This window comes from the organism of the source record quoted next, unplaced genomic scaffold (genome assembly GCF_019419815.1).
Source record: "Pyrus x bretschneideri cultivar Hongxiangsu unplaced genomic scaffold, Pyrus_bretschneideri_v1 Contig5, whole genome shotgun sequence".
NCBI lineage: Eukaryota > Viridiplantae > Streptophyta > Magnoliopsida > Rosales > Rosaceae > Pyrus > Pyrus x bretschneideri.
The window spans coordinates 7200056-7344234 of record NW_025999787.1 but is presented as its reverse complement, the minus strand read 5'-3'; the positions used below and the strand labels follow the sequence as shown (position 1 = coordinate 7344234).

The following is a 144179-nucleotide window of genomic DNA, read 5'->3' as shown; positions in this document are numbered from 1 at the left end:
AGATGTTATTCAACAATCAACGTGATCGAACCAGCTTAATCTGCGCAATAAAACGGAATCAATTAGATGATAGCGATTAATTTTGCGTAAATGGTGAATTGTTCTAATAGATATGACATTTTCTTTCTTCAATTTACTAAAATCTTGACTTCAATCTTATTTTTTGTAATTAAAATAAAATAAAATTTTGAAATGTGCCATAAATTCAAAATTGATTTTTACTATAAAATTACATCTTTTTAGTGAATAAGGTGGAGAATATTCCTTTTTTTGCCACCAAACGATAATGATTTTATTTTTTGAGTAAAAGTACGATATACATTGATAAGAGATGAAATGTACTATAGGAGAATAGTGGTGCATACTTGGGCCTCAATAAAAATTTTGCCGGGACTTTCAATTCAGTCGAAGAGAAAAAAAGTATCTTGCATGCAACAAACAACTAATTAAGAATTAGTTATCCTCACATAGCAAAGAAACCATTACGATTTAATTGGACGCATCATCAAATAGAGCATCCATAACTAACCCCGAAGGTTCCTCAAGCCAAGTTAACTCCTAAGTGCATCCAATACTAGCACGTACGAGCCTATGTGCCACCTGGTTTGCCTTATGTCTGACATGGCAAAGATTCGTATGAGAGAAATCTTTGAGAAAAACTTGAATATCATTAATTATGGTTTTACTAAAATGTTAACGCTAGAGCGAACTTGAAGGAGAATATTGTAAATTAAATCTGAGAGATATTTCAAACCATAAAGACTTGAAGCAAAAACATAAGGTCAATTTGGCCAATTTAGTATTGGTGATAAGCACAAGAAGCAGCAAAGGAACACATAAACCACTCCAAAGTCAAAACAGCATCAATCCTAACAAAGAATTCAATCACTTCATAACTTGTCACATGAAAGATTTTGTGCATAAAAACATAAAAAAAAAACTCGTAGTAGAACACTCTTATAATACAAATAATGCCTACTCCGAAAGAAATTGCAACATAAACAAACATTGGCCGCTATAATAAAAACTATGTGTACAAAATCACTAATGAATCTACCATTTGCATTTGATAGATAGCCTGCACCAACCCCACCATGAGACACGAAGAAGACACAACACAAAAGGGAAAATATAGCATGCGCATGCACAATGCTGTACTTAATTCGATTGTTCACTTGATACTAGATGATATCCCATGAGCTGTTCAGACTCGAGCTTATTTGTGTAAAGTTGAAGTTTCTTGTTTGTTTAGCGTTTCGCTTGGGCCTTTGCAAATAAAATAAAAGTTTGAAGGGGTTGATGATAAATTTATAATAAATAGATTCCGCCGCTCGCAAGGGTGCCTTTGTTGGCACCTAATTTTAAATAAGTACACCCAATTTTAAAATCAACTTTATGCTTTTAGTTTATCTTCTTTAAATGACGATCAAGGACATAATTGATTAAAAAATAACACAACTAACCAATTTTTTCTTTTGTCTAGAAAAAAAAAAAGTCCTAATATCTTTCTTTTTCCTTACTCTCTGATGTTTGGTTAATAACACAATTAACCAATTAACACAATAGGTGTGATGTTTAGTTTTCTAAACCTTCGAGGCTCTACACCCACTACCCAGACCAAAAATTAAAGTCCAACTGCTCAATCGTCTTTCAAAGTTGTAATGACAACAAAGTCAATTAATATCTCAATGCAGTGGTCTGCATAGGATGATGGTGATTCTATAGTATTTTCGGTGCATCAATTTCAAAAGTTTCAATGATGATAAAGAAAAGGGACAACTTCTCTACGATCTTCGCTGCTCGTCTTACATTTGAGTAGCAGGTTAGTTTTGGGTTCGGTCGAGATGGCAGTGACGATTTCCTGCTTTGCGTTTGGTGATGGTGGTGGAGGTCAATAATTTGGCTATGGTGAATCTAGTGATGGAGATGGCTGTGGTGCAAGGCCCTAAAAAATGGTAGGCACTAGTCGGACGACGGGCTGGAGTCTAGTGTCTAGACGGGTCCAGACAGATTTAAGTAAATTTATTATATATCGTATATATAAATGTGTTCTGTTATACTTAGAAAATACATAATTTCATTGGGGTATACATAAACTGCAAATATAATGACATATAGAATAATAAAGTATTATAACATAATGAAAACATTGGGAATAAGCATATAATGCACGTTCATCTAAATATTCAGCAAGTGCCTTACAATTTATTTAAAAAAATAAAATGCAAAATAAAAGTTATATATTTTCTGCCTAAGTAAGAGTCGCGACCAATGTCAATGTTTAGGCAGGTTTGCTGGGAGGGCTAGACGAGCGCCTAGGTGGTCTAGGCGGGTGCCCAAGTAGGTCTAGTGCCTTTCTTATTTTCAAACGCCTAAGAATTAATTAGGGCAGTGACCAGCCGCCTAGCCTAGGTAAGGCCTAGGCGGCGCCATGCGGGGATTTTTAGAACAGTGGGTGTAAATGGGTGCACTTAAAAATTTACCAAATAAATCATATTGGCTTTTTAGAGGTCGTTTTGGAACATTTTTATTTTAATAAAGGATATTAACTACATTAAAGGGGAAGGAGACTTGGCTAAGCCTCACAATGGGTTAGCAATAATGTGGTTTAAATTCGCCTTTGGCAAAAATCGAACCTAAAATCTCTCACTTACAAGTAAAGAGGAATACTATTAGACCGTAATACTAAATGACTTTACTCTAATGTTTTGGAACATTTTGGGTGTACGTAAAGTTTTTATGTTTTAATATAAAAGGATTGGGTAAACTTGTTAATATGGGTAAATTTTGTATTTTTTGAACAAACGATGTTATCTACAGTAAATAGTGGGGGAGTGGGCTAATTAAGTCTCATAATGGACTAGCAATAATGTGGTTTAAATTTACCTCTGGCGAGAATCGAACCTAAGACCTCTCACTTATAAGTGAGGAAGAATACCACTAGATTGTAGTACTAAATGGCAGTGCCTAATAATTAAATTGGCACAATTAAATAGCAATATTAAAGAAGAGTTTAAATCTTCTGCACCTAAAATTCTTTGTGATCTTTTTGTGACCTATTCCATTTGTTGACACCTAGTTGTTCTTTTAAATTACAGAGTGTTTTGTGGAGAAGATTTGAACTCATCAAAGAAATGCATAACTTAAAATATTACACTCATCTATCAAACAACAACTTATAAATTAGCAATAGAAATGGATCTATGATTCTATGTTTGTGCCTTTTTTTTACTGTTTAGCTAATTATAAAATACACTTGTAAGATTTAATGTCACTTCTTAAAAATGACATAACCCTTTTTGAATTTCGCTATAATACTTACATGTATTCAATACAACCATTATCTCGATGGTCAGATGGTAAAATATATAATTGTTAGCAATTCACTATTGTGTCTAACCGTTTTTGCTTCAAATTAACATACAAATACACGCAAATGATGCTTTATCGCGATATTGAAGAGCTATCATGCTTATCAATAGGAAAAGAGGCTCGTAGTCATACTATTCACATTATGGATATGGTGCTTGGGCTAAAATTGAGATTGAGATCTAACCGCCTTTATCACATGTAGTGAAGTTGCACTGTGAGAAAGAAGATCGAGTTACACATGTATCATAGCTGTACCACAGAATCTCAGCAAAGTACATTCATAGAATTTTAAAAAGTGGAGAAGGATTCGAGTGAATTAAGGTGGGGTTGGTCCAAGCCTTGGGTCTCATCTAGGGAAAATTGAATCTTTACACAAGTTTTTCTCAGAATGTTCTCACTTTTATGAGAAAAGAGGCTCTCATGTCATGGTTTAGTATTATTTTTAGAAAGGGTAGTGCTATATGCATACCTATTTTTACTTCTTACACACCTATTTTACTTCTCACACACCTCTATCAATTTTTAACAATCGAATCAAATGAATTGAAAAAGTTCAACGTTCAAAATTAACAAGGGTGTATAAGAAGTAAAAATGAATGTGTGAATAGCACTATCCTTTAGAAATTATCAATAGTAAATTACTTATCCACCCTGGTCCGTTTAGATGTAAAAAAAAAAATTCTAAAAATTACCAATTCCACAATTTGTCTAATATTTAGAAACTCTGCCTGGTAGTGTACAACAAAGTGATTATCTATTTTCATTACGTCGCTTCCCCTCTCAAAAGCTATTTTCATTTCATTGCTTCCCCTCTCAAAAGAAAACAAAATCAAACACATAATTCAAAAGAGAGCCTCCTAATTAGACTCTATCCACTTTGTTTGAATTTAGTCAGTCGAAGAGTTGATTAAAAGAAAAAGAGAACTTTAACAAAAAGCTCCTGGTACTGTTCATTTCAACGAAAATCACATTTTTACACTAAAAAGTCAATCATTGTGCTATTCACTTTACCCTTTATTTTGTCCTTATCGTTAAAACTCAAAGTTTTCAAACCATTTTCATTAGTTTTCTAAACAAAAAACAGGAGCTTATAGAATCCGGTCCATTTATTGGTAGTAATTAGTAGGAAAGTCCAAATTATGTTTGACAATTGTGGTCCATTGCATTAACACATATGCCATGTAGACTATCTTTTAGGGTATTTTGTTGTTTAAAATTTCGCCAAATCCCATTATCCCAAAAAGCAGCTTATATTGGAAAGAGATCATCTTCGGATTTCTTCCTCAAAAGCCCACGGATCAAGTGATCTGGACCATTAAAATTTGATCAAACGGCCAAAAATTATTATAACTTTTAAATTTTTTTACTAACTTCTCTGTTTTTGGTCATTGGATTAAATTTCAAGGGTCCGGATCACTTGATCCGTGGGCTTTGAAGGAAGAGATCCGGAGAGGATCTCTTTCCCTTTATATTCTTAATTTGGAATTGTTTTGAAAAATATAAACGTTTTCAGCCTAGTTAATTGGAAGCCACTGATTTTGGCCAACGCCTACTTATGGGAGTTTTAAGGTTCCACACAAATCATGAATGTTTCATGTTAATGGACATGGAGTAGGATTATTCTCATCCCCTTCATTCCCTCCTCTCACATATTACTTTTTGTCTTATTGTCTTTATTAAAAAAATCAATATAAGATGTTGACATGGCTTAACCGTAACTGTTCAAGTAGATGGAGAGAGAAAATAATAGAGATTAAGAGGGGAGAGAATCCTCTTCCACCAACCTAAAGATAGGCAGTTGGGTTTGCGAGTTTGCATTGCTAAATAGATTGGTTGTAAACTAGCAAATTCATCTTGGGTTAATAAACCCAGGTTGCAGGTTTGCTAATTAGATAAATTCATGTTGTAGATTCATTAGACATATAGGGCCATACACCCATGTTGTAGGTTCATAAGATTTGTTGACCACAAAAATGAAGTTCTAAAAATTCCTGGGTTGCAGGTTATAAGCGACGACAAGCCTTGTAACTAGGGGTTTTTTTTTTTTTTTTTTTTTTTTTTGTCTGGACCTTGTAAACCTTAAAATTAGGTTTAGTATACATACGTATGGACCATTTTTTTTTGTTTGTCAAGGGGAAGATTTTATTAAAACACCAAACACATACTTACAAAAAAACAAAGGTTCAACTTACACTAATAAACAAACAAAAAAAAACGGCCTAAAAACAAAGAAAAAACAGAAATTGTGCCCAACAATAGTGAAACCCAAAAACAACCGAACATCCGAGAAGCATCCATTGCTTTCTCCACCGCCGATCTGAGAAGCATCCAACCATCCGATTCTCTGTCCACTGCCGAGCATCACCTCCTCAAACGTCACCAGCGCACAACCATAAGCAAGAGATAGTCGGCAACCAAGAGAGAGAAGTCAACCACCCGTATGAAGCTCAGGGAAATCCCCAAGCGACATTGCCGAAAACGGCAGACAACAAGGAGAACGTGGTGGTGTTGGAAACACTTGAGCCGGTGAAAGTGCCAGGACTTTACACACGAATTCAACAGGAAACATAGTTGAAGATCGAAGCAATGAAGAGCATGGAAGAGGTATATCCCCAGGGTTGAGGAATTGGGCAGTCTGGATTGAAAAATTGGGAGAACCACCAATAGATGCAAGGAGAAAAGAAGAAAAAAGGAGAAAAGAGGACACAACAACCAACCCCAGCCGAACCTAGGGCCGGTGCCACAGGAGATGCTTAGATCTAAAAGTCTCACCGAAACAGTGAGAAGGACTAAACCATATTTATGGACCTTGTAATGAGGATTTTGCAGGCTATTAAGATAGCTACAATAACAGTTTTTTTTTAAGAAGAGAGATAAAGGAGATGAGAGAAAGTTGTATTAGTAGAAATGTTTTTCTTCATTAAGAAGCTATACGATTTACATTGTTCACTTATATAGAAGTTTTCAATGCCAAACTTGCAGAGCAAGTACTCCTCTTTAACTACCTCCTTATATCAACTAACTCCCTCTAACCAAAGCAACAGATTCTAACTAACCAACTATATGTATAACAACCTATTTAATCTTTTGACAAGTGGCGTTGTTTTGACCATTGATATCTTCCTCACTTGGATCACACTCTTGAACTTCATCCTTCTTACACAGGCATCTTTCAGGGGGCTGGTAGCTTCGGTGATTTTCCCTGCGAATAAAGTACATAATGGCTGAAGGTAATGCGGTTCTCACTCTAAACCATATTTATGGACCTTGTAATGAGGATTTTGCAGGCATCTTTCAGGGGGCTGGTGGCTTCGGTGATTTTCCTTGCGAATAAAGTACAATAATGGCTGAAGCTAATGCGGTACGGGCGGCATGCGTGGAAAAAGACTTTTTGAAGGTCTAGTTAAAAAAATCTGCGTTAAAAAAAATCAGATTCTAAATGTCTTTGCCCGTTTAGAAAGACATTTTGAAGGTCCAGTTGAAATCAGATTCTAGATATCTTGCAGGCACGATTACTAGTGCAATGCAATTTGAAGCTATGCTTGAAGGTTTCTTTACATGAAATACAGTGTTTACAACTGCAATTGAGATCAGTTAAAATTCTTTACAGACGGAAGTAGTACATCTAATAGCTTCTTTTGTTTTCACATTTGTAATACATTGGTACATCTAGTAGCATCTTTTGTTTTTGTATTCCTAGATGGTACCGTTTTGAAGTCGTTGTTTAATACTTAAGACCAAAACGTTTCCATTCTCAAAACTTCTATTTATCATCTGAAAAAAGAAAAAATCTTTTTGGGGACTTGGCTTTTAAGCCCAAACATAAAAACCGGTACAATCAATCATTCGTGACCAATTTGTGACCAGTTTGAATTCATGGATTATTCCTTATAATTTGTCGCGTTTTTGGAGTGAAACCCCAAAAAGCAAATAGGTTCACTTGTTCATAAAACCCAACACTCAAAAATTTTTCCGTCAAACTCCACATATATGATATGCGATATATTCACTTCAATACATGACATTCCAAAACCAAAAGCCCTTTCGTCCCAGTAGTTTTGAGTGTACAAGAAAAAGAAGAACAAACCCAAAAAACCACTAGCTATGTTACATTCATATTCGCTGATAATATCTAAGTCACCGGCCAAAATAGCTGCAAGCTAAGGAAGAAACCTAAATAACCCTAAGACACTAAACTAGTTTAAGATCAAGCTTGCTGTACTGGAGTCACTGCAAACAGTAGTTCGAGATCAGGCGGGTTAAAATACCCGTTCTTCGGCGGCTGCGGCGGCTTCTTGTTCTTCTTCCCAACCCAAAACGCCTTCTTCTTTGGGGCAGGAGGAGGCGCCACCGCCTCGGGAATCCGAAACTCGCTGCCTTTCGGGGTACAGCATCCCTTCTCGTAATCAACTTCCGCTTCAACTTCCATCATCATATTCACCACCATATTTACTGTCGATTAAACTCTGAAGTCTGAGAATATAAAACGGAGAGGGAAAAGAGAGAGGGTTTAATAAAGGGTGTTATCTTTTAATGGCTTGCTGTGGAAGTACAGTAATGTCTTTGGCAAAGCTTGTTCTGGAAGTCGCTACTTACTAGTTTAGGGTTGGTGCCCTTTTAATTGGATTTGTGGTTGCTATAAGGACAGCTAAGCAGGCTGTGACGTCTACGTGTCGCCAGTTTGAAGTGCTTTTCTCTTTTTAGTGCTGACACGTGACGGACTTAAGACCGTGTTTTGTGGAGTTCTTTGGGTCTGGTACAAGCGCCAAATTACGTCGGTGAAAAGCGCGGGAAACTATATTGAAAATATGGGCCAAGTTCTGTACATGAAGTGGTGCCGTGAGTAACCTAGGAGCCCAAATAATTTTAGGGTTTGTGGCATAAGTGGAAAACCATATTCCAGATGTCGAGTCTGTTCTGGAAATTTCATAAATCAACCAGAAAGTTTGCCACGTGGGCCCTGGATGAAGAAATAGCAGCAAGTATATCATTTTCCAAATTTGGAATATAGGTAGCAAAAGGATTGATCGACTAATAAAGCACCAGTGTGAGGTGTGAAGTGAATCATATCTTCAAATAATGTTACAGATGTACCATAATATGATTGAATTACGGAATATGTGCGAGCTTAAGGAAACGACACTTGTATCGATCTGTGGAAAAACAAAGTCTAAAACAAAAGTCGAGTTTGTTGTGACGTTTGCCAAACCGACCCCTAGCCAAAGAAATAACGGCAAGTATATCATTTTCCAATTTTGGATATGGTTGGCAAAATGATAGATTGAGAAATAAAGCACCAATGTCATGTCAGCCAAAAAGTTTTGAACAAAGTAATATAAGGGGTTAATTTAATTTGTTAATGAGTGAAACTTATCATATCTTGAAATAACGTTATAGATGTATCTTTATCTATCTAAACTATGGAACATATGCGAGCTTAAGGAAACAACACTTTTATCGAGCTTATCGCTTATGTGGAAAAAACAAAGTCCAAACAAAAGTCGAGTTTGTTATGACATTTGACAAGCTGACCAAAAAGTTCGTCTTCGCGACTCTCTCAAACGTTTCCACTTTTATCCCTGAAAGCAAAGAAGTTTCAAGATACCAAACGACCTAGTGAAAATAAAAAGTCCTGATCAAATCTATTAGAGAGCGTACAACCTTTCACGTAAATTACTTTAAATAGGTAAATGAATCATTTGTCTTGTGAATCCAACATTAATCCCCTCGTACCTACTACATGTGCCCTAGCCAAAGAAATAGCGCCAAGGGTATCATTTGTCAATTTTGGAATATAGGTGGGAACAAGATAAATGAAAAAAATAAGGCACCAGAATAAGCTGAGCCAACAAGTTTTGAACATGTTTAAAGTAATATAAGGATTTAATTTAAGTTTTTCATGAGTAAAACATGTCATATATCAAAATGATGTTACATGTATCTTCTTCTTGTCTTTTTTTTTTTTTTTTTTTTTTTTTGAACAAACACAGATGTATCTTAATATATTTAAGAAACATGTGTGAGCTTAGAGCAACTCAACCTGGACCATTAGCCCGATGGACCAACGACTTTCCCATCCCAATAGCTCTAGCCCATGAGGGCGTGTAGGCTGAGGGGGGCCCGAGCGAGAGGCCTGGCTCAAATTGGTGGCCCGAGAGTTTGAGGGTTGTGTGATGTGTGGCTGACATCAGGGTGATCCAATTCGAATTCGTTCGTTTTCCTTTTGTCAGAATCTGGAAAAAGAATGGGATGCATGCAGGGAATTAAGCCCTCAAATTAAACCACAAGAATTGCAACACAATAGGATTTAAAACGCAAGAACACAAGATAGGGATAGAAACATCACCTGGATTCGAAATTGAGAGTTGAAGCTCTCGGCTTCAATATTGGTAGGACCTCGCACCATGCATCGATGCCGCATGCAATTCCAAAAATATTATTTTTGAGATTAATTTGTTGAAGGTCTGAAGAGGAAGGAGGAAGAGAGCTCACGAGAATGAGCTGGAAAAGAGAGAGAAAGAAAGAAAAAGGAAGAGAGAGAGAGAGAGAGAGAGAGAGAGAGAGAGAGAGAGAGAGAGAGAGAGAGAGAGAGAGAGAGGAAGAACCGGTCAAATGAGGGGAAAAAGGTGAAGGGGTGATGGGGATGTTTGATGGATTGGGTGAGAAAAAAATACTAATATTTTATTGTTTTTTGTCATGGCTATTCAGTTTAGGGGTGGAGATGCAAAATGCAGTTACTGTTCATTAAAATCAGTTACTGTTCATTGGATGGATTCAATAGTGAGTTGCCCTAGGAGCCTTTACAACGATGAAGTTGCTCTTAAGGAATAACACTTGAGCTTATAGCATATGTGAAAATTTAGAGTCCAATCAGAGGTCGAGTTTGTTCAGACGTTTGACAAACCGACCAAAAAGTTTGTCACGTGTGCTCTAGCCAAAGAAATAACGGTAAGTATTAAAAGCTTCAAACACGTTCAATGTACAATAAGGAGCTAATTTAAGTTTTTCATGCATAAAGTATCATATCTCAGAATGACTTTACAAACGTACTTTAATATATCTGAATTACGGAAAGAGCTTAAGAAAACAACACTTGTATATATCGAACTCATGGCACGAGTGCCTTAGCCGAAGAAATAGCAGTAAGTATATCATTTCCAAATTTTGATATATGTGGAACCGTCTAAACAAGATTACAATTATTTGTTAGAACAATGCATTCAATGTGAAGAAAACTCAAGAATTCATGTGTGATGAGTGTTAAAAATTAAGAGTATCTCCAACAATACTCCGTATTTTCAAATTTATTTTTGTCTTAGTTAAAAAGACTCAAAATTTAATATGATAGAAGCTCCTTTTAATGAAGCTTATACTCTAACAATGCTTTTTATTTAGGAGTCCTAATAATAAAAGAGCTTTTGGGATTCTCTTTATCTCTACCTCATTTTATAAGTTCTTAGAGGTTTTGCTATTTTAAGAGAAAAACAAGAGTGTTTATATACAGTTGAATCTTTTAGCTATTATTTAAATTTAAATTAAAAAAAAGAAACATATATGAAATCAGGGACAACAAACCCGCGAACTTCATTTAGATAGTCAATTGAGCAGAATAGTTTGTGCTAAATTTCTTTCTTTTATTGACATCAATATCAACTCTTTACAAGTGCATTTATACATAAGCAACCATGACACACTCCAACCCGGAATGTCCACCTGGACACCAGAATCACAATGTGTTGGCCGACACCTGGAAGGTAACGAAGCCATAAAGTGTAGTGATGAAGAAAATGTGAATAAATTTAAACCTAAAAGTGACTAATTTATAGTGCACATGTGAGCGGGATTAAACCCATATCACACAAGTGATGTCAAATCATAGATAAATTGCAGTGAAAGAAGAGCAAGGACATTTATACAGAAAGGAGAAGTCACCTACATAACAACTTTTATCAACAATCCTCGTCGTCACGAAACCTCTACCACTAAAATCCTAGAGGGGCGAAAACAAGGTGAGTGAGCCTGAAAATAAGGTTTTGTAAAACCTTTTCGAAAAGTGTAACCCATCGCTGTAAAATAAGTATATGGTTTCCCAAAAATGTTATAATAATAGTATGTAATAGGCACCCTGCAACACAAGTGAGTTAAAGAATGTTGGCACAACACAAGGTATCTTAACATCAAATCTCAATTCATTATTAAAAGAAATCAATGCTCATTAATTTATGTAGGCACACAAGTTCATTGTAGAGATATTAAGACAATGGGACAGGGTGTGGGTTTTACATTCTAGTACTACATCACGTGAGCTGCACTAGTCGCATCACATACGAGTCCAAAACATCACACAAAAGGACAAGCTGACACCTAACTTTGGATCCAAAGCGAATGTAAACGGTGCATATGAACTACACGTGAAGTTGGTCCTTGGCCCAGGACAATACAAATAACTAAGAGACATCGTGCAAACATGTAATAATGAGCAGATAAAACGCAAGGATGTCATGCCACAAGTTTATGCTCACAAATAATATTAAAAACATAAAGTGTACGAAAAGTCTATTTGTAAGGCTAAACATGGCATGTCACATCATAATATATACGGATGCAAATTTCCGGCTTCTTCTTCTTGGATGAAAATGCACATGCAAAACAATTAACACCTTAGGTCAAGGCCAAAAGCCTCACACACCTATGATGAATGGGGGGGGGGTGTTTGGCCGAAGAACCTCCGATGCCAAAATTAGAATTTGAGGGAAAAATGTTTAGAGAATTTTGTAGAATTCGGCAAGAGAGTTGGAATTAGGTTTTTGGAGAAATAAGGTGGTATTTATAGGGGTGTGGCCTGTTACACCCCACCCCTAATTTTAAAGGTAGTTTTGGGTTTTTTTATTTAAAAATTGTTTTTAGGGCCTTAATAGGTATGCCCAGGGGGCCCACCTTGCTTTTGTGTCCCCGATCTCTCTCATCTCTGTTTTCTCCCAAGTTAACTTCTTCTGTCTCTCTCTCACTTTCAGTTCATAACTCCCTTTCACCCGTGTTCTCCCTCCCTGCACACCCTCATCTCCCTCATCATCAATCACCATAACAACAAAACACTATCACCATCACCCCTACGAACTAAGATTCAAGGAAAGAACACCACATACCCTCCTCTTCCTTTCAGCCGGTACTGTTCATCAACTTCTCTGTCGTGTTTCGTATTTTTCGACGTTGGTAAGCTTCTAAAAACCCTTGGTATGCGTTTTAGGGTTAGATCAAAGCTTGTTTTCTGGAGAGCATCGCCCCTTTCGAGGCAATTTCTAGCCAAACCACGGCGAGTTGGCCAGCATGCAAGGTATCAATCTCTTCTTCTCGCTGAGTACTACAACTTTCCTTTTTGTTTCACCCAATTTTCTTGAGTATCAAAGAAGTTATGGGCGTTTGAAGTTTGCCCAGAAACTGGCCAAAACCTTGGCCTGAAAATGGGTCAACCCGACCCATTAACCCAAGGTCCAACCCAATTACCCAAGCGCAAGTTTGAAATCCAAACCCAGGCCTTTGGGCCGGATCACTAAGCTTAAGCCCATTTCTTTTTAGTTTTGTTTTATTTTTATTCCTATTTAATTCTAAAGGCCCTTGGGCCGTAGTGAAGTCGGGCTTTAGGCCTGTTACCCATTAAACCCGAAACCCTTTTTATTTATTTAAATTAAAGGCCTTTGGGCCGTTTCCTTTAGAGTCTTTGGCCCGTTAACTTAAATGATCAAATTTGAGAAAATGGAGTGCGGATTTGGAATCAGAGTGTCAAAATACGCTAAGAGGGGTCTTGCGTAATTTTGTAAAAGTCAACGGTCAACCCTTAAAAAGTCGACTGAGACGCCCCGGCAGTCAACTATGTCAAAACCTAGTAATTTCACTAAATGGATGTCAAAAACGGACTCGGGATGTCGAAATTAGCCTAGTAGAGTTTCCGAGAAAATTTCAAAAAAAGTCAATAAAAGTCAACTAATGGTCAATAGTTAACTTTAACAGAGTATTCCATTCTCAAATGGAATATTCTGTTAAAGTTAACTAGGACGTTAATAGAATATTCCCTCCAAAATCTGAAATGGACCTTGGTCAGATCCGGGTTAGGGTAAACAAGTTGTGGGCTTGGGCCAGTTCCAGGTAAGGCTGGTTTGGTATAAGATAACGAACCAAAACTATTATCCCCAATCCCAAACCAAAATGTTTCGGGACAGAAAATTAAAGACCAATCCCAAACCAAATTTTCGAGAATCCCAAAATATTTTTGGGATTTCGAGACAAATCGGGATCCCTAAATTGAAATATGAAATTAAGAATTGTTCTTCAAATATATTCTACTATCAAACTATTTAAATTCAACATTCCATCTGCAATTTCTTCAAATATATTCTACTAAATTCCATCCGCAATTTCTTCAAATATATTCTACTAAATTCCATCTTCAATTTCTTCAAATATATTCTACTATCAAACTATTTAAATTCAACATTCCAGCGATAAACACTAAAGTTGCAATAGAATAAAGGGGACGTTCTGTTTATGTGAACCTAAGATCTCTAAACAGCAATGGCTAGCTAATATACAGTGGAGCTTCCGTGCTAAATCTATTGATGTTGCAGCAGCTCATTTGAGTTCCAACCGCCCATCAGAGCATCAGGGTTTATGAAACCATATCTAATAATTGGTGAATCCAATTTCAAACTACACATCGTTTATCTCACCCAAAAGAAATAAAAAAAGCTAATTATTAACCTATGCAGATCATCTTGTAACTTTGGGGTCAACCAAATTTCAGTAAAGTATCATATTGTTATCACCCTTCTATCTTTTTATTCTTTTTTCGAGAAAGAGTTCCTATGCACATCAAGCAGCATCCTTTTCATTCAAAACACTAACGTCCAGTTATAACTTGTACATAATATCCTCACTCTCGTACATACAAAGTAGGTCACTAGAAGGAAGTCTTTCAATTTAATACTGTATAATTAGAATTGTATATAATAGCCTCACTCTCATACGTATAAAATAGCTTCACTCCTAAATCAAAAAATAAAATAATAAAAAAAAATAAAAAATAAAAAAAATTCATAAACCCTAACCTAATGGTAAACATAAATATAGAAATTAAGTTAGGGCTGGAATCATGAACATCCAATCCAAAACATGAATAAATTTCACAAACCCTTATCTACAATTCGAACCCTAAATTAATTCCAAAATTTACCTGATTTGGAGGAGAATAGGTGCATAGTGCATTGGAAGAAGAAGACTCTCAGACTTTGAGAGTCTGATAGACACAATCGCGTGAGAGAGAATCATGAGAGAGAGAGAGAAAACGGTGGTCGTGGCTCAGTGTGGTGAAGGAAGGCCCCACAGTGAGGGATGAGAAGTCGAGAGAGAGAGAGAGAGGCGAGTCACTCTCACTTGTGTGATGTGGGTGTGGCTGAATTCAAAGACGGCTAAGAAGGAGGAGAGAGATCAAGAGAAATCGGCGAGGAGGGTGAGGTAAGGTAGGAAGAGAAAGTGACTAAGTGAGGGTTTTATTTGGATTCAACAATTAAGATTAAATCTCAACCAAATCCGACGGCTGTTACAATTCTAAATATATATTTAAAATTAAATAATATATTATTTTTTTATTTCGGTTTGGTTTGGGATTACTGAACGAATGAAAATGTGAGACCGATTCCCATACCTAAATTTCCAGATCGGTTCGAGATTGGGTACCGAAATTTTCGAGATTTTCGGTTTGAGATTTTTTTGGTTCGGTTTCGGGATTTTTTCGGTTCAGTTTGGAAGTTTCGGTAGTTTTTTTCCACCCCTAGTTCCAGGTTTGAGCTTTCTTCTCTTTTTTATTCTCCAATCAGGTCGACCCAGTCTTCGTTGTGGGTCCAGTCGCCGAAATTTGTGCAGCGATTCCAGAGCTCTAAACAAGCTCAAAACTCAACCATTTTTACACTCTTCCTACCAAAATGAAGATAAACGAGAGTGGTTTAGGATTATACCTTTCCCCGAGTTGGCCGTGGCCAGAGTTGGCCTAAAAAGGCCTGTAACTCGCGGTATACACCACCGAAAAAACTGGGGAAGACTCCTCGATGTATCTCTTTCAAATGTCACCAAAATCCTTAAGAAACACTAGAAACGTATAGTAAAACATGATCCACGAAGATTTGGGTTGTTTTCAAAACTTACCTTCGTCAAAAATGACGAGGAGTTGCCAAAAGACATGGCGTCAACGATGATTTTGGTGCCTCTGTGCTGTGAGCATAGAGAAAGTGAGGGAGACAGAAGATTGAGATAAAAGGAGAGTGACGGGGGGGGGGGGGGGGGGGACGTGGTGGTTGGAGATAAAGACAACGATGGTCTTGAAACAAGGCGTCGGCGATCGCCATGGCTGCTTCTGTGCAGCGAGCACAGAGTGAGTGAGAGAGGTAGGGAGTCCAATGGAGATGTAAGGGAGTCTGATCCCCTTGAATTTGAGTTTTGGAAAGGATGACAGGTAGTGCCCTTAAGGTGGCGGTTCAGTGAAGCTCGTCAGAGGTGTGGTGGTGATGGCGGGTCTATGTGTTTATAGAGAAAGAAAGAGAGTGAAAAGAGAGAGAGAGTGCGGGAATTAGAGTGTTGAGGCAAAAGAGTGATAATGACAAAGATGAGTAAGGGATAGTGCCTGATAGAGAGAAGATAATAGAAAAGATGGGGAAAGTGGAGATTAAAGAAAACAAAAGAAATGGATGTGATAGTTAAAATAACAAAAGAAATGAATATGATGGTTATAAAAACAAGAAAAGTCTTCAACATTCAGAGAAGGAAATCACGGTTTGGATTTCCAATCCCATATAAAAATTAAACGTGGGTCCCACCACTTAATTATAGCAATAGGTAGAAAAATGCATATGTCGAATTTATTTCTTCTAAAAAGAAGCGTAACTAAGACTCTGAATTCGATTTTGCTTGTGTCTACGAGTTCGTGTCATCAAGTACTGTAAGGATACGCTAAAATAATGTTTCATACATCTCACTACACACTGGTAAACGAAGGTCAACAATCTCGCCTCTAGGGGCATTTTTGTGAATTCACTTCTTTTAAAATTAATAAAATTGTAAAATTAGGGACGGTCTGTTATAAATCAAGCATTACATATTATATACCAAAAAAAACTAAAATATGTTTAAAATATCCTAAATTTCTCTTTTGATCTAATAATATTTCTCCTTTTCATAACAATGAGTTATGTAGGGCCACTCAGTACTACGGTCTTGTGGTATTCCTTTTCATTTGAAAGTAAGAGGTCTTAGGTTTGAATCTCATGGATGGCGAATTCGATACCAAATTAAGCTGCCCATTGTGTGGTTTAGCCGAACTCCCCCTTCTTTTAGTATAAAAATATCGATGTACTAAAAAAAATATTTCTCTTTAAATGTTCAATGTCCTAAATTAAATCCCTCAATCGAAACAAAAAAAAAAAAAAAAAAACTACAAGCACAACCAATGTCATCGTTTCATTAAGTTTATCTTTCAAATCATTGTAAAAGAAAAATATCCAACAGACTCTGCCAAAACTTAAAAAGAATCCATCAAACTAATTAATAATCAAAGAACATTTTACTTCCGTGTCACCACCAAACAGAATGTTTGTTTATAGGATCATAACCACATATCGCACCAATCAAGATTAGATGCATAGATAGGGAAGAGGATCGTCTCCTGAGCATAGGATGAGGATCCTCTTGATCACGAAATCAGGAATTTTAATTCAACGGTTGCAATTATTATAACTTTAAAAGACTCCTATTTTATAATCGTTGAATTAAAATTGAATGGTCAAGATTCCGTGATCAGAAAGATCCCTATCTTATGCTCAGGAGAGGATCCTCTTCCCATAGATAGCACGACCAAAATGACTAATTTTATACTCTAAACATTATCTTTGTTTTTTTAAGAGAGTTGGATAACGTACCACTTTAGGAAAGTCATGAATTTGCCTAGAAATAATCAAAACGCACGTAAAACGATTTCAAACTCTTTGTATATAAATTTAAAGGAAAATTAATGAAAAGGATTTGAAAACTTTGAGTTTTAACGATAAGAACAAAATAAAGGGTGAAGTGAATAGTACAGGTTTGACTTTTTAGTGTAAAAATGTAGTTTTTCATTAAAGTGAACAGTACCGTGGGTATTTCGTTAAAACTCTTTAAATATAAGGGTGATAATAGAGAGACCGCCTACAAAGATTTTATTTTGTAAATCACATAATGGTACGGTTGATAATTGTATTTTTTAAAATAATTTAAAGAAAAAAAATCAACTATACACCACCAATATTTTTTTTCTAAATTTAATTAGATTGCGTTACAAGATATTTACGACTCAAATATGCTCAAGGAATATCATATCAAATAATTCGTATATTATACATGTTATACAGCCATTGCTTACAGGTGGAGGAATCAGAAATACACAAGGGAAAATGTGGATGATATTTAACAACAAATGCATTAAGTCATTCTTCATTCATTCAATATGAAAGAAAAACCAGACAGCATCAACAGCAATGACTTTCATCAATACCTATCTTATCCGACATGCTAATGACTAAGCCTACGAGAAAATACAATTCCCCGCAAACAAAGTCAAATTCGATTGATATATTACATTATTTCCAAATCCAAAATGAAAAGAGAGTATGTAAACTATGTAAAGAGAAATAATATTTGTGAAGCATCAAAATCATGCTTAAAATAAATAAATAACTGATCACTGGATTTTCTTCTTGTTATATTTGTCGTTTAAGTTAAGGGCTATCCACCCGTATTTAGTATGGTGGCAGCTACTCGCATGTGTACAATCGATTATGAACTTATACTTTTATTTTGCATAACTAACTCTTGAGTCCAAATAAAACGAGGATTTGTCACACAAAACATACACATACAATTAAGTGAATTTACAAAAACTACGAATAATTACGTGTTATAGAATATCTTGTAGGGCACAGACCAACCATCTTTGTATTAATCTTTAAAAAACTATAACGATTATGTCAACTGCACGCGTGCAATCGATTACAAACTTTATATAACTTTTTATTTTGCATAACTAATTCTTGAATTCAAATAAAACAACGATTTGTCACACAGATACACGTATGATTAAGTGAATTTACAAAAACTATTAATACATGTTATAAAATATCTTATAGGGAATATACCAACCAATAAGTGGCGATCTCCCACATACACATGACGACAGATTTTAAAAAAAATTAAAATCTCCTGTCATACTCTCAAATCTTGACGATAATATAATGTGGTAAGTCAATAAGAAGCACATCATTTTAATCTTTTGAACTTTCAACTATAAGGCTAATAAACTATAATTCATGATTATGACCGATCATGGCCGTTCATTATATTGAATATTCCATCTAAAAGATATTATGGTCCCATCCAATCTCCTAGGTTATCACATGTCAATAGAGTTTTATGAATCGCCATATCCTAAAAACAAGATTACAAGACCGCATGAAATTGATGTCTCAAAACGTACATCCTAATATGATGTGATCCACTGCAGCGTGTCGTAGTATACAAACATCCTATTAAATGCAAAAGACTTTTATGACACAATTACACTGTTATTTTTATATTAAATGTTGAATACTATGATAAAAGAAAGAGAGGAACCGCAGTCCCCCTCGATCCTCAGGTTGATATCTACCTTGTTGGTTACGTAGATGTTGGATATCTGTCTGACCCACATAGGGCACGTTCTTAAACGGGCTATGTCTTTACCGTTGGAGACATTGCTATATCTTGGAGGTTTACCAAGCAAACCCTAGTTTCGACTTCTTCGAACCATGCTGAGATTCTCGCCTTGCATGAAGCCTTGCGTGAGTGCTTTTGGTTGAGAGCAATCATGGATCATATTCAAAGCACTAGTGGTCTTACTTCCGTCATTGACCTTACTATGACAATCTTTGAAGATAACGCAGCATGTATCGAGCAGTTAAAGAAGGGATACATCAAGGGAGACAACACCAAGCACATAGCGCCGAAGTTCTTTTACTCTCACCAGTAACAACATCATTAGAACGTTGAAGTCAAGCAAATCCATTCCCAGGACAACCTAGCTGATCTTTTCACCAAGTCATTGCCCAAATCTACTTTTCAGAAACTCGTCCAAGGAATCGGTATTCGTAAATTATCTGAGTTGAATTGTTTGTAGTTCTCTTATTTGGAAGTTATGTCTAGCTCAGGGGGAGTATCCAAAAGCATACTCACTTGATCTTAGTGTAATCTTTTTCCTACGATTAGGAGCATTTTTCCTACTGGCTTTTGCTACCTAACAAGGTTTTGATGAGGTACCCATTCTGGGATGATCATACTCCATTGAGTTCATTACTTTCGTCTCGTATGACGTTTGTTTTAGACATTATGCATACTTCTCACTTTTCTTCTTAGTCTATGGATTTTTACCTGCCTTAGGTTTTACCATAGCGATGTTTTGTGAGTTTTACTACCAATGCATACTTTCTTTAAATTTGAGACTCGCATTCGACTGTTGTGTCAACGATTTCTACCTCAACTGTTGAAGATCTGATGCGAAGTTTCGTTTAAGTATTTACACACTCAAGGAGGAGTATTGTAGTCATATCAAGAATAGGAATATGATTGTGTAAATCCTAGTGTATCTAGGGATATCTTGGAATATTCTTTTTAGTAGATATTATACTATTAGAGTTGTAATTCTATTAAGGTAAGGATTTAACTTATCCTACTACTATAAATAAAGGCAAAATGGCGTAAAATATAACATACCTCACAATTAAATCTCTCTCTTCTCTCTCTTGCCATGGGCCTCCTCCTCTCTATTCGCAAAGAATAATTCAGTCAATTAGACCTACAACACACTGGAGTTTCTTCTTGTTATATTTGTCATTTAAGTTAACGGAGTTGTTCACCCCTTTGCTCGTTTATATCTGGGCAACGAGTTTTTTTTTATTTTTTTATTAGAGGAACTACTTGATTTAATATCAAATTTGTTGTTTGACGTGTGAAAATTGAAGGCTATCCATGATTGGAGTTTCTTCTTGTTTTATTTGTTGTTTAAGTTAACGGAGTTGTTCACCGTTTTGATCGTTTACATCTTGGCAACGAGTGTTTTTAATTCGAGGAACTAGATTTAATATAAGTTTGTTGTTTGACGATTGGAATCACTAAAGGCTATACATCCGTATTTAGTATGGTGGTTTTTCTTTATATTAATCTTTAATTAATCTTTAAAAAGTAACGATCACGTCAGCTATGCAATCGATTACGATCTTATATTTTTATTTTGCATAACTAATTCTTAAGTCTAAATAAAACAACGATTTGTCATACAAACATACACGTACGATTAAGTGAATTTACAAAAACTAAGAATAATTACGTGTTATAGAATATCTTGTAGGGCACATACCAATCATCTTTGTATTAATCTTAAAAAAATAATGATTACGTCAGCTGCTTATATGCATGCAATCGATTACGAACTTTATATGACTTTCTATTTTGCATAACTAATTCTTGAAATAAAACAATGATTTGTCACACAAATACACGTATGATTAAATGAATTTACAAAAACTATGAATACTTACACATTATAGATTATCTTATCAGGACATACCAACCAATAAGTGTCAATATCCCACGTACACATGACGACGGATTGTTAAAAAAAATTAAAATCTCCTTTCATACTCTCGAATCTTGATGACAATATAATGTGGTAGGTCTCTCATTCAGTGAGAGACCTTCTCCTCTGTGAGAGTTTTCCTTCCCTTTTGGTGAGGATCTTCATCTTGTTCACCTTCTCAGGCACTGACTCTGGCTTTGGCTGGAGTCGGTTGCCTCTTTTCCTTTTCTTCTTTTGTTTTCTTCTCTTCTCCCCTTCTCTATTGTGTTCTTCTATTTTCCTTTTCTTCTTTTGATGCTTCTCCCTATTTTTCCCTCTGGCATGTCCTCTTCTTCATCTTCCGTCAGTATTCCTCTCCCCATCTCTTCCTCAGTCCAATCTTCAGCCATAGTCCCTTTTGAGTTCGTGTGTAGAGCTGGGGTGTTGTTCCTGGCTCGGGTGTTTCCCACACCACCACGTTCTCTTTGATGTCTGCCGTTTTCGGCAGTGTTGCTTGTGGATTTCCCCGAGCTTCTTCCCGGTAGTTGGCTAATCCCTCTTTGGTGCCAACTATCACCTATTAATGGTTGTGATCTGATTGTTGTTCGGGGTTGGCGGTAGTGTCTGAGACGGCGTTGCTCGGTGGTGGATGACGTTTCTTGTGGCTGGCCTGGATCTATGTCGGTGGAGGAGTTTTCAGTAGAAGCTTCTTGATTAGTTGTTGGGTGTTTTTCTGGGTTTCACTGTTGTGGGGTCTCTTTCTTTTTTCTGTTGGTTTCGACCCTTTTCTGTTTGTGTATAGTTGTAGTTGGGTCTTTGGTTTGCTTGTACTTTTGGGCTTGTTGTTTTAATAAAAGCTGAGGGAGTTTTTACTGTAGTTTTGCTACATTTAAACTTTTTCTAAAAAATATATATTATTGAAAATACTAGTGGGTAATGAATGCCACAGTATTGAAAACATTGCCACAGTATTGAAAACCTTGTCACAGCATTGAAAACCTTGGCAGAATATTGATATATGGAGATCATTTGTCAAAGGTGTGGTGTAAATATTCAAAATGTAATAATACGGAGTTGCTCTATAAATAGACCACTTTGACTGCTATCAATGGATATAGTAGAAAAGAACGAGAGAAAAGATCAATAACATCATATATTCCTCCGTCTTTTATTTGTTATCTTCTTGTGCTATAATTTCAGTGTGACATTTTATATCTGTCTCGCACCTACCACTAAAAGGTTATCTCTCTAACTTTGACCTATTTATAACACGTTATCAGCACGAGTCTCTAATATATAATCCTTCTCTCATTTCTCTTCGCCGAATGAAAGAAAGAAAAAAAATGTTTCCCCTAAGGTTTTTTCTGTTCATCTTCTTCCTCTGCCTCAACTGCGCGGTATACCTTCGCGACGAACTGTTTGCTCCATGTCTACTCTAAGTTCTCAACCTAACGGTTACATACATCTTTGATTTCTTATTTGGTGTAGAGATTGATTACTAACCCAGTATTTATGTTAATTTTACTGCAATCTAAGATGGTTTGGTACAATCGTCCATCTTGAACTGCAAATTTATTCCTACTGCGATCCAAGACGGTGCGGTATCATCGCCTATCTTGGACTGCACATTTAATTTTACTGCAAATTTTAGGTGGAACAGTATAATCGCCCACCCTACCCTGCATATTTAAATTTGCATGCTGCTTAATTTCACTGCAATTTTAGGTGGTGCAGTATAATCGCCTACACTGCTTTGCGTATTTAAATTTTCCAGCTACTTGAGTGGTGTGAAATAATCGTCCATTCTATGTTACATTATTTCAATGAGAATAGTGCGGTACAATCGCCCTCCTCATTCACCCTGAAAATCTCGAGCCAGAAATTTCGAGTGCTTATCATTTTGGCCTGAAGATCAAAATGAAAAATTTGTAAAAACCAAAAGTTTTAACATTATATTCCTCCAGGAATACATATTATTGCAAGATCTTACCCATCTTATTTTCTTTCAGAAAAGAAAATGGCGAACTTGGAGAAACTTGAATTTGCTGCCCTAGATATTACCAGGAAGAATTACCTGACTTAGGTACTGGATACCAAGATCCATTTAGAAGCAGGGAATCTTGGAGATACCATCAGGGAAGAGAGCAGCTCATCCTTTCAAGATCGGGCAAAGGCCATGATTTTCATTCGTCGTCATCTTGATGAGGCGCTAAAGAGCGAGTACTTAACGGTTGAAGATCCGTTAGCTCTCTGGAATGCCTTGAGAAACAGATACAATTACCAGACAACGGTGATTCTTCCAAGAGCTCATTATGAGTGGATTCATCTAAGGATCCAGGACTTCAAGTCAGTGGCAGAGTACAATTCTGTGTTGTTCAGAATTACCTCTCAGATGAAGCTGTGTGGGGATATTATTACTGAGGAACATATGCTAGAAAAAACTATCAGCACATTTTATGCCTCCAACGTGCTCCTGCAGCAGCAGTATAGAGCGCGAGGCTACACTGAGTACAACCAGCTGATATATGTGATCTTAGTAGCTGAACAGAATAATAAGCTCCTAATGAAAAACCATCATTCCCGACCTGCTGGATCTGCACCATTCCCAGAAATAAATGCTGCTTCCCTCGAAGTAAACGCCACATCCTCTGGTGGTAATAATCATAAACGAGAACGTGGCCACAAGCGAGGTCGGTAGAATAGGAAAGGCAAGAACCATGGAGTTTAGTTTCACAACCAGGTTCCAAGGCATAATTCAGGTCCGAGCTTCAAAAATGTGAATCGCCACAAAGGTAAAGCTCATATGAACAATGCTTCCAGGAACTCTGAAGGAGCCTGCCACAGGTGTGGTGGCAATGGGCATTGGGCGCGTACTTGTCGTACCCCAAAACATCTGGTGGATCTATATTAAGCCTCCCTCAAGGAGAAGAGTGTCGAGACCAATTTTCTCGACTAGGCTAAACCAATAGATATACTTGATCCAATGTTTGACTTATTAGGGCAGTTGAACACAACTCACTTAGATGGTTCAGACTTTATTGTGGAAAGGGGGAATGAAGTATACCGGTCCGACTAAATCATTTATGTTTGATGTACTTTTATTATGCTAAAAACTAGCATTTCAATTCAATAAAAGTGGCATTTCCTGTTATAAATTGTTCGTTAACTGTGATTCCATTTACTCAGAAAGCATGGATAAAAATTGTGGTTATTCTCAGAACATGAGAAATGGCGAAGATATTTGTCTTGCAGACAACGCAACCACACATACAATACTTCGTGATTGAAAGTATTTCTCAAGCTTAATATTTACAAGAGTAGGGGTAACAACAATATCAGGACCTTCAGATGTAATTGAAGGCTCAGGGAAAGCCCAGATTATGTTACCAAATGGAATAATATTGTCCATACAGAATGCATTGTATGCTACTCGATCTACTCGAAATTTGTTGAGTTTCAAAGACATACGTTTAAATGGATACCACATTGAAACGAAAAATGCAGAAAATGTGGAGTATCTATGCATTACCTCCAATGATACCCAGAAGCGTATATTGGAGAAGTTGTGTGGTCTGTCGAGTGAATTGTATTATACATACATAAGGACAATTGAATCACATACTGTTATGAACTAGAAGTTCATTGATTTAAAGGTTTACATGCTTTGGCATGACCATCTGGGTTATCCAGGATCTACTATGATGCGTAGGATCATTACTAACTCTAATGGACATCCATAGTGAGCAAACACATTGCTATCCCAAATGATAAACCTTGCAAAGCTTGTTCTCAAGAGAAGTTGGTAATTAGACCATCATAACTAAAGAATTCAAGGGGATATTTGTCGGCCTATTCAACCATCCTGTGGACCATTTCGATATTTTATGGTTTTGGTTGATGCATCTACACGATAGTCACATATTTGTCTCTTGTCTACTCGGAATATAGCATTTGCGAGACTTCTTGCTCAAATAATTAGGTTACGAGCACATTTCCCAGATTATCCCATTAAGTCAATCAGACTTGATAACGCTGGTGAATTTACATCTCAAACATTTGATGATTATTGCATGACATTGGGCATTGATGTTGAACATCCTGTTCCTCATGTCCATACTCAAAATGGTTTAGCAGAAGCATTGATCAAGCGGCTTCAGTTAATAGTTCACACTCTGCTTATGAAAACCAAATTGCCAGTCTCTGCATGGGGATATGCCATCTTACATGCTACATCATTGGTTCGATTGAGACCTATAGCCAACCATCAATACTCCTTAGTACAACTCGTGTTTGGACATCAACCAAACATTTCCCATTTACGAGTTTTTGGTTGTACTGTTTATGTGCCTATTGCACCGCCGCAATGCACTAAAATGGGACCTCAGCGTAGACTGGGAATTTACGTGGGTTTTGATTCACCATCTATCATTAGATATTTGGAACCCTTGACAGGTGATATATTTACAGCTCGTTTTGCTGATTGTCACTTTGATGAAACAGTCTTCCTGTGGTTAGGGGGAGAAAATACCGTTCCAGAAGAACGGAAATAGCTAATATGGGTTGTTCTCACCTTTTCTCATTTTGATCCTCGCAGCATTCAATGTGAAAATGAAGTGAGAAGGATCGTTCATCTTCAAAGCATTGCCAATCAAATGCCAGATGCATTTAATTATGCTATGAAAGTGACAAAATCATATACCAGCTGCAAATGCACCTGCAAGAATTGATGTCCCTGTTGGACAAAATAAAGTGGCAGCAAATGATTCATCTGGTGCACGCCTGAAGCGTGGTAGATCCCCAGGTTCAAAAGATTTAGCCCCTCGAAAGAGAAAGTCGATGGCACAACTGAATCCAAATGAAATCATTCAGGAAGAGAAAATGAATGATAAATCCATAATTCATGATTCTGGACTTCCAGAAAAAAAAAATGTCCTTGATGAGACACATGTCCCTGAAGAGACAGAAGTACATGAAAGCAAAGAAATCTCCATAAATTATGCATGTACAAATGAATTGTGGGATCAGAATGAAATAATCATCGATGATATGTTCGCATTCGCAGTAGCCACTGAAATCATCTTAAGTGATGATATTAAGCCCTGCTCTATTGATGAATGCAAACAGAGACAGGATTGGCCTAAGTGGAAAGATGCAATCCAGGCAGAATTAAATTCCTTGGAAAGACGGAATGTTTTTGGACCAGTAGTCCAAACCTCGCCTAGTGTAAACCCCGTGGGTTACAAATGGGTATTCACAAGGAAACGCAATGAGAAAAACGAGATTGCAAGATACAAAGCACGACTTGTTGCATAAGGCTTTTCTCAAAGACCAGGAATTGATTATGAGGAGACATACTCTCCTGTAATGGACGCAATTACGTTCCCTTACTTAATAAGTTTAGTGATTTCAGAAAAACTTGACATGCGACTTATAGATATCATCACCGCGTATCTATATGGAGAATTAGATACTGACATATATATGAAAGTCTCAGAAGGACTTAAGTTGCCTGAAACAAGTAACAAACCACGAGGTATGCTCTCGATCAAATTAAGGCGATCATTATATGGGCTGAAACAATCTGGACGAATGTGGTATAATCGTTTCAGTGAGTATTTGATCAAAGAAGGGTATATCAACAATGTCATTTGCCCTTGTGTGTTCATTAAGAAATCCAATTCTGAATTCACTATAGTGGCAGTATATGTTGATGATATGAACCTAGTTGGAACTCCTGAAGAGCTCACTAAAACTGCTGAATATCTGAAAAGCGAATTTGAAATGAAAGACCTTGGAAAAATAAAATTTTATCTCGGCCTGCAGATCGAGCATTGTGCTAGTGGAATTTTGGTCCACCAATCAACTTACATTGAAAAAATTCTAAAACGATTTGGTATGGACAAGGCTTATCCACTCAGCACGCCAATGATCGTTCGTTCTTTGGACATTAAGAAATATCCATTCCATCCAAAAGAAGATGATGAACTGGTCCTTGGTCCAGAAGTACCATATCTAAGTGCAGTAGGTGCTTTGTTGTATTTAGCACAATGTACTAGACTAGATATAGCTTATATGCATATGCTGGTTTTCTCTCTGATCCGCATAAAGCCCGCTCACAAACTGGATATGTGTTTAAGAATGGAGATACAACAATCTCATGACGCTCAACCAAGCAAACATTAGTTGCTACATCTTCAAATCATTCAGAAATACTTGTTTTACATGAAGCAAGTCGTGAATGTTCTTGGTTAAGATCAATGATCCATCATATCCGGAATTCTTGTGGTCTAACTTCGAAGACAGACAATCCAACTGTCATCCATGAAGATAATGCAGTCTGTGTTGCCCAAATGAAGGAAGGATTCATCAAGAGCGATAAGACTAAACACATATCTCCAAAGTTTTTCAGTGCACATGAGCTTCAGAAGGCTAAAGTTATTGCAGTCAGACAAATTCATTCAAATGAAAATCTGGCAGACTTGTTCACCAAATCTCTATGAAAGTGCACGTTTCAGAAGTTAGTGCAAAGTATCGGATTACGTCGACTTACCAAAAGCAAAATTTGGAGAATGCGGAATCAGGGGAGATACATATCAGGGGGAGCATCCATGATACATGCTTGTTGTACTCTTTTTCCTTCGATTAGGGTTTTTCCTATCAAGGTTTTAACGAGGCAACATAAGCATACTTAACACTATATCAACAATCCAGGAAAAGTTGTACTTTTTTTCCTTCGCTATGATTTTTCCATTGGGTTTTTTCAAGCAAGGTTTTAACGAGGCAATTGATGTTGATATGTGGGCATTCAAGGGGGAGTATTGAAAATACTAGTGGGTAATGAATGCCACAGTATTGAAAACCTTATCACAGCATTGAAAACCTTGGCAGAATATTGATATGTGGAGATCATTTGTCAAAGGTGTGGTGTAAATATTTAAAATGTAATAATACGGAGTTGCTCTATAAATAGAGCACTCCGACTGCTATCAATGGATATAGTAGAAGAGAATGAGAGAAAATATCAATAACATCATCTATTCATCCGTCTTTTATTTATTATTCTCTTGTGCTATAGTTTCAGTGTGACATTTTACATTTGTCTCGCACCTACCACTAAAAGATTACCTCTCTAACTTTGACCTATTTATAACATATATATATATATATATATATATATAATGTGGTAGGTCAATAAGAAGCTCATCATTTTGATCTTTTGAACTTTGAACTTTGAACTTGGAGGCTAATAAACTATAATTCAATGATTATGACCGATCATGGTCGTCCATTCCACTGAATATTTCATCTAAAAGATATTAGGTCCCAACCAATCTCCTAGGTTGACACATGTCAATAGTGGTTTATGAATCTCCATATCCTAAAAACAAGATTACAAGACCTCATGAAATTGATGTCTCAAAATGCACATCATATACCGGCACTCTATTAAATACCAAAGACTTTTATGTCACGATCATACTGTTATTCTTATTTTAAATGTTGAATGCTATGATAACACGTTTGCGAGTCATAAAAGATGTTCTTTGACCATGATTACACAGAAAGAAAGAGTGGGACCTGTGAAACCATGCTGAGACGGTCACGGTTGTTGCCGGCCACGAGTGCATTGACATCTACGGTGCAATAGATGTCAAAATCTTCGTTTCTCAAGCATGAAAACAATTAGAGCAGACCACGTATGTGTTGGAGGAAGCAGAGAATCAAGGCAAGGGAGATGATCTCAAGGAGATGGGTACGTGTGCAAATCCAAAGGGCCCAAGTGGTACAACATAGAGGTTCTTTGGATAGTCCATATTTGAGACGTGCTGGGCTTTTCTTGCGGCCGCCTGCATTTCATTTCTATGCATTTATCATGATTCATACCATGTGCAATTGACTGAGACGAACTCAACTTGTTTTGAATATGCTAATACCAGTCTCTTTCTTTGCCCCTTTATGGAATCTTGATAATGATTAGTTACAGTTCTAAACTAGTTTTTCTAATAATCAAAGATGGATAATAAGTTCAAGAAGTCTAATTAGTATTTTAGTATTCTTTATTTGTAATAAGTGAGATGTTATAAGTTTAAATCTCGTATATGACGAGTTTGATATCAGATTATTATAACTAATTCATTGTGTTACTTATGAGAAATCTCTAATCTCACAGTAGGGCTGAAAAAGTGAATGTTATATAAATACATTGAACTTGTATAGGATTCACACCTCTATAATGGGCCATAAAATTTGATTGTGATATCAATTTATTAAACTCATGAGTTCAATGTATTAGACTCATAAGTTCAATATATCAAACTCATGAGTGTGGTACACTCACACTAGTGTAGCAATAGTGTTATAGAAATTAAACTTAGGATGCCGAATTTTTATATGAATAAATATCACTCACATGAACCACTAGTAGAAAGTTTAGTGTGAATATGTCATTCTAATAAATAAATAAAGGTTAAATAAGTTGAAGAATTGTACTGCCAACAACGATTTTGTGAGAACTCTTTATTGATTTTCTCCTCATGTTTTTGACACAAAGTTTTATAATGTTAGCACGAGAACTGTGCAAAAACATAAAGGAACGGAAAACACACAAAAAATCCCATTTTTTGGGAGAGTCTCATTACTATTTATCAACTACAATAGGATCTTTCAGTTTCCAATGCCCTTAAAGATACTGAAAACACAAAATACTCCTTTATAAGATAATGGCCAAACTTTTGGATCCCAAACATAACCCCTTAACCTTATGTTTATTTAACTATTTTAGTTTTGCCCAAGCCATTTCAACCAGGCAAAAGCCCCATCAAATTCCACTAAGGCTTTTCTGCCTAGTTCCTCGGAGGAGAGTTTTGCCTACGTGGCATAGCAAACGAAGTCAAATCGTTTTCGTGAATTTATGAAATCATTCGAACATTAACTTACTATTTTGAGTTGAGTAATGCTAAAAAGACTAACTATTATTTGTAAAGTTATTAACTTAAGCATTGAGGCAGTGACAGAGCTTGCATCTTAAAACCGAATGGGTTGATCTTACATACTAACCTTAGTAAAACAAATATCGAAACCGGGCAAAGCTTTAACACCGTCGTTCGGATTTCTTGATTTTTATAGGTACTGTTAAAATAAGCTAAATAATATCTGATCCATATTTCAACAAACCCTTAAACTTCAAAGTTACAATTTGAACATATTCTTAAAATTCAAATTTCAAATTTTCAACAGTGATTCCATCTATCAGAAAAATAAAATTTGACTAGTAACTAAGGGAAAGAGAAATACGACAAACTATGGCTGATCACTGAAGAGGAGTGTACAAGCGTCTTTGTAGATTCAAAGTACGACACATGATATCTATTAACTATGAGAATGTTCATAGTTAAAGATCTTTGTCATCCTATTTCATCGAATTCACTCTTGCGACACATGATAACTATGTGAATGTTCCTAATCTCCTCAATTCATTGAATGCACGAGATTCCGGCACACCTTACCAGAGTAAGATAAAATTATGAAGCAAGGATTGATTGCGTTGGATTCTAATGCTACCAAGCAAATTCCTTCATGTGCTTAAAGATCTTTGCACACGAAGAGAGGGTTTCACTTTCTCAGGAAGTTAGTGCACGTAAATCCCAACTAAGTGCAAGGAACCATGGAGGTTCAATATTTCTTACGTCACTAGAGATCATCAGCTTGAGAAGGCCACGATGCCATCATACATGAAATAAGGCAGTCAGACACCCATCAAGACACTTCTTAGAAACCGAGAAAATATCCAATTCCGGTCATGGATAGGATTCACCATTCATCTGCTAGACATACCACATAAGCCAATAGTAGTATGAATGAGACAAATCTCTGAGAGTAAGTCATTAAGTTGATGCTTAATGGTGGATTGAAATGAATAAATCTCTTTTCATGCATTGTTCATCTTCTCCTTTCAACAAAATTTAGCAGTTGACTTTTAGTTTCTGACTCTACAATCTTATCTTGGTCATTCAAATATGACATAATTAAGAGAGTGAGATTTCAAATTTTGAGCTCGTATTGAATTGTCATATGGCCCAATATAGAAGAAAAGAAATTGACATTTGAACCATAGTAATTAAGACAGAGACTATTGATGCAACTTACATGCACGGTGGAAAAAAATGGGTTTTTGTAAATTCACTCAACCACATTTTTCTCAAATATTAATATTTGGTTTCTGTTTCTTTTCTATTTTTCTCCAAAAATAGACAGTTATGAACGTGGGAGATGTGGCATGCACGTGTGGATGGAGTTAGCTGAGGCCAGCTGTGACGTGGGATGACACGTGTGAACAGATTTCTACTATTTGATCTTCTTTAATTCAGTCGATCCGACGGCCGTAAATTAAGAGGGTGTATATGAAGTAAAAAGGGGTGTGTGGATAGCACACCCCATTTTTTAATGTGATCGAAACACATATGGTATACCACATATTACTATACAAATTGTGAGATATGTGTTAAAAAGTTAATAACTTAAAAAATACAGTTTTCCACCACTTATATAAAAACAAATGGTATATTATTCGTGTTCCAATCACAATAAAAAAAATTTCTACAAACCGTAATCCAGTCACAATCAAAGCAGATATAATCTACCTGCAAAACAAAAATAAACTACCTATTGTATTGGAAGAAAAATGCTGGCAACCTACATGGCGGAACATAAAAATATAAATATGATATAATATACCTCCATTAAAGGAACGAATTTGGAGGGAAGAACACAAAAATATCACCCATGAAAAGAAGAGACAAAAAAGAGGAGGATTGATAGAGGGAATTGTTTGGAAGAAGGAAAAAAGGAGGGATGAAACAGACTGGGGGTTGAGGTGATTATACGGCTATAACTAATCCTACAATTAAGGGATTAGTTAAACCACAAATTATCTCATAATTAAGAAATTTTGTGTATTTACTACAATTCGTAAGCCTAAGGGGTAAATATGGTACAAACCATAAATAAACATACATGGAATCTCAATTATTGGACCTATTTCAATGAAGTGGACTAATTCTACTAATGACTCACAAAATTGGATCTATATCAAGTTATCCCAAAAAAAATTCCCTGAGCAGGGAGCTAGCAGTAAGTTGGCGCCATCCACAACTGAACAGCCTCTCTCTCTCTCTCTCTCATACAGTGGTTTTACAAGGTACTTGGTTTAAGGAAGCTGTAACCCTATATCACCCAGATTGCCACCCAACCCACGTGAATTGCTTATTTGGATTAGGGTTTACTAACTCTCTTATAATCGACTTAATGAATTTTTGAGGATTACAGTAAGTTTTACATCAATCAATGACTAACAATCACTTACGAGTAGGCGGTTTAGGGATTTATTCTGGGTGAGGGATGAAAATCGTGAACTGTTTTGATCAGTTGAGGTTATAAACAAAAGTCATTGGCAATTATGTGAGCATGCCCATGTGTTGAAACCTGTGGTTGCATTGCATCATGAAATGGGGTGGTTTTGGTGTACGTGGAAAGGAAACAATGACATGTCAACCGAGAGTGAGTGCAAAGCAATTGGCTGAGAGAGAGAGAGAGAGAGAGAGAGAGAGAGAGAGAGAGAGAGAGGGGTTTTTGCCTAAAATGGCATAAGAAAAAAGAGGAGAGGAACCCAGAAAACAAGGTTCAGGAGAGGGAAAGGAGCCAAATACACGACACTCTCAGCGGCGGAGGAGAAATGTGGCCCGCAGCATGGTGCTAAATTTGTACGGAACTGATGGCTCAGTAGCGCAAACTAACCTGAGATTCTTCCACGTCTGAGGCCACGAGTTACCCAAACAAGATTTGTGGCTACACTTGTATCACCTACAGGCCTGGACTTGGCCTCACCATGTGAAATTCACATTCATAAAGTTTTGTTTGGTATCGGATATACGAACTTACAGTATTATAATTTGAGTACACCCTTAGGTATTGTACATTAGTATAGTCATCGTTGAATAATCAGATTTAGAAATTTTTTTTGCAGACGATAGAATATCTGTTTTAAACTACGGGAAAAGGGATGTGAATACGAAATCTCAGGTGGAAAGATAAATGTTTTTAACCAATTGAGCAACATGATATTTTTAGTCAGATTTTTGTATCAAAATCTCTCTAATAAAAATGTTATTCACATTATTAGTAGGCCCTATTTTTATTAAAAAGAATATACAAATAATGACACAAATATGTTGCAAGTGTAATATTATTATTATTCTTTTGTAAATGTCCCATCGATGTATATGGACGAGGTGGGGGTAAAGGAAGGTGGGGATGACCCCTATAGAAAAAGGGACCAAAGCAAGGTGTTCCCATAAAACTACCGACGCCTGTCCCAAACACCTCCTACCTACAAACCTCTCTTTCTCCATACCACTATTATAAAACCCAACCCACCACTCCATTTATTCATCCTTTCTTTCACTCACCACTAGCATAGCTACTTGTTCAAGCCACCCAACGCCACCTCTCAATCCCTCCCATCACTACTTCCACCACCATGCAACTTTTTGCTTCATCAACTTTTTTGCATTCTGATTTTGTTCTTCTTCTGATTCCAGTCCTGCTGCTCTTAGGCCTTGTCCTCCAATGGCGCCACCCCAAGCACAAACGCCTCCCCCCTGGCTCAATGGGTTGGCCTTACATAGGAGAGACCCTCAAGCTTTATACTGAAAACCCAAATTCTTTCTTCTCTACCAGGCAAAAACGGTACACAACTCATATCACAAGAACCCCATGTTGTCCTTGGAATTCTCCTCATCGTAGCTAGTTTTTCTCTCTTTTCTTTTTCTCCAAACAAGTTTCTTAATTGGTTGTATCATATTCACTAGCGCTTACAGAGTATATATACAGTTTTTGCGTACAACATGTGTATATATACATATATAACTTTTTACTTATACACGTGATAATTTATACTATATTAATCTAAACTACGAAGAGGAGATTCAAACTTGAAGGAAACTTAGCTAAGCACAAGTCCAATATATAGTCTCGCTTGGAAAACTATATATATATATATAACGAGTTAATATGAGAGAGAGATGACACACAACGGTTGTTTTTATTGATTTGTTGTAGGTATGGAAATATTTTTAAGACGCATATATTGGGGTGTCCTTGTGTGATGATTACAAGCCCAGAAGCAGCAAGAATGGTTCTTGTGAGCAGGGCACATCTGTTCAAGCCGACCTATCCAAGAAGCAAAGAGAGAATGATAGGACCGGAAGCAATATTTTTCCACCAAGGGGCCTACCATTCAAGGTTGAAGAAGATGGTTCAGGCTTCCCTTTTGCCTTGTGCAATAAAAGAGTCGGTCTCAGAGATTGAACAAATTGTTATCAATCTTCTCCCCACTTGGAAGAACAACACCATCAACACTTTGCAAGAGATGAAGAGGGTATATCTGTCAGTTCATGGACTCTTTTTTTTTTGACTTTTTTGCATGTCTCTGAGCATTGGAATCTTAAAGTTTGTTCCTTTTCTTGGCTTGGCATGTCAGTATGCTTTTGATGTGGCAATGATTTCAGCCTTCGGAAACAAAAGGGACTTTGAAATGGAAGGAATTAAACATCTGTATCAATGCCTTGAGAAAGGCTACAATTCCATGCCTCTTGATCTACCTGGAACTCCCTTTCACAAAGCCATGAAGGTATTTATGTATATGTTAGTGACTGTCTCTATTGTGGTCCACCCAATTTTCCAAATTCAGAGATTTGGCTTTTTTTTTTTTTTAGTTTCTTGCGCATTCAATTTTAATACATACATCATAAGCTTCCCTTAATTTATCTCGAAACATTTGACCTTCATTGATTTCTGACACGTGTGAAAGAAATTATTATTTTACTTTTAATGAGTTAGTCAAGTAAATGCATGTGTCAAGACCCAGTTAATTATTTATTTTTATTTTTATTTTTTTATACTTTCGGTGAGTTATATATGATCAAATATTCTGTATTTATTTTGTATGTGACCTCTTTGCGATATTTATTATTGATTAACACGTGTTAAGTTTATAACAATAAAGTTATAAAAAAATGTTAAATTTATTAACACATGTTAATTAAACAATGGAGGTCACGAAAATGCCACACAAATGGATGTAAAAAATTTGAACTCGTTATTTATGCACATGTATCAAGAAATATTGATATGCAAGAACTAATTTCTTCGTGCAAACAAATCAAAGTTTGACTTGCATAAATAAAGTTTTCTTTTTAAGATTTTTAATGATATATGTCAAGACTTTATTAATTTGCAGCTGAGGAATTACTCCTTTGAATGGTCTACTTAGTACTACTAGAGAATAGAGTATGGGGTTGCTAACTAATGTTGAACAGGCAAGGAAGCTTCTCAATGAGACATTGAAAAAAATGATAGAAGAGAGAAGGAAGAGTCATAAAGAAGATAGTGGTGGCTTGTTGAGAGTAATGCTGGGAGCAACAGACCAGAATAATAAGCTTAATTTGCAGCTTAGTGATTCTCAAATTGCTGACAATATCATTGGGGTCATCTTTGCTGCTCACGATACCACTGCAAGTGTCCTAACTTGGCTCATTAAATATCTCCACGACAATGCCGATCTCCTAGAAGCTGTTACTGTAATTTTTCTCTCCTTAGTTAATCTTCCCAAAGAAAAAAAAATACCAATATTTCGTTTTAATTAATATATACATGCATATAGACATTGACTAGTTTGATGTTTCAGAGAGAACAAGAAGGAATTCGATGCCAATTAGTCAATGAGAATCGTGGGCTTACGTGGGATGATACTAGGCGCATGCCCTTAACTACCAGGGTAAAATAATCATTTCATAAAATTCTATCCGGAATATATGTTCTATTGTCACACTATCAATTAATTAGATTTTGAAGTTGACAAGTCTTACAACAATACAATGACTTTATCCTAGTAGTAATCTCTTAGGATATTCATGTTTTAACCTAGATGCTTGTGCTGCAAGATTGTGTATTTGGACCACCCTTTTTTTTGACAAAATTAATATGATTAATAGTCCAGAATCTCATTCTGATAAGATAAGTACGTATGTTTACGATTATATGTTTTTATCAGAATGATTTAAGTGGGTGTGAAAATGAATGAAATATCTCATCAGGTGATTCAAGAAACTCTAAGAACAGCAAGTATACTGTCCTTCACATTCAGAGAAGCAGTGGAAAATGTGGAGTTCGAGGGTTATTTTATCCCTAAAGGTTGGAAGGTGCTGCCTCTATTCAGAAGCATTCATCACTGTGATGATTTCTTCCCTCAGCCCGAAAAGTTTGACCCTTCAAGATTTGAGGTAACAAAACCTTAGCCAAAGAAACAAATAAATTATATAATCTCAAGATAATGAATTTATAATATCCCTTGGATCTCTTCATCGTCTGTGTGACCAGTGCTGTGTCTCTGGGGCAATATTCAACAAGTGGGTCATATGCTCATTCAGTAGACTGTTATACTTTATCTTATTTTGGCCAGAAACATAAGGTTATCAATGGCTGGAGGATTATCCTGGTCATGTCCCTTTCATTCTTATATGAATCTTCCTCTCTATTTACAAGGATCTGGGTCTGGCTCATGAATATCTTTCTAAGTTTCAGGTCACGTGACTTTGTTTTGTTTTTGTAGGCACTTAGGAATTAAAAATTTGAATATATATTTAGTCATTATTTTTTATTACAACTTGAACGCAGAACATACAGTGAGTTGAAAAGAAATATCATATGATCATCGACACTATCCACAATTTTGTATTCATTCTTGTTTACTTGCTAGAAGTCTAAAACTATATGTGGTAAACGAAATTTGAGAATATTCAGTTAAGTTATTGTTAGAAATTGTCGTGGATTATTGGTTGAAGTGATGCTTTAATGTATTTATCTGTTTTTGGGTTTTTGTGATTGTGTGATGGTGCAGGTTCCACCAAGACCAAACACTTTCATGCCGTTTGGAAATGGCGTGCATTCTTGTCCAGGCAGTGAGCTGGCCAAGCTTGAGATGCTCATCCTCCTCCATCACCTCACCACTGCTTACAGGTAATTCTCTCTATGCCTCTCTCTGTACATCTTCTAATAGCATTGCCAACAATATTTATAACGTGACAAATCTGTGAAAAATAATGAGATGAGAATTGCTACGGAGACTCACCCCAAAAGCCATTCCCCCCAGACTCATGGGCCATCTGGAGTTTATGCCTTAATCCATATCAGTTAAGGCCCATTTCTAAAAGTAGAAAATAAAATATCAATAATGTTATTTTAACCATGTTTTTGTACCACAATTGTATACCATCTTAGGCGGCATCTGATGTGGATAGTCACATCATCTAAATTAATTAGCATTTAATTTCAAAATGTTAATCAATAATTAATAAAAAGATTGTTAATTAAATGATGATTGTGGTATATGAGAAGTCTTCTTCTGCCACCTAAGATTATCTAAGGGTTTTAATTAATAAGAAAATTGAAATTAAATGATGTAGCTTGTCCAACTCAACCTAAGATGGTAAATAAATGTGGTATAAAATTATGGTAAGAATAGCATTACTCATAAAATATACAAATTTATTCATTATATAGAGTGACACATGTATGTTATTCATACTATATTTTTGTACCACATTTTCATACCACTTTAGGTGGCATTTGATGTGGACGGCCACATCATTTGAATTAATTAGATTTTAAATTTAGTTCATTATTTAATAAACTAATAATTAAAAAAAACTAGTGAATTAAATGATGATTGTGGTATACGATAAGTTTTTCTCCTTCCTTTCCTTGGGTTTTGCAAATTTTTCAAATGATGTGGCTATCCATATTAGATGCCACCTAAGATGATATAGAAATGTGATATAAAAATATGGTATGAATAACATTACTCAATTTTTACTGGACCTTCTCTTCGGCATAAACCCCATTAGCATCGCCACCGTGCCGAAAACCGCATCATGGGATACTTTAAAATTCATCAACAACCAAAAACACAATTATAAACACTAAAAAATTCTTCATCAACGTCAAAAACACAATTATAAACACTAAAAAATTCTTCATCAACGTCATTCGATAAATCCACGGTTCTATCTGCTCTTCAGTCTGAACATTCTTTTAAACTTCAGATGGCTAGCTGAGTCTAGGCAATTCTCTGTAGCATTTCTATTTTTTTTTTTTAAGTAGTATACTAATTTTTTTTTATTACTAATGATAATAAAATAAGTTTAATTATGACGTTTATAAGATTAAATAAAACATTTTTAATTATGACATTTATACGATTAAATAAAACGAAAAAATGTTCTCGTTTTCTTTTAATTGTAAAAGTGATTTGTCCCCCTCTTAGTTGACCAGAGCCTAGAGGGCAGGGGTCGGGAGATGATTGGTGGTCCAATCCAATGGTCCTTCCTTAGGCTGTGGAAGTGGTCCTTCCTCCACTGAGGGCCAGCGGCCGGGCATTAACATTATAGACTAGGGTTTCTTAGTAGAAAACTAAATTGTAATTTAAATTTGCAAATTAAAAGATGGGTCATCAATAAAAATGAGCATGTGTATCAATCCTTAAGTAATAATTTAATCATAAACTTCTATATCTTTTAATTTCCAAAATTTTGTTTAAACATTTAATCTTTCTAACATTATCCTATGATATATGTCCATCCCAAACTAGATTCGTTCAGTTTGCATGTTTACTTCAACACGTGGCATGCATGCACCTAGCATTAACTAGTCAAACATAACTTAACTCTTACCAACTTTTGAATTTTTTTCCCTGAGATCCGTAACATGGATCTTTGTAGATGTGGCGTTTTACCGTAACGACGAAAAGTAATTAAGTTTATGTATTTTGATGTGAGTTCGATTTTCACTAATCCTCTTCTTCCAAACAACAAATAATTTAATGCACTAACACTATTATCTGTATACAAAAAAAACACAGACAAACATGAATCTAATCAAGTATCAATAAAATTTTCACACGACGAAAAGAATGAACATTCTCTCAGGTAGTTACATATCTTTTCAAGTTCTCTTTCAAATTTGAGTAATTAAAATTGAAGTAAAATTTAAAAAATTAAAACAATAACATCAATACTAAACGAATATGTACGTCTAGCCACCTTTCTTACTAATATTCGTGTACGATATATACTAGACCCATCCAACTGTTTAACCGTCCATCTTTGCCTTCTTACTAGATCCTTCCAACTGTTTAACCGTCCATCTTTGAACTCTCCTCCTCCGGCAGCTCCTTCTTTTATCGCCGGTCGAAACTCAGAGTCTTCCATTTCTCTCGTCTCTCTTTCATGTCCTTTCTCGTCCCATTTCCATTAGGGGTTGAAACATTCTCCTCTCCTTCTCCCTCCGTACATACACATAAATAGTTAGCTATTTTCCAGAAATCATATGAGCCAATAGATTTGAATAGTGATCTCTACTATGATGTACGTAGCCATCAGTTGTATCATACACCTACAGGTAGGACCTTCCTCTAACCCTAATCAACTATTAGGATAGAGACACTCTTGAGTGATATTAGATCTCACAGATCGTGAGACATCTGCCATTTCCGTTCATAAATCTCTGGTCTCATTTGAGGAGTCTAGGCCTCATAGGGTATCCTCTACGTTGTAGATTGGCGTACCACAGGTCCACATGTCAAAACAAAGTTTACTTGATATATCACCAATCAGGGGTGGAGCCACTAAGAGATGAGAGTAGTTTCGGGCTCATGCTAACTACGGTGTAAGAGATTCTCCGGTGGCCCAAAATTTGAATTCTTATGAAGAAGTTAAGTCAAACGACGTGGTTGTTTTTTTATTATAATAGTTTTGTTGTTTTTTTTTTGCGGTTTAGTGGAACAGTGAGTTTAGGGGTGGGGGTAATTTATTCCCATAGCAACATAATCATTTTTTTTTTAACCTAATCAACTATTATTTGCACACCTCTTTGCCCTCCTTTTTTTATCAAACAATTTAAACCATATTTCTTTTTATTTTCTTTAAATATTAATTTTTTTTTTTTTAGTGGTTATCTCCTCTCTATCTGCCACTTAGTTGTACTGTACAGTTATTTTGATTCACTCTATTAAATTTAATTGGTTTTTCAATTTTGTAATGATTACTTCAATAGCCCATGTTATAAGTTCAAATTTTTCTCTCCATATATGAAAGCCCTCCGTAACATAGAATGGTGACTCCACCAATAATCATTAATATTCAAGCTGATTAAAATTTGATTTCATAACATGTCATACAATTTGCCAGCTGTACTCTGTCTAGATGGAATGGCTATGATACAATTGTTGTGCCAGCTATTGACACGGGTGGCCACCATAGCTCTGTTCTGCATGTTCTACACCACAACATCATGCTCAAGTGTGTCCACATCAACTATATCACAAGAACATGCATGCAGATATGATTAGTTAGGCACATGATTTTGTTAGCATCCAAAGCTATACAGCACTTTGGCTAAACAAATGAGTTTGACGTTGTTGCTGACAATAACACTGATATTTAGCGATGTGATGGCTACCAACTAAATAGCCATATGCTTCTTACACGATGACACATTTACTAAAGTAGTGATTAGAAACATAAATAGTTTCTTCATATATATATATATATATCAAACTATGAATTGACAATACAGAAAATGCTTTGGCTAAGTTTTGTATGATTGGTATTGATCAGGTGGCAGGTGGCGGGAGATGAGGAGGGGATACAGTATGGCCCTTTCCCAGTACCCAAGCAGGGATTACCAATAAAAGTAGTCCCAAGAAACAAGAAGGCGACTTAATCAAGCTAAGCTTCTGAGTTCTCGACGGCAATCCAATATTTTCCAATGGGGCCAAAAGCAAGCATACCCCATTGAGCCTTTTTTACTTTAATTCCATGTTGTTTTTTCCTTTTTCAAATCTGTCGTTGGGAATCCTATGTTTCTTCTACCTCACTTCACTTGGGTACGTGGATTTGTCTGGTTTGCTGGCTAGCATAAGATCATGATCTGTCAGTGTCGAACTGTGAATCTAAATGTGTGATAGAAATGTGTTTCTGTGCATAAGAAAATTTCAAAGCGCAATTAAGATGTGTGCATTATTATTTGGTTTAGCGGCACAACATTTCTCATGGACGGCAATTCTCGATGAAAAAACAAAGGAGATGGATAGTAAGATATGTTGTTGAACGTGTGAATAACAAAAGGATGAGAGGGAAGATCAGATGTGTGTGGTTTTGGATTGTGGATGAAGTAACTTTCAGTTATCATTGATTTTTCCTGTGAATCTGAAGCCAACTAGGCCAAGCTGGAGGTCTGGCCCATGTGTTATTTAACCCTAACACAGTCACGAACCAACTGACCCGTCCTATTTTAATAATACCGATACTGTTTAAACCCCTGGTCAATCCGTCAGGTGTGAGATTTTCCATTGTGGGACATTTAACACTCCCCCTCACGTGTAATCTTATTTAGTAGTTTACACGTAGAGATCCACATTGGTAATTGAAACTCAAAGGTCGGCTCATGTTGGGCCCACTTGTTTTTAATGGAACTCAACGTGTCGTCTCTATATTAAGAGTTCAAACTTGTTTCCTTATGGGTGACAAGCTCATTGGTTTGCACACAAGCTCATTGGCTTGAGCGGGCCCGAAACTGTGGGCTTTGATACCCTGTTGGGATTTTGGATCGCCGGGCTCGCCCTACTCTAACGACACCGATACTGTTTCCAACTTTGCTACCTGCCAAATCTGTTAGGTGTGGGGTTTTACCACAAAAAATCTCGATATTAATTAGAGTAGGGTAATCCTATTTAAACCCATTATGGGACTTCATCCCCACCGATGTGGGACATTTAACAAAATGTGCATGGATATGGAGGGTGTGCACGCTAGAATTCCACGTCGGGCAGTGTCTCAGCACATAACATTGAAGCCTACGTGGAAGACTAAGTAATTCCAGTTGAACTACCGGTGTGCTGGGAGGAGGAAACTTGGTCAAATATAAGGCCAAAATGTTATAACTTGAGGAAAACTAGAGCTTGAGAGGGATGGTATTTGTCCAAGAAAATGATTGGGAGGGATGTTTAATTGATGATTCCAGTTGTCTTGGCTTGCTGAGCCTTTCGAGTGCACACAATAAATTTGTGCCAAAAAGATACAAATTTGACCAATAATCCCTCCAAATTGATCACATCAAATAGGTTACAATGTTTGTGATGCCAAACATGTAGACGACGGAACAATGCGATGTTTCGGATCCGATGCTTACACATGAGCATGGCTATCGTGAGTCACCCTGCGAAAAGTGCGTGGACAACTGATCATAGCATTATCCATTTTATATAGTTAAGATTAAAACAATCATATTTAGAAAACATCTTTCTGCACTACAAGAAAAACATCTATTTACTTAATTAGAGACAGATGACTGTTTTTACTAACCTATAAAGACAATGCAACTACAAATTAGTCATGTTTGTTCAATTGGTATAACTATTGAGGTTTAGGGACATTAAATAAGATATGTCTCTCAATTTTTACATGAAATTCAATTTAGTTAACGATGAAACAATACGGTGTGTTGGATCTGATAATTACGCACAAGCGAAAGCCACCCCACAAAAGTGGGTGGCTCTTAATCCATTTAAACTTGTAACTGACTGTAACATTTTCCACGTCAAGCAATGAGATTCAGTTGTGCAATTTCTAACTTGTATGTTCGGATGACCAACGATAAAGATGGCGATAGTAAGCGGTAGTAATGGTGACAATGAATGTGATGGCACCGGTGGGAGTGGTGAGTAGTTTTGACACGTAGTTATGTGGCAATGACAGCGATGCTAATAGGAAGGTGGTGGTGGTGGTGGAGCAATGACAACGACCTTAATAGGAAGGTGGTGGTGGTGGTGGTGGTCGTGATGGAATGGTGACAGTGACAATGGTGTTGGTAATTTTAATTAGAGAGCATTGTTGGAGTGGTACCGTTAAATTAGTTAGTTGTATTTAACTTTTGTATTACTTGTAAATAACTTTTGTATCATTTGACGCAAAATTTAACTAGCGTTGCTGGAGATGCTTTTATCTCGTAAAATCCCTCCATAAAGTTTAAAACAAATCAAATCACCCCAAAACATGAAGAGGACACGCGAACAACACACTTACTACGATCAAAGATGCTTAATGCACGCGTGTAACGGGATATTTTATGACTGCATCAGGCTTTCACTTAAAGTTTTGCAAAGGCAAAGCTTGTACACAGGCCGCAGCATGTCGATTTCCGACAGAAAATATATCTAAAATACGAACACAACGGGCAGATCCTAATCTGGTACACGACCTTTCAGGTATGAACAAAAGTGAGTGAGTTTTGTTTCCATATCCTAACCATGAAATTGTCTGAAGTTTCTGAAACCATAGTCGAAAACCAGAACTGATGCGATAAATAACAAGTAAAATCGGTGTAACACGAGAAACAAACTCCCCGATCACATACAGCTTGGGAGAGAGGAAACAGGTTCTTAATCTAAATGGATAAGGAAATGGCACAAGTAAAATTCACAGCATGAAACACGAGCAAACTTTACTCGTGCTAACCGGCCCCCCACAAACATACACTTACACGAAGAAAAAACAGTGGAAGAAAGAAAAGAGGAAACCGAACATCGTAGATGAAAAACATGTGAGTTTGAAAATGTCCAAACAATCTCTGTTCTCAAGTGCATGAAATTGTAAAAAACAGAAAAGACATAAACGATAGCGATCTGTTTGACTGCTGATGAAGAAAAAGACCCCACTAATTTTTCAAAGAGATAAAATGCTAGACACTCGGCAGTTTCCCAGTGCTCCTGCGAAACTCTGTGGCGCAAATCAAATATAAGTTGATAGATCTCACATCTGATGAGGAGACCCTTGTGTTCATGACGCGGAGTTTCACGTGCCAGTAAATAGACCTTGTCAAACATTCTAAGTTCGATGCACCAGAGGGAATGCTACAAAATTGGCTTGCGTACGTGCTCTTCCAGAAAGCAAGGCCACACGTTGTCAATGCCTCCTGGAGAGGTTGGGGTTTTCTAAATTATAGCAGGATAATGCTCCTAAAGTTCAGCAACTCTTGATCTAATGAAATACTAAGGTAAAATTCTTCAAATAGTTTACTATTCCTTGGAAACACAGACATTCCTAGTAATAAGAGCCACAGATAATGCTTCACTTCGATCTAAGATAACATTCTTGCTATGCTTATCTAATTATACTAGTAAGTATACAACATTTGGAAGGAATGAAACATGCCAATTCAAGCAAGAAGATGAGGATGTGTCAAGATCAAGAGACCAGCTAGTTACATGCATCTCAAACAAAGCAGTAAACCCACTTAATTAACAAGATTGTGGTTTAGGGATAACAAAATACGGATACAAAACTCGGTAAGTTCATATGCCTCAGCACAGAAACAAAAAGCATTGACGGATATTTCTTGATTCCATTACTGAGAAATACAAATAGAAAAGGTAACACCAGGTTAAAAAAAAAAAAAGAATAAATAAACAAAACACATGATTGAGTCAGACTTAATCTACCCAGAATCTAAATGCTTTCTTTCTTAGAGTTATGGCTTAAACCTGGAAAAAGGAACTATCTCAAGAGCATAGTTGGCCTTCCCTCATGCACGTTAAAACTGAATTAATCTTCAAAGTAATTTTCACGACAACCTTTCTTTATGTGCCCACCTGCTAATGATTTTTTTGTAGTTTTCACTTCACTTCTAATGACCTTTAGTTTAACATACTTCTTCAGCTTGGTACATTTTTAACACTCTTGCAAAATGCTCAGATTAGTTTCAACTTCATCTGACCTAACTTTTCAGGAAGCGTTATCTGCAATTTTCAATTAACTAAAGTGGTAACATAACTTTAGAGCTTTTATCAGTTGTTAACTTTGACTCGTAACATCAACTACCAGTTTCAGTTGGGTCAGCAACAAGCCCAAGACCAACTCAGTATAGATTATCCCCAGGCCATCTGAATACAGCATGACTCATTGCGGTCAAATCATGCCAACGTGCTTGATGGAGAATGCCAAAACCAGGATTCAGGCTGAGCAAAGTGATCGAAGTTTGTAACACCTTGTTGATCGTGTCTCTATATCATTACTTCAGCACACACAAATCTTTCATACTTACACGAAGTCATCTAAAAGTAAATGTGAAAACTTCAATCAAGTGATCTTTACGAATAACAACGAATAACTTGAGATTAACAAAGACTAGAGAACAAAGAGGTGCTGCTTTATATATCCTAGCATGCATGGTGTTCCAACAAATCATGGTGAAACAAAACCTCACGATTAAAGCCTATATAAAAAAAACCACTCAGACAAGTGAACACAAGGTGCTAGGATTTGGAGAAATTGGGGTCAAGAACCAAATATTCTTATCATACATGTGGAACTCAACTTGACCTAAAAGCTAAAACTTTTTAGGTTTCCATTCTATTGATGCATATGAATATAATAATCAACAATTCTATTTTCAGTTCCATGTAGGGATAACCAATTCACACTTTTTCTCAATGAAACTACCTGTCAAATGTGAACCTATCATATTTCTTCTCACACCTTTATCTGGAATATTAGATACTTCTCTGGTCTGGTACTCGCTTCCAAGCTCCCTTAACGGCCTCGGTACATGACTCAAGGAACTCAGATTGACTCAAACGTTTTACCATTCAGGTATGGGTCTGTATTAATCCATAATTCCATGTTCACTATCCCATGGGGAAACTAATTAACACTTTTTTTTTTTTTTTTCCAAGAGAAGACATAAAACAAATGTAACAAGGTAACCAATAAAAAGGGACCTCAAAAAAACCAACATGAAAGATAACCTAATCAGCAAATATAAATGCTCAACTTGTCTATGTAGTCTAACATTCTCATATTGATTTCAAAACTCAAGTACTTAGTACAATACATCATATCCTCCATAATACAAAATTAATAACTGCATACCTTGTGAACAACTAATAGATAAAAGGAATGAACTTGTACCTAACTTTACTTGCATAATCCGTATACCTGTCCCCAAAAGTCTCAACCATCAAAGCCTCCTCCATTTTGGCCTTCTGATCATAGTACAACGAACAAACCGCTACAATGAATAGCAAGCTCAAAGGTGCCCGAAGCGCAATGAAATACGTGGCAAACAGAAGCATTGTAGATGCATAAATTGGATGACGCACCCACCGGTAAGGCCCAAACTGCACAACAGCAGTTGGCACCACAACCTTTTCTGAATACTTTGCAAGATACAATGTTGAGTTATACTGCATTAGCAGAGTCACCAATATCAAAATCCAAATAGGAACATTGCTCCACTTGCCAGGAATGCGATGAAGCTCGGGTCCTTCAAATGCAGCCAGCCAGTGACCAGCCAGGACCCCAAGACAGAACAAAATGCGCAACCATTTCGGTGGGCTCACATCCCACTTGGGATCATGTGGGCGGGCATAGTAATCCCCATATAACCGTTTCCTCACACTAACATTGAAGAAAAAGAAATAATGGTACACAAAGAAGAATACATAAGGCCAACCTTCAAGGAAGCCATTGAAATGAGCAGGTGGGACAAGTGTGAGCCAAGAAAACACTGAAGTAACAATGGCAAGCTGCTCAAATACATTTGCTTCACCGCGCAAATGCTTCCTAAAGCAGTATAACCCGTAAACCGCAACCAATACAGCCAGAAACCAAGGCCAAAACATCCAAGTCCAGCTGAAGTACATCCAGAAAAAGGGGCTCAATAGCAAATTCAGAGTCCCTTTTGTGGCTGCAATTGCAATTGACAAAATCCCAGACCACTTAATCACATCAAATGGGGTTAATTTCAAAAGGGTAGTTTTCAATGAATCAAATGAGAGGTTACTGAAAAGCTTCAGCAATGGAGTTTGAGATTCTGGGTGGCTTGAGGTGCTGGAAAATGAGCATTTGAGTGGAGCTAACAAATGGGTGCTTCTTCCTGTTCTTGTTGGGGATGATAAGAATGATGGGTTTTGTGAAAGACATAAACTTGCTGGGGTTTTGAGGGGTTTAAGGCAATGGCGGAAGGTAGGGCTGTGGTTTATTGGATTGCACGAAAGGTGTTTGCTGAAATGCCTGAAAGAGAAATTGGGTCTGTCTGTGAAGGTGGAACAGAAGGGGATTGTTTTGGAGTGAAGGAACATTGACTTGGCTTCCATGGCTGGGTGAGGATGCACAATTTGGCTAATCCAATCCAAATTTAGTCAAGAGAGTATCCAAAGAGACAGACATGGGAAAATTAGGGCTTCTGTCATTCTTCTGTGTGTTATTGAAACATTGTGTGCAAGAGGGAGCCGAAAGGGTCTTATCCTATGAAATTAATTTAAAGATTAATTGGGCCTAGATTGCTTTTGCACTGGCCCATAACTTTTTTTCACTAATTTATGGTCCAAGATTACACTTTTTGTCATCATTTTGGTCATTATCGTTCAAAATTGATCAATGTCGTCTTGCATGTTTTGCTCTGCATATAAATGTGATCTTTTCCTTAAAATTCTTTAAATTTTGTGCTCAATTTGATCATATCTAATTTTGTCAAAACAACACTATCTTTCCTTTGTTTCACTCATTTATTTATTACCCTTTTCAATCTCTTCTTTTGTGAGTACTCGTATATTGATTTTCTTGAATTCAAGTTCTTTAGATTGCTTCTTCTCATATTCCTTATCCTTGGAATTCAATATTTAGTTACATAACTATAATTAAACTACCTTTAGCACGAATCTTGTTTTTTGATTAGATCAATCGTGTGGATTGTCCGTCAAATTCTTCATTATATGATTTGACTTTTAGCCCATATTTCTAACAATCCCACGTGTGATTAAAAATTTATCTAACATGCTCTAAAGCCAATTGCATCACAAATCGACATTGTTACCATACTACATTCAACTTAAGACTTAAAAATCATTATATTCACTATGAGACCAATAAAATTAAGGAAAAAATAATGAAAATGGCTTAAAAACTTTAAGTTTTAACGATAAGGACAAAATAAAGGGTCAAGTGAATAGTACCATGATTGATTTTTTAGTGTAAAAATATGGTTTTTCGTTAAAGTGAACAGTACCGGGAGCTTTTCGTTAAAGTTCCCTAAAATTAAAGCTTATTTGCGGTAAACATCTTATGAAACTCAAACTCGATCCAACTTAACTCAATAGAACTTAAATTTTATCACTTAGGCCCAATTTGGTATTGTTTTTTTACCAAAATTTGTTTCAGTTTAGAGTAAGCAGTAAAATAGTGATTGGTAAAAATAAAATATCCCGCTTATTTTAAAAGCAATAACTTCAAGATAACAACTTTTAAAGTACGATGTAGGTTGCATTTAAAAGCTGCTTTAATAAAAAACGAAGTTGACCCCTTAATGAGTATGTTTAATTTTTTAATACACTTATTAATTATTTTTTTTAAATGACATTATTTATCCTTCTAAACACATTTTATTGTTGAAGAACAAAGTGACCACGACCACTTACCACTAGGGGTGGAATTTTTTGCCAAATTTCCATACCAACAGTACCATACCAAAGTTGTGCCAAAAAATTTGAACCATTGGTAATGGTACGGTATTTGTACCGTACCATAAATTTTCGGTACAATAATGGTATTCAAAACCATTACCAATAGTATTGTGGTATCCCGTCCCCAAAATTATTATTTTATTTTATTCTTGACGTATTTCGAAGATTTGATTGGAACTAGTTCTTTATTTCTCCAAATTTAAGAAAACGAAGTGAGGGGGTACTTTAGTCATTTCAAATTTTCTCGACCTTTTCGGTCAACTCTTGAATTGGTTAGGTAGAGTTCGATTCCATGAGCGCGTAGGCGCAAACAGATCTTATTTCTGAGTCTGAACGGAGAAGTTAGAGTCGTTTGAAGTTGGTGGCATTTTGGTTATATTACCAAAATGCTATAAATTGGGGGGATTTCAGAAAATGGGAGGGGAAACGGCACAAAACCGTTTTAGGGGGAAATTTGACCCATAAACCCACCAAACTTGACCCGCTTGTATCTTTTTCATCCGAGCTCCATTTTGGATGATCTTGGTGTCCCTGGAAAGCTCTTGACGAGCTCTACATCTCTGTGATTTTATATTTTCCCATTTCTTCTTCCATCCGTGCAGTTCGAGGTCGCAAAGTCCATGACCTTGCCGGCGGATTTATCATCTTTCCGGCGATTCCGGCAACGATTTCCTTCGAGTGAGGTATGAAACTTCATCTACTCTTCATAATCTTCAAGTGGGTATGCTTAGTTTGTGCTTTCGTATTCATTTTAGAGTTGGGTGTTTAGAACACCTAGAAATCCGGTTTTCTCCAGTGAATTGGACTGTTTCCGGTTAGAATTTATCGCCGGCCTAGTTGTGAAAAGTGTTTCCCTTGTTGAGCTCTAGCTACCACGTAAATTTGAGCTCCTCTAGTTAAGGTTGAAATTCGGGGTTTGTAAACCCTCCATCTTGGCTTCCACCGCGTGTGGCATTGCGTGGGATCGTTCCCGAGTGTTGTCTAGATTTTAAATACCTTCTAGTGACCATGTGAACCTATGTCCAGCTTGGTTTCCAAATATTCAATTGTTGGGTGTGTAGATCAAATTTCTTGATCAAGGGTTTGGTTCAAAGGTCAATTTCTTGTTAATTTGGAGTCATGTTAGTTTTGGATGTTGTATACATGACTTCTGGACTACCGGGAAGTATTGTGGAATGTGTTATATGAATTGGAAGTGGGTTGTTACGTAAGTTGCAGAAAATTGATTTCTTTGCAAAGAAAACTCAAGTTTCGAGTAGCCTTCTTTGGCTCTTAATTTCTAGGCCTTTATGTGCTCCTTTGGAGAAAATTTTTAGTGTGTTGAAAGTACATATGCTCATGATCGTAACCCAATTGTTTTCACTCAAGTTCGTTGAGTTTTGGGTGATCAAAACCTTCTTTAAGTTTGGGTCGCGGGCTGCCAAACAGCAGCAGAAAATTGGGTTTCCAGTTTCAAGACTCCGTTTTTCCTTTTGGCGTAACTTCCAATTTAGAGCTTCGTTTTCTACAAACTTTGTATGCTTTTAAAGTACAGAACACAAGCTTCAAAACCCATATAATATCACATGATTTGGTTTAGTTTGGAATGTCCCAAAGAGAGCCTAAACTTGGTCTAATAGTGCTATTTCTGCAGATTTTGTGGAGAAGTAGAGTACTTTTTTTTGCCACACCTATTTTCTTTTCCAGTTTCCCTTCTAATCTTCTTTACTACTAATTGAGTGATATTATTTGAATGGTAGATTCCATAATCAGTTTACTTTCTTTAGATAATATTAATTTTGTTCCTTTGAAGAGCCTAATCGGAACACAAAAGTACAATCAAGAGTATAAATACAAGTAGCACACATTACTAACCAAACTAAGCTATTAAAATGTGATTTCTTTTATAATTGGCCATCGATCTATTTTATTAAATGTGGTTTGATTATGGATGGGTAATATTGTGGAAAAGTGATTCGAATTGCATATTGAAATGTGAATTTTATATATACATACGCCATAGACCCATGTTAATTAAATGTGAATTCTATTGAAGTGTTATTTTATTTGTGGCCAGTGATCTATTTTCAGTAAGTATGATTTGACTTGTGGATTGGAAATATGGTTTGTACTGTATGATTGGATTGATGTGATGAAATGCGAGAGCTAGTAGTGGACCTTTAATCCATTGTTATGGGGTTTGTTGCTTCGAAACATGTTTCAACCCTCGTGTCATTATTCATTCTCGTTTCATTGAGTCTTTGTACCTTGAGTAACTTGATCCATGTCTTGTTTTATCGATTGGTGTTACACATTCTACTCCGCGATTTCGTTGAGTGATGGTCCGAAATCGTATCCTGGTTTGGATTCCGTTGAGTGATGGTCCGGAATCTTTCCTACTCCACTCCGCGATTCCGTTGAGTGACGATCCGGAATCGTATCTTGGTTTGGGTTCCGTTGAGTGATGGTCCGGAATCCCTCTTACTCCGCGATCCCGTTGAGTGATGGTCCGGGATTGCATCCACCTTAGTTCTTGGAGTTTAGTTTGAGATGGTTGCAAAGTGTAGGTTTTGGGTGAACAGTGTCGCCTAATTCTACTTTCATTGTGTGTATGTGAATATGGGTGTGAGATGTTAGGGTCGTTTAAAATGAACTTTTGGATGTCTGGGTGCCTCCCTCGGAGTTTTCAAAAGTTTGGTATTGATTTCCTATGAAAGATTTATATTCAAGGTTTATAAATTATGATTGATGGCTGGTTTTATTATTGTATCACATGCTTATTTTATTGTCCCTCACCCGAGTCTCTCAGCTTATCTGAGTGCCTGAATTACCAGTGCACCAATTCCAGAATATGGGCATTGACTTTACATATGACAGGTTTGGGTGGATTATGAGAAACCGCTTGATATTTTGGTTCCGTTGAGTGGTCCGGAACCCAATGTTGTTGGATTCCGTTGAGTGGTCCGGAATCCTTGCTCTTGTTCATTCCGTAAGGTGATTTAGAATCCTAAATTCGAGTAGATGGGAATTACCCACAATAGATATTGTGAAAATAAATTAGAATTACCATGTTATTATTCTTAACCCAAATTGGGAATTATGTAGAGTTCTTTAATTAAATTCGTGAAATGATATGTTATCTCATTGATTGATTAACGTAATTAAATGTTAATATTGTACTTCGTGATTACCTGATATGTTACAAGCTATGTATTGAGATATAATGTTGGAAGTATAGTGATTAGTAGGATGAAGTGAAATGTGATGTAACTTGGGTATTGGAAATGGTTATGACACATGATTGTAATGCATATTGAATTGCTTGGGAGATGTGAGGTCTAGTAAATGACCGATGACCCATTGTGATGTGGATTTTACTCAAATATTGCTTCGTTTCGTTGAGTTTCGTGAATTGGGTAACTTGAATCATGTCTTGTTCCTTCGAGCCGTTGTTATGTTTCTTGGACTTCCGTTCAATTCGGTTGGGTGGATTGGAACTGAGTTCTGTTTGTATTCCGTTGAGTGATGGTTCGGAATCCCCTTTGGAGCCTTGGTCCGTTGTGCGGTCCAAAATCCCCTTTTCCAAAGATGTAGTCTTCAACTGAATTGTGTTGCTCTAGCCTTGCATTTCGACTTGTTGTATGTGTTATTGATGATGTGATGGTTGACATTATTGATTGATGTGATTGTGGAATGACGTTGGATATGAGTGGAGTTATCATGAGTATTTTAGTTGATTAATGTTTCTAGAGATTAATATGTTCTTTGTTAATTCTTAAATATGTTACTCGCTATGAAACGCGAATTTATGTGGGAAACGTGAGGAATTTATGTGAGGGTTGAAGTGGGATATGTTAATCGTCATGTGGGATTGTTATGTTGGATACCATGGTTATTGTTATGACTAGACTTGTTGATAAATGTGGCTAGAGAATGGTATTATACATCGTTGGTTCTTTGAAATGATATATGTTGTGAATTGCGGTATCATGTTGTGACATAATGGCCTATATATTGTTGGAGGGGAAATCATGATTTTCAGATGGGTTGTTATGTAACCCTGAGTCTAGTATTTTCATGCTTGTCAAGTTCTGTTGACTGATTGAGAAATGTTATACCTTTCGACTTAATCGGACTGTGTTATATGTCAATTATTGTGCATGACGAACTACGAATGGCTTGATCCCTGTCTAGGGTACGTAGGCAGTCTAACAGGGAGGTTAGATGCAGCCATAAAGCATACGAAAATAACTATGTGGGGGTTGTGCTTGGCCATATCCCGAAGGTGGGATATGATAGATACGGATTTTTGTTGACGCCACGTGTCAATTCTGGACGTATGTCGGGATTGGGGCGTGACAGGTATACTGTACCGTACCACTCCTATTAATATTATATCATTTATTTATTCATTTATACATGTAATTATGTATTATTATCATTATATATGCACTTCTATATTTTTTTTTCGTAGTCAGTTATCCAAAACCATCCTCACACCCTTTAACCTCTACTTTCCCAATAAAAAAAACCTAAGCCTTCTCTATTGCGACTTCATTTTTTCATTCATCTTGCCATAGACTTCATCTCTGTTGCTCCCGTTCTGGTGACTTTCTCTCTTTACAGTCCATCTCATCTTCTCCTTCATCAAATTGGGTTGTCTTTCTCCCTAACTTCATATATCAAGTTAATTTTTGTACAATTTTAAAGAATATAGAGATGGAATTTAGGAATCTTTGTACTATTTTTTTAGGGATGTTGAGTTCTTTCAGCAATTCTTCCATCTATTTACTTCTTTTTCTTAAATGAATCTCTATACAATTCTCATAATTAATTAAAAAAGTTTTAAAAACCCAAAGAGAGTGGCATAAACATGTTTGGGCCTTGAATTGGGTTGGAAAAAAAAAAAACCAAATTTTGCCCCAAAAGAGTGGCCCAAAACAAAGGGGTAATTACAATTACCATACCATGTCAACCGAACTATTTAACATGCTGAAATTTGGTATACCGAAAGTTTGGCACTGTAATGGTAGTAGATTTTGCCATACCAAAAGTTTGGTATGGTAATTGGTACATGAGTATTGGTATGGTAATCGTACCAATACCACCCCTACATACCACAACAAACCTTAACCTCTTACACTATCATTGTCATTACCACAACCACCATTGCCGCTACCATCCTTGCCGTCATTGCCACCATTACTGTTGTCGACGCCCTACCACCATTGTTACCTCTGCAACTCGACCCCATACTCCTTTATTAACACCACCATAATCACAACCATTGCCTTTGCCACCGTTATCGTTGTCATCACCCAAACTATCATGTCCATTTTTGTCACTACATACAATTATATTATTTTTTTACATTAAAATTTACTAAATGCTTTTACACCACTTTTTTATATTGATGATACTTTTAAAAATATAATTTATCAAACTATCAACTATTTTATTTTACAATTAATTATTGTTAACCCTAAACCCTAAATCCGCACTTAATTATTTAAAACTCAAATTAGGTTCCAAGTTCGTTAAAGGTTCCGTCAAATCACTATTTATTCTCAACAGCCAAAGCCAAACTCTGTGGCGTGTATGTCTTGTCTTGTCTGCCAAGCCGTAGGTTTTTTTTTTTTTTTTTTAGGAAGACAGCCGTAGTTTTAATAAATATAAACTAGGTAACACCCTTTTGACCACCAAATATCTCCGCAACCAATTACAAGGTGACTCAATAGTTGAGAACAAATTCTAGAATCGTATTTAATATGATACATCTTTGATTTGATTCTCAATGCTATTAAATCGTGATTGCCATAAAATGTTGAAGTGCTTTTGTAAATCTTTTCGACGTGAAAAGATAGACTTTGGTGCCAAAACTACAATCTGTATTTATTTATTTTTTTAAATGAAAATATCTATACAACCAAACACTTCCTTTTGTTTGTCTCTCTCTCCCCTCCCCCGTCCCCAATTCCCAAACGCTCACACACAGCCGAAAATACGCACAAAATAATTTGACAAAACGAAAAGAAAAAAAAAATCGGATTTTTCCAAATGGGTTCATCGAATCAGATCGAGAAGTAAGTCTCCATTGGCTCTCAACGATTCTCAGAAGCAAAATTTTGAGTCTCCCTCTCCGCCTGAGACATCAAAGTTATGATTTTTTCTCGGATTGGTCGCTCCGTTTCTCGATCTTCTCGCGCCAGGGTAAGCTCGCCATTCTCTTTTTTTTTTTTTTGTTTTTTTTAAATATATTTTTTGGTTTAAATTTATGGGTGTTTGTTTTGGTGGTAGAATTTGTTGCATGGAAGTGGGCGATCGGCGGGTCTGATTGGGAATGGAGGCATTTCTGGAGTTCCGCGTTTTGGTTCGTATCTGGGTGTGGTCGATGGGGAATTAGGGTTTTTGAGGTCATATTTTGCTGCGTCAATAGCGGCCCACAAGGCCTGCGTTTCGGATTTCAGTTGCATTCTTGCAAACCCTAAACTTAGCCGACACTTTTCGAGTGAAACCCCAAAGAAAAAGAGTAAGCAATTTGCAGTTTTTATTTGTTGGTTTGTTAGTTATTTGTTTTTCAGCTAAATGAATGTAATTATTGCTGTGATTTGTGGAGAAAGGTTGTGGTTTGATTATGTGCTTGTGTTGCAGATTATGAGAACTTCTATCCCAAGGAAAAGAAGGAAATTCCGAAAGGAGATGAGCAGAAATCGGAGTCGAAAGGTTAAGTTTCTGTCCTTCAGCTGCAACTGGGCTTATTTTCAATGCATTTTCACTGTTATTATTGTTTGAATTGAATGTTCATCATAGAAGTGGAAAAAATGTTGGATTTTTTTGTTTGTTTTAATTATGTTAGATTAGTGTTTTTACGTTATCAGAGTCTCGTGGGTGCTCAGATGTTTTGGAGTTTTGGCTGCATAACTAATGTTGTCAGGAAAAAAGATAATGTGTTTTTGAAGCATTGGAGTTCGAAGTGATACCCCTTTGACATTTTATTTGCCAGTTACAATAAGCAAGCATTTTCGTGGAGACACATGATTCTAGTTGTAAAGCACTATCCCCACACTCACAGTTAAAGTTCGACTCTCGCTGTTCCCTACCTAGGCTTAGGATACCTGAAAAACAAGATGTATTTCATCGTAAAGTGGACATTTTATTAGGTAGGTGTTTGTGACTGACACTGATAAATGGCTACAATATTCTGTCTGTAAACTTGATCATCTGTGACTCATCTGGGTCTGATAGAAAATGGTGGCAAATTTAAAAGTCGAGGTTCTGTGTTAGTATTTGATATTGAAAGCTGTTCAGTGTTTAGTATTCAGTATTTGATACTGAAGCATTTTCTCCGTTCTCTAATTCTCTTCCTCACTATTTTTTTTCTCTCCCTTTCCAAGATGATTGCTCTTTCATCACCCATACTTTTAGGAATATGTTTTAATATTTTTTCAATTTCAGATGAATCAAAGACAGATGATCAGGGGAGTTTTCAGGAAACTTTCTTGAGGCAGTTTCAAAATTTAATTACCCCGCTATTGGTCATTGGCCTATTTCTCTCCTCCTTCTCCTTTGGTTCTCCTGATCAGCAACAGGTTAGTGTGCACACAAATATGTGATCTCTTTTTTTCAATTCTCTTGCTATATATGTTTTTCCATTTTAGGTTTTCTGAATGGTGTTTATGTAACTACAGGCCCATATTGTATAATTTCTTGTTCTGTTGTGATATAAAGCGGAGTCGACTCTAAGGAAAATGTTTCAGAGTCCCAACTATTTCCACATTGGATCCCCTACATGCGAGCTGAGAATTGGGAAATTAGTTTTGTTGTTTAACATCTTCCATAAAATAATTGTTTAAAATCACAGAAGTTTGACCCATTTTGATTCAGACTAGCTTTACCATGAAAAAACTGCCCTTTATCTTTAAGATTGAGTTGAAGTTGGTCTTGAGCTAGATTCAACCTACATGTTTTGTGACTCTAATTACAGAGAAAATACCTGTTCACTTCCATAACGGTTAATTCATTGAATTTATCAGTGTATGAATATGGTGAAAATTTTGATTCCTGTTTGTAATGGCTTTTATGTTTACGGTAAATTTCCTATACCAGAAAGTTCTCTACTCACATGCTATTCAATTTTGTTTTGTTCTTTGCAGATAAGTTTCCAAGAGTTTAAAAACAAACTTCTGGAACCAGGCTTAGTGGATCATATAGTTGTCTCTAATAAATCAGTTGCAAAAGTGTATGTGCGTAGCTCGCCACGAGGTCAGACAAGTGAGGAAGTTGTCCAAGGACCTGGTACCCCTGCTCGTGCAAATGGGGGCCTGTACAAATACTATTTCAATATTGGAAGTGTTGAATCTTTTGAGGAGAAGTTGGAGGATGCCCAAGAAGCATTGGGAATAGACAGTCATGATTTTGTTCCTGTTACATATGTCTCTGAGATGGTTTGGTACCAGGAATTGATGAGATTTGCACCAACACTACTGCTTTTGGGATCCCTCTTGTTTATGGGGCGGAGAATGCAGGGTGGACTAGGTATTGGTGGTTCTGGCGGACGAAGTGGCCGTGGAATCTTCAATATAGGAAAAGCCCAAGTCACAAAAGTAGATAAAAATACAAAGAACAAGGTTGGCTTTTTGTTTCCGTAGTGTTTTCTTGTCATTAATCTGTTGTAATATATTTTCTTAAGCACTCTGTTGCACGTTTTCAGCAGTACCTGATATTTTAATTGGTACAGATCTATTTTAAAGATGTTGCTGGTTGCGATGAAGCAAAGCAGGAAATCATGGAATTTGTGCACTTTCTCAAGAATCCTAAGAAATATGAGGATTTGGGAGCCAAAATTCCCAAAGGAGCTCTATTGGTAGGCCCTCCAGGCACTGGAAAGACCCTTCTAGCAAAAGCAACTGCAGGGGAATCTGGTGTTCCGTTTCTATCTATGGCTGGATCAGACTTCATGGAGATGTTCGTTGGTGTTGGACCGTCAAGAGTCAGAAACTTGTTTCAGGAAGCAAGGCAATGTGCTCCTAGTATAATATTTATTGATGAGATTGATGCAATTGGTCGAGCAAGGGGGCGTGGGGGCTTGTCAGGTTCCAATGATGAGCGTGAGAGTACTCTAAATCAGTTGTTGGTAGAAATGGATGGCTTTGGAACAACTGCTGGAGTAGTTGTTCTTGCTGGTACCAATAGGCCTGATATTTTGGACAAAGCCTTATTAAGGCCTGGTCGATTTGATCGCCAAATCTCTATTGATAAACCCGATATTAAAGGTCGTGACCAAATATTTCAGATATACTTGAAAAAGATCAAACTTGATCATGAACCATCATATTATTCTCAAAGGCTTGCAGCCCTAACTCCAGGGTTTGCTGGGGCAGACATTGCAAATGTTTGCAATGAAGGTGCTCTAATTGCTGCAAGAAATGAGAGTGCACTGGTCACAATGCAGCATTTTGAGGCGGCTATAGACAGAATTATTGGTGGTTTGGAGAAGAAGAACAGGGTAAGTCATTTTTGACTTGTTCCTTTAGTTTTATGGCATATGATAACTATGTTTCATTCTTAGTAAATAACCATTCCCTCCCCTCTCTTCTCCTCTCCACATTGTCCAAAAATGAAAGAGCAATGCTGCATAACATGGGCTGGTACAGCATTGTGTCCTCCCTAATTAGGACTCCGGTCATTTCTATGGTGGAATTTGTGATGTGCACTTTAGCTAGAGATTTGATTGGAACATTTGGAGATAATCGTAGCATACCTTGGAAGAGGAAAATACTTGGACGGCAAACTCCTGTTATCCATCTTCCTAAACTATAGTATTGGGTTTGGATCTTATGTGTGGCCCTTATGTTGAGTTAGAACAGATTATTTCCATTGATCTGGACCTAGTAAATCCCATTTTACCTTCCATTATGCAGGTTTCAGTAGTGTTAACAAAGGTCCAGGTCAAACTTTAAGGTAGCTAAAAGGGATATTATGTCTTCAAAGAGAATGCTTTGACTTTTAACCTTCAGAGTGTTTCTTTGTCTTTGTTCTGTATAATTGGAATTTTGACATCCTTTTGCTTGTCAAACAGGTTATAAGCAAGCTTGAGCGCCGTACTGTTGCCTACCATGAGGCAGGGCATGCTGTTACCGGCTGGTTCTTAGAACATGCAGAACCGTTGTTGAAAGTGACCATTGTTCCTCGAGGTACTGCAGCACTTGGGTTTGCGCAGTATGTTCCAAATGAAAACCTCCTCATGACCAAGGAGCAGCTTTTTGATATGACCTGCATGACCCTCGGTGGTAGAGCAGCTGAACAGGTATCCATGAAACTTCATTAGTCGTATTTTTGGAAGACTTTTATTATATCATCATTCTCAAGTTCCTTGGAACTTCATTAGTCATCTAATGATGTTGTTGGTTAACATGTTCTGGGGTGCAGGTTATGCTGGGGAAAATCTCGACGGGGGCCCAAAACGATCTGGAGAAAGTGACAAAGATGACCTACGCCCAAGTTGCAGTCTATGGTTTCAGTGACAAGGTGGGTCTTCTTTCTTTCCCTCAAAGGGAAGATTCATTTGAGATGTCAAAGCCCTACAGCAGCAAGACTGGAGCCCTTATTGATGGTGAAGTGCGCGAATGGGTGGGTAAGGCGTATGCACGCACAGTTGAACTCGTAGAGGAGCATAAAGAGCAAATAGCTCAAATTGCAGAACTGTTGCTTGAAAAGGAAGTTCTTCACCAAGATGACCTGCTCAAGGTGTTGGGGGAAAGACCATATAAACCGGCTGAAGCGACCAACTATGATAGATTTAAGGACGGTTTCGAAGAGAAAAATGATGAAAAAACAGTGGAGACACCGCTGGTTGGGTCCGAGGATGACGGCTCATCACCCCTTGAGCCTCAGGTTCTGCCTACTTAGTTATTGAGAAAGTTGTGTGTAATTTGTACATTGTAATTGCTTTCCCTTGGAACTTCTGTGCTAACTATTTCACACATTTCATGTATGGTCGAAATCTGTACGATACTTTATTTGTTATTTGGTGACAACGACCACGCGTTTTCCATACAAAAATTATAGATTCAAACAGTTGGCACTAATGCTCAAGTGCTTTTTATACTAGGATGTAAATTGTTGTTTAGTTGCTCACGTTCTGGCAAGATAATTGGTTGCCTATCCCGGAAAGGTTCTGGCAAGATAATTGGTTGCCTATCCCGGAAAGCAACTGCCTTCGGCCGGAAAGCAACTGACTTCTTTGGTTGAAGTGGATACTGCTGCCATGGAGATTGGACTCAGTCTTTCGTACTCCTTTCTCCTGTGGCATCCCGCTAAATGATGTTTTAGTCAAAATGGTCTTTGAAACTTGCATAATTCATCACTTTGGTCCTTAAGATTTGAAATTAGTAGAAGTGGTCTTTGAGTTTAATCACCATCAATCATTTTTGTCATTTAGTGAAAAATTATGTTATACGAGAACCAAAATGATGCCATCAATTTAATAAACAATGGACCAACATAATTTGACAAAAAATTAACGGTATTTTTTTCATTTTGATCATTGTTTAATGAATATTTTTACAAAATAACCAAAATAATTGATGATTGACAAACTCAGGTACCATTTACATTGATTTCAAATCTCGAGGATCAAGGTGAGGGGTCATGCCAATCCCAAAAATTATTTTTAACTATAAAACCTTTTAATAACCATGTCCTCAACTCTCTTTTCTGCTCTTCCTACTTGCACACCCCATAAGTCCTTTCTGTCAGGAACATGAAAAATCAATTGAGCATCTACCTTGTTTTAGGGATGTCTAGTCAAACTCGGATTTGAGAGGTCTCGTAGGCTACTAAAAGATTTTTAGAATCCATGCAAATCCTAGTGTAGTTAACAAAAAGGATTTTAAAAGATTTTAAAATCTTAGTGTAGTCACTTGAGATTTTGATAAACATTTTTAGAGTCCATCTAAATCCATATGTATTAAAAAAATTAAAGATTTTATAGGCTTTCATTAAGTTATGGATTTTGTGGGGTTTGAGAGCAATAAGCACGTATAATTAAGACCAAATAGAATCCCAACTCACCGTCTAGGATTTCAAATCCAACGACCTCCAACTCTATCTTCCTCTCATTGTCTGCCAGCCACTTTGTTTTCTTTATCTTCTTCCTTCATCTCTGCATTTTTTTTCTTCAATTTTCGTTGATGGGTCACATTATTTCTGAAAGATGATGCTGGGTCGCATCATTTCTCATGTATAGTGTACCTGGTTCCCAATTTTCACATCTTCACTTTCTTTCCCGCACGGCGATCAACTCTTGTTCTTTATCCTTTTTCCACTAATCTTTGGGGATTTTTCGGAGTTTTTTTATTTTTATTTTTATTTTTTATTTCTAATTTCATGGAATGATGGTGTTGGGTAATGGTGAATTTCTCAAGGGCGGCGATGGCGGTTGGAGTGCAAAAGTGGTGAAGAGCAATGGTTGCTCTCGTCTGTCTGTTGGGTTACCATCTCCATTGCCTTAATGTTATAATCATGATTATCTTAATCACGGAGTTACTATTGGTTATTAGTTAAGCAAGGGATTACTTGTATTTAGGGAGAGTTTGTTAGAATATGCCAGCTGGCAGTGTGCTTTTCTAGAGATCTTATGATCGTGATTGTTCATCGTATATTGTGCGATCAGTTTTCGTTAGATATTATTTATATTTAATTTTAAATTTTAAATTTTAAATGATTTCTGATCGTACGATGTATAATAAACGATCATGATCACAGGATCCCAAGAAAAGGATCCGACGATGATCTTTTTTCGATCATAAATGGACCAATGTATAAGTGCTTTGCCTAACGGCTATATGAATAAACAAATATATTACAAAAATATACTTGGGTTTGTTCTCCTTCTCCTCTACTCATGCGTACGCCATGGTTCACCTGCATAAACAGGTCAAGGTTGAATTAGGATCTAGCACTTAAAAATCCACCAAAATCATAAACCAAATCAACAGAAATCCTTATAAATCCATCTAGAAATCCTTAAAAACCCATATGGAATTTGTAGGAGTTTTCCAATCCCATAGCCGTCGTGCATAGAACTCTCAGTTCGGTATCGGATTTTGCCAGCATTTGCCGTCCGTCCCAGGCACCTCAAAGTCCCTGTGTTAAAATTAATGGATATCATTTGACCAAAAAGGAATTACGCACAAACTAATTTAACGAAACGAAAAGAAAAAAACAAAGAAAAATCGGATTTTTCGAAATGGGTTCATCGAATCAGCTCGAGAAGTAAGTTTCCATTGGCTCTCAACGATTCTCGGAAGCAAAATTTCAGTCTCTCTCCCCGCCTGAGACATCAAAGTAATGATTTTTTCTCGGATTGGTCGCTCCGTTTCTCGATCTTCTCGCTTCAGGGTAAGCTTCCCAATCTCTTTTTTTTCGATTTTTAATTTAATTTAATTTTTGGTTTAAGTTTTTGGGTTTTTGTTTTGGTGGTAGAATTTGGTTTAAGTTTTTGTTTTGTTTTGGTGGTAGAATTCGAGTGAAACCCCAAAGAAAAAGAGTAAGCAATTTGCAGTTTTTTTTTTTTTTTTACCTTGTATTGTGGGTTTGCTAGTTATTTTTGTTTCAGCTAAATGAATATAATAATTGCTGTGATTTGTGGAGAAATATAGTGGTTTGATTGAGTATGTGCTTTTGTTGCTTTTGGTGTTGCAGGTTATGAGAACTTTCATCCCAAGGAAAAGAAGGAAATTCCGAAAGGGGATGAGCAGAAAACGAAGCCGAAAGGTTAAGTTGCTGTCCTTTCAGCTGCAACGGGGCTTATTTTCGATACATTTTCACTGTTATTATCGGTTGAATTGAATGTTTATCAAAAAACAAGACGCATTTTGTAGTAAGGTGGACATTTTATTTAGTAGGAGTTTGTCACTGACACTGCTAAATTACTGCTGTTTTTCTGTATGGAAACTTGATCATACGAGACTCGTCTGGGTCTGATAGAAAATAGTGTCAAATTTAAAAGTCTAGGTTCTATGTTAGTATTTGATTCTGCATTTATAATGTCTTAAGTTTCTATTAACTTTAATATTATTTCAATTTCAGACGAATCAAAGGCGGATAATCAGGAATTTTTCTTGAGGCAGGCTCGCAATTTCTTGATTCTGCATTGTATGATTTCTTGTTTTGTTGTGATACAAAGCCGAGTCGACTCTAAGGAAAATGTTTTGGAGTCCAACTATTTCCACGTTGAATCCCATACATGCATTGAATCCCCTACGTGAGAAGAGAGAATTGGGAAAGTCCTTTGGTTGCTTAACATCTTCCAGAAGATAATTGTTCAAAATCATAGAAGTTTGGTCCATTTTGATTCAGATTAGCTTTACTGTGGAATAAATGTCCTTTATCTTTAAGATTGAGTTGAAGTTGGTCTTGAGCTAGATTCAGCCAGCATGTTTTGTGACCCTAATTACTGAGAAAATACCCGTTCACTTCCAAATCAGTCAATTCATTAAAATGTATCTGTGTACGAATCTTGTGAAATATTTGAGTCTGTTTGTAATCGCTTTTTTGGTATCGCTCTGTTTAATATTTACGGTAGTTTCTCTTTACCAGAAAGAAGTTCGCTACTCACATGATGCAATTTTGTTCTTTGCAGATAAGTGTGCAAGAGATGCATATAAGTTTCCAAGAGTTTAAAAACCAACTTCTGGAACCGGGCTTAGTGGATAATATAGTTGTCTTTGATAAATTAATTGCATTCGTGTATGTGCGTAGCTCGCCATGCGGTCAGACAAGTGAGGAAGTTGTCCAAGGACCTGATACCAGTGTTCCTGCAAAATGGGGCCGGTGCAAATACTTAATTATTGGAAGTATTGAATCCTTTGAGAGGAGGGTTGGAGGATGCCCAGGAAGCATTGGGAATAGCTAGTCATGATTTCGTCCCTGTTACATATGGCTCTAATATGGTTTGGTTCCTAGAAGTGATGAGATTTTTACCTACACTACTGCTTTTGGGAAGTTTCTTGTTAGTGCAGTTGGGAGGAGGTATTGGTGGACGAAGTGCCCACGGAATATTCAATATAGGAAAAGCCCAAGTTATGAAAGTAGATAAAAATGCAAAGAACCAGGTTGGATTTTTGTTTCCCTAGTATTTTCTTGTCATTAATCTGTTGTAATATATTTTCTTAAGCACTCTGTTGCACGTTTTCAGCACTACCGGATATTTTTAATTGGTACAGATCTATTTTAAAGATGTTGCTGGTTGCGACGAAGCGAAGCAGGAAATCATGGAATTTGTGCACTTTCTCAAGAATCCTCAGAAATATGAGGATTTGGGAGCCAAAATTCCCAAAGGAGCTTTATTGGTAGGCCCTCCAGGCACTGGAAAGACCCTTCTAGCAGAAGTAACTGCAGGGGAATCTGGTGTTCCGTTTCTATCTATATCTGGATCAGACTTGGTGGCTTGTCAGGTTCCAATGATGAGCGTGAGAGTACTCTAAATCAGTTGTTGGTAGAAATGGATGGCTTTGGAACAACTGCTGAGTAGTTTCTTGCTGGCACCTATAGGCCTGATATTTTGGACAAAGCCTTATTAAGGCCTGGTCGATTTGATCACCTAGTCTCCATTGATAAACCTGATATTAAAGGTCGTGATCAGATATTTCGGATATACTTGAAAAAGATCAAACTTGATCATGAACCATCATATTATTCTCAAAGGCTTGCAGCCCTGACTCCAGGTTTGCTGGGGCAGACATTGCAAATGTTTGCAATGAAGGTGCTCTAATTGCTGCAAGAAATGAGAGTGAGCTGGTCACAATGCAGCATTTTGAGGCGGCTATAGACAGAATTATTGGTGGTTTGGAGACGAAGAACAGGGTGAGTCATTTTTGGCTCGTTCCTTTAGTTTCATGGAATATGATAACTTTGTTTAATTTCTTAGTAAATTACCATTCCCTCCCCTCTCCTCTCATCTCCTCATTGTCCAAAATTGAAAAGAGCAATGCTGCATAACATGGGCCGGTAGAGATTTGATTGGAACCTTTGGAGATAATCATTGCATACCTTGGAAGAAGAAAATACTTGGAAGGCAAACTCTTGTTATCCATCTTTCTAAAACTAGAGTATTGGGTTTGGATCTTATGCGGCTATAGGTGGCCCTTTATGTTGAGTTAGAACAGATTCTTTCCATTGATCTGGCCCTTGTAGATCCCACTTTACCTTCCGTTATGCAGGTTTCAGTAGTGTTAATAAAGGTCCAGATCAAGCTTTTAGGTAGCTGAAAGGGATTTTATGTCTTAGAAGAGAATGCTTTGACTTTTAACCTTAAGTGTTTTTCTTTGTCTTTGTTCTATATGATTGGAATTTTGACATCCTTTTGCTTGTCAAACAGGTTATAAGCAAGCTTGAGTGCCGTACTGTTGCCTACCATGAGTCAGGGCATGCTTTTACTGGCTGGTTCTTAGAACACGCAGAACCGTTGTTGAAAGTGACCATTGTTCCTCGAGGTACTGCAGCACTTGGGTTTGCGCAGTATGTTCCAAATGAAAACATCCTCATGACCAAGGAGCAGCTTTTTGATATGACCTGCATGACCCTCGGTGGTAGAGCAGCTGAACAGGTATCCAAGAAACTTTATTAGTCTTATTTTTTGAATACGTTAATGATGCATTATATATGTTTCTTAATTCTTCTCATTCTTCAATCGTCATTCTCAAGTTCCCTGGAACTTCATTAGTTGTCTAATGATGTTGTTTGTTTTACATATTCTGGAGTGCAGGTTATGCTGGGAAAAATATCTACGGGAGCCCAAAACGATCTGGAGAAAGTGACAAAGATGACATACGCCCAAATTGCAGTGTATGGTTTCAGTGACAAGGTGGGTCTCCTGTCTTTCCCTCAAAGGGAAGAATCATTTGAGATGTCAAAGCCCTACAGCAGCAAGACTGGAGCCCTTATTGACAGTGAAGTGCGCGAATGGGTGGGTAAGGCGTATGCACGCACAGTTGAACTCATAGAGGAACATAAAGAGCAAGTAGCTCAAATTGCAGAACTGTTGCTTGAAAAGGAAGTTCTTCACCAAGATGACCTGCTCAAGGTGTTGGGGGGAAGACCATATAAACCTGCTGAAGCGACCAACTACGATAGATTTAAGGAAGGTTTCAAAGGGAAAGGTGATGAGAAAACAGTGGAGACCGCCGGTTGGGGCCGAGGATGATGGCTCATCGCCCCTTGAACCTCATGTTCTGCCTTCTCAGGGGCTAAAAAATTGGCACTAAATGCTCAAGTTCTTTTTCTATTAGGATGTAAATTGTAGTTTAGTTGATCAAAGATTGTGACACAAACACCAGATTCTCACGTTAACCATAATGTCCCTGAGTAATTTAAAATGTTCCCATCGTTGTTAAAGTTACTTGTAACACCTCACTAAAGTTAAAATGCAAAATGCCATTGATTCTACTCTAGTTGAGTAAGTGAAAAGTTTTTAACGTGATTGTAACACAGCCTCGTAATGCTATAAATTTGTTGATATTACAACATGCATATATAATATTACACCATAAAATAAATATTGATAATATTACACCTCGTGAGGACAAATGGTAGAACTTCATCTGTGTTCGAATCCTACGAGAGTATTCCAGTAGAAAAACGTATCCTTGTGTTTGCGACGTCCGTCGTGAACTGCACCCAAAAAAGCTTTCATTGTGACATACACGCTACTTTATTCTATATGCTGATTGTTGAGGCTCCGATACGATGCTTCTTTCGCTTTCACCGTTGATATATGTACACGGAGAAACGCTTTCCCTTCTTTTTCTTTGTTCAAAAATTCTTTTCCTTCTTCTAGCTGTCAACTTTTGAATTGTGTGTGGTGGCCAGTGGCATCTATCCATATATATAGTGGAGATATTTAGCATATATGTTTCTACTTTCTGGACGTTGAGTGTCAAAGAAGGTGGCATGCTGTGACATTCCTGTGGATTTCACCATAAATATGCTTCAAGACCTTCATATTTTCTCAACTCAAACCTCTCATCTGCACCTTCTCTCTCTTTCTCTCTCTCTCTCTCTCTCTGAGGAACTTTCTCGCTTTCTTTTGAAGCTTTGATTTTAGTGATAAAATGGAATTCCAAAACCAATATCAGAAGGCTGATCAGATGAAATATGAGTGCCTTCTCTTTGGTAAGTCTTTTCCCTTTTTAGTCTCATATATCATGCCCTTTAAGTTATCAGATCTAATAGCTTGTTAACTTGGATGTAACCAAGTTGATTAGCAGTGTGGTGTCCCCCTGTGCACTCGTGTTTGAATTCCCCTCGTAGTATAAATTAGATTGTAATATGGCTCGAACAGGAAAAAGAAACAATAACAAAAAATCTGTTTTGTCGCAGACGTTGATGATACCCTTTATCCCTTGAGTTCTGGATTGTCTGATCAATGCACCAAGAATATTGAAGGTACACCATAATCCATCAATGCCTCCATCCAAACACGCACTTTTCATCAGTTAATTTCATCAGTTATTTAGTGAAATTGAATATTTATCTGATTATTCTTAATTATCTTTTTTCAGAATTCATGGTTCAAAAATTAGGCATCGAGGAAAAAAGAGTCGCTGAGTTGAATCAAGTACTGTACAAGAATTATGGAACATCAATAGCTGGTCTCAAGGCCATTGGTTATAATTTTGATAACGAGGACTATCATAGGTATCAAATTTTTTCATTACAACAAACCAAATCATATCTCACTAAGTGGGTCGTCTATATGAATCTTACAATGTCATTATGTTCGGTTTTGGGTCAAGTTTTCCGTTAGCGTACTCCATATCTTTTCTTAAAGTATCTTTCAAAGTCTTCTCAGGTCTTTCTCTACCTCTTTTACCTTAAGTCTTCGTACCAAAATTTTTCATTACCTGTTTTTAATTTTTTAATTTTCCATCATTATATGATGCAATAATCTCACAAATTCCCAAATATTACAGTTTTGTTCATGGAAGATTGCCCTATGAGAATCTAAGACCTGACCCTGTGCTAAGGGCTCTATTGCTGAGCCTGCCATATAGGAAACTTGTAAGCTACATACAAGTCACCTTTAAATAAGAAATTAATTTTAATGAATTACTAATTAGCTTTTATATGTAATATTTCTCTGATTATGTTTTTTTTTGTTTTATGCATGAAACAGATTTTCTCTAATGCGGATAACGTCCACGTGGCAAAAACCCTAAGCAAGCTTGGATTGGATGACTGCTTTGAAGGAGTTATTAGCTTTGAGACTCTGAATCCCACTAAAGATGATGAAGGATGCAGCACAAGTGTTTTTTATCGTTCTTGTTTATTTGATGCTGGAATATCAGAGCTTCCGGCGACTTCAATTGTTTGCAAACCATTTGCAAATGCATATGAACAAGCCTTTAAAAACGCCAACATTAACCCTCAAAGAACTGTAAGAAACTAACGTAAAGTCTGTTTGGTAGTGCTTTAATTTAAAGTGTCCAAAGTGTTACTAAACAATCAGAAGCTTTTTTAGTGAGTTGTGATAAAATTCTTCTTGTGCTTCTAAACAAAGTGCTTCGAACACAAGCGACTCGAGTAAAGCCTTCTAACAAAGAAATTTTTTGATTAATTTTGCAGATATTCTTTGATGATAGCCTAAGGAACATACAAACTGGAAAGAACATGGGTCTCCATACTGTATTGGTAAGTTGTAAACACAAAATAAGATTTTTCAGTTCATCTTAATTGCTAATTAATATAAAACATTTCTAACATTGTTAAACCCTATATATACACATATACATACATATATATATATATATGTATAGGTGGGCAACTCCAACAGAACAAAGGGTGTGGATTATGCAATAGAGAGCATCCACAATATCAGAGAAGCACTTCCAGAACTTTGGGAAATCGACAATAAAAATACAGACACGGCTAGAACTTTGTCAGGGGAGCTGGCAATGGAGAAATCAGTGACTGCCAGGGCTTAGCTTTTTAGCTCAATTTCAAAACTCCTTTGAGCAAATGGAAAAGCATGGAGGCTAGCACTTGACTGTATACTTTTAGAAATATGTTTATCCTAATAATTGTATGATCAAATTATCAATGATAAAAAGCAAGCTTCTTTCGTAAACTTTTTCCTTTGCTTTCTGATTTTTGCAACCACAGCTACCAAAATAAATACCACAGCCACTGAATAATAAATAATACATAAACCTACCCAAATAAATCTAAAAAAACCTGGATAACAATTGATGTGAATTTTTTTATTATCGATCCTTTGGTCCCCTTTATTTCTAACAATTAAATTTTGGGTATATTGTAAGGGTGAAATGATTTGAAAACACAAATTTGACAGTCAAATATACTAGTAAGGGCTGGTTTGGTATTGCTGTGCTTTGAAAAAAAACTGCTTCTACTGTGCTATGAGAATAAGCTCAATTTTCCTGCTTCACGTTTTCAGCTTTTTTTCATCCAAAACTGTGAAAATAAGCTGTTTTTAAGTATTTACCAAACACCTTTTTGAACTCAGTTTTTTTTATACCCACTTTTTATAAAATCACCACAGTATCAAACCAGTACTAAGACTCACGTGCAATGGTAAGGCTCGTATGTATTTACGAGTATGTCAATTTTGTGTATCCAAAGAATTTTACTAATATTATAATATACTAATACTATGGTGGTTTGGACATGTTAACCGAAGACCTACAGATGCTCCAACTAGAGGATGCAATTGTGAGACAGAGGCTTATATATGCCAAAATGGGTAGAGAAAAACCTAAGAAGACTTAGAAAGAGACTCTAAAAAAAAACATGAAGTACTTGGAGTTAACGGAGACTTCGCGTAAAAATGAGTACACTTGGGTTCTAGGATTTATACAGTCGACCCCACTTAATGAGAAACAGACTTATTTGTTGTAAATATACTAGTGGTATATTACCATATTTAAATGAAGACACCTTTTTTTTATTGGGAGTTTTAACGAAAAGCCCACGGTACTGTTCACTTTAACGAAAAACCATATTTTTACACTAAAAAGTCAATCCTGGTACTATTCAATTTACCCTTTATTTTGTCTTTATCATTAAAACTCAAAGTTTTCAAACCATTTTCATTAATTTTCTTTTTTTTATTTGTCTGTCAAAGTTAATAAGAAACTTAAAACGTACAGTTAAACAAAGTGTCCATCATGATATAATATTTAAGTAATTTGATAATGTTGGGAAGACTAAATTTGTAAACAAAATTTTATAAACTAAATAATATGGAAGTTGATAATTGAATTATTACTTAAGCGTTGATAAACGTGCTCATTTTCTATTGGTGACACATCATTTAGTTGTCTACACATCATTTTCTATTGGTGACTAAATTTTATAAACTAACTGACATGAAGTTGATGATTAGATTATTACTTAAGTGTTGATTAACGTGCTTATTTTTTATTAGTATTCATTTGCAAATTGAATCTACAAATTTAGTTTACCTAACATTATTCTTAATATATAAAATTTGTCTATAAGGCTGACCTTCACTACGTGAAAGACCGACGATGATATACACAAAATCAAAATGGTTTCACAAAAACGTAAAATGAACAAGAAGTGAATATAAATTCCGTACAAGCATAAACAACATGGGCATTAAGATCGTCATGTTATATCTATAAAGAGTAATGTTATTCATACCATGTTTTTATATCACATTTCTATACCACCTTAGGTGACATCTGATGTGGACAGCTACATTATTTGAAAAATTTGCAAAACCCAAGGAAATGAAGGAGAAAGACTCTTCGTATACCATAATCATCATTTAATTAACTAGTTTTCCTTAATTATTAGTTTATTAAATAATGAACTAAATTTAAAAATTTGATTAATTCAAATAATGTGGCTGTCTACATCAAATGTCATTTAAGGTGGTATGAAAATATGGTACACAAACATGGTATGAATAACATTACTCATCTATAAAAGTTGATGGAATACTCTCGTAGGGGTAAAGTCCCAACGTGGTAAGAATCCTTGGAAGAAAATCTTTCTATTGCTGGAGGATTTTTTTTTTAATTTTTTTAATCTTTTAATTTTATCAAATTTCGTAAGGTGTTAAGTTGTAATCTCTACTGAAAAAAGCCTTCTATTTTTTAGAGGATATTTAAGTTTCACAAGGTGTTGCAATGCCTAAACAAGAAAATATTATTTGATTCTCGATTCTTCCATAAAAAAGTGTCAAATACTTCTTAGGACGGTTCAGGATTGCTATGCTTAAAAAATAAAAAATAAAAAATAAAATAAAAAAACAAAAAATAAAAAATTTGTTGTACTTTAAGAATAATCAATTGTAAAATCAAGCAGTTAAGTGTTTGATAAACTGTATTTTTAAAAATGTTGTGAGTATGAAAAGCAGTGTCAAAGAGTTTGGTACATTTTAATGTACAAATGATATACTTGTATGTAATGAAAAAAATGTACATGGTAGTGTGGTGGTGGTAATGACAATGGTGGTGAGGATAGTGGCGGTGATCGTGGCGGCCATAGTGGGGGTGTGGTGTTAGTGCTAATAATAAGGTATGGTGATTGTGTTGTAGAGGCAACAGTGGTGGTGATTGCAGCATTCTTGACGGTGGTTTTGATGGCGGTAGTGGTACAAGGCTGGTGGCATGTAGTTGTAGATGTTGGCGACAATGATGGTGGTGATGGCAGTGGTTGTACCAATGGCCGGCCAGCAGTGGTGGCAAATTGTAAGGGTAAGGTGGTGGTGCCCATAGTGAGGTGTGGTGGTTGGGATCCAGAAATTAGAATTATGGTAAAGGCGGTGGCATTGGTGATGATTATAGCGACAATGACGACAACAATGGTAGTACTAATGACAGTTGTGTTTGTGGTGATAGTGGTGGTAGTTTGTGGTTGTGATAGTGGGTGACAACGACAATGGTGGTGGTAGTGATGACGATTGTGACGGTGGCGATGACAATGTTGGGGGTGGTGATGATTGTTGTGATGTTGATGGTAACGATGTCGGTGGTAATGACGGTGGTGATGAAAGATTAGTGGTTGAAGTGGTAAGTGATAGCAATCACTTTGTTTTTCAAGGGAGAAAATGTATGCAGGAGATTTTTAAAATTAATGAGTACGTTACAAAAACTAAAAATATTCATTAAAGACTTAACCCTATTTTTTATAAAAGCAACTTTTAAAAGTAACCTACAACTTTAAAAACAATGAGACAACTTTTAAAAAAGTCCATTCTTTAAAAATAGGTAAGATATTTTATATTTATCAACTTTAGAAGGAACCAAATGTTCAAGAAAAATAAATAAAAGTGGTTTCCTTGCTGCCCAAAAAACCTAGAAGTGAACTATGTATTTTATTTTATTTTTCTCATATTTCTCTTCTTTTTTTATGGGACGTGGCTAACATGCAACGAGAAAAAAAAAACGCATGATAAAAATTAAACAAACTAAAACGCCCATGGTGATACGCGACACTTATCCAGTTAAACGCGATTTCTGGGAGAAGCTCATGTAACATATGTACGTGTTAGGCTCCAATACGGCCACGTAATGAGGTCAGATCTTTTACTGGCTTTGGTTGAATAAATTGAATTAATATTTAAAAAACGGTTGTGTGCCTGTTTAAACATACTTCCACGCTTCCGAGTCTTCTTCTATTCTTTCACTTTACCCTACTTAAAGTCCCACCACCACCACCCCCACCCCCCCCCCTCCTCTCTCTCTCTCTCTCTCTCTCTCTCTCTCTGTCTGTGGCTCTGCAACGTCGGTCACTCGGATCTGGTAACGCTCATTGCTCTAGTCTACTCTTACTTTGTTAGGGTTTTCTTGCATTGGATGTTTTTCTTTTTGTATTTGCAATTAATGGTTAATGTAGGAGAAACCAAATATTGGGTTTTCTATTTTGATTCTGATGAAGCATTGTTTTCTCACTTAGAAATTTAGAATGGTTAATGTTGGAGAAATCAAATTTTGGGATTGTTTTGTCCGTTGAGATCTTGCTTAAATGGCTACACTTCCTGGGATTTTAGTCATCTGCTTTGCTTTGATTGTGTTGTTGGTAAATGGAAACTGCCTTTTGCTTTTTAATGTTTTGTTGTTATGTAATTGTTTATATGCTTAATGATTCTTTCGATTCGTCTTGTTTGAAGCCTTGTAGATAAAGATGGAAAATCAGGTTCAGTATCACCAATATGAGTGCCTTCTGTTTGGTAAGTTTATTTTTTAACACAGGTTTTTTTATGTGAAAGTTATGGTTTTCGAAGGCGGATGTAAGAACTAGTTGCTTTGATTTCCAGATCTAGATGACACCCTTTACCCTCTGAGTTCTGGAATTTCAGTGCAAATCACTACGAATATTAAAGGTGAGGTGGGCTTTATGATTCTGGATTTTAAAACTTTACTGTGAAATGTTCATTGTTTTAGTGTAAGTTTTTTAAAACTTTTTCTGTAGAATATATGATTCAAAAGCTTGGCATGGACGAAAGTGAAGTTCCGGAATTGTGTATTTCTTTGTACAAGGATTATGGAACAACAATGGCTGGTCTTAAGGTATGGTGATTGTGATCCCTTCAACGTTTATTTATAGTTTCTGAAAGTATTTAATTAAGGCAGATCTGAATGGCAATTGAACATGGTTTTTTGGTTTTTATTGCTGATTTCCAGGCGAAGGGCTATAACTTCGACTATGATGACTTTCATAGGTAACGAATGCCTCACCTTAGTTTGTGCTCCTGTCATTTACGACAATCGCTTGATCTTAATTTTTTCCAATATATACTTTTTGCAGTTTTGTTCATGGGAGGTTGCCATATGAGTTGCTTCATCCTGATCCTGTTCTGAGGGGTCTTTTACTTAGTCTGCCTGTCCGGAAAGTCGTAAGTTTTATTAATCCAGAAATGCACTCAGATGTTCTCTTTGAGGAAAAAAAAAAGCGAAATTTCATTACATTAATGCTTGCTTCTCATGTTATGTTGGTAATTCTGTGTAGATTTTCACGAATTCGGATAAGGCACATGCGGCTACTGTGCTCAAAAGGCTTGGAATTGAGGACTGCTTTGAGTCGGTTATATGCTTTGAGACACTGAATCCCACCAACAGTGCTGATGATTCTGTGACTGCAGGTGTAGCTGAACACATTGAACAACCAAATACTGGTGCGGTAATTCCAAAGACCCCAGTTGTCTCCAAACCATTTGAACAGGCATATGAAGAAGCTTTTAAGATAGCAAACATCGACCCTCAAAGAACGGTAAGATCTTTTACCTATTTACCAAGGGAAATTGACTGATCCATATGCCTCATAAGTTGGCAGGTTACACTTTAACATAATGTGGGGTAATTCTGTTTCTTATCGCCATTTATTCTAGCTTTACTTATTAAGTAGTTTTCTAAATGTCTACAGTTACTTGTTTTCCGCACTGTATTGATTTTATGATTTCGGTTTCCTTTCCAGTTATTCTTCGACGATAGCATTCGGAATTTACAAACTGCAAAGCAGTGTGGCCTTCACACAGTATTGGTAAGCTGCAAATATGAAATTGGCGCAATTGTAATATCGCAGTTATTGAAAAATGATCTTGGAATATCATCCTCACAAATATCGTTTATCAAAATGGTTGTAGGTTGGCACCTCTCACCGAACTAAAGGCGTGGACCATGCACTTGAGAGCATCCATAATATGAAGGAAGCACTGCCAGAACTCTGGGAAACCAGCACCGAGGAGTCTGAAAATGTCCGGAATTCACGAGAGATTGCAATTGAGCAACTGGTAGAAGCTTAGCCTACCTATAAGTCATCTGAACGGTTGATTACCAACACACAGCTTCTTACGTTCTACCATATCAAGCATAGAAAAGGAAATAGCTTGTAGTGGAGCGCCGGAAACACCAAACGGCTGATGAGTTGTCGATATTATCATGTAATTTTTACCTTAAAATTGTAGAAGTGTCTGAGATGGTAAGCTTGATATAGCACTACTTAGCATTGTTCTGTCTAAATCATGCTGGAAAGACCCTTCTTTATATTATAATAAGATTATACTTATAGGCCCCGTTTGTTAAAAAATCAATCAACTTGTAGATTGCTAATTCATCCATATGTATGTATTAAATGCATGATTTTGGTAACAACTAACATAAAGATGAACTGTCCATCTACTTAAAAGACTAAATGATCTACAATTTGGTTGATTTTTTGGTACAAACGTTTTTTTTTTTTTTTTTTTTTTTTGAGTACATCAATATTTTTACACTAAGAGGAAGGGGAGTTCGGCTAAGCCACATAATGGACAATCTAATTAGGTATCGAATTCGCCATCCTACGATCTTCGAACCTAAGAAATGATAACTAAGAAAATGAACGGTTTTGAAAATAAACTTTACAAATGGATGAACACAGCGGTGCACCCATTGGGCGGGCACAATTGTTACTGTCAAATGTATGCCGCTTTCTTTCCTTTTTTTTGTTTCTTTCCATCCCATCTTTGTGCAGCTTAAACCTTCGTGCATAAAGTTTCCTAATCAATTAAGGTTAATATTATCGCAACTAAATTTATGTTTTCCTAGGCAGTTAAGGTAATTTTATGCTTTATTACTATTTAAGCACTTGTTCGAGTTGTTTTAGGACCATCCAAAGTTTAAGTCGATCAAATTAACTCGATCGACAGTTGTTACTTATAAAATTACAACAACGAAGATCTTAACTAGCCAGCTTAACAAGCTTCAGAGACATCATCATCCATGGCAGTGGCAGCCATGATCACCACCTGTCTTTCCTTTATTTTTGGTCTGGACTCATGTTTCTCCTTCGTGCTATCAGCTCTACTCACGTACGAGACATTATCGACGTTCGACGAAAATCCCTACGTTGAGTGCCCGTGGCCCTGGCCGGGAGAGGTTCCACCCGCCGGTTTTGATAACTATTACTAGTGTTCCACGCTTCCACGCTTCCACGCTTCCAGCTGCATGTTCTAGTTCAACTAGCTAGTAAACTACGTAAATTCTGTGTACTGCATAAGACATTACTTGATGTTTATGTGATAAAATAGCTTAAGCAGTGTCTTAGATTTCTTTGTATGAAATATAGAGTTTTCTCGTTTATGAAAAGAGAAAGACTTGCTTCTCAAAGGATACTTCGGGGGCTATTCACAGAATTTTATTTTCTTGATCAAAACCATTTATATTATAAGTCAATTTGTAAAGATCATTTCTACAAAAAAAATTAATTAAAACTAAGATTGTTTAGTCATCGAACTATATGAAAGCAAATGAAGCATATAACCGAAGCAAATATGATTACCTCGATAAGATATTCCTTGCATTCTTCCTTTGTGTTGTTTATGGAATCTAGTTCTTTTGGGGTTATAGTTGACAACTTCAATATCTCTTTTTGAGTTCCTACCCATGGTTTTTTGTGAATCTGTACGACTTTTGTTCTTCTCTTACTTATTAATGAATATTCGATTGATTGGTATGAGGTTATTGATAAAAAAGATTTGTCTAAGTCACTTCCTTTCTTTTTTCTAAGTTTCTTCTCGAAATATGGTCTAGCTTATTAATATGTTCCAGAAAACCCTACTTGAATACATTTGACTACGAATTTAGTAAAGGATAAAGATTCTCTCCCCTCCTCTTTCTATCCCCTTCCATCCACTCCTCTCATATTCTCTATTTTGTCTTTCTTTTTCTATAAAAAATTAATATAAGATGTTGACGTGGCTTAATCGTGACCGTTCAAATAGGAAGAGAGAGTAGGGGAGGGAAAAAAAGAGGGGAGAGAATCCTACTAAAAAGCATTACAAAACATCTATTTGTTTGCTACAATTAATTGACTAACTGATCTTTGTTTTAATTGATTTTTTACAGTGATGATCTTTACAGAGTAATTTATAATATAAACAGTTCCGATTATAAGCACGAAATTCTGTGAATAGATCAATAAGTATTTTGAGAAGGAACTCCTCCAAACTAGCTAAGCTCTTCTCATATGAAAGTTTATGATATTATACATGGAATTTCGACAAAAAAAAAAAAAATGCATGGAAATGTGAATTTTGAATGCATATAATACACTTCATGTCACTTTTGAAAAATTTCCAATCATTTTTATCCTTGCAAACATTGACTTGTTTTTTTTTCTTAATATTACAACAAATTTGAGTTTAAATCTCTGCACCTCCCTCCTTTTAATTAAACGTAAGGATTATTCAAATTAAGCAACTACTAGTTACTACGAGCTTGGCTGATCTCCAAAGCATAAAAAAGCAATAAAGAACGGTTGAGATTTAACTGAATAAAATTTTGTTAAATCTCAACCATTCGTTGACGTGTGTAGGAGAATCATGTCAACTACTACACCTTAATTATGAGAAATTAATCAATGTTGCGGTCACATAATCACGTAGTGTCGTGCCATTAAAATGCACATTAATCAACTTAATAATATTGCCTTTAATTAATTTCATGGGTAAATTATATTTTACCACCTCAACTTTGGGTTACATAACAAACTCATATATCATATTTTTGAACATTGTAATGTCATACAACTTACGAATTTGTTACAATATCAGACCTCTGTTAAACAAGCTGTCAAATTGATCCGTTACATGATGACATGACAAACGTAGGCCCATATTTTTGTTGATGTGGATGCCAACTTTGCATTATGCGAATAAAAAACAAATAAAATCAATTTAAATATAAAACTAATCTAAAATAAATTTAAAAATAAATCTCCATTCCTTCGGTTCCAGAATCCAATTGCGATCGAATTTGCAAAATGGCAGGGCCGCAGGGAGATGAACTTTATATCAAGCAAATGACATCATTTGAGATTTGGTACAGAAATATGGTTTGTATCCATCACGATGAAATCAACAAAATGAAGGACCAAACTTCGATGTCACACAATGAGAAAAGCGAATTTGGCGCATAATCTATTGAAAGAGATGCTAAGTTTAAATTTCATGAACGATATTAAATACAAAGTATAATGAAAAATAATATTGCTATACAGCAACAAACTAACATTCAACCGCGCATTCGCAACCGTGTTAAGAGTTGAATACTTGTGTTAGTACAGTAAAAGACCTGTATGTTATTGCCACTGGTTCACCATTTAGTTCTCCCACTGCTTTCTATGGGAGGTTCTTTTCACTTGGATGCCTTCCTGAAGAAGCACTTCAGATATTATCAAACACTCTAATTTACCGAACCCTAAGGACCCGAGGTAGGTTGCATAATTTACTCTAGGTAACGATTTCCGAAGAACGAAGAGAAGCAAGGCACAATGGCCTAACAACAATCAACAAAATTCAAGAAATATTTTAAATTATAAATATATGAACATAGTTCCATTTGATCTGTATGACATGGAAGTTGCCACTTTATACCAACCTTTGGTTCATGTGCCTATTTACATATGACAGAAAAACATCATTCAAGTGCAGGGCGCTTTCTGGGGTTGGACCTTCCATTGCCAAAACAACTTGAATGTTTCATCTCTCAAAACAGAATTGATAGAAGAAATGCCTTCTTTTCTTTCCTTGTTTTCGATGAAGTTACGCCCTTAAGTTCACCCTTTCAGTGAATACTTCTTCCCGGTGAATGCTTGGAACTTCGGCTCTTCTGCCTTCTGAGGTGTATGTTCTACCTTCTTAGATGGCTCTGGCTTGCTGTTCTTTGCGGCAACCTGGGATTACAAGTACAGATACAACAGATAAGCATGGTGTTATACTTATATTGTTTAAAATCACAAACAATGAGGGACGTACTTTCGGGGTTTCTTTCGTGGGTTGGTTACCATTTGAACCAAACACAAGCTTTCCAGATTTACGTGCAGCACAAGTCGATGACTTTGAATCCTTGGTTCCATTTTCACTCTCCTGTTGGTGCTGCTTTATAGGAGCTGAAACTGGTGCAACTGATTCTGTCATTGGTTTTCCATCCAATCGTCTTGCTGAACCAGTGAAGGGATTGAATTTTGGTATCTTTTCAGGTTGTACTTCTTCAGCTGAAAGATACCCATTAAAAACGGAAAATCCACGTCAGTTGATAGAAAGGAATTCTACAGTCTTGTAGGCAGAAGATGAATATGCATTTAAGGCCAATGATTAGAACTTCAATCCATTTATCAAATTATTTATATATATAAAAAAAAAAAAAAAAAAAAAGCACAAGCACCTTCTTGTGGTCTCTTCTTAGACAAAGTAGGTGCTGCAGGTTTTACAGGTTCCACATAATCAAGAGGAGGGGCGAAATCAACCTCACAGTCCGTCTCAATTATACTGATTGCAGGGGAGGGTTTTGTTTCAACTATGTTAATGTAATACTGCTTATTGTTATAAGGAACCATGATAGTATCACCAGTGGTTAAACACGAGTAGCTCCTCAATGTAGTTTCCAAACTGCGACAGCAAGAGCAGTTAGGATTAAAAATAATTTCACAGTTATATCAAACTGCAATCCAACTAGCCAAATGAAAATTCAAAGTGATTAACTAACATGGCTTTGGGGTTTGAGATATCAAGGAAGTCCGTAGTGTGAGGCTGCAACTTCACATATGTTCCCTTTACTAGGCTTTTGTTTTTTACTTGACAAATGTCTCCCTCTTGAAGGAGCATGTTCTGCATCATCTACAAGGAACAAAAAAACATAAATGAGTTAGAAGCATGACCGTATCTGGAATGCTGCTGCTACAACTTGCAAGGGAAAGATGTGTACCCAGTATGGTAAATATATTAGACCTCATCAGCAACAAATTCCAAAACCCCACAATGAGTAACTCGTCCAACAGTAGGATTGTTAAGTTCAAACAACATAGGGTAGTCGATCTGCAAAGATGCTGGAAAAGAAAAGTTCTCATTTAGTTGATATCGTCATATATTAAGACAGGTTTAGATAAATTGAAATTCAATTTGCAACAGCAGGACAAAGAAGAGACAGAATGATCAATTACCGAGGCGGTCAAGAGCTGACGGAGGCATTAAAACTGGAGGGACAAATATAAAAAAAGTATAATTAGACAAGCATTCAGTACTACCATGTTCTATCGAAAAGAAAGCATCACACAGATAGTATAAACGAACTAGTCAAGCAGATAAACATACTTTTATCACCCTTCTCCAGATGTGGCTGCAAAGCCGAGATTAAAGGGTAATCAGTACAAACAGGAAGCTGAATGAATAAATTCAATTATGACTAATACATCACTCTGACTATTCACAAAACTCAAATACTGGAAGATGCATTCCCACTCCAGCATAGGTTCCATTGATAGATTTCAGAGTGTTGCCCTCATTTATGGAGCACACTTCATTAGTGAAATTTAACTTTCGGGTTTCAGAATTCAAACCTTCTCAATAAACGAGACAGGGTAACAACGGTAACTTTGCTCAAACGCTGAAGTGCGAAAGTCTTCATAAGCCTGTTACATAAAAATAATCAGATCATTTAACAAAATTCTTCAGTCAAAGTAACTCCAAACATTTAGATCATGGATAAAATGTGAAACAGAAGCATCCAAGCTCATTAACTGAGACCCGAAACCGTTCAAATCTAAAACCTCCTATTTTTGGTCAAATCTTAAACCTCCTTCATCCTACAAACATGCATCAACATCACCATTCAAGGTTTCTATAATCAACAGAATTAGAAACTAAACCACCAACACAATCAAGTCAACAACTTTATTCTCATATTCCAATTTTAGAAAGCACAAACTAAAGGGAACAGAACAATGGGTCATTCAACTTACCATATTCACTGGGTCCAACAAGCTGCCACTGGCCAAAATACCGATATCCTGCCAAATAAGCAAAAACAGTGAGAAAAGAACCCAATTCTCAATAAAAAAAATTTCAGAATACCCATCAAAACATACAGATTTCAGATATACAGTTATAAACAAAGATACCCATTTCTGTTCACAGAAAAAGGGAACAAAGATAAGAAGAAGAATAAGAAACCCACTATTTGATTTCAAGCAAAACGATTGAAAACCGAATACCCAGAAGAAATTAGAACCAAAAGTTGCTGAATTGTTAATGGTGTTAAAACAGAAAGTGTGAATTTTGTTTGGCACCTTTGCGATTGTAATGGATGATGGATTGGAAGTGCTGCGTTTCTTTCTTGCTAGCTGGGTCAGGGCAGAGAGTGATTTATGTGAGAAGGGCGCTTTCCGAGTTTTTATAGGCATAGACTTCAGAGAGTCTTCTATTTGAACTCAAAAGTCAAACGACTCATTTATTTGAATTATATTTTTATAAATTATATAATATGATTATTGATGAGTGAATTATTATTTAAGTATGAATTAGCGTGTTTATTTTTTATCACATGATTTATAAATAAAGTTTAAAAGTTGGTTAGTGTTTTTTTTTTTTTCACTCTCGGGTTCAAAAGCTATATCTCATCTTTAATGTAGAATAGCTTGTGTTAAAAAATCTTCTCTTTTAGTTTAACGGACGAGGAATTTCAGTGGATGATATTCAAAGTTTCCAGAAACAAATTCATGTGACTGTATAGAACTAATGATTATGATCGTTATATTATTACTCCATCTGCTTCCATTTTATTTTATTTTCTCCACTTTAACCGATCTCTATCTTGTCCTACTCAAAATGAACTACAATTCTCTTGCAAATTTATCATATTAAATAGAAGTTCAAAAGTCAAGCGACCAACCGGATACAAAAAATTTAGAGATCAAAGGATTAACAACCTCAAAAACCTAGGGTGCTAATTTGGAATTGACGTGGACTTGGTGACCTAGTTGGCCCAAACCCTGGCCCAAAATAAGCCCATCGCTAGAGAGCGTCAAATTTGTCTTTTCGTTCGGTGCTCGTCCCCGAAAGAACCCTTGCTTGCTTCCTCCCTCTTCGTCTTCTCTTCCCGCAGCTGCAGAACAAATACAGGAAAGCTTTTTCATTCACGGCGGAGCCTCCGCAGAGAAATTACCGCTTAAAGTTAACGACTTCAATTCTCAATTGGATTCCAGAGTGAAAACCCAGAAGGCTAATATGGCGAAGCGAGAGCTTTCCAGCACTCTCAGGAACTTAAAGGTAAAAAGAAACGAAGAAATTTCAATTCTTTTTGGGGTTTTCGATTTATTTTCAGTGTTAATGTCAGATTAATTATTATTATTTTTTATAATTCCGCTTAGAATGTGATCTGGGTTTTGCTTAAATTTATCTTGAGGTTTTTAAATTTTGAGTTTTATAATTTTCTGGTGCACCTGTAATTAGTTTTTCAGATTAATTTAACGTATGGGTTAATTTTTCTTAATTACTGTAGTTTATGCAAAGAGCAACTCAGAGAGAAGTGAAGAAAGAAGAAGATGTCAAACCTGCTGTGGATTTTGCTTTCCCTTCCCACCAAATACGAAAGTGGTAGATTTTTTTTTCATCTTTGTTTCTTGTTCTACTGTTTATCTAAAGCATTTGAGCTGTTTCGCCTTTTGGATTAAATTACTGAAATGAATATATTTGAAGGTTTACTGTGGATCTTCGCTTCGTAATTGTTTGTTGCATGATAGTTTTCAATGGGAAAGATTTTTTTGTGACCTAAAGTAGGTGTAGTATCTGAGGAATTGGAGCAATTCTGGATTTATTGGTATCGAAAAATTGGATATGGGTTGTGAATGATGATTCCTAGAGAACCAGTTTGTAGAACCTAACTATAAGCTATAACTTCCAAGAGAGAGTTTTACTTAATTGGCATTAATAGGGTTTTAACCCATTTTGGGATCCCTTAGTATGCAAAGGCATTAATGTCCCAACGTGGATGCCCTAAGGCCTAAGTTAAAATAACTCCGTGCATTGAACCAGAGATGACTGCGACTACCTGCTATAGTTATTCATTAGTTACATTGCTCCTCCTCCTGTTGTTCAAATTTTACTTGCTTCATGTGGACGGCTGGGCAGTGTGGTCATAATGGAAGGTGACCCTCAACCTGAAGCAGTTAGAGGGCGGATGTCGTTTCAAAGTTTCAATCCATCGATTGATGTGAGTATAAGGTTCATGGATCTTAAGATTTCTAATGGCTATTGACATCTTGTGTACTTCTTGATTGGCTTTATTTCACCTCACATAAAAGTGTTTCCATGATAGAAACTGAATCAAGTATCGGAAAACCCTGGTCAGCCTGCTGCCACATCTTCTAGCATCCAAAGTGAAAAGGTGTCATTTAGGTGGGTGATTTGACATTTCAATACTTAATTTTTGTTCTTTTGTCTCTTTAAATGGAAATTTTTGGTCTGTTGGATGACTAAGAAATATATGCCGGCAAAAATTGATTCCGAAGTTTTACTTCTGCTCTCCTATCTTTTTTCTCCTATTTGCATTTCAACAGAGAAAATGGATCCTCGATGGATGAAGCAGAGTGCTCAAATACTGATAAGTCGAACGGTGATCCTAATGGAGACCATAAAAGAAAACAGTCCGAAGTTGGTTCTGGGAAACAACTCCCGAACAAGTCACCCAAACTTAATCAAGTTGGTCAGCAGTCGTCACCAAATACAAGTAAGGGCTCCTTCAGGAAACCAAAGGGTGAAAACCTGAACTGGAATGTTCTTAGACCATCAAAGGGTCAAAACAAAAGAGGCTAAGCATAACTAGGTGATTCACTTATAGTTGCGTGTACTTTACTTTTTAACTGCTTTCAAGCCCTATCATTTATATCTGTAATCTTCTTGTCAAATATTTAATGCTCGCTTCTCATAACAGCCATTCAAATTTGTTAGATTTTCTGGTGAACTGGTTTCTCTCTTTTCCACACACAAATTTGTATTATACTCGGGAGTTTTAAGTATAATAAAGAAGTTCATGCTCCAATCTATGGTTTGTAACATTGCGTTTTTGTTAGTTCTTGTTTATGGTTCAACGATTAGGTTACCGGAGTTATGAGAGAATTACTTTGGAATCTTGATAATTGTGGTGAAGATACTATGGCTCCTAGGTTTATCAGCAGGTTTTGCACCCAGGAGAATACTTATGGTTGACGGCCTTAATATCGGCTTTCAGGGTTCTCCGATGCATTCATCGACCGGTCTTCAAAACATAACGGTAAACTTTCATTAAACTGAACTATTAGTACACCCAAATCAGATTGTAAGAGGGTACATAACTACAAATCATGCTTACAAGTTCTAAGCAGTACTAGCTAATCGAAGTCCCGTAAAATTACTCTCCCGAAGTCCGAAAACCAGCAGAATATGAGCCAGACTGCTAGCACACACTTTTCGGGCATTGCCTTGGTGCCTTTTGTAACTCAAACAGGTTTCCAGTACGAAATAGCATGGAATATCCTGCCTTTCCATCCCTGCAACATCCACATTCCATCTTCGTCGATGGAGAAATCCTTGTGGTAATCTCTCTTCACCATACTCCTGACTTCCTTCAAGATCTCCTGGTCTGACGGTACCTGCCGGAACCCAGCTCTCATGTTTCTAGTCTGCCACTGCTTGTATGTCTCCGGCCTTTCGACTCTTCTTGGACCCTCACATGCTATCACATTGATAACATCTCTGCCAAATACTTCTTGCTCGTAGAGCAACCTCTGTGGATCTTCTCGTGGCACAGTCTCCTCAAACATGTTGAACAGGGAAGAAAAATGGAAGAGTGCCTCTCGGAAGCGTATGTCAAAGAAGGGTGCATTGTAGGATCCATTGACTACCCCATGGATGAACAAATCTGGGCTAATTCTTCGGATCAACTTCAAAACTGTATCCCTAGGACAGTCTGTCACTGTATCATCCTGTAGGTTTTTTAGCCGGTACAAGCAGTTGACTACAGTTAACTCATCTCTGTCGATTTTGATATCCTCAGACCGAATTGTTTCCCAATTTGTTGCTATGACGTTGTACTTGAAGGGGACGTTAAACCTCTTGCAGTAATTCGCTAGGCGCCGCCCTGTCTGTTCGACCCTTTCTGAAGACCGGAAACCTGGCTGGGGAAACTCTACTCCGGTTATGCGAAGCATGGGAGGTCCGCCGTTTCTCTTGGAGAGGTCTTGGATGAGGGAAGGCCATTGGTAGCCATAGAGGACACCGAAATCAATGATGTGAAGCCTTGTCGCTTTCTCTGCTTGTTTCAGAATCGTTTGGTTAGCATAGATATTCGACATCTTCTGGAAAGGGCATGCCGTGATGTAAGTCTGGTAAGCTTTCAAGATATCAGCAGCTGACATCTCACTGCTGGGAAGGGAAGCGTTCGAGGGAACATCCGCACCCAAGCGCAATTCGAGGCCATTTGCCACGTAATGAGCTAATCTCTGCGTGTCATCGCCATAGGGAGAAGAGTTCAGCCTTATCTGCTTGAGTTGTTCATTTGCCTTCCTTTTGTCATAGCTTGCAACAGATTGTGCACATATAGTCAGCAGCGTCCATAGATCAACCATCCCCGCATTGTCATCCAGCTTTTTCTTGCGTGTTTTCTTGCCCTTCGATACTTTTGACTTCCGGTTGAGCTGCAACTTCTCGCTTTCCTTGGGAGAACATGAGTTGGACTCTTGTTTCTCACCCTGACAGAGCAGTACCTCATCAAACAGCTGCGGTAGCTCAAATTCGTCAGCATAAACCGCTGGATCCTTGTTTCTCCTCCAGTCATCTAGAGAATCCTCGTCCTCCCTCTGATGACTCCTCTTACTCCTTGATCCATTTGATGAGTCGCTGCCATCCTTGTCCAAATTGAAACTCACATCGTTTCCCTGCTGCTCCCTCAGCTCCACAACAGACGATGAATTGTGTTTTAGATGCGTGATTTCACCCTCACCGCTCAAAACCAAAGGGTTTGGAATTTGGGCACGAGAGGACTCGAAAACATCTTGAACAGAACCCCAATCCAAGCCAACCCTGTTTCCAGCAGCTATAGAGCCAGTACTGCTGTGATTACTGCCCTCGTTCGGGGCCTCAACATTTCGATGTATGAAATTAAGTGGATCACTTGAAGAGGGATTTTGGTCCTGAACAATCACATCATGCAATGACTTTTCGGCAGCTTGGAGTGCCAAACATTCCTGCAGCATGCAGGGCTTGTTCACCAAGTATTCCTCCTCCTCCATAAGCATCTCACTTATGTACTTGAGAATTGCATTGGATGCTTCACTGCGTTCCGGAAAATTCACCTCCGTGCTCACGCCCGGCAACGAGGGTAAATTATCAGAAGGGTCTGAATTGACAGGGAAGAAATTGTGATCAGTGAAATCATGGCTGGCTCCAAACTCATGAACAGGATTCGCATTCGAGTCGTCGACTTGCTCGATTACGGATTTGTTCATGGGACTGGGAAGTTCATCCTCAAGGGTATCCATAATCTAACGGGATTCAGAAGCAAATGAGAAATCTGAGCGGATGAAGAAAGTAGGAAGTGTATGAACACTTCTAGTTTTATATACTTGTAGGCTTATCTGTAGCAATAGTTCAGTGAACTCTCATATTAGTTTCTTTTGTCTCTGAATTTAACAATGTATGGCACAATTGGCCATGTTCACTAACATCAGTCTTTCTTTCCGTTAAATCCAGGATATATTAGAAACTTCAACATAAACTTCGTAAAACAATAGAAGAAACTAAAACAGAAACGAAAATTTATAAATTAATATTTAAAACTTAAAACAAAATGAAATTAAATTATACAAATACAAAATGAAAATGGTTGGACTTTAGCACTCATAAATCTTAGGCAATGCGACTTCAAGGTTGGAACAAGATCAAATTAAGCCTGCACTTCTATTACAATAGCAGCCAACTTAAAATATTTCAGGGCTTCAACCAATCATGTTGGATGAAGTTCTCAAAAATCCTAAAACTACTAAAAGAGGAATGATGATAAATCTTATGAACAAAGAATCTTGATCTGCTACCAAAAGTCTATCTGATCACACCTTCCTGGAAATGGGAAATTGATTAATATATGTCATCAGAATGGATCGATTTTGTTGGAGGGAAATTACCGGGCCTGCATGGAAGTTATTTTAAAGTAACTAAAAGCGTTTTTGAATTACCAAAGTGTTCTTAGTAGCGTTTGGCGGGAAAAAAATTGTGTTGGATTTAAAAAATACATTTGAAGTGTTTTCTAGAAGAAGCACTTTTTAACTTAATTACAAACATTTAATAGAAACTAGAACTTGGAAGGTCACTAAACAGGTAATAACCTGTACCTAAATCACGAATTAGTATCATTTATTGTTTGTGCTTCGGTCATTGTTAGTGCTGTTCATTTTTTATTTTATGTGCTATTCTATATTTGATTAAAAATTTATAATCGATTCTGGTGTATGTCCTATCAAAATGTAAAAGCATTATATTTTCTTAACACTGTTGAATAATTCTTTATTAAATATGAGTATAGTAGCAGTTCATGATCAGATTATGTGAACCTGACTCAGAACTCAGCTTGACTTATTTGGTGCCAAATCTACCCCTATGAGGGATTAGCGGTTACTAATGAGTGATAATCCTACAATTATTGGATTAGTTTAGTAAACAAAATTGATTTCCTTGTTTTTATATTAAGAGTGGAATATTATTCCATTTCCTTTTTGCTTTTGCTTTCACTACTTTATTATATTAAGTTTTGATTGCCATCACCAGAGGCAAAAGGTTACACTTGATTGGAGAAACCTTTCATTGTTTAGTACTAAATGGACCGATAATGTTGTGTATTATGATGATTGATTAAAAAGAAGCTTCTTGGACTAACTGATGCAAGTGCTGAATTGTCGTGGTGGTTAGTTCTTCTTTAACTTATTGCGTTCTAAGTTTGAATTTTCTTTTTCTTTCTCATATGATAAATTTAGTGTTGAATATCGTTTGTAGTTAAAAACAATTTTGAACTAGTTGTTTGGTTTGGACAACCAGATACATCGGGATGCAATGTGTGAAGTGTAAAAGTGGGGAACCAAAGATTATTGCACGAGAAGAATTGATTTTGTTTTGTTTTCTTCTGTGTTTTTTCTTTTTTGTTTCTATTGGAAGAAACAGTGTTTTAACATGAAGAAGGTTTGTTTGTCTATTTATTTCAAACGTGGTATAAACAATCGTTTTTTAACTAGAAGTATTTCCAAACACGCTTTGACTATAGGGGTAAATACTTCAACGCCACATTATGAGACTATGGACACACTACATAACACAATTTGGAGTATCATTATTAAGGTATTGTTTTCTTGTTAAACTTACGTTCTCATACAAATGTTTATATTGTTGTACTGTGAGTTCCTTTTTTTTTTTTTTGGTGAAATCGTACTGTGAGTTTAAATTCGGTGTCATGTTGTGTATTTATGTCAAATATGATATAAGCAACTGTATTTGGTTAAATGTTCTTCCAAACATGCCCTAAAATCTGGTGAAGAGACGGACATTGTATGAGGTTTTTTTTTTTTGCACTAGCCACGAGGTTATGAGACACATGACACAACTTGGAGAACCAATATATAAGGTAAAGCTCTCTTTTTACACCTGTAGTGGATGCTTATGATATCATATTATGAATGCAGATGACATATTCAAACAAGAATCAACCTAATTAATATATCAAATTCATAGTCTAGTAACATAAGTATTTTCTGATGCCAAACAGTCTAGCAAGACTGTTTCTAGTTTCATATAATCATGCATAAACTATGTGCTTTACTAAACCAAAGATGGTTTTTTCTAGGATGGTGTTATCCATACACTCGTTTTTACTTTTCACAATTCATCTATTTATTTTTATTATTTGATTTTCTTCAATTCATTTGATTCGACGGTTGAAAATTAAAAAGTGTATGTAAAAGATAAAAAAAAGATGTGTAGATAGTACCAAACTTTTCTAAACTTTGGTGCATTATCCATGATATGGTGCAGTGGGGCGGCTACCTTTAACTACAGCAACAAGGACGCCAATCAATTCAAACCCTTGATTCATAAGATGAGAGAGAAAAGTAATATTAAAGGGATTTCAATTTGTCCTTGCATTTTAATAAACTGGCTCAGATTCATCCAAAATGTGGATCTCAACCGAAACACAGAAGATGTGGTGGGGTATTTTTTTTCAACCAGAACAGTCTCTTGAACCTTTGACTTTTTTTTTTTTTTTTTGAGGTGGGTTCAGATTCATCCAATTTAATGTGATGTGGACCAGAACAATCTCTTGAATTTTTCAGAGAAAAGCCTTGATTTTCATTTTTTTTTTTTTGCCTATTTGGTTTGACTCAATGCATGGAGATTTTTTTTTGTGGCATTTGACTCAATAAGGCAACAGTAGAAGGAACAATAAGGCAACAGTAGAAGGAACAAAATAGCAGCAGCAACACCAGATAAGAATCTTGAAGCTCGACTGAGTCCACTCCTTGTTCCTCAAGCGTTGTTTAGTCCAAATTCTCTCTCTCTCTCTCTCTCTCTCTCTCACTTGAATTGCATGCATTGTATATTAGGTTTACTGTCAATGATGCATAGCAGTCCAAAATGGCCTGGTACTTGTTCAGCGGTTAAATGAGTTCTTCGTGACAGTCCTCTTCGGCTAGCTTCTTGAAGGTTACAAGTCGAATGTGTGTCTGAAGTAAATTCATGATTTTCACTGCATAATTTTAAGTTTTGAGTTCATCATTTCACGCTTTGATTCGTTAATTCAAGTTCTTAAATCTGTTAAGCCATATTAAATTTTTTCAAGTTTAATCCCTGCTTCCTATGTAACTAACGAGTTAGAAGTTACATCGCGCGCATAATCTGCAATGAGGCTGCCGCAGCCAAGTGACCGCGCTTAGAGGGTTTTCCGGACTAAAGAGAGCTGTTTGTCAAGAAGCTGAAATGAATAAAGGAAACTTAATAAATGAAATCATAAACCATGACTACATATAGTGTATGAGATTCTACAAGACGCTAGGCGCTAGTTTGGTACTGGGCAAGACGTTCCCGCCTAGGCTGTTTATTTAATTTTAATTAAATTTAGTTATCCAAAATTGAATGACATACAGATTATAAAGTATTAAAATATATTGAAAACATGGAGAACGAGTGTTCATCTAATTAATCAACAAGTTTCTAACAATTTATTGAAAAAATAAAATGCAAAATGATAGTTAATTATTTTTTGTCTATTTAAGAGTTGCGACCTAAATGGGCGCCTAGGTGGGTCTAGATGGAATCCTAGGCGCTCTTCCTTAATTTTTAAATGTATAGGGATTAATTGAAACGGTGGCTAGTCGCCAAGCGCTTAGGTAGGGCCTAAGTGACACTAAACGAGAATTTTTAGAACAGTATAGTAAAAACAACTTGAAAACTAGAGAACAAAAAGATTGCATATTGTAATAGTCATCCATGACTCTTAAAAACTCTAGCCTAGATAACATGAGATCCAGCACCTAAGCAGGTTTCCAGAAAGCAAGACCGAAGATGATTCTGCCTTTCCATCCCTGAAGCATCCACTCGCCATCTTCATCTATTAGAAAATCATCATGATAATCCATTGCCTTCAGCATAATCTTCACTCTCTTCAAGAGTTCCTGGTCTAAAGGCACCTGCTTGAACCCAGCCCGATGATACCTAACCTGCCACTGCTTGTATGTCTCAGGCCTTTCAACTCGTTCCAGTCCTTCACACGCAACGACATTCATTATGTCTTTACCATATACTGCCTTTTCAAACATCAGCCGCTGCTCATCTTCGCGAGGAATAGTGGCCTCGAACATATCAAACATTGCAGAGAAGTGGTAGAGCGCCTCTTTGAACCGTGTGACAAAGAAGGGTGAATTGTATGCCCCGTTGACGACTCCGTGAATAAATAGGTCTGGATTAATTTTTCTGATCAACTTTAGGACAATGTCCCTAGGACTGGTCACCACCACGGTTTCATCAGGTATGTGCTTTAACCGATGCATGCAGTTAACCACAGTTAGCTCATTTCTGTCAATTTTAAGATCCTCAAGTTGGATAGTCTCCCATTTCTGTGCAATGACCTTGTACTCAAACTGGACATTAAATCTTGCAGCATATTTTTTCAAGCGACGCCCCGTCTCTTCAACCCTTTCTGTAGGAAGAAAACCTGGTTGGGGAAGCTCAATTGCTGTCAAACGAATATTAGGAGGTCCACCATTTCTCTCCGAGAGGCGTTGGATAAGGCAGGGCCATTGGAAACCATACGAAATACCAAAATCAACAATGTGAAGCCTTGTTGCCTTTTCAGCTAGTTTAATAATTGTCCTGTTGGAAAGGAAATGTAACATGTGCTTGAAAGGGCAATACTTAACATACATCTGGTAGGCTTTTAAGATTTCAGCAACTGGTGTCTGTATACTCAAAAGAGGCGAATATAATGGGGTTCTGGTTCCTGCCAAGCGCGCCTCAAGGCCATCAGCAAAGTAATGAGATAATCTCTCGGTTGCATCACCATAGGGAGAAGAGTGCTTCCTTATCTGCTTCAGTAGTTCACTCGCAGTTCGTTGGTCATAACTTGCCACGGCCTGTGCACATTGAGTTAGCAGGTTGGTAAGATCCACAACTTCCCTGTTGTTGTTCTGTTTCTTTGAGCGGGTTGTTTTAGACCCTTTTGACTGCTTGGTAGGCTGCAACTTCTCACATACCTCACTGCCCAAAGGTTTGTCGCGAATACAAGATTCATGCGTATGATTCACATGACAGAGTAATACCCTATCAAACATTTCTTGTGGCTCAGCGTCGTCACCTAAAGCAGCTGATTGCTTGCTGCTTCTCCCTTCATCTGCATAATCACCATCCTCCCTTTGACGATTCTTCTTTCCCTTCAATCTGTTTGCTGAGATGTAGCCATCATTCTCTGGCTCGGGTGCGAAATTCCTCCTCAGTGTATTACCTCCCGGGGGGACTGATTGGTACCTCTCCACGTCAATGATTCCATATCTCCCATTTGGAATGAGAGTTCTTGCTTCCCCAACTCCTCCAAAATTCCCAGAAATTGAGTCTGAAGCCAACAGGGTTTCTGAAGAATCGAAAACCGAGTCTGTCCTAGCAGATCTAGAATCATTACTGCTATGGCAACTCTGTGAGGAATCATCATCTGAGTGCTCAAAGCTATGGTACACCTGAAGAGGCGGTTGATCAGGCGAAGGAGGATCCTTCGCATTAAGAACATCATAGAAAGATTTCTCAGCAGCATGGAGGGCCAAACAGTTCTGCAACATGCAGGGCTTATCCTCCAAGTCCTCTTCCAAAAGAATATCACTTATGTACTTGAGCACAGGGCGACTGTCACTAATGTCAAAACAATCTCCATCTGATCCCGAGCTCGAAAGCCCGGAATCAGTTGGATGGTCTGTGGTAGTTGGAAGGAAAAGTGGATTGGTAGGTTCATGATTCACTTGGAATCCATTGACAAGATTCTGAGTCGAAACAAACTGAAAGTTTTTCATGGAAATTTATAATCTTTCATAAAGGGTACACATAAAAACAACCAATTTAGCAGAAACTGGTAAGAGTTTTCTGGTTTTTCCAGAAAACCCAACTGAGATATTGGAATTTTGGAACTGATGGCCAAGAAAAATTGGGCAAAACAAGAAAGTGATATAATTTCAATCTTATTTTATGCAATTCACACACCAAATAAGAAATCAAGCCAAATGGGTAAATCAGAAATACTCACAAACATACAGATTTGTGGTTGTGGAATTCAAGCAGGTTATGAACAGAATCAAGATTTGAACTTACAAATATTGAATATTTTCAGAGTACCTCTTGATCTTTTGTGTTGCAGAATACTTCACACCTGAAAAAGATAGAAACATAAGTGGGTCAGAAGATATGATTGCAAGTATATCCAAATATATATATGTGTGTTTAGTGATAGGATTTTTTGTTTCTTTATACATACATACATACATACATACATGAACCTTAACCTTCTGGGAAGGTCTTAAGTCTTAATCTCATCTTCAAGTTGGACAAAGTCACCAGCCACCTTGTGCACCATCAGCGCGTATGTGTGTGTGTATAAGTGAATAAGGACCACAAACATAACGATCATACCGACATGGGCTACCCAAACAACTTTTCCGAGTCCATGCGTGGGCTACTATAACAACTTTTCTAAGTCCATGCGTGATTACTGTATATTGTTGTCTGTTTTGTAGGTTAATCATGTGTTCTACTCAAAGTTAGCCTGTGATCCCACATAACCTAGTACATGTTGTTCACGTGTTTAATTTTTGTGGTACTAACGTCAAGAGTTGTGTTGAGAATATTTAACTCACGTTGGAAAATGAATTTTTTTGCATGGATAAGTTAAATCCCAAATTCATGAGAAATTTCTCTCGTTTCTGAATCTAATACCGTTAAATTATTAATTTATGTCAGATTGCTAAGTGAGAAATAAGCCAAAAGGAATGGAAGATTTTGTTAACGTTAGATGTAATCTCACAGGAGAATGAACGGACTCATTCTTTTATGATGAGCCACATTTTTTCTATTATGTCGTATTGCTTGTCGACAAATTACAATTCTTAAGATAAGTCATAGTTCTTATCATACTTTTTTTTTACTATGTGTATGCTAGTACGCCAGTGTTATGGTGTAATTTGCACATCAAATACACACGTAGTAAATCCGACATCATCATGATCATATTCCCAAACTAAAAAATTGCAGAAGATATTTGATCAAGCTCCATAGACAGAGATGGATAAGAGAAAATTAAGATTGAAAAAAGAAAAGCTACAAGAGATATTGATAATTCAAAGAGAGTACAAATTTTAGGCATCACATCGTGAAACTCCTAAGCAGGCTTCAAAGCAGAAAGAGCAATGACGATTCTTCCTTTCCATCCTTGCAGCATCCAGTGGCCATCTTCATCTATTTGAAAATCGTTATGATAACGCATCAACTTCAGCATGGTTTTCACTTTCTTCAAGAGCTCCTGGTCCAGGGGCACCTGCTTGAACCCCGCTCGGTGATACCTAACCTGCCAATGCTTGTATGTCTCCGGCCTTTCAACTCGATTCTAGTCCCTCGCACGCTATGACATTCACTATATCTCTACCATATGTTGCTTTTTCGAACATTAGGCGATGTTCATCTTCACAAGGAATAGTAGCCTCAAACATATCAAACAACGCAGAGTAGTGGAAGGGCGCCGCTCTGAACCGCGTGACAAAGAAGGGGGAATTGTATGTCCCACTGACAACTCCGTGAATGAAAAGGTCTGGATTTATTTTCTTGATCAAGTTTAGGACAGTGTCTCTTGGACTGCTCACCACGACTGTTTCATCGGGTATGTGCCTTAATCGGCGCATACAGTTAACAACAATCATCTCATATTTGTCAACTTTAAGATCCTCAAATCGGATAGTTTCCCATTTCTGAGCAATGACATTATACTCAAATGGGACATCAAATCTCTTAGCATATTTTTCTAGGCGACACATTGTCTCTTCAACCCTTTCAGTAGGTCGAAAACCTGGTTGCGGGAGCTCAATTGCTGTGATACGAAGATTAGGAGGTCCACCAGGTCTCTTAGAGAGGCGTTGGATACAGCACAGCCATTGGAAACCATAAGAAATACCAAAATGGATAATGTGAACCCTCGTAGCATTTTCTGCTAGTTTCATAATTATTCTATTGGCGAAGAAGTACAACATCTTCTTGAAGGGCATGAAGTAACATACACCTGGTGAGCTTTTAAGATTTCGGTAGCTGGTGTCTGCGTACTTAAAAGAGGAGAATATGAGGGGGTTCTGGATCCAGCCAAGCGCGCCTCTAGGGCGTTAGCAAAGTAATAAGCTAATCTCTCGGTTGCATCACCATTGGGAGAAGAGTGCTGCCCTATCTTCTTGATTAGTTCACTCGCAGTTCGCTGGTCATGGCTTGCCACAGCTTGTGCGCATTGAGTCAGTATTGTGCACAAATCTACTACTTCCCTGTTCTTATTCTTTGTCTTTGAGCGTGCTGTTTTAGAAACTTTTGGTTGCTTGTTGCTCTGCAACTTCCCACTTCCATCAGTTTTGACAGATTGATCATGAAAACAAGGCTCAAACTCGTGATTCGCATCCGGACAGAGCAAAACCTCATCAAACATTTCTTGTGGCTCAGGGCCATCAGTAGAAGCAGCTGACTGCTTGTTTTTTTCTCCCTTCTTCTGTATAATCGCTATCCTCCCTCAGGTGATTTTTCTTTCCCTTCTATCTATACGTTGAGTTGTATGCATCCGATGGAGACTCAACCGGACAAGATTGAACACGAGAGGCTTCTGAACTCGATACCAAGTCTGTCCTAGCAGCAACACGGCCATTACTACTATGACAACACTGTGAAATCATCATCTGAGTTTTCAAAGCTTTGGTGCACCGGAAGAGGGGATTGAATGAACGAAGGAGGGCCCTTTGGATTGAGAACATCATAGAAAGATTTCTCAGCAGCTTTGAGGGTCAAGTAGTCCTGCAACATGCAGGGCTTACCCTCCAAATCTTCTTCCAAAAGAATATCACTTATGTACTTGAGCACAGGATGATTGCAATCACTAATGTCAATAGTATCTCCATCCGAACCAGGGCTCGAAAACAAAGAATCACTTGGATGGTCTGAGATGGGTGGAAGGAAAAGTGGAATGGTATGTTCATGGTTTACTTGGAATCCATTTACATGATTTTGGGATTAGCTTGAATCATGATTTACTAGATTTCGAGCAGAACAATGGCGAAAAGGGAATCTTTCCGTGGGAACAGAAAATTTTTCAAAAGAAGGGTATCCCTAAACAACCAATCTAGCAGGAACAGGTTTGTTTTCTTAGTTTCCAAGAAACTCAACTGTGATATTGGAATTAGAGAGAGAGAGAGAGAGAGAGAGAGAGAGAGAGAGAGAGAGTATCAGAAAACAGGTTATGAGCAGAAACAAGATTGAGTAAGAAAAAAAAGATTGAATGAAAGCTGAAACTCTTTGCAGACCTGAACTTAGATAAGTTGGTTGATGCAGTGTGCTCCCTCCTTGCACCGAAGTTTGAATCCACTTCTCTGTAGTTTAAATTAAATTAGTTAGAATGTCGCTCGAAAGAAAAATAAAACCTGAAACTCTTTAAAGAAGGTAACAAATATAGCAGAGGACCCCTTCACTCTTGGTCTGTATGTCTAAAATCAAAATGAATCAGAAAGTGATGAAGGTATATATCAAATTATAAATCTACTTGTTCATAGTAATGAACCTTCCTTCTGGGGAGGTCCTTGATAGATGTAATCCTAACTCTTGAAGTGGGACAAAATCAGCCCCCACCTTCTAATCAACATGGGAAAATATATATACGCGCGCGCGCGCACACACACACACACCCACTCACACATAGCCAATTAGGTTTGATATCAGTGTCGTATTGTGTAGGTAAAAAGAATGAGAGATTCTCTTTTGCAACTAAGATATTGTTTCAGTGGCGTTACCTGAATGTTTGCCAAGTGTTTAAAAAGTAAACTACTAGTTCAATAAATGTTTGCCAAGTGTTTAAAAAACTACACTACTCATTCGATAAATGTTTGGCATGCGATGTCTTTAGTTACATGAGAGTATCTCTTGTGAAGACGACCTTGCATAAAGATGAACTGCACTTGGGCTAATCAACAAAATTTGTAAGCCATGTGTTTATTATTTTCTTGATTGTGATTGTGACGTTGAACATTGATCATGCTAATTTGTTTTCTTTTATACAAGCGATATTTGGAGAGCAGAGAACCGAATAAAACACAACACATTAGGGTGAATTCTCTCATCCATTTTAGCTACAAACCTCTTGCAATATGTTAACATTTACAGTAAACCAGAGAACCAAAGTTCGAATATATTTAATACCAAAAAAGTAAACAACAATAGCAGCCTCCGTACTTACTAGGTAGCAGGTAAACGTAAAGCATCTCCATCAACTTGGCCAAGATTTGGAAGTTCACATCCGTTTCTTCATCCAACGTGTACATTGAATCTAGTGAGTTATCCAGTCTAGTACAATCTCAGATACCAAATGAGGCAGTATAGTTAGGAACGAAAACAAGACTGAAAAAGGGTTACAGGAAATATTGAAGATACAAGAAAATAGATTTTAGGCATCATAGAGTGAAACTCCTATGCAGGCTTCAAAGCAGTAAGAGCTATGACGATTCTTCCTTTCCATCCCTGCAGCATCCACTGGCCATCATCTTCAATTCGGAAATCATGATGATACCCCATCACCTTCGACATGGTCTTCACTTTCTTCAAGAGCTCCCGGTCTAACGGGAGCTGCTTGAACCCAATCCTCGCATACCTAGCCTGCCACTGCTTGTATGTCTCAGGCCTTTCAACTCTCTCCAGTCCCTCACACGCTATGACATTCATTATGTCCCTCCCAAATATTGCTCTTTCGAAGAGCATTCTTTGTTCATCTTCGTGCGGAACAGTGGCCTCATACATATCAAAGAACGTATAGAAGTGGAACAGTGCCTGTTTGAACCGTGGGACAAAGGCGGGTGCATTGTATGTTCCATTGACAACTCCATGCACGAAAAGGTCTGGATTGAGACTCTTGATCAAATTTAAGACAGCATCTCTTGGATTGTTCGCCATCACTGTTTCATCAGGCATGTGCTTCAACCGGTGCATACAGTTAACCACAGTCACCTCATTTCTGTCCATACGAAAATCCTCCAGTCTGATTGTTTCCCATTTCTTAGCAAGGACGTTGTACTCAAATGGGACATTATACCTCTCACAGTATTTAGTCAAGCGACGCGCCGTCTCTTCAATTCTTTCTGCAGGTCGAAAACCTGGTTGGGGAAGCTCAATTAATGTGATACGGAGATTCGGAGGCCCGCCAGTTTTCTCTGAGAGACTCTGGATAAGGCAGGGCCATTGCAAACCATAAGAAATACCAAAATCAATAATGTGAAGCCTTGTCGCCTTCTCTGCTGTTTTCATAATTGTTCTGTTTGCAAAGAAGTGCACCATCTTCTTGAAAGGGCATGCAGTAACATACACCTGGTAAGCCTTTAAGATTTCAGTAGCTGGTGAGTGCATCATAAGAGGGCAATATGACGGGGTTCTGGCACCAGCCAACCGTGCCTCTAAGCCATCAGCAAAGTAATGAGCTAGTCGCTGGGTTGAATCACCATAGGGCGAAGAGTGCTGCCTTATCTGCTTGAGTAGTTCACTTGCAGCTTGTTGGTCATAGCTTGCCACAGCTTCTGCGCATTCAGTTAGCAGTTTGCACAAGTCTACTACTTTCCGGTTGCTGTTTTGTTTCTTTGCACGTGATGATTTAGATCCTTTTGACTGCTCCTTATGCTGCAACATCCTATTTCCCTTAGTTTTTGAAGATTCATCATGTAAACACGAGTCAGGTTCATGGTTCACACTCTGTAGTACCGTATCATATATTTCTTGCAGATCAGAATTGTCAGAAGCAGTAGCTGACTGCTTGTTTCTTCTTCCTTCTTCTGCGTCATAGCCATCCTCCCTTCGATGATTCTTCTTTCCCTTTGGTCCATTTATTGAGTTGTAGCCATCATTCTCCGATGCCAAATTCCCGATCAGCGTGTAAGGACCTGGAGGCCACTGATCGGAACATGGAGGCACTAACTGGTCCCTCTCAAGGTCAATGGTTTCACAACTTTCATTTGGAAGGAACTTGATTCCATGCGAGGGTTGTGACAAATCCCAGACCCAGCCTCTATTAGCAGAAATAGAGCCATTACTGCTAGGAAAACTGGCAATAGATCCATCACTGCTATGACAACCGACATCCAAGTTCTCAAAGCTTTGGCACACAGAAAAAGAGGGTTGGTTGAGTAAAGGAGGGTCCTCCGGATTAAGGGCATCATAAAAATATTTTTCAGCAACTTGGAGGGCCAAAGATTCCTGCAACATGCAGGGCTTACCCTCCAAATCTTCCTCCAGAAGAATATCACTTATGTACTTGAGCACAGGTTGATTGCAGTCATTAGTGTCGATAGTAACAGCATCCGAACCCGGGATCAAAGAAGTGCTTAAATCACTAGGATGATCTAAGTTAGATGGAAAGTAATTTGGGTTGGTGGATTCATGATTCTCTCTGAACCCATCTGCAAGATTCTCATCAGAATACACTAAATTTGAGCCGTCGCCGAATTCAAATCCTTCCATGGGGGCATATAATCTTTCAACAAAAGGGTTATCCATAAAAATAACCAATCTAGCAGGATTTGCTCAGAATTCTTATTTTTCAACACTCAAAAGTGATGTAATTGGAACTGGTGAAAACCAAAATTTGGAACTGATAACCAAAAATGAAATTAATGAAGGAAAAACTGAGAAATATTGCAGAGTACCTGAGAACTTGTGGAACAGCACAATGATCAGACAGATGCTATTTTACTCGTTTGCAATAAAATCTGCAGAAACATCTTCACACTGCATTTAATGGACTTCTGGGCAGGTCTGAACTCAAATAGTATGACAAAGTCAGTTGCCAAATTTTACCAAAACATCAGCTTTAACTTCAACGGTGGGTGGAAGTCAAGAGAATCAGCAAAGATCAGTAGTCCATGCTTTGACTATATAAACCTTTCCTGGGTTCCCACCATAATTTAATTTTCTATACAAAGTTTTTGCAGTGAAGGCTGACCATGTTAATTATAAAATATATAAAAAGATTAAAATTAAATTAATAATCAATAAAGAACGACTAAATAAAAATAAGAACATAAAAAGTAAAACTTGAAAAAAATTCTAATTAGTCACAGTTTACTAAAGCTAAGACAGATTGACCAGATGAGTTCACCAGCAACCTCATAGTACAACACTTTTTAGATTTTTTCCTCTTTAAGTTGCAATTTTCTTCATTGCTTCCATAGATTTGGGTTTCTTATGTTTTACAAATCCACGATCAAGCTCTCATTGGCAGCAATGAATTAATTGAAAAATAAACAATAAACTCACAAAACCAAGTACAAAGCAGTATAAACACCTTTGTTCCTGGATGGAAGATTACAGAAAAAACCCAACACCAAAGATAGTAAAGATTGTAATAGCTCTAGGCCGGTACCCAAATTGAAATCGCCAAGAGAATTTTTCCTTTCCATCCCTGCAGCATCCAGTTCCCATCTTCGTCAATCCAAAAATCATCATGATAACATTTTGACATTCTCCGCACTTGCTTCAAAAGCTCTTGGTCTAGTGGAAGCTGCTTGAACCCAGCCCTCACATTCCGAAACTGCCACTGCTTGTATGTCTCAGGCCTTTCTACTCTTTCCAGTCCCTCACAAGCTATGACATTCACTATGTCTCTACCATAAACTGCTTTTTCAAACAACAGCCGCATTTCATCTTCGCGTGGAACAGTGGCCTCAAATATATCAAACAATGCAGAGTAGTGGAAGAGTGCCTCTCTGAACCGTGCGGCAAAGAAGGGTGCAGTGTATGTACCATTGACAATCCCATGAATGAAAACATCTGGATTAATTTTCCTGATCAACTTTAGCACAATGTCTCTTGGACTGGCACTGCTCAACATCTCCGTCTCATCAGGTATATTCTTTAAACGGAACATACAATTGACGACAGTCGGCTCATTTCTGTCAATTTTAAGATCCTCAAACTTGATTGTCTCCCATTTTTGTGCAATGACATTGCACTCGAATGGAACATTAAATCTCTCAGCATATTTTTTCAAACGGCGTGCAGTCTCCTCAACTCTTTCTGTAGGCCTAAAACCTGGTTGGGGAAGCTCAATCGCTGTGATACGAAGCTTAGGAGGCCCACCAGGTCTCTCCGAGAGATGTTGGATAAAGCAAGGCCATTGGAAACCATAATCAATACCAAAATCAACAATGTGAAGCCTTGTTGCGTTTTCAGAGAGTTTCATAATCGTTCTGTTGGCCACGAAATGTGATGTGTGCTTGAAAGGGGATGAGGAAACAGATACCTGAAAGGCTTTTAATATTTCAGCAGCTGATGACTGCGTACCAACAAGAAAAGAGTATGACGGGGTTGTGGCGCCAGCCAAGCGTGCCTCTAGGCCATCAGCAAAGTAATGAGCTAATCTCTGCTTTGCATCACCACGGGGGGAAGAGTAGTGCCTTATCTTCTGGAGTCGTTCACGTGCAGTTTGTTGGTCATAGCTTGCCACGGCTTGTGCACATTGAGTTAGCAATGTGCTCAAATCTACTATTTCTGCGTTGCTATTCTGTTTCTTTGAACGTGTTGTTTTGGACCCTTTTGACTGCTTGTTACCGAAATGATGACGCCCATGACTGAGTAACACTTCATCAAACATTTCTTGCGGCTCCGAGTCATCAGCAAAAGCAACTGGCTGCTTGCTGCTCCTCCCTTCTTCTGGATAATCACCATCCTCCCTTTGATGATGCTTTTTTCCCTTCAATATATTTGTTGAGTTGTGCCCATCATTCTCCGGCCTCCTCATCAGTGTGCGAATGCCCGGAGGGCACGGACCAGGACCTGGAGACATTAAGTGGCACCTCTCCAGGTCAATAGTTCCAAAACTTTCATTTTGGAGGAACTTACATGCTTCCCCTACACCTCCAAAATGCCCAAAACTTTGCATCTCAGAAAGAGGATCCGAAACCAAAACGTTATCCGATTGAGACTCAGCAAGATAAGATTGGAAATGGGAGGTTTCTGAAGGAATAGAGGTGCCATTACAGCTATGAGAACTCGGGGTGGAATCATCATCCGGATTCTCAAGGCTATGGGACAAAGGGGGTTGGTTTGGCGAAGGAGGACCCCTTGGATTAAGGACATCAAAGAAAGACTTTTCAGCAGCTTGGAGGGCCAAACAGTCCTGCAACATGCAGGGCTTACCCTCCAAATCTTCTTCCAGAAGAATATCGCTTATGTGCTTAAGCACAGGATGATTGAAATCTCCAGGGTCAGTAGAATCTCCATCTGAACCAGTGTTCAAAGGAGGACTTGAATCACTAGAATTATGGTCCACATTTGTTGGAAGGAAAATTGAATAGGTGGACTCATGATCCATTTTGAACCCATTTACAAGATTTTGATGAGGATGGACCCCAAAATTGAATCTTTCCATGGAAACATCACATCTTTCAAGAAGGGTATCCATAAAAGTTTCAACTTTCCAACAATCCCAAGTCAGATTTTTCAAATTTCAAGAAACCCAACTGGCCTGGGATATAAAATTTTAGAACAGATAACCAAGAATTTATGGACAACTTAGAAAATGAAATGAAAAATGGAGTGTTGGCTCATGAAACTCACCAGATAAGAACTTGACCCAATTGGACAAGTGGGAAAAATACCCAGAAACAGATAGCAAGATTCAGACTTTGCACAAATCAGTAAACAGGTATTTTTGATCCAGACAAATCAGCAAACACGCCAACAGGACAATTATAACTTTTATTATTTTATTCATTTTAATGAGTATTTACACGTTTCTTAAGACTGTATTTTCAACTTTTGAAGACTATAACAGTACCCCATTTTTTTCACTTTTTAGAAAGCTTTGGTGACATTCGTGTACAATTGTAAAAGTTTATTGATTTTTCTCGTCAATAGGTAAGTTTCTGACTACTTTATTCTTAATTCTTGATGAGTTTATTTGTGTTGAATTTTAAGAGTTTGTACTTGAAAAGTTCAGATTCAAATTTTGCTATATATTTTTTTTGGATAGATTTCTTAGAAATATAATTTATTATACAAACTTGTTTATTGTTTTTCAATTTGTTAGGTCAACGTTTGTTCAATAAAGAGGTTAAGAACTATTGATTCATTATTTAGAAAAAGAGATGATGGTGATAAATTAGAGAGTGATATACATTTTGCATCTAATGATATCGCACTAGTATCAACTGAGTAGCCTTATGATCCTCACCAGACATCTAATATAATTTCTTACTTCAAATTATTGCTTTTAGGCTTATTATTGTGTAACTTTATGTAAGTAACAATAAAAATTTAACCACTTGATTTTGTAGTAATAATTTTAGTTTAACCTACCCAACAAATAATTCCTGGCTACACCAATGGCTGGAGATCCATCGATCTTTATAGCAATGACTCATTTAGGAAAGGGCTTAGTAAAGTTGGACAAAGTCAGCCACCGACAACCACAACAACCCAGCCTCATCCCTCTAACTTCGGTTAGGATATGTATGAATATTAGAACACCACCTTACTTGGTTTTGCACTAAATCCTCCATTAATTCTCTAAAAACTCCATATTTTTTCTTATGCACTGTTTTAAAAATGCTCACTTAACGCCGCTTAAGCCCCACCTAAGAGCAACTCCAGTGTAAGAGCCCTCCCCCCAAGCTATTCACCATTTAATCCACTTGGTGAATAGTTACTACCCTTAATGAACAGTAATCGTCTTTTGCATCTCCATCATTACATTTCAATAGCCCTGGCAATAGGCAATAAAATATTAGTATTTTATTTATTTATAAAATAATACAAAATAATTTTAATTGTAATTTTGGATAAGATTTTTAATCGTTCTCGTTACGCCATGTGTCATTAACCGAAGTATTATTAAATAATACAAAATAATTTTAATTGTAATTTCAAATAAGATTTTTAATCGTTCTCATTGCGCCACGTGTCATTATCTGAAGTATTATTAAATAATACAAAATAATTTTATTTGTAAGTTTGGATAAGATTTTTAATCGTTCTCGTTGCACCACTTGTCATAAAATCCGAAAAGACAATTATTGGGGATGGATTTCCAATAAGATTTTTAATCGTACTCGTTACGCCACGTGTCATTATCCGAAAATACAATTATTGGTGATGGATTTTTGATAAGATTATTAACCAATCACGTCGCGCCACGTGTCATAATCTGTTTACAATCTTTGAGGATAAATTTCCATCAGATTTTTAACGAATGTCGACATGCCATGTGTCATTATCCGAAAATACAATTATGGGTGATGGATTTCTGATAAGATTATTAACCAATCACGTCGCACTATGTGTCATAATCTGTTTACAATCTTTGAGGATAGATTTCCATTAGATTTTTAACGAATGACGGCATGCCACGTGGCATTATCTACAACCTAATCATTTTTGAATCCTCTATATAATCCACCATCCATCCTCACAAATCTCACATCAATTTTCTTAAGATCTTTATCATTAGTCATAGTTTCTGTTTCCTTCTTCACAAAAATCTCTATCATTATTCATAATTTCTGCTTCTTTCTTACAATGTATTCTTCTTCCTCAAGGATGATGTGGGAACTCGATCAGGAAAAGTAAGAATTGTTTAACCAATCAGAAGGAATGTTCAATCTCCAGGTGGCAAAATATGAGAGGGATGAGGATGAGGAGCGTAGAAGGAGAGATGACGAAGCAAGAATAGGCAGAGCCTCACATTCCCGTCGAGTCATCCAAGATGTGGCTCGGATCTGCAGGCCCAGCCGTTCCCGAAACCTTGATAGAAGCAGGCAACAACGAGGTACGGAACTCTTGGACGATTATTTTGTCCGTAATAGTGCATTCCCTGATACATACTTTAGACGTCGTTTTAGAATGGAATAACATTTGTTCAACAAAATCATGATTGCTGTTTGCAACCATGATTTTTACTTTGTGCAAAAGAATGATGTTTTTGGTGCTATGGGTCTCCTTCCTCAGCAAAAAATTATTGCCACCTTGCGTGCATATGGAGCATCTGCAGACCAAGTGGATGAGATAACGAGGATGGGGAAATCAACCATTCTTGAGTCCCTGATGAGGTTTTGCGAAGCAATCGAATCTATCTACACCGCAGAGTACCTCCGGAAACCTACAAACATGGACTTGCAAAGCCTTCTGAAGAAGGCCGAGATGCGTGGTTTTCCTGGGATGATTGGAAGCATTGATTGTATACACTGGACATGGAAAAACTGTCCAAATGCATGGCAAGGTGCTTATGGGGACAGAAAATGAGCAAAAAGTATCATTTTGGAGACGGTGGCATCTTTTGATACATGAATTTGACACGCCTTTTTCGGGATTCCGGGAGCTCAAAATGACCTCAACGTCCTTGCCCAATCCCCAGTGTTCAACGATGTCCTGCAAGGAAAGGCACCAAAAGTCACGTATGAGGTCAACGAACGTATGTACGACGGGCCATACTACCTAGCTGACGACATTTACCCAAGGTGGTCAACATTTGTCAAAACAGTGCCACGTCCGTAAAGTGCAAAGGGAAAACACTTTGCAAGCTGTCTAGAGGGGTGCAGGAAGGATGTGGAGCGTTGTTTCGGTATCCTCCAAGCTCGCTGGGCGATCGTCAAGGGTGCTGCCAGGATTGTTTGATGTAGAGTCGCTTTGATCCATCATGATGACGTGCATCATTCTTCACAATATGATTGTGGAAGATGAGTAGGATTATGAAGCCGTTGATGAATATGAGCCAGACACGATGAACAATTCAAGAACACGTATATTTTGTGCTCATGATGCCACCTATGAGCCCGTGCAACATGAGCCATTACAAAGGGATGGACGTTACAATGAAAGGGTCATTCAACGATATATTGCATTTCAAATGCTAGACATGCGCAATGCCCGGTAAAATGACTTGATAGAGCACCAATGGACATTGAAACAAGCTGAAGATAATTAAGTTCATTTAGTGTGTTTTTTGTTATTTGGTATGTTTATGTAATTTTATTTGGTGTGTTTTATTATTTGGTATGTTTATGTTATTTTTTTTAGTTCAACTTTAGTGAGTTTTTTTATTATTCGGTATGCTTATGTAATTTTATTTGGTGTGTTTTTGTCATTTGAATAAATATTCTCTTAGTATAAATAACTTACCAAATTCATTTGAATAAACATTCAATAAATTGGAAACAACATAAAGTACTATATTCAATAAATAATAAATTACAATCCAAAGTGATTGGAAAATTATAGGCTCCGATTAAAAAAACTACTCTATTCATCATCACTTAACCAATTTGTGGTACTAGGATGATCTTCTCTTATGGTGCTAGGACCATCTTGGCTTGCTCTCGCTTCTCTTGCACGTCTCATTCGCACCACGTCCGCTTTCTCTGACTTCCAAAAAAATTTAGAATTTGGAGACTTCCTTTCTAAAGGCGTGTTCATAATCTCACAATATCGTTGAGCCTGTCTTTCTTCTCTAACATGTTCCCTTTCTTGCCTAAGTAGCTTTCTTTCTCTCTCATTAGCTTGAAATTCTCTCTCAATAGCTGCAACTTTTGCGTCCTCTCTAGCCTTATCAGCCTCATATTTCGCCATTTCCCTTGCCAAAGTCAATTCACCTTGGCGAGCAAGTTCTTCCATGAACTTTGCATAATCATTCTTGGAAGCAGTCCCTTTTCTCTTTGAAGCCTTCTTACCTTGAGGCCTAATTGGATAACGGGTCGAACCCGACACTTGTTCAGGAAAGGGCGTTTCGGGCACTTCTTCTGCATCATCTTCATGAACATGCGAACCATGATCGGGTGTAGAGTGTAGAGGGGTGATGTTCATGAAAACTTCTGGACCGATAGACACAACTCTAAATTTAGGACAATCTTTGACAATATTCCAACATTCCCACCGATTGAATGATTTATTTTTGCTTTTGGTTTTGGCACCGTACCAAGCTTGTGCTTGAATTTCCTACACAATGTGGGAGAAGAAATAATTATAATGAAAATAGGTAACAAATAAATAATACAAACAAATAATTATAATTTAAGTACGTAACAAATAAATAATACAAACAAATAATTATAATGTAAATTTGGGTATAGTACAAACAAATAAATAATATATTATTACCTGATCCGAGTAATTTTCCCTACTTTGAATATTAGTACTAGCTTGTGCCAATGCGTCTCTCCACGTACTAAACGATTGGCTAAGTAATTTCCAACGACTGGACATCGATTCTTTGGTTCTTTTCCCACCAATTTTCTCAAGATAATTGGTATGAATAAGACTTCACATTTCTCGCAACTGCATCTCATTACCTGTAAGCGAACTATGAGTAACTTCAACCCAGCTAGTACACAACGCAACATCTTCAAGAAGCGACCAATTCGTACCTACATCAGTAATCATTTTGTTGAAAAAAAATGGATTGAAACTTTGAGAGAAAGAAAGGAATGTGATTGAAAGTAGTTGAGAAGATATGAAATTGTGGTGTAAGGTAGATGATAATGAGAAGGTATTTATAGAAAAGTAAAAACAATTTTTTTAAAAAAAATTTCAGATTTTTTTTCGAATTTTTTACAATTTTTTTTAAATTTTTATTCAACTAATTAATCTCTGCCATTGGATATAAAAAAAAAAATTTGAATTCCAACACTCCAGATTGTGCCACGTGTCACAATGATAACTTTTCATAATTTTAAAACTATTTTTTCTTTTATTTATTTTATTTATAAAGAAGATTAATATCAACCGTCGATCTCAGATCGAACAGTTGATATTAAATAAATTTTTTATTATTTTTTTTACCGTTGAGATCGAACGGTCCAAATTAAAGAGTCGTTGAGATTGAACAGACCGTAGGAAGCCACATGGCTTTCAACGGTAACATTTCAGTTCTGAAAAGTGGGCTAACTTTTCTGAAATTATGTCGAGCGACGCGTCCCCACATGCGAGTAGGGTGCACGCGCCTGATGAAAAAAAATAAAAAAAGGGTTTGACACCAGGCTGACATCAGCGCTAACGTCACATCCACTTGGGCTCTCGGGCTGGCAATTCTTCACAGGCCCTGAGCTCGGGCCTCCACCTCCACTCGGACTCCTTCACGCTGGAGCAAATCCACAGGGCCTCGGGCCCTTTTCTCTAGCCTGTCCCCCGAGCAATCCACCACGGTGGAGTTGCTCTAAACGCTAGCATTTGAAAATTAAGAAAAGACGTATAAATCTACCTACGGATCTGCCTAACTCACCTAGACCCTCGATCGCAACTCTCAATTAGATATAAAATAGATAACATTTATTATATATATATTATTCTATTTTGTAATTTTTATATCGTAGGTTTGGGTTAACCATACACTGGCAATACAAAAAAATAGAAGATTGACTAAGTAAACTTTTTAAGGTAACAATATATTGATTATGTTGTCACTAATCCTACTGTGTAGGCATACTTTTCATTTTTTTCCTCTCACCTATAGTAGTATTTTGTTTTATTTGAGTGTAAGATTTGATTCAGTTCAATCGAATATGCAATCTCCATAAAGTAAACTCAAAAAATTAATATATGAAGTGTGAGAGAAGAGAGAAAAGCTGAATGATAAAGCTCCCTCAACCTCATGTTAGGGTTTTGTAGCATGAGCTTGTTTGCGCAAACATAATAACTACGGAAAATGGAGCCCTTTAGTATTTACTAAAAATTGGTACCTATGCATTGTTACGGGATCAAAAATTATATGAAAGATTGTCTGAAAAATATAAAAGATTAATATTATTTATTTTGAAAACATTAAGAAGATTTTTACATGGAAAAAAGATTGCAGATTTGTTTTTTTACGAATGCCAAAAAGATTAGATGTGAGTTTATTTAAGTAGTTTCTGCCAGACAACAATTTTCCTATGACAGATAGTCCAATAATATAAATGTCCACTAATGTTTATGAATCAAATAAATTGAATAGGCAACAATAATTGGAAAATGATGCCTGCAATGTAAAACACAAAGACTAATACACGCAAAAACATAAAAAGAAGGAAGGAGGATTCTCTATTTTTTTATTCTTATCCCCTTCTATCTCTTCATTTCACATATTACTTTTTATTTTATTATCTTTATAAAAAAATTAATATAAGATGTTGACATAACTTAACTATGATCGTTCAAATAAAAAACATGAAAAAAATAAAAAAATTAAGAATATAAAGAATCATCCTCCCTTCAACTTTTGACAATTTCACACAACTTTACTTTTGTATGCTCACACACACACACAGAGCCTTCGGCTAGGAAGAGGCTGTCACGGCTGTCACACTGTGCCTTCTGTCACACTCTGCTTTCTGCCACTTTTGAAAACATTGACATCTATAAGAAAAGTTTTTTACCACTTTTAAAAGAATAATGTTATTCGTTTCGTATTTTTATATCATAATTATATATTAATTTAAATAATATCTGTTGTTCATTTGAAAAATTTACAAAATTCAAGAAAAAGAAAAATTCTTAGTATACCACAATTATTATTTAAGTAACTACTTTTTATTAATTATTAGTTTATTAAATAATGAATTCAATTTAAACATTTGATTAATTCAAATAATATAATTGTCTACATCAAGTACTAGCTACGATAGTATGAAAATGTGTACAAAAACATATGAATAGTAGCATTACGCCTTTTGAAAACATTGACATCTAGCAGAAAAGTGAGAAAGAGAGCTGAGTGAGATAATCGATAAACAAAACCCTCCAAAATCACAAAAGGAAATTTGAACAGAAACCAAATTTGCAAATCCAAAATCACATAAACGAAATTGAAACACCCACACTGAGAAAGCTATAAAACTCACCAGGAAACGTTAGCGTTTCTGGGTAAAAAAAATTATTCGAATTGAATTGAAGAACCGAGGAAAGTTCTACTGGTTCAGTAGTTTTTCCAGCAACAAAGCACCTTTCTCCCTCATTTTTCGCCATTCTGATTTCTGACCATTTCCAGGTTGGAGAATAAATGGATAATCACCTAACCATTCGTTAAAGAAAAACAGTTGCATTAGAATACCCTCTTGTACTCATAAAACAATGATAATATTACATCAGAAATACCAGAATTCTTACCAGCATTGGGTTTTTAGCTGAGAGCCTATAGGTGTAAAATTCTCACCAGAACTACGTACCAAGATTTTTCCTGAAACTTTTCTTTATCTTCGTGAGAATCAGAAGACGAACTCGAGCATCCTCCTCCAATTAGATGCCTGCATAAAGTCCCCAACAAATTCAATTAGTGTTTAAAAAGTAAAACATTCAAAAGCAATATTTGTGATACTTTTTACTACTTGTTTGAAAAAAGCAATGCTCAAGAATCCTCTAGCCTCTCAGAAGAGGTCATCAAACCATATAGAACCACAAACACAAAGCACATAAGAAATGCAAAGATGCAGATTTTCAAGGAAGCTTAACAACCTCCAGTAGCAAGAAAAAAATTATTGGAATCAAACCAAAAAAGCAGAGAAATTAACAACCCTTACATCTAATCGAAGAACAACTAAGGAAAACGGTCAATATTTTCAACAACGACGCAAGACGATGAAGAAAACAGAAGTCAAGGCGGAGAAAAACGGACGGCGAAAAACAAAGGAATTGGAGATATGTGAGAGAGAATAGCCGAAACCAAACGAAAGATCCAGAACAACTAGAGCCAAAACATCCTCCGATGATGGAGGAATCGAAGGGCAAGACTGCACTTTCACTGTACAGAAGCCGAGATAAAGAGATACGAAACAATTATTTTGAATTGCTACTAGAGCCACCCTAATGTTTTATTTCTCCGTCTACATTATAATTTCACCTACCACAAATTGTTAAAAATTTGAAATGTTATCTTCCCACCAACTATTATTCCTAGAATAACCTGTATATTGAAATTCTTTTTATTTTTAATTTTATTGAATAAAACAAAATCTACAAAGACACGATTCAATTGATCAAGATGCACAACGAGGATCACATCTATACAATACATTTTACACCATTCCTGGTGTCTTCTCCATCCTCCAGCATGCCACCTGCCCCGAGAACACCGTGTTCCACTTCATCTGGGCCTCCCACAATAATCGGTATGTGGATTGTGGACAGACAAGCCTTTATCCTAGTTTTCAAGGCTATTTGCTGGTACTAACAACAAAAACAAATAGATCAAATTAAAATGGCCAAAGGTATTGGGGACTTTATTTTTTGAACATTTACAGAGGTGGGTTGTTCTAGAAGATAGGGAGGAACAAACCTGTCAACCTAGAGAGCATGAGTTTTTCTTTTCTTTGGTCTTAGATTTCATTTTACAAGAGAATAAATTTGGTATTAAATTTTTTTATTAAAAGTTGGGTAGAGAAATAAGACCGTGAGGTGAGGTGGGTTTATCATCACTCTTATTTTGAGGGTATTTTCGTCACTTTACTGTTAATGAACAGTAACACTTGAGTTTGGGTTTTAGTATATATAAATTTTATTTGAACTGGCAACATGATGGATACCCAAATCCTCTTTTTATTTGAATTAGTTCTCTACTGAAATGGATATACAGTTCACTGTGTTTCGTTCTTTTGTGAAAAATATGGTTGGAAACAAGAGCAAATGTATAAATGTTGTCACTCCAAAGCAATGGAAGCTTATCAAGATAAACACTATCACAGAGTAATTGTCTAAGCCAATACGTTGTTTACACATGCTTACGTGGACGAACGATTGATGTATATTCAACTTCGGTTAATGAATGAGAAACAGCGAACTGTAATATGTGAAAAACACATTAATAATAGTCACCAATTGTTACCCTAGCTTATCGATGTAGCACATAGCGCTAGTTTGATATTGTTGTGCTTTAATAAAAAACTTCTTCTGATATGCTGTGAGAATAAGCAGCTGTGAAATAGAGCAGCATAGTGTTTGGTAAAATTTTTTGTAAAAGTTTTTTTGGAAAAAAAAAAAGAAAAAAAAAGCAATATTATAGTGTTTGGTAAACTTTTATGTGAAATAGCTGTGACTGTGTGAAATGATGAAAATGATATAATACTAGATATGTCATTAATTTAATTTTCTTAACAAATAAAAGTAAATTACTAAATATACTTTATTTTTAAAAGAAAATTATTTATAAACTTTATCTTAAACATATAATCTAATGTTTAACATGAAATCATAATCTAACGTTTAACAAGAAATCATAATCCAACATTCAACATATAATCCAATATTTATGCTGCTTAACGTTTTCAGCTTTTTTTTTCAAAGCTCATTTTTGCTGCTTCACCTCTTCAGTTTTTTTTCATCCAAAATTATGAAAATAAGTTATTTTTAAATGTTTACCAAACATATTTTTTAGTTCAATTTTTTTATATTTATTTTTTATAAAATCATCTCAGTACCATACGTCTATTGATGCTGTTACCATGTGAGACACCAGTCATAGAACAGTTGAGATCTAAAATGCTATGATAACTACTTAACAAAGAGGATCCTGTTGACAATTTAGTTACTGAAAAGTAAACATCACATGTTTGGACCTTTGACTTTCTTTTGTTTTAAAAAACTTTTGTCATGGTATACAGTATACACTGACGAATTTTCTTCCATATGACAAGTCCATTTGACCCGATTCTATGTACCTAAACATTCTGGTTAACTATTATTGTTAAAGTGGAACTGAATCCCCTTCAGACCCAAATAAAATAAACCCCTTGAGCAAAGAATTCGGACCGTTGAAATTTGATCAAACGGTTACAAACAAGAACCCTCTACAAATTATAATAATTATAACCGTTGAATCAAATTTTAAAGGGCCAATCTTTTGATTCTTAGGCTCAGTTTATTTGAGTTAGGAGGGGATCCGATTATGTCAAAGTGAAGGTCATCATTATCTCAATACATGCCTTTTTTAGAAAGGATTTCCATTTCTTAAAAAATGAAATTAGTCGTGAGACTCATTTTATATCGAATTTCAACAATTTCAACCATCTATTCTTGTAAGTGTCGATTCATATATTATCTATATAAAAATTCAAATCAATCCGAAACAATTTGCCCATTTAATTGACACGATAAAATTTTAATATTTTTTCGAACATAGTATTTGTCAATTTCTTTGAGTTCAATTAAATGACTCAAATATTTCCAATAGTTGATATTTTGCAATGATAATCTATGAGGTGCAATTTGAAAAATAAATGATTTGAAGTTCGATGTGATGTGAATCCACAACTAATCATCATTTAAAAAAAAATGAAGATTCCTTTTCTTAGAGAACCTGATCTAAATATATATAGATGTGTCTTGTCTTGGAAAACATCGGCTCCATCTGTAATACACAAATTTTCTGGTAGGAGGTCGAAAAAACATAAAACCATGATTTTTACAGGGAAAAAATATATTTCTTATTCGGAGAATATCTTTTCTAATTTCTTCCTCATCACGTACTCAGTCATCATGCGTAGTGAGTGAGAAAAAGAGAGAGAAATATATCTTGAAATATTTATCGACAGTACCCAACTTTATAATAATGTACAAGAGGATGATCATTACAATTCTCAAAGGGCAATAGCACCAGTTTCTTCACTTGTACACAGCGAAGTATAACCATTACAATTCTAAATGCATAAAGACAAAAGCAGAAGCAGTTCTCTAATCATAATTAAGATACTATCCAAATCAAAATTTAACAAATTAATTCTCAAATAAGGATAGGAATTGATCTTTGGATCAATCGTGTCTGGACAGGGACTGGTGGCTTCAAGTAGTTAAAAAGTGACCGACATAAATAGAACTATAAAGCTAATTAATTAAAACAAGTTTTTATTATAAATGATCTTTGAAATTGACTAACACTATTAAATGAACCCTGAAATTGATAATCGATAAATGTCCTGAAAATAGGTGTCACAAATCAATGTGGTCATTCCGTTACAATTCGGTCAAAATTTCTGACTGATACCTATTTTTATGGAGTACATTGATCGATTTTCAATTTTAAGGATCATCTTGAAGGTGTAGGTCAATTTCCAGGACCAACAATTTGTGATAAAAAAAACCTAATTAGGGAGAGTGCTATTAACACACATTTTTTTTACCTCTCACACACCTTTGTTAAGTGTTTACCGTTGATTTTCTTCAACTCATTCGATCAGATAGTTAAAAATTGAGTGTGAATAGTACTACCCATAATTAAAACGTTATGGTACTTCAACATCAAGGAAATAGAAATCATATAAAGAATGGAATTTAACGAAAAGCTTATCGTACTGTTTATTTTAACGAAAAATCATATTTTTACACTAAAAAGTCAATCCTGATACTATTCACTTTACCCTTTATTTTGTCTTTATTGTTAAAACTCAAAGTTTTCAAACCTTTTTCATTAATTTTTCTTATAAAGAATACCAAAAGAATTACTTATGCGGAGCCTTGTTTCTTTCTCGGCTAGTTCAAAATTGTTTGAGCAATGAGAAATAGTTCTTCATTATGCAGAATAATATTTTCTAAAGATCTTTTATCAAACTCTACTATTTCAAAATTTCTCAACCAAACTATCGTGATATTATTTTTATTTCTAGTCTTAATAAATCAGAAACTTATAACAAACTCAGAAATCGGACGAATTTCAACTTGAACAGCCCTAAAACTCAGCAAGCAAAGGACGCAATTCCTTGAGCAGGTTTTTTTTTTTTTTCTCCCTAAAGGATGGGTCAGCGATCATCCCCTATGTTATTAATATAAAAACAAAATATAGACAAGGGGAACACAAAGCCAAACGTCGTTGAGACAAACAATAATCCAACAACACGAAATCACAAATTAAGGTAGCTACCCAGCTCAAATCATCCAATGTTTAATGCACAATTTTATGGGCTTATTAAATAGAATTACCCTTATCAAACTGTTACACACTCAAGCATCATGCAGACTGTTCTTACAAGTTTATTTGCTTCGTTATATCAGTCATGATTTATTGATCTTGGGTTGTACTAAACGCCTTTGGACTGCAGCGGAGCATGCATGCAGTATTCTGCAAGAGCCATCAAGGGGAAAGTATTACAATATGCTGCGTAGTGTAACATGCCACCCTTAAAGAAAGTACCTGTCATTTCCTGCGAACATGAAAATCGAAGTTAAATAAAAGGTTAATTATGTGTTCTGTAGGGATGATATTGTTCTTCTTCTCCCATTAATTTCCGATTGCATACAAAGGAAGCCATTTTCTGAAAAAATTAATGGAAGCTATATTAAGCATCACTATTCAATATTAGTGTATTTTATTTATTTATTTAACTTTCTTCTGAAAACTAGGTGTAGAAAGCGGTACGCAACCTGCTGAGGGAATCCACCATCCTCCATCTGAGAATTGATTAACAGCTTTGCAGCACGGTGGAGAGGAGTAGGATCTCTTTCTGCCTACAAGATTTTTTTGTTTTTAAAGAAGTTAGAATCCTGGATGAATGAAATGTTAATAACAAATCAAAGGATGAGGGAAAAGAAACTGATTACAAACTCTGATTCTTAATCCATTGACAAAAATGAATAAGGAGACTCCAAATTGTTAAGATGACTACCTAAGAAAAGAACTACATTTTGTCAAGAATTAATGGTCTTCTACTACGCTACGGCTTCAAATCTTCTGTTCCAAAACCATGCCTACCTCTAATATTAGATAAAACGTTAAGTTTTGGGATTAAGGCCTAGTTTGGCAGTTCAGACTGTACTGACTACTTTTGTCGGATATGATAAATAGCCACCGGATAGTACTGACTAAATGAGTCGGGCATTTGGTGCAGTATCGAACTAATGACCGTATTATTTATAATGTGTTTGGTACTGAACCAGATAGGACAAGGGAAAAAAATTTGACAAATCTTCGTATTCAAAATATTTTCCAATAACATAAAAGAAGGTTCACAAAATACAACTACAGTCATTACATTATATAGATTAATCCAACCACATATCCAAGTTCATAAAATATATAAATGCAAGTTGGTTTCAGTAAGTAAGAGTTTGTCTAGATAGCCAAAATATATGCATGCTGCTGCTTTGCAAACTCTTCCCTTTGCTTTGCTTTCTCCTTAAACACCAACAAACACAGGGAGCATCAACAAAACAAATATTTCCTGCAATCATAAAGGCCAGATGCATTAATGTTGCAAACACTAAGTCCAAACAACCAATAAGAGAAATTTAACCAACAAAATCAAGACAACCCCACTAAAAATCTGATAATGCAATGAATAAAATAACTAAAAAAGCAAGGAACAAGATTTGAATGCCTAACAAGACAAACAACAAAATGAAGACAAAGCTTTAGTTACAAACCACTGAAGTAAGTGCCATGGAAGGATCAACACACCACTGAAGTGAAACTAGCTAGCGTTTCCTTCACAGAAGCTTATAGCTTCTGTTACAACAGAAAAATGAACCAAGACAGTGTGTTATTCTCAGTTAACATATAAAACTTATGAGAAAATACTACCACAAAAAACACAACAATTTTGTACAAGCATCAAAGACAAGATATTCCATATAACATACTAAGTCCCCAACATATGCAGCCTAACGACTCTAACATGTAAATGGATACCATTTAACACAGTTTAATCACTTCCTTTTGGCCCACATTATCTCTTCTTCTATTTAACCGCTCTTGACAATCTTGCAGCTTGCCCATCAAGTACAGAGTAACCTTTAGAGTTAATAATCTGCACAAATTTTATATAATATCCCATTTGCCCATTACTAATCTTGTTCACCTGAGCATTTCAGTTCAAATTTTTTTACCATTAACGTTTGACCACTCCTTTAATTACTCAATTATTTTAACATCATATCAACAATAAATACATAATAGCTAAATCAAAGCAAACTTTCACCATGCATCAGTCACTCAACAAAAAATCGAAAGACAAAATTTTGAAAATTCAACGAAATCCCACTAACCAAATCTCAAATCAAAGAAAACCCACATAAGAATTTGCAGAATAATGATATGGAAGCAGCTTATTTTTTTAGCACAATTCTCGTGCCAAAATTCGACCCCAACAACAAACCCTAAAATTCGAAAATTCTAATTAAAACACAAAATTACATAATCAATTGCATAATTACAGAGAAAACAATAACTAGATTCAAACAATTGAAAGAAAATTGCAAGAAAAGTAGAAGGAGGGGGAAGAACAGAGGGAGGGGTGGAACCTAGGAAGTGAAAGAAGAATGAGAAGACAAACCTAGGAGTGGTGCGTCTGGAGAGGAAGGAAAGACCGAGAGATTTTCTTGTACCGTCTGGAGAGGAAGAGAGAGCGAGAGTGCATTCTCAAGAGGAGAGGAGAGAGTGTGTTCCGACTAAATTGTACTGTGCTTTTAGAGGGGATAAGGAAACGGGTGTTTACCGTATAAAGGAGATGGGCCCGGATTATTTAATCCGGTGGCTATTTAATACAAATGGACACCAAACACTGTACTCTATATTATTAGTCACTATCCGATGTGTTATCCGACATACCAAACAAAGCCTAAGTGGGTGTTGAGTAAGCATACACATGTAGAAGTATTAGAGGTGGGCATTTTTTTTGGACAAATAATGGGTACAGAAAGCGATGATACATATCTAATTCTGAAAAGATAAAAAAAACATGAAAGCAATGATAAACCTTGAGGAATCTTAGGTGTATTTGCTGCGCTACATCAGTCGTCTATCGAGGCACTTATAATTTGACACATGTTTTTTTGGAATTCTTTTAACAATTTTACAACTAGATTATCATTCCACCTTAAAATAAGGTCTGCTATGAGACCTGTTTATTTTTATTTAAGCAAAATTCGCACTATTTCAACCTATCAACTTCAAAGTCTAAAATTGGGGCTCGACGGCTACCTTATTTGACTTTAACCCGTCCGAGGGCTCGGACATGTTCCTTCCCAAAGCGCATGTGCCTCGTAGGCAACCAGAGCCCAAAAATATCTTGCCCCTTAAATGCCTACGTACACGTCAGCCGACACATTGATATTACTATCGCGATCATGCTAACCGCCTCAAGCACAATTGAAGGTCACCCACCACGAATTACAATTCCTGTCACCGTCAAATAACCGATATACATTGATCTATCTCAGTAATATGATCGAGGTTACTCTTCTCCCCTGCCTATAAATAGAGACAGAGGCATTCAAGCTCTGGACCTTCGTCAAATACAATCTCTATGGTTAAATGAGTGATTCTTCAATTAATCAACCCAACTTCTTTTCAACATAAACTCAATTGCTCTTCAACAAAAACTCTCTTAGTTCTTCAACTACAATCTCAAAGCCTTTCTTCAAAGTAAACACTGCCTATGATCCCTAAGATCTAAAACTTTCATAGCTCTGCCAATCCGTGGTATGATTTGGTGGATGTACAATTCCAACCACCCTGATTTCCTCTTTGAGATGCATATTTTGTACTAAATCCAATCCAACACTAGTGATCTCGGTGGACTCCTCTAGCATTATCTTGTCCCTCATAACCTGAATTTTGCTAAGTTTTACTACTTTCTTTACATTTCCAGTTAATTTACATTTCAAATTATGAAGCTCAGCCCATCAACCTAGATTTTACTTTTGTGAATGTTTGTAACTTCATCATAAAATAATTACATTTTGTTTCTAGTTTTAGTTTTCATTCCGTTTTCATTTGCTATTTAGGCAAGCATACTGAAGTTACACTAAATTTTAAGTCATCTTCTACTCAATGCACATTACAGAACTTAATTGAACCAATAATGTTCCACTTGGTACAAAATCATTTAGTTAGAAGTCAGATTAACCCGCAACTTTCACAAACACTCAAACATAAACATTGTTTGTTGACAGCCTTAAGCAGGGGCATGTCTATTCTCTTTTTCTCCCAAGCTATATAATGGGATTGAGACTGAAAGCTACACTTGGGTAAAATACATATAGAACCTAGTCCAGACTCTGTCCAATTTTTGACACCAACAAGGGGAACGACAATCATTGGCAGATACATACAGTTTAGGTTGACAGGGAAAGGGGAGAGAATGGGTTATTTAATATTTTTATTTTATTATTTTACTAATTTTATGCAAGGTTCTAAAAAACGCTAGGCGCTAGTCGGGCGGCGAGCTAGCGCCTATCGCCTAGGTGGGCGCCTAGGCGGATTTAGGTAAATTTCTTATATATTTTATGAATTAATTAAATTTACTATATCAAATGTAAATAATTATTGACTAATATGCTATTTCTTATAGAAGAACATACATGTGAATGTTTTATGTACATATATGATATGCTTGCCTAGGAAAAAAAACAAAATATTATCTAAATAATTTATAATTTATATAAGATCTACACACACACACAAAATATATATCCCAAACTTTTAAAAATATAAAAAGCCCACATAGTGGGTGGTTTTCATAATTAAAATCATCATAGTCCATGGTTTTCATAATTAAAACCATTAACTTTTGACCTTGGATCTGAGATCCTAGTCCTCAACTTTTGACCTTGGATTTAGATTTAAGTCTCTCTCTCTCTCTCTCTCTCTCTCTCTCTTCGCACTTTCTCTTCTCTCATCTTCACAGACAAGCTGCAAAAATTCGTCGGCATCACTTTTTCTTCACTCATCATCATAGAGACGAGTTGCAAAAATTCACCGGTAGTCTCTCTATCTCTCTCTCTTTCACACTCTCTCTTCCCTCATCTTCACAGAGACAAGTTACATAAATTTTCTACAACGTTACTACTACGTACGAGATCGGAAATTGTAGATCATTTGCGAAAATTGCAGCAAGTTTGGGATTTGCAATGAGATTCGAACCGCCTAGATTGCCGTCTAGCCCGCCTCAGGTGCCTAGCGAGTGCCTAGGCGGCCGCCTATGTCCTCCCTGCCTAACTGAACGTTTTGGTCTAAATTGGGTCGAAGCCACCTAGGTCATTTTTTAGAACACTGATTTTATGTCAAAGGATACAATTGAAATACTATTTCCAACTGTAAGAGAGAAATAAATTATCTTTAAAAAATATAAACATGGCAAATTTTTATTAAGTTGATATACCAAGTCATATTTGTATCGGATAACAAGTCAAATACAATATCTATGGTTAAATGAGTGATTCTTCAATTAATCAACCCAACTGCTTTTCAACATAAACTCAATTGCTCTTCAGCAAAAACTCTCTTAGTTCTTCAACTACAATCTCAAAGCCTTTCTTCGAAGTAAACACTGCCTATGATCCCTAAGATCTAAAACTTTTATAGCTTTGCCAATCCGTGGTATGATTCGGTGGATGTGCAATTCCAACCACCCTGATTTCCTCTTTGAGACACATATTTTGTACTAAATCGAATCCAACACTAATGATCTTGGTGGACTCCTCTAGCATTATCTTATCCCTCATGACCTGAATTTTGCTAAGTTTTACTGCTTTCTTTACATTTCTAGTCAATTTACATATCAAATTATGCAGCTCAGCCCATCAGCCTAGATTTTACTTTTGTGAATTTTTGTAACTTCTTCATAAAATAATTACATTTTCTTTCTAGTTTTAGCTTTCATTCCGCTTTCGTTTGCTATTTAGGCAAGCATACTGAAGTTATATTAAATTTTAAGTCCTCTTCTGCTCGATGCACATAACAGAACTTAACTGAACCAGTAGTGTTCCACTTGATACAAAATCATTTAGTTAGAAGTTAGATTAACCTGCAATTTTCACAAACACTCAAACATAAACATTGTTTGTTGGCAGCCTTAAGCAGTGGCATGTCTATTCTCTTTTTCTCCCAAGCTATATAATGGCATTGAGATTGAAACCTACACTTGGGTCAAATACATATAGAACCTAGTCCGGACTCCATCCAATTTTTGACACCAACAAGGGGAACGACAATCATTGGTAGATACATACAGTTTAGGTTGACAAGGAAAGGGGAGAGAATTGGTTATTTAATTTTTAATTTTTTAATTTTACTAATTTTATGTCAAGGGGTACAATTGGAATACTATTTCCAACTGTAAGAGAGAAATAAATTATCTTTAAAAAATATAAACGTGGCAAATTTTTATTAAGTTGATATACCAAGTCATATTTGTATCGGATACACACAAGAATTTCTTAGTAAATTAGTAAATAAAAGTAAAGCGATCATAATATTTAACCTACTGCAAAACTCTAAGACATGAAAACACCAAAAATATATACCCCAACATAAAATTAATGCAAATTACTAACTTGTAAAAATTTCCAGCATGTATTTAGTTATTAAAAGAGTATTTTATGAGTTCTATTTTACATTATTAACTTACCTGATGAGCATGAATTAAACCCATCAAAGCCCATGCAGTTTGTACTAAGTTTGATCTTCTTCCTTCAAGTGGTATAATTTTCTGCATATAAAACCCACAATTTGCTTCTTAGAGAGTATAAATAGCTTTTCGTGGTTTTTTACACTATGGCAAGGGTCTCTTTACACTAGCTAGGGCAGTTCAGCGTAGAGGTTTGTATATATCAATGAATGACTTACAGAGATTTAGTAAACCTCCCTGATTAGAAGATAAAGAATTTACATTGCGTAGACATGAAAGGTAACTCTCTCCCCATCCACCGTCATCTCCTTGGGTTGCCAGTAGAAAATTAACCCCGTTGCGCATAGCCGGACAATTGTAATAAGTTTTTCCAGTAGTAGCTAAACCTTTAAGCGCAAACCATGTACCATATGTGAAGCAGACTCCCCAACTTCCATACCTGTACATGTATTGATTGCCAATGTATAGTTAACGCATTAATCATTACTCTAAATATATAGTATCATAAATACAAATTTCAAAGAAATGCTTGGAATATTTTTTTTTCAAAACCACGGAGAGCCTACCCTGAGCCATCGGGGTTGTAGAAATTTTCAGGTCGACGGGCCGAGGGCCCACTCCAACAACACCGATACTATCCCCACTTAACCACCTGCACAATCCTCAGGTGTGAGGTTTTATCACAAAAGGCCTCGATATTAGTTAGAGAGGGGTATTTCTATTTAAAGCACTCTTCTCTTCTTCCTCTGTCCGATGTGGGACTGGGGGTTCCAACAGGGGTTTTGTGCGTCTTCAAGAAATTGTACGGCACTAACAATGAACTTTTCTATCTCTTCCTTCCGATACTCAGGATGTAACTTCTTAAACAAAACTAGAGTTTGTAATGCAGAGGAGGTGCACTCAACATGCCTAGATCAGTTTAGTTTATTCAGGACCCGAGAATATGAAGGGAAAAAAAATTTGATGAAGAAAACGTCAGGATCTTACTCATGCTCAACGACCACGCCCTCGAGAAATTCCACTGGATTAAGCAACTAGATGGGAACAAAAGAGAGAATCTCTTTATATATGCAACACAAAATTTAATTAATTGTGTATGTAGTAGTTATTGAGATAGCTGAAATCTGTTTTAAGAAGAGAGGTAGAAGAGATGAGATAGAATTGTATCAGTAGAGAATGATTTTCTTCATTAATTTCTCATATGATTTACATAGGTCACTTATATAGAAGGTTTCCAAACTTGTAGGCCAAGTACTCTTCTTTAACTACCTCCTTATACCAGCTAATTCACTCCAACAATATTCTAACTAACCAACTATATGTATAACCACCTATTTAATCTTTTGACAAGTGGCTTTGTTTTGACCATGGATAACTTCCTCACATGGATCACTTTTATCCTTCTTACAGTAGTTACATATACCTCCATCCATGATGGAGATCCTGCTGGCTCCCATACTGATACCCCGCCATTTTTACTAACCACTTCCTTTTGTTCTTGAAGTTTTGAAATTAATGGAACTCAATAAAGCCAAAGTTCCAGAAAATAGGAGACTTTAATACAACATTCTCATCCTATTATCTTAGCATATGAAAGATAATGTAAATATATATTTGAAGTATCATTACCTGCATAGAGAGTACGAGATTGACACCATCATGTCAGAATAGCCATACAAGTAACAATATATATTTGAAGTCTCATACATGCTTGAACCAAAATAGCCATACAAGTAACACTGTACACGCCATTTGCTTAACAAATGTTACCAAAATATGTATGACTTACTTTCATGTATAAGAAATACATTAAATTCACTAACAAGCATGTATAAAGTGATATGCGAATAACCTAACATATGCATCCTTGAAACGCAACTTTAATACATGTTATCATAATCATATATATAGGCACAATCTATATACCAACAATAGTATTGAGACAATTTAAAAGTGAACCAATTCCATCTCCTGCATTTAGAAAGATGTCAACCAGCATTCGAAATCTCATGTCCATCTCTTAATTGTAATAATTAGGTAATTGGAGTTCAACTTTATTCAATTTACCTTTCAAACGCGAATCCATAGGCTACATATATGCTCTTGCTCGCTCCAATCAAGTAAAACTGCTGGAATTGGAAGTGCCAAATGGAGAAGAATGAAGAATTAAAAATTTGTGAAAGTCAGAAAATTAAGTACTTGTATGGCCTCGTAGAGCTTGAATTTTTCGATGAAGTAGGAGTTAGGGTCCAACGTCGAAGTCGATGGATGGGTGGACTTTTATGGTGGAACAAACGCATTTGGAATGATAATGCTAGGAAGACCAAATATCTAATCCAAATTTTAAACCAAATTTAGTAAATCAAATGATGTGGACGTTGATAATTGAAATTAAGGATGGCAAGGTGACACGCCCCAACCCCGATATCCCCATATACTAGGGTAGGCACATGCTGACCGACATCCCAGGGTGATGAAGCCATTTTAAACATGCATACAAATAAAATACGTAATTAGAAAGAAATACGCAAATGCAGAACTGTGTTCAGAGCATACAACTAATCAAGAATAATGAGAAAGAATTATTATAGAAAGGTACGAACAAGGAATAAGTCCTACACTAAGAAGATTCGAAGGTACCTAAGTGGAAGTGTCCTGACTGCCGGGATCGTGTGCCTTAATTCTAACTCCTAATGGGGCATAAAAACAAGAGGTGAATGGACCATATTTTATACTAATACTAATAATAAGAAAACTGATTTCTTTTTAAACATACTAACCCCCTACTTTGAAAACATATATATAATACTACATAGTAGGTTTTCTGAAAACTCTAGCATGTCATGAAAACGTTCGTAAAACCAGCATGTATAAACCAGTGCTCAGAAATGGTAATATAGCTGCTCGAAGGCAAATCTGTAAAACCTCCACAAATCACATAAGTGAAGTACTGAACTAGGGGTATCATAGTCGCCCAAAGGCAGTACCTATCCATCACCGAAAGGTGAAGCCGTACAACAATGGGTTACGCCAGTGAAGAAACATGGTAGGCCCTATCACCCGAAGGTGAAGCTGTACGACTCTGGGTTACGCCAGAGAATGAACATATAGCATCACACACCGACACTAGTCGTGGCTAATGAAGCTGTCCGACACTGGTTTCGCCAGTGAAGCTGGGGGTATAACATAAATATCCTCAATTGTGTCATATGGCCATAGACGTCTACATACTCGTGTTGTGTAGATGTGCTGTATGATGACCCACTAGATAAGTACCGAAAACATACCTCAAAACTCATATCAAATTCGAAGCTCAAAGCCTCAATCAATAAACCATAATAACTCATAATCGTAAATCCATAAGTTTCATATATGGAAATCCAATAATTCATAACCTTTCATAAAACGTAGATTCGATAAAATCATAAATAATGCATAAACGTAAAATCATGAAATCATGCCTTTCGTGAATGCAAGTCTAATATTTTATAAAAACATGCAATTTAAGAAGGGGTCTACTCATAGATACTCCATTCCCCGGGCGCCACTCGAACTAACGAAGATGGTGTCACTTCTTACCGACACACCTAAACACAAATAAAGATCATTTAATAAAACTCTACTAAAACATTAGAATTTGGGAAAACAAGCAACATATTCGGATTCGACATGTCGAAAAACCTTAGGAAAGACCTTGGGTTCCCCCATGTGTCGCCACAGGGCGACGGCTCGTAAAGCCACGCGCCACCGCACACACCAAGATAGGTCACCGAAAAAGTCATCGGCACCGTCGTGGATGGCGATGAAGCACAATATCTCCGGCAGAGGCACGTGTACTCCACACGCTGGCCATGATAACCCTCCATGCGCGGCCCATGAAATTGGGACTAGGTCAGGTCGGGTCGGATTTGGGCTTTGGTTGCTGGGTTGGATCTAGGTTAGGGTTAATGAGTTGGACTTGGGTTACTGGGTTGGAAGGCCCAAAGGTTTGTGCCAATTCTGGTTGTGGTCGAGTTTGACCCGTTGGGCTCGCAGGTCACCGAACCTAATGAAAAAAAAGGCCGGATCTAGGGATTTTGGCCGGGAAACTTCCCTAGCTCCGTCTTAGGGTCAAAAACTGAACCATTTCCAATGATTCAAAAACCAAAATGAACCTAGGAATACAGGGAATTGATACGTAGCCATTGGAGGCTATGAAATGGCCGGAGTTGGCTGAAAAATGGCTCGAAAGCTATTGGGTTTCTCGCCGGAAACTGGGAAATCTATCCTAGCATTTTCTATGTCCAAAGCTCACCAAAATGAGCATGCCAACTCAAAACTCGAACTAAACATCAAACATCAAAAAGAAGAAGAAAATGATGAACCCCAAAGCTTACCTAAGTTGTGGATGGCGAGATTCGCCAGAGATGATGGTGGTCACGATGCCACTGCACAATGAGGTGAATGAGGAGTTTTGGAAGCGTTTCCTTCGTTTCTGGGTTCGTAGAACTCACAGAGGTAGTGAGGTGAAGGTGATTTGGTCATAAGACTCGCCGGAGTACGACGAGGGTGTATCGGGTTTCGGCGAGGGGAAGAGTGTAGAGATGGGGGAAAAGACAAAGAGAGAGAGAGGGAAAAAGAGAAAGAATGAGAGTTATAGAGAGAGACAATTAGGAAGGGAGGACACGGAGCAGAAGAAGAAGTGGGGTGTGGGCCCCATGGCTCACAAAACCCACAAAAATATCTTTTGAGATGTAAAATTACTATAATGCCCCTACGTTTCAAATTCCGTAAAATCTTCGTTTTAGCTCCAATTTTGATTCCACTTGCACCCACACATTCGTCGCAAAGTGTGCTACAAGGATAAGCCAAGGAAATGAATCTCATGTGACACGGCAAGGCGGTCAACAAAAGTCAACTTTTTTACCTTGAAGGGCATTTTCGTAAATTCACGCTTTATAATTATAAAAACCGAAATATTTGGGGACGGGTCGTTACACAAGGGTTCTATTTGGAGACGGAAATGCTATATTCATCCTCATAACCATGAAAATTAACCATATTCATAACTATAAATTAACCAGCATGTATTATCTATAACCATACCCACCGGGTAACGAATTCTCTATCGGTTAACTGTTATATCCATCTTTGTCAATACAAAAAATATATTCATTCAGTTGACGCATTATAATTTAGTAAATACTAATTTCGTCATTAAATCTTTGATGTATAAAATGATTCAATGAATAAATCTTGTGGAGTATAAAAATTAAAGCGGAACATTGATAATGTTGTATCTCCCATAAGTAACATAGAACTCTGATTGATTTTGATTTATATCAAAACTTTTGAACTTTCCCACAAATGCAACTCACACAATGCAACTTTTTTATTCTCAAGATAATAGAATCGGTGAATAATGAAAAATATGAATAAGATTTTTTAATTTTTTTTAATAATATGAAGTTGATCCCTGTTATAGTTAAACTTGTTGAGTGAGTAAATAACAAACTTAACCATAACAGGGATCAACTTCATATTATTAAAAAAAAAAAATATAATAATATATTAAAAAAAAAAAAAGCCGACGTTCAGCCATAAAGCCAACTATAGTGTATGCATGTATATTTGTGTACGACACGGAAGAAAAGAATGTTCAAATACAAAATGAAATAATACCTCTGCCCAGTTTGTCGATCATCCTTTCTATCGCAATTCTCAAAGAAGATCAATCAAGCATACTCAACAAGATTCCTAAGCTGGCACCCAACAAGAAGAAGCATACACAATTCGGCCCTTCAATCCTTGGAGCATGCAAGCACTGTCTTGATCAATTACATAGTCTTTGTGGTACCATGCCTTGACCTTATCCTTAAAAATCTTCACTAGATCTTGGTCCAATGGCAGCAGCTGCAAACCAGCCCTCATGCATCGAACCTGCCACTGCTTGTATGTCTCCGGCCTCTCCACCCTCTCTACGCCCTCACATGCTATTACATTCATAGCTTCCCTACCATAGAACTCACTCTCAAACATCAACCTCTCTTCGTTGTCACGGGGTATATTAATATCAAACGCATCATACAAGGTAGAGTAGTGGAAGAGAGCCTCCCGAAATCGAGTGATAAAGAAACGGGCATTGTAGGAACCATTGATAATAGAAAGGGGCTTCATCAGGTTTCGACTTCATCTAGCCCTTTTGCCCTATGTCTCCCTCTCATAGTCGTATCTTCTAACCAGAGTATCTGTATATCTTTGGTTCACATGTTCAAACCACCTTGAACGATGTTTCTCTCATCTTATCTTCAATTGTAGCTACTCCTACTTTACTTTGGATACCCTAGTTCTTAATCTATCATTTCTCATGTGCCCACACATCCAACAGCTGCATTCTCATCTCTACTGCACACATGTTTTTGCTTTTTGACTGCCTAACAATTCGTACCATAAAACATTGTTGACCTTGTTGACAGTTTTATAAAAAATTCCTTGTGCTTTAGTGGCATACAACAATCGTACAATAACCCAATGTACTATTCCACTTCATCCATTCAACTTGTATGAAGTGAGAGAGAAGAAGAGAGAAAAGCTGAATGATGAAACTCCCTCAACCTCATGCTAGGGTTTTGTAGCATTAGCTTGTTTGCGCGAACACATTAACTAGGGAAAACGGAGCCCTTTCGTATTGATTATATTTGCTATCTTATTTGGACCGGCAACATGATGGATAACCAAATCCTTTTTGCTTTGAACACGTTCTCTAATGAAATGGATACACGATTCGATGTGTTCTGTTCTTTCGTGAAAAATATGGTCGTAAACAAGAGCAAATGTTGTCACGCTAAAGCAATGGAAGTTTATCAAGATAGACACTACCACATAGTAATTGTATAAGCCAACACGTTATTTACGTAGGAGTTTGAGACCCTCTTGTCCTAAATTGGGCAACAGTATTTTTTTACTAGCCTTTATATAGGCTTATTCATTCTTCTTTGTAATTAGAAGTTGGACCATTTGGAAATGGATTGAAGGATGAAGCCTTATGGTTGTGTGGATTAGGTTTGAATATAATATAGCCTAAATACAATTAATATTAATTAATCAATACAAGGGCCTTGGGCCTTGGAATTTAAAATTAATTAGATTTAAGTGAGATCATCTTTTCTTCCTCCTTGTCTTCCGTACAAAATTTCCAGAGAGTAAGCACACAAAGCAATTCGCTAGAGTTCTATAATCTAGTGTAGGTTGTAGAATTAGGTAGTTGTATCCTGGTCGAGCAGACGTTGTAGAACTCATTCAAGTTAGTATCATTTTAATTTTTTGTAATTATTGTGTAATTGCATTCTATATTGCAAATATTTTTGAATAATAAAATATAAGTATTTCGGTTCTATATTTCTGTTGTTTTATTATTTCTAAATTGTTCTCCAACAATTTACACATGCTTGTGTAGACGAACAATCAATACATATTCAGCTACGAAGAAACAGTGGATTGTAACATGTTAAAAACACATTAATAATAGAGTCACCAACTATCATCCGAACTTATCGATGTAGCACATATACGTCCATTGATACTTTGTGAGACACAAGTCACACAAAACTTGAGATCTAAAAAGCTATGATAACTACTTAGTCCTTACTTAAGGCCAGCTCTGAAGGTACGCAATGCTATTGAGAAATGATTTATCATTTTATTGAATAATGATAAGTTACACAGAAATATTTATACGTACACTTACATGAAAGTCACCGAAGGAAAGTAAAATAATTACAGTGGTAGCATTCCTAACAAACTAACTAGCTTTGGATAGCTGGTTACTATTACTAGATTCTTTTACATCAATAACTTGCTCTTTAAACGCAAGTGGTGCACGTGGCCTCGATTCCTAGGACGGCCCTGTCCCATACTGATAACTACTATTTAGGTACTAAAAGTACGAGAGGATCCTATTCGAATTCTTTCCTCCTAATCCTAGAGATCCACCAATCTAGACCATTGAAATTGATCCAACAACTAAAGTTATTATAACTTTTAGGGTAAATTACACATAACTATCTCAACTATTGGTCATTAACAGTTTCATACCTCGCCTTTAAAAAGTTTCAATGTCATACCTCATCTACGAATTTGTTACAATTTCATACCTTCCGTCAGTTGTCTGTCAATTCCTCCATTAAAATGCTGACGTGGCAAGTGACGGAACCCATTTTATATTAAAAAATTAATTAATTAAATATTAAAAATTTGAAAAAAATAAAATCATTTTTTTTGGCATGGGGACCCACCGCTTCCCTCACCCTTTCTTACCCCGCCACCCTTATCCCACCCAAAGCCCAAATCCCTTCCCTGCAAACCTCGACCCCTTCTCCACCCACGCCAACATCTCCCCCCCCCCAAAGGCCCACCACCTCCTTCTCCTCTTCTTCTGTTCTTCCCCATCCAATTGTGTCCCCCTCTATACCCCTAACCTTCCTTCACCACCTCATCGTTGCCCTCTCTTCCTCCATCTCTACCTCCTTCCATCTTACCCATAGATCCTCCTTCCCTCCATCAATCTGCATCCAGACGCGTGAAACGGCGACGTCGACCTAAACCCAGACGAGCTGTTTATGGGGTCGAGCATGTTCAAAAGCGGCGACCTGGCGAAGCGAGCAAAGGCGATTGTGCAGGCGGTGACGCATTCTCGGGACCCAGGTGTGCTGGTGGAGGTGAGCTGCAGGTTAAGGGAGGCGATGGTGTGGTTTAAGGGATTGTTTGGATGGATTAGTGGGTTTAAGGGACTATTTGGGTGGATTGTTGATGTGGTGTTCCTTGTCGGCATGGATATGGGGAAGAGAAGACGACAATGGGGTGGTGAAGGAAGGTTGTTTGGGGGCGGGGGAGGACACGGGTGGATTGGTGGGTCCCCCATTTAAAAAAAAATTATTTTATTGAGAATTAAAAATAATAATTATATTTAATTTTTTTAAATTTTTTTAATAAAGAGTAGACCCTGCTTCAAGACACATCAGCATTTAACAGAGAATTAACAGACAAACTGACGAAATGTATGACATTGCAACAAATTTGTAAATACGGTATGACATTGAAACTTTTTAAAGACGAGGTATGAAACTGTTAATGATCCAATAATTAAGGTAGTTCTGTGTAATTTACCCTAACTTTTAAAGTAGACCCCTGTTTGTAGCCATTAGATCAAATTTCAATGCCCGGATTAGTAGATTCTTAGGATTTGGAGGAAGGGATCCAGAGAGGATCCCTTTCCCTAAAAGTAACATCACATGTTTGGACATTTTGACTTTCTTTTGTTGTTTCAAAACTTTCTAATTTCTAACTACAACAAGTGGCCAAGTAGTAAGGGTGTGGACTACGATTTTCTAATAAACAAAAAATATATGGAAGGTCCCGAGTTCAATGCTTCAAATTTGTGAGTCTGCTTGACTGTAGCTATAGGCATGGTGAAATTCCATATAGTTTATTCGAACTCAAAAAGAATGAATAATTGTGACTTGTCACCAATTTTCTCCCTTTTCAAAGAAGAAAAAAACAAAAATTTCTAATTATCACTCATCACGTACTGAGCTATCAGGCGTCCACGTCGTGACTGAGGAAAAGACAAGGAGATATATCCTGAGATATTTATCAATAGTACCCAAATTTATAGTAATGTACAAGAGGATGATCATTATAATTCTCAAAGGGCAATAGCATTAGCACCAGTTTCTTCACTTGTAAACAGAGAAGTATAACAATTACAATTCTAAATGGATAAAGACAAGCAGAAGCAGTTCCCTAATCATAATTAAGATACATATCCAAATCAAATTTAACAAATTAATTCTCAAATAAGGATAGGAATTGATCTTTTGGATCAAATGTGTTTGGACAGTGACCTGGCGGCTTAAAGTAGTCAAAAGTGACCAACATAAAATAGTACTATAAAACTAATTAATTAAAACAAATTGTTATTACAAATAGTCTCTGAAATTCATCGACAATATCAAGATGATCTCTAAAATTAAAAATCGATCAATATAGTCCTTGAATAGGTGTCGGTCAGAATTTTTTATGGAATTGTGATAGAAGGACCACATTGATTTGTGACACCTATTTTCAGTAGCTACATTAATCAATTTTCAATTTTAAGGACTATCTTGAAGGTGTGGGTCAATTTCCAGGACCAGTAATTTGTGATAAAAACCCTACTTAAGGAGAGTGGGTCAATTTTCACACACCCTTGTTAGTTTTTTTGTCATTGATCTTCTTCAATTCATTCGATTCGACGATTGAAAATTGAGATGGATGTGTGGACTATCCACAACCCCTAATTAAAACATTATGTTACTTCAACAGCAAGGAAATAGAAACCATATAAAGAATACCAAAGAATTAATGATGTGGAGCCCTTGTTTCTTTCTCGGCTAGTTCAAAATTGTTTGAGCAATGAGAAATAGTTCTTCATTATGCAGAAACAATAATTTCTGAAGATCTTTTATTAAACTCTACTATTTCAAAATTTCTCAACCAATTCACTATCGCGATATTATTTTTATTTCTCACTATTAGCTAGTCTTAATAAATCAGAAACTTATAACAAAGTCAGAAATCGGACGAATTTCAACTTGAATAGCCCTAAAACTCAGCAAGCAAAGGATGCAATCTTTGAGCAGTTTTTTTTATTTTTTTATTTCTAAAGGATGGACATAAAACCAAATGAAAACTAATGAAAATGACTTGAAAAACTTTGAGTTTTAACGATAAGAACAAAATAAAGGGTAAAGTGAATAATACTATGATTGACTTTTTAGTGGAAAAATGTGGTTTTTCGTTAAATTAAATAATACCAGGAGTTTTTCGTTAAAGTTCTCTAAAACCAAACCTCGTTGACAGTGCAAGACAAACAATAATCCAACAAAACGAAATCACACATTAAGGTAGCTACTCAGCTCAAATTATCCAATGTTTTTATTTTTGGGTCAAATGGTAAAATTCATTACCTACAAGAGAAGTACAACAAAGGCACAAAATCATATCAACACAGCAAAAGAAAAGAGGCCACAACACACAGAAGACAAAGGCCCAAGACCAACCTTGGAGCCTAGCACAAAACAGTCACGATTGACCACCCTCCACTATCACCTGAGATCAAACCATCAAGAAACCTAGAATTGGTGAGGACAAAGGTCACATCATCCTCCAAAGACCAGCACCGGAATAGCCGTCATGAGATCAAAGAAGCACGCAGGTAGAAAGGATTACCCTTATCAAACTGTTACACACTCAAGCATCATGCAGACTGTTTTTAACGTTTATTTGCTTCGTTATATCAGTCATGATTTATTGATTCTGGGTTGTACTAAACGCCTTCGGACGGCAGAGGAATATGCATGCAGTATTCTGCAAGAGCCATTAAGGGGAAAGTATTGCAGTATGCTGAATAGTGCAACATGCCGCCCTTAAAGAAAGTACCTGTCATTTCCTGCGAACATGAAAATCGAAGTTAATTAAAAGGTTAATTCTATGTTCTGTAGGGATGATATTGTTCCTCTTCTCCCAATTTCTGATTGCATAATGCATACAGAGGAAGTCATTTTCTGAAAAGAAATTAATGGAAGCTAAATTAAGCATCAGTATTCAATATTAGGGTTTTTTTTTTTTTTGTTTATTTAACTTTCTTCTGAAAACTAGGTGTAGAAAGCGGTACGCAACCTGTTGAGGGAATCCACCATCCTCCATCTGAGAATTGATTAACAGCTTTGCAGCACGGTGGAGAGGAGTAGGGTCTCTTTCTGCCTACAAGATTTTTTGTTTTCAAAGAAGTTAGAATCCTGGATGAATGAAATGTTATTAACAAATCAAAGTATGAGGGAAAAGAAACTTATTACAAACTCTGGTTCTTAATCCATCGGCTAAAATAAATAAGAAGAATCCAAATTGCCAAGAGGGCTACATAAAGAAAGAACTACATTTTGTCAAGAATTAATGATCTTCTACTACGCTACGGCTTCAAATCTTATGTACCAATTATTTGTACCAAAAAATGCCTACCTCTAATAGTAGATAAAAGCGTTAAGTTTTGGGGTTAAGTGGGTGTTGAGTAAGATATTAGAGGTGGGCATTTTTTGGGACAAATAGCAGTTACAGAAGATTTGAAGCCGCAAGCTACAAGGATATTTATAAATATCTAACTCTGAAAACCCTTAAGACATGAAACACCAAAATATAAACCCCAACATAAAAATTAATGCAAATTACTGTCTTGTAAACGTTTCCAGTATATATTTAGTTAATAAAATAGTATTTTATGAGGGGTAATGCTAGAGATACTAAATGTGTAGAATAAATTTTGTAAACTAAATGCATGGAAGTTGAGATTAGATTACTACTGAAGTATTGATTAACGTGCTTATTTTTTATTGGTGATACATTATTTAGTTTGCAAATTTAGTCTGCCTAGTATTATTCTTTTATGAGTTCTTATTTACATCATTAACTCACCTGCTGAGCATGAATTAAACCCATCAAAGCCCAAGCAGTTTGTACCAAGTGTGATCTTCTTCCTTCAAGTGGTATAATTTTCTGCATATATAAACCACAATTTGCTATTTAGAGAGTATAAATAGCATTTCCTGGTTTTTGACAAGAAGGCAAGGTCTCTTTGCACTAGCTAGGGCAGTTCAGCATAAGGGTTTGTATATATCAATGAATGACTTACAGAGGCTTAGTTAACCTACCTGATTCGTAGATAAAGAATTTACCTTGCGTTGACATGAAAGGTAACTCTCTCCCCATCCACCGTCATCTCCTTGGGTTGCCAGTAGAAAATTAACCCCGTTGCGCATAGCCGGACAGTTGTAATAAGTTTTTCCAGCAGCAGCTAAACCTTTAAGCGCAAACCATGTACCATATGTGAAGCAAACTCCCCAACTTCCATACCTGTACATGTATTGATTGCCAATGTATAGTTAACGCATAAATCATTACTCTAAATATATAGTTTCATAAATATAAATTTCAAAGAAATGCTTGGAACAATTTTTTTTCAAAACCACGGAGAGCCTACCATGAGCCATCGGGGTTTTGTGCGTCTTCAACAAATTGTACGGCACTAACAATAAACTTTTCTATCTCTTTCTTCCGATACTCAGGATGTAACTTTTTAAACAAAACTAGAGTTTGTATCGCAGAGGAGGTGCACTCAATATACCTAGATCATTATATAGTTAGTTTAATTGTTTTAGGACCCTAGAATATGAATAGAAAACAAATTGATGAAGAAAAATTCGGGATCTTACTCATGCTCAACGACCATGTCATCGAGAAATTCCACAGGATTAAGCAACTAGAATGGGAACAAAAGAGAGAATCTCATTATATATATGCTGCACAAAATTTAATTATATATATGTAGTAGTTACATATACCTCCAACCATGATGGAGATCCTGCTGGCTCCCATGCTGATACACCGCCATTTTTACTCTGCATATGTGATTAGTTAATCGAACCATTTATTTTTGTTCTTGAAAATTTGAAATTAATGGAACCTAATAAAGCCAAAGTTCCAGAAAAAAGGAGAGACTTTAATACAACATTTCTCATTCTATTATCTTAGCATATGAAAGATAAGGTAAATTTATATTTGGAGTATCATCACCTGCATAGAGAGTATGAGATTGACACCATCATACAAACGATCGTCTTCTATTTTATCACCAACAATTTCTGATGGCATCATTGAGAACAGTAGGCAACACTGTCAAATACAAGAGACTATCATACAGAGTAAACCACATAATCGAGTAGTAACCTGTAAAGCATGTATTTTTCAAATAGGCTTTTCAGGCTAGTCTGGTGAGATACATCAGCTAACACCGGAGTGGACGTAGGCACGATTCACCGAACCACTATAATTCTTGGGGTTTTGGCATGCGTTTGCTTTTGTGTGTGGCGTTTTGGTTGTTTGGTTGTTTGTGCGAGTTATCAAAATCCAACGTAAACAATATCCTATTATTAGAAGCATCTGTGCACCAAAATTAGCTTGCTTACCGTCATATTTTCTGAAGTGCAATCAGAAACGGACCATCCATTATCTTGATCAACAAAAGTCCATGATCCTTTGGAAATGCGGCGGAACATTTTTTTAAAGTCACCTGGAGGATTATCCCTGACCTAATTCCAAGTTGTGTGTGGGATACATGAAAGTTGGAAACAAGTAAGCAGAAGCTTACACTGAAAAGTTAGAAACATATACATATATATAATATAACATGGAAACCTGGGATTTCTTTATGAAGTCGTGTCCTTTCATAAGTGTTGGTCCAATTTCAGCAATGAGGTTGCTAGCAAGCAAAGCTTGAATGACAAAAGCAACATCCCAGGATTGACTACCCACACTCTGCATAATTGGATGGCAAATGATCCAAACTCAGAGCCGCATCTATTGGAGAGCCATACTGTACTTCAAAAATATATTTATATATATAGGTGCAAAGTTAACATCCTTTTATATTCCTTCTTTTTCTTGATAATATCAGCTTCCACTGAAGATATTTACGTTTAAGATATATGGTAATTAACATCCTCAGTTGAAACTTCTCGTACTTGCATACCTATTCAGTATCGAGTATCAATATTCAGGATGTGATATATTGTCGATATTTGTATCTTCGTTTCACCTTTATAATTGTGGCACCCGTCTGTCTTAATAAATTAATGTAGAAAATGCAAACAATAATGACGCCTGGCACAAAACTCTTTGTTATTACTACTTTGAAAATATTCCAAAATTGCTTTTTTATTTTCCCTGTTTCTTTTTGAGCATGTATAAACATACATGTGGTAATTAAAGTAGTTATAACCTGTATTTTCATTCCATCTTCTGAAACCCACAGGTAATCTGGGATCCGTGCAAGATGCTTTCTAAACGAATCGCCTTCGGGGTCTTCAATCCAACAAGCAAGCATGACCAATGCCTTTGCAAATCAAGTGGCATGATACACCAAAGAGTTAGAAGAAATATTACGCATACAAATTTTTTATGCTTGTGAATTCCATTAATTCACCTAGTATTTGTAATACCTTCGTTACACATGCAATGGTCATGTACCGACTGCTCTCGTCTTCATAATGCACGTGTTTGATACTTTTTTGAAGAGCTTTCTCTCTCAACTTGTTGAAGGGCCAGTGGGTCAGAAGAGGCTCCGTAAACATGTACATGCAATCCCACACCAGATCTTGTATCCAAGGGTTGGGATAGTGCATATCCTCCTTCATTTCATACAGATAAGATAATTTACCAATCCCATTTCAGTTCAGGGAATTCTAATACGAATGGTAAATATGAACTGTAAACAATAGAGTAATCTTCTTTATAAGTCAATCACCTGTGCACATAAATGACGCGCTTCACTCCACTTAATTTTGTGGTACGGTTGAATGTGGAGTTCTTGTCTCAACTGTAAAATGAGAGGGGTTATGGGGCCGACGAATTTTTTCCCATACAAATATGATAGAGGCATATACGTAACGCGACAGAAGCACAATAATTTCGCTGCAATATACATATATAAGGAAAGTGGTTAGGTTTTTCAAAAAAAAATAAAGTTGTTAGGGTGTAATCTAAGTAAAATTCGAGAAGACAAAAAAAAACAAGGAAGAAGCCAAATATATCTGAGCAGTAATATTTCTAGGCTTCTAGTTACATCATATGGCAGTTTGTTTTCAAAATAAAGGATTTGGATCCCATCCGGATCCAAATTGTGAGATCCTTAGGATCTTCACATCTTAGTCATTCATCGTGCATCGTGCGGTCAGAAATTACTTGACTATTTTTATTTAAAATTAAACACAAATAGTAACTGACAATAACTGACTACACGATTTACGATGAACGGTTAAGATACTAGGGATCCCCCCAAAGTGGATCCGGAAAGGATCCTCTTTCCAAAAAAATGAGGTATTTAGGCTGAATTACCAATAAATGACGAAGTATATTGTCATATCAGTTGGAATATGAAAAGTTAGTGTAACCATCGGTGTCTATTAGAATTACTTTGTCAGTCTTCCAGAAGAACATGAACGTTATTAACACAACCGTCATATCCCTTGTGCAACAATTCGTCAGTGGGACGGATATCTTCGAAAGTTGTTCATACAAATTTGTTATTTTCCAATCGAAGAAATAAGTAGAACTTAAATTTTGCAAACCTGGATGTATGGGTAGAAAAGAAGGAAGCATCCAATACTCCGGAGGTACTGGGTTGCATCCAGACCAGTCATAAACACCAAGTACCTACATAAGAAGAAATTGGCTCACTTCAAAAGTTATACAGACGCATGCATATATATCCGTGTGCTTTCGCACGGGCGCTGGAAAAAGGTCACAGTACCGAAAGCCAAGTCTTTCCCCAAGAAGGTATATTGGTTACACCCCCATGGTCAAAAATCCACTTTCTTCCGCTAGCCATGGCATTGTCTTCACCTCCATCTGGTCCTTCTCCAAGCAGCCGCAAACTCACATAGTTGTAAGCCGTACAAAACATGTTGCTGGGGCTCTCTATGTGTAATCCCCACCCACCATCTTTGTTCTACAAACACACAAACACAAAATTTTAATTAGCATAAAATCTTAATAATTATAAAAGGAGTTTAGATTGATGGGTGAACTGCCGATTTAGTCCATAAATTATCACCTCAAGTGAAAATTAGGTCCCTAAATTCATTAAAAATTGGTAATTGCATCCCTAATATTTTACTCAAAGTTATTTTATCCAATTGTTTGTCAACTTAAGTCACATGACACATTTTAAATTATATTGCCGCCATTTTCTTGCCTATAAGCCCTTAATGTTGCATATAGGTCGTGAATCTAACGTTTAATAATCTACCATTCAAAGTTAACTTCATACACTATTTCTTCGAAAATAAGTCTTTAAACTATGAAAACTACTAATCTACTCTCTAAAGTGTATCACATGCAAGTCATGCGACTTAAATTGACAAAAAATTGAATAGAATAACTTTGAATTTAATATTAGAGATGTAATTGGTGGATTTTATAAGTTTAAGGACTGATTTTTCCAAAAAAAAAAATAGTTTAATGACCTAATTTTCACTCAAGTAATAATTGTAGAGTAAATTGATAGTTCACCCTGCACTGATTAATAACATGGCATAAGTTATTCCCCACCTCTGCCAATATAAAAGGAGGGAAAACAAACACAAGCTAGTTATACAAGGCATACGTACGATGACATAATTTGTACATATTCGCACCTGATGATTGTATATGTAACGCTTAATTTCTTTGCGATGTTCCATAGAGAATACAACATTAAGATGACCAGTAATATACAGACACATGACCTATAAAATAGAAGAAAATATATTTAGTAATAGTTAGCTGTTGCATGAAATCTAAAAAATTAGAGTGATGAATTTTCACCAGAGGAAGAAGGTAAAACAATGGGCCAGAATTTTCAGCAGGCCAATGTCCGTGGCTTGATTGCAAGGCTGAAATGAAATGGACAGCCCTCTTCATTGCAGCTGTTGCAGTTTCATGTGTCATTTCCTCGCCCTCCTTGATCTTCACTGCAGGAATCGTTTGTTTGAAATTTTTCTCTTTTAAAAACTGCATTAATTTAAAAATTAGCAAGAATCTTGTTAATTTGGGACACAAGTCACAATTGTAGTGTCTATAATTTACTCTATTTCTACTCAGCTTACTAAAGCTTGCAATTAAGGTAAAGTCTTTAGATCTGCACCATTGTGTAAACATCATATTTTCGTTTGCTCGATACACAGAAAAATAAGTTTGCAACATATATATTGCAATTGGTCTGAGGTTTGAACTCAAGACGTTCTCATCCAAAATTACGAACGTAGAACAAAAAACCTATGAAAAAACTAAATTATAAAGAAATGAACCAACGAAAAATAGTAGTGTTTTCCTTTTTTCGATAAGGAGCGTTTTTTCTTTTTTTCTTTTTGTTACATTAAAAAGAATCGAGCTAAGCTTACCCTTTCACATCATGCATGATTCCAATAGTACGTCGACGTAAGTACGTACCTGCATTTTCCAGAGGAGGTCCCTACTAGGCTTGACCTGAAATCGGTTTTTGCGGTAATTTTGGCGAGCCTCTTCAACCTCAGCTCGCTCTTGAAGAGTACCTGCATGAGGATCAAACTCCCATGTCTGCCTCCCCAGAAAGTTGTTTGTGCTAAACAGATATGGGTCATCTGCACCCTCCCCAATCTTCAGCCTCCACATTATTCTTAATTTCCCAGTTATCTAATTAAGTTAGTTCATATGACGGATTAATTTATAGTTGATGATAATCTGTATTCCACCTCCTTTATTTTTTCATTGCATGCAGTTGGAACCATATGTAATAAATATGATAAACAGATACTTAATTTAATTTATTATGCCAACTAATTTAATTTATTATGCATGAATATTAAGTCAGTGTATAATTAGCTATACTACTGTAATTTGTAATAAATTTCCACTGTTGCAACTGTTATCACTACAGCTTTTATAGAAGTTAGGAAACTTAATGAGTTATTAATCTCCTAACTACCGATTGTAACAAGAGTGTGACACATGTACCCTCAAGATCATTTGATATAGTTAGCTGTTGCATGAAATCTATAAATTAGAGTGATGAATTTTCACCAGAGGAAGAAGGTAAAACAATGGGCCAGAATTTTCAGCAGGCCGATGTCCGTGGCTTGATTGCAAGGCTGAAATTCTAAGGTTATAGAGGTTTGCATTTTTATATCCCACAAAATGTGCATTTTAAACCATATAATGGGGAGTTTTAAATTTTATAATTTGTAAATTCCATATAAGAGTTATCGTGGAAATACATTTAACAAAAGTTTGGGAAAAAAAAAAAAGAATAAATACATGAAATGACTAATGGCTGAGGTGTATAAAGTCAAAGGATTTTTTTTTTTTGTTTTTGAGTACAAGGTTCAGTCAGTCAAAGGATTTTGATAAACAACTTAAAAGTAACAAGGTCCAGTCAAATGAGATTGCTTGCTAAGGGAAAAGGATCCTCGTGGGATCCTTTACTTAGGGAACAAGGATTTCGTGATCGTAACCGTTTATTATATATCGTGTGGTCAGAAATCATTTCAAATTTTAAAATTTAATATTAAATATAAATAGTACCTAACGAAAACTGACAGCACGATATACGATAAACGGTCACGATCACGGGATCCATAGGATCCCTAGGAAAAGGATCCTTGCCGAATCCTTTTCCGTCGCGAAGAACATCTTCAATGGAAGTTTTTATTTAAGGACTCCCACCACCACCTTTGAGTACTCATTTAAACACTTTAAGGGGATCTTTGTGTCCCTAAAGGAAATATTACCTTTAATGGGAGAGTCTTTATAGTACAATCCCTAAATTTGAAGTTTTTATGATTTTATCTGATAATTTGATTAGGTGCACATTTTTTGTTTATATTAACATTTTTGTTAATTAATTAAAGAGAGTTTTAACGAAACACTCATAATACTGTTCACTTTAATGAAAAATGACAATTTTACTTTAAAAAATCACTCATGGTACTATTCATTTACAACACATTTTTGTACTTTTGATTAAAACTTCAAGTTTTTAAGTCATTTTCATTAGTTTTCCTTTAATTAAAAGCACTAAAAGCATTAAATTCTTCAATCAAGATTGTAAGCCTCGCTTTCTATTCAAGGTGCACATTTTTCATTTTTGCTCGCCACCATAACTTTGGTGTATGATCACCATACACCTCATCGTCATAATCTGACACATATCATTTCAACTAACTTTCATTAATTTTAACATTAAATGTTCTTTTTCCAATTTTGAAAAAAAAAATAACTATGGTTAAGTGAAAGGACACATGTCAAATGATGAGATGTATGGTGAGGATAGACCATAGTTTATGGTGGTGAGCACAAATGCACCCATTTTTTTGTTCATGTTAACCTTTTTTTTAATTAATTAAAAGCATTAAAAGCTTCAATCAAGATTGTGGACTCGGTTTTCCACTCAAGGTCATCCCTATGACAAATCCTTTTTGTGAGGATCCTTTCCAGATCCTCTTTGTGAGGATCCTGAGGATCCTTCAATCATGTCCGTTTATTGTACACCGTGGGATCAGTTTTCGTCAGGTACTGTTTATATTCAATTTTAAATAAAAAAATCTTACAATGATTTATGAACGCACAATGTACGATAAACGGACACGATTGGAAGATTCCCAGGATCCTCACAAGGAGGATCCAGAGAGGATCATCACAAAGAGGATCCAGAGAGGATCCTCATTCATACAATCCTTATATGTGAGGACATACACTATGTATCTAGTGAGTCCCTACACTTTAGGGACTCACTTTCCGATCTAGTAGAGATTCATTTGTCCTTATATTTGTTTTATACCCATTTTATACGGTGGTTGTCCCTATTTAAAGACTCCACTGGAGATGCTCTAAGGACCGCATTCAAAGTCTCCCTTAATTTAATAACTTGTGAGAATCTTCTTAATTTTGGACACAAGTCACAATTGTAGTTTATAATTAGCTCAATTTCTACTTAGCTTACTAAAGCTTGCAATTAAAGCAGTTCCAGCATTGCTAAGGTCCCCTGGGCTATTCACTATTTAATCCACCCAGTGAACAGTAACTGCCTTTTGCATCTTCATCCCTACATTGAATAGCCCTGGTAATAGACAATAAAATATTGGTATTTTTTTATTTATAAAATAATACAAAATAATTTAATTTGTAATTTCAGATAAGATTTTTAATCGTTCTCTTTGCGCCACGTGTCATTATCCGAAAAGACAATTATTGGTGATGGATTTCGATAAGATTTTTATCCAATGACGTCGTGCCACGTGTTGTTACCTTTTCAGAATCGTTAAGGATAGATTTCCAATAAGATTTTTAACTAATCACGTCGCGTCACGTGTCACAATCTGTTTACAATCTTTGATGATAGATTTCAATCAGATTTTTAACGAATGACGACATGCCACATGACATTATCTACAACCTAATCCTTTCTTAATCCTTCATATAATCCACCATCCATCCTCAGAAATCTCACACCAATTTCTTAAGATCTCTATCATTATTTATAGTTTCTGCTTCCTTCTTCACCAAAATCAAAATCTGTATCATTATTCATAGTTTCTGCTTCCTTCTTACAATGTCTTCTTCTTCAAGGATGATGTGGGAAATCGATCAGTAAGAGGAAAAATTGTTTACCAATCAGAAGGAATGTTCAATCTCCATTTGGCCCAAAATGAGATGAAAGATGATGAGGAGGGTAGAATGAGAGATAAAGAAGCAATAATGGCCAGAGCCTCACATTCCCTTCGAGTTATCCAAGTTGTGGCTTAGATCTGCATGCCTAGTCGTTCCGCAAACCTAGATAGAAGCAGGCAACGACAAGGTACGGAACTCTTGGACGATTATTTTGTCTGTAACAGTGCATTACCTGATACGTACTTTAGACGTCATTATAGAATGAAACGACATTTGTTCAACAAAATCATGATTGCTATTTGCAACCATGATTCTTACTTTGTACATAATAATGATGTTTTTGGTGTTATGAGTCTCATTCTTGAGCAAAAAATTATTGTTGCCTTGCATATGCTTGCATATGAAGCATCTGCAGACCAAGTGGATGAGATAGCTAGGATGGGGAAATCAACCATTCTTGAGTCCCTGATGAAGTTTTGCGAAGCAATCGAATCTATCTACATCGCAGAGTACCTCCGAAGACTTACTGAGATGGACTTGCAAAGGCTTCTGAAGAAGGGCCAGATGCGAGGTTTTCCTAAGATGATTGGAAGCATCGACTGTATACATTGGACCTGGAAAAATTGTCCAAGTGCATGGCAAGGCGTTTATAGGGACAGAAAATGAGCAAAAAGTATCATTTTAGAGGCGGTGGCATCTTTTGATATATGGATTTGGTACGCCTTTTTCGGGGTTCCTGGAGCTCAAAATGACCTCAATGTCCTTACCTAATCCCTAGTGTTCAATGATGTCCTGCAAGGAAAAACACCAAAAGTCACGTACTGGGTCAACGGACATAAGTACGACAGGCCATATTACCTAGCAGACGACATTTACCCAAGGTGGTCATCGTTTGTCAAAACAGTGCCACGTCAGCGAAGTGCAAAGGAAAAACACTTTGCAAGCTGTCAAGAAAGGTGCATGAAGGATGTGGAGCATTATTTTGGTATCTTCCAAGCTTGCTGGGCGATTGTCAGGGGTGTTGCTAGAATGTTTGATTTAGAGTCGCTTCGATCCATCATGATGACGTGCATCATTCTTCACAACATGATTGTGGAAGATGAGTATGATTATGATGCCGTTGATGAATATGAGCCAGACACGATGAACAATTCCAGAACACAAATATATTGTGCTCATGACACCACCGAAGAACCCGTGCAACACTAGCCATTAGAAAAGGGATGGACGTTACAATGAAAGACTCATTCAACGATATACTGCACTTCAAAGGCCATATATGCACAATGCCCGACAAATTGACTTGATAGAGCACCAGTAGCAATTGAAACAAGCTCAAGATACTTAAGTTCATTTACTGTGTTTGTTTTTATTTGGTGTGTTTATTTAATTTTATTTGGTGTGTTTTTTTTAGTTCATTTAGTGAGTTTTTTTTATTATTTGGTATGTTTATGTAGTTTCATTTGGTGTGTTTATGTCCTTTGAAAAAAGATTCTCTTAGTATAAATAAATTACCAAATTAAATAAACTTACCCTGACTTTAAATAAAGTACTAAATTCAATAAATTGGAAACAACATAAAGTACCATATTCAATAAATAATAAATTGCAACCCAAAGTGATTGGAAAATTATAGGCTCCGATTACAAACAAAGTGATTGGAAAATTATGGGCTTGTGAATGGATCATCATCACCTAACCAATTTGTGGTGCTAGGATGATCTTCTCTTGTCATGCTAGGACCATCTCCACTTGCTCTCATGAATGGATCATCATCACCTAATAAATTCGCACCACATCCGCTTTCTCCAACTTCCAAAAATATTTAGAATTTGGAGACCTCCCTTCTAAAAACGTGTTCATAATGTCACGATCTCGTTGAGCCATTCTTTCTTCTCTAATTTTTTCCCTTTCTTGCCTAAGTGACTTTCTCTCTCATTAGCTTGAAATTCTCTTTCAACAGCCGCAGCTTTTGCCTCCTCTCTAACCTTATCAGCCTTAAATTTAGCCATTTCTCGCGCCAAACTCAATTCACCTTGGCGAGCAAGTTCTTCCATATACTTTGCATAATCATTCTTGGAAGCACCCCCTTTTCTCTTTGAAGCGGCCGACCCCGACGCCTTTTTAGGAGGGGCGTTTCGGGCACTTCTTCTGCGTCATCTTCATGAAAAAATGCGAGGAATGATCAGGTGTAGAGTGTAGAGGGATGTTGTTCATGAAAACTTCGGGACCAACAGGCACAACTCTAAATTTAGGACAATCTTTGACAATATTCCAACATTCCCACCGAGTGAATGATTGCTTTTGGTTTTTGGATTTGGCATTATACCAAGATTGTGCTTGAAGCGTCTACATAATGCA

General features: G+C 36.6%; 12 protein-coding genes, 2 long non-coding RNA genes and 2 pseudogenes across 20 annotated transcripts; 6 read left to right on the top strand and 10 right to left on the bottom strand.

The window, feature by feature from the left end:
* Positions 1-33394: 33394 nt before the first annotated feature.
* On the top strand, positions 33395-41152 carry LOC103954279 (abscisic acid 8'-hydroxylase 2). Its single transcript, XM_009366089.3, has 8 exons — positions 33395-33778; positions 34151-34469; positions 34572-34721; positions 35410-35670; positions 35778-35867; positions 36187-36372; positions 36990-37108; positions 40765-41152. The coding sequence occupies exons 1-8, from the start codon at positions 33570-33572 to the stop codon at positions 40868-40870; spliced, it is 1440 nt and encodes a 479-aa protein (XP_009364364.1). The 5' UTR covers positions 33395-33569; the 3' UTR covers positions 40871-41152.
* Positions 41153-45976: 4824 nt separating this feature from the next.
* LOC103954280 lies at positions 45977-47441 on the bottom strand. The gene has a single exon (XM_009366090.2). The coding sequence runs from the start codon at positions 47298-47300 to the stop codon at positions 46086-46088; it is 1215 nt and encodes a 404-aa protein (XP_009364365.2). The 5' UTR covers positions 47301-47441; the 3' UTR covers positions 45977-46085.
* Positions 47442-54676: 7235 nt separating this feature from the next.
* On the top strand, positions 54677-59669 carry LOC103954282 (ATP-dependent zinc metalloprotease FTSH 10, mitochondrial). The gene is made up of 8 exons (XM_048569132.1): positions 54677-54854; positions 54942-55173; positions 55296-55367; positions 56100-56233; positions 56798-57271; positions 57382-58149; positions 58723-58950; positions 59073-59669. Exons 1-8 carry the CDS (start codon positions 54804-54806, stop codon positions 59550-59552), a joined length of 2439 nt encoding a protein of 812 aa, XP_048425089.1. The 5' UTR covers positions 54677-54803; the 3' UTR covers positions 59553-59669.
* Positions 59670-60690: 1021 nt separating this feature from the next.
* On the top strand, positions 60691-65911 carry LOC103954335 (annotated as a pseudogene).
* Positions 65912-66621: 710 nt separating this feature from the next.
* Positions 66622-68772, top strand: LOC108867721 (uncharacterized protein C24B11.05). The gene is made up of 7 exons (XM_018649171.2): positions 66622-66818; positions 67026-67091; positions 67208-67343; positions 67619-67706; positions 67822-68082; positions 68271-68336; positions 68462-68772. The coding sequence occupies exons 1-7, from the start codon at positions 66758-66760 to the stop codon at positions 68627-68629; spliced, it is 846 nt and encodes a 281-aa protein (XP_018504687.2). The 5' UTR covers positions 66622-66757; the 3' UTR covers positions 68630-68772.
* Positions 68773-72343: 3571 nt separating this feature from the next.
* On the top strand, positions 72344-74702 carry LOC103954336. 4 transcript variants are annotated; one of them, XM_048569388.1, is made up of 10 exons: positions 72396-72439; positions 72594-72716; positions 72816-72867; positions 72955-73020; positions 73110-73207; positions 73322-73359; positions 73446-73533; positions 73647-73907; positions 74112-74177; positions 74281-74702. In XM_048569388.1, exons 2-10 carry the CDS (start codon positions 72663-72665, stop codon positions 74437-74439), a joined length of 882 nt encoding a protein of 293 aa, XP_048425345.1. In that variant the 5' UTR covers positions 72396-72439; positions 72594-72662; the 3' UTR covers positions 74440-74702. The 4 variants fall into 4 exon arrangements, with proteins under 4 accessions (XP_018504676.2, XP_048425345.1, XP_048425347.1 ...); XM_018649160.2 differs by lacking the exon at positions 72594-72716 and having other exon boundaries at positions 72344-72439; positions 72808-72867; XM_048569390.1 differs by lacking the exon at positions 72594-72716 and having other exon boundaries at positions 72414-72439.
* Positions 74703-77972: 3270 nt separating this feature from the next.
* Positions 77973-80854, bottom strand: LOC103954283 (ubiquitin fusion degradation protein 1 homolog). The gene is given in 11 exon segments (XM_009366092.3): positions 77973-78350; positions 78433-78671; positions 78842-79065; positions 79163-79293; positions 79382-79407; positions 79410-79502; positions 79617-79649; positions 79768-79792; positions 80013-80084; positions 80415-80462; positions 80742-80854. Coding segments are annotated over 10 exon segments (963 nt in total). The 5' UTR covers positions 80418-80462; positions 80742-80854; the 3' UTR covers positions 77973-78233.
* Positions 80855-81495: 641 nt separating this feature from the next.
* LOC103954284 lies at positions 81496-83491 on the top strand. The gene is made up of 5 exons (XM_009366095.3): positions 81496-81720; positions 81953-82047; positions 82582-82663; positions 82769-82848; positions 83010-83491. The coding sequence occupies exons 1-5, from the start codon at positions 81679-81681 to the stop codon at positions 83263-83265; spliced, it is 555 nt and encodes a 184-aa protein (XP_009364370.1). The 5' UTR covers positions 81496-81678; the 3' UTR covers positions 83266-83491.
* Positions 83492-83708: 217 nt separating this feature from the next.
* On the bottom strand, positions 83709-86148 carry LOC103954287 (scarecrow-like protein 11). The gene has a single exon (XM_009366098.3). It carries the CDS (start codon positions 85965-85967, stop codon positions 83928-83930), a length of 2040 nt encoding a protein of 679 aa, XP_009364373.2. The 5' UTR covers positions 85968-86148; the 3' UTR covers positions 83709-83927.
* A 3770-nt stretch (positions 86149-89918) lies between these two features.
* On the bottom strand, positions 89919-92514 carry LOC103954286 (scarecrow-like protein 14). Its single transcript, XM_009366097.3, is given in 2 exon segments — positions 89919-92374; positions 92496-92514. A coding segment is annotated over 1 exon segment (2055 nt). The 5' UTR covers positions 92055-92374; positions 92496-92514; the 3' UTR covers positions 89919-89999.
* A 725-nt stretch (positions 92515-93239) lies between these two features.
* LOC103954338 lies at positions 93240-96554 on the bottom strand (annotated as a pseudogene).
* LOC103954285 (scarecrow-like protein 30) lies at positions 96397-99153 on the bottom strand. Its single transcript, XM_009366096.3, has one exon. It carries the CDS (start codon positions 98767-98769, stop codon positions 96700-96702), a length of 2070 nt encoding a protein of 689 aa, XP_009364371.2. The 5' UTR covers positions 98770-99153; the 3' UTR covers positions 96397-96699.
* A 333-nt stretch (positions 99154-99486) lies between these two features.
* Positions 99487-101942, bottom strand: LOC103954288 (scarecrow-like protein 14). Its single transcript, XM_018649172.2, has one exon. The coding sequence runs from the start codon at positions 101672-101674 to the stop codon at positions 99623-99625; it is 2052 nt and encodes a 683-aa protein (XP_018504688.2). The 5' UTR covers positions 101675-101942; the 3' UTR covers positions 99487-99622.
* A 5761-nt stretch (positions 101943-107703) lies between these two features.
* Positions 107704-110096, bottom strand: LOC108867722. Of its 3 annotated transcripts, none has more exons than XR_007252532.1 (4): positions 109755-110096; positions 109345-109481; positions 109080-109249; positions 107704-108575 (listed from the first exon to the last, which is right to left on the bottom strand). It is a non-coding gene; the product is annotated as an uncharacterized LOC108867722 (long non-coding RNA). The 3 variants fall into 3 exon arrangements; XR_007252533.1 differs by having other exon boundaries at positions 107704-108569; XR_007252531.1 differs by having other exon boundaries at positions 107704-109249; positions 109755-110091.
* Positions 110097-114069: 3973 nt separating this feature from the next.
* Positions 114070-116696, bottom strand: LOC103954289. The gene is made up of 4 exons (XR_007252439.1): positions 116490-116696; positions 115582-115663; positions 114583-115379; positions 114070-114362 (listed from the first exon to the last, which is right to left on the bottom strand). It is a non-coding gene; the product is annotated as an uncharacterized LOC103954289 (long non-coding RNA).
* Positions 116697-131496: 14800 nt separating this feature from the next.
* Positions 131497-138841, bottom strand: LOC103954340 (beta-amyrin synthase). Of its 2 annotated transcripts, XM_009366154.3 has the most exons (18): positions 138624-138841; positions 138000-138185; positions 137831-137920; positions 136945-137142; positions 136763-136847; positions 135940-136106; positions 135635-135823; positions 135415-135528; positions 134832-134951; positions 134603-134725; positions 134211-134309; positions 133979-134035; positions 133850-133896; positions 133618-133761; positions 133313-133490; positions 133053-133133; positions 132264-132347; positions 131497-132033 (listed from the first exon to the last, which is right to left on the bottom strand). In XM_009366154.3, exons 1-18 carry the CDS (start codon positions 138822-138824, stop codon positions 131911-131913), a joined length of 2286 nt encoding a protein of 761 aa, XP_009364429.2. In that variant the 5' UTR covers positions 138825-138841; the 3' UTR covers positions 131497-131910. The 2 variants fall into 2 exon arrangements, with proteins under 2 accessions (XP_009364429.2, XP_048424828.1); XM_048568871.1 differs by lacking the exon at positions 137831-137920.
* Between the last annotated feature and the right edge of the window lie 5338 nt (positions 138842-144179).

What these genes read in the sequence shown, in the direction of transcription:
- LOC103954279 (XM_009366089.3), top strand. Translation starts at nt 33,570, where the DNA reads ATGCAACTTTTTGCTTCATCAACTTTTTTGCATTCTGATTTTGTTCTT. An exon ending in ATCTCCTAGAAGCTGTTACT is followed by an intron (nt 35,671 to 35,777) that starts GTAATTTTTCTC and finishes TTGATGTTTCAG; the next exon opens with AGAGAACAAGAAGGAATTCG. An exon ending in CACCTCACCACTGCTTACAG is followed by an intron (nt 37,109 to 40,764) that starts GTAATTCTCTCT and finishes GGTATTGATCAG; the next exon opens with GTGGCAGGTGGCGGGAGATG.
- LOC103954280 (XM_009366090.2), bottom strand. Translation starts at nt 47,300, where the DNA reads ATGGAAGCCAAGTCAATGTTCCTTCACTCCAAAACAATCCCCTTCTGT.
- LOC103954282 (XM_048569132.1), top strand. Translation starts at nt 54,804, where the DNA reads ATGATTTTTTCTCGGATTGGTCGCTCCGTTTCTCGATCTTCTCGCGCC. An exon ending in CTCGATCTTCTCGCGCCAGG is followed by an intron (nt 54,855 to 54,941) that starts GTAAGCTCGCCA and finishes TTTTGGTGGTAG; the next exon opens with AATTTGTTGCATGGAAGTGG. An exon ending in GTTCTCCTGATCAGCAACAG is followed by an intron (nt 56,234 to 56,797) that starts GTTAGTGTGCAC and finishes TGTTCTTTGCAG; the next exon opens with ATAAGTTTCCAAGAGTTTAA.
- LOC108867721 (XM_018649171.2), top strand. Translation starts at nt 66,758, where the DNA reads ATGGAATTCCAAAACCAATATCAGAAGGCTGATCAGATGAAATATGAG. An exon ending in GATAACGAGGACTATCATAG is followed by an intron (nt 67,344 to 67,618) that starts GTATCAAATTTT and finishes CAAATATTACAG; the next exon opens with TTTTGTTCATGGAAGATTGC. An exon ending in TGGGTCTCCATACTGTATTG is followed by an intron (nt 68,337 to 68,461) that starts GTAAGTTGTAAA and finishes ATATATGTATAG; the next exon opens with GTGGGCAACTCCAACAGAAC.
- LOC103954336 (XM_048569388.1), top strand. Translation starts at nt 72,663, where the DNA reads ATGGCTACACTTCCTGGGATTTTAGTCATCTGCTTTGCTTTGATTGTG. An exon ending in AATCACTACGAATATTAAAG is followed by an intron (nt 73,021 to 73,109) that starts GTGAGGTGGGCT and finishes CTTTTTCTGTAG; the next exon opens with AATATATGATTCAAAAGCTT. An exon ending in GTGGCCTTCACACAGTATTG is followed by an intron (nt 74,178 to 74,280) that starts GTAAGCTGCAAA and finishes AAATGGTTGTAG; the next exon opens with GTTGGCACCTCTCACCGAAC.
- LOC103954284 (XM_009366095.3), top strand. Translation starts at nt 81,679, where the DNA reads ATGGCGAAGCGAGAGCTTTCCAGCACTCTCAGGAACTTAAAG. An exon ending in GCACTCTCAGGAACTTAAAG is followed by an intron (nt 81,721 to 81,952) that starts GTAAAAAGAAAC and finishes TAATTACTGTAG; the next exon opens with TTTATGCAAAGAGCAACTCA. An exon ending in TCCCACCAAATACGAAAGTG is followed by an intron (nt 82,048 to 82,581) that starts GTAGATTTTTTT and finishes ACGGCTGGGCAG; the next exon opens with TGTGGTCATAATGGAAGGTG.
- LOC103954287 (XM_009366098.3), bottom strand. Translation starts at nt 85,967, where the DNA reads ATGGATACCCTTGAGGATGAACTTCCCAGTCCCATGAACAAATCCGTA.
- LOC103954285 (XM_009366096.3), bottom strand. Translation starts at nt 98,769, where the DNA reads ATGGATAACCCTTTTGTTGAAAGATTATATGCCCCCATGGAAGGATTT.
- LOC103954288 (XM_018649172.2), bottom strand. Translation starts at nt 101,674, where the DNA reads ATGGATACCCTTCTTGAAAGATGTGATGTTTCCATGGAAAGATTCAAT.
- LOC103954340 (XM_009366154.3), bottom strand. Translation starts at nt 138,824, where the DNA reads ATGTGGAGGCTGAAGATTGGGGAGGGTGCAGATGACCCATATCTGTTT. An exon ending in GCACTTCAGAAAATATGACG is followed by an intron (nt 134,310 to 134,602) that starts GTAAGCAAGCTA and finishes TGTATTTGACAG; the next exon opens with TGTTGCCTACTGTTCTCAAT. An exon ending in ATGGTGGATTCCCTCAACAG is followed by an intron (nt 132,034 to 132,263) that starts GTTGCGTACCGC and finishes TCATGTTCGCAG; the next exon opens with GAAATGACAGGTACTTTCTT.